We start from the raw sequence: 144,179 nt of genomic DNA on the forward strand, positions 1-144,179 counted from the left end.
GAGCGTGCAGTGTCAGTGTATCGGTCAAAATCTCTTATATACGGTCTATGGTCAAAATACAGATGGAGAAGAAAGTTTCAGTTTTGCAGTTTCCGTCAAAATAAAATATAATGTTTATCCCTGTCCAGCCCTGATCATGTGTCTACCACCACGGACATATCCCTGTTGTTTGTAGATTTTACAGTGAGGCATATTTCTTTGTGCAGAGAGGGATATTGTTATTTTATATGGTTTTACATGCCATTTTTATAGGCTACATTTATAAACACTATGCGGACATGCAGGCTAAGTGATGATAGGGCTATGATGTTTGTCCATGTATCTACACGGTAAATTAATAAACGGGAAATAAAGTAATAAGTAGTGAAGTTACTTTTCAAATGCAGTAACTAGTAAAGTAATCTCATTACAATTTACAGAAGTAACTAGTAACTAGTAACTAGTTACTTTTTTTGAGTAACTACCCCAACACTGACCAGGTCACATGAGTAAAGGTTGTGTGCAATGACTTACTTGTCAAAAGTGCTCACTAAAGCATCCAACCATACTTCATCTCCCAGAAAAGCCCAGCGAAACTTGTGGTTGTACTGGGGCTGGTAATTTAGTGTGGCCATTGTACCAGTTAGAGTTAAGTAAAAATAAAAATAAAAGTGATCATGAGGTTACGACCTACACCTTCTTGGATCCAGGAAGTTCTGCAACATTTTGCACAGAACAGGAAATAAAGCTAACTGGTAGGAAAACAAACATCCTGCTGCATACCATTGGACAGGAAAGATCTGCAAGTACACGTTTTCACCAAACTGGAAATAAGCAATCTGAATGAGATCAATTTTGTTGGCAACGAACACCGATTCAAGCCGAGCTACTTTCATAGTACCTAAAACCCAGGGTTGGCGGAAAGTAAGCTGAAACTTAGCTGGCTAGCCACCTAAATCGGCTTCATGGTATAGGCCCATGGATTGAGTAAAGGGACTAGGCAAATTAAAGGGGAAAAAACATGATGAAATAAACAGACAAGGCATGTAAGCTAGGCATGACTAGAACAAGACTGTTTTTAGGACAGTAGTGGAACTGACAGTAACCAAGACACACTGACAGAGAGGCAAATAAAGAGAGAAGCATAAGTAGCAGAGAAAATCAATGCAAAATGGGAGACAGGTGTGTGTGTAAGGAGTGTGAGAGCACTGATAAGAATGAGGTGCAGCTCACCTCAGCAGTGAGAGAAACTGACAACCAAGACACAAACACAACAGAAAGGCTAAATGACAAGACAGAAAGATACAACTCAAAAACAATTTCCACAAAAATAACGTCACAGAATTAAAGTTTATTTCACTATATGTTTGCTTTATCTGAATCTCACAGTATATTTTAATTATTGGATCTGTAGAAACCGTTTACCGTACTCACAAAATCACACATTGTCTGTGAAATTGTCATTTTATTTGTTATCATACAGAGTTATTGTACAGGTGTACATTATTGTACATACATCTGTTTTGTAATAACAAGCTTTAAAATTCAGGGAATTGTTTCATATATTAACAAATAACTGAATTTTGTTGTTTTTTCTAAATTTGTTTCCAGTCTCTTTTGATTTTGGTATTTCTTTGAGTAAGTGTCAATCAGAATAATGTTCTTGTTCTCCAGCATATAAAACACAAATCTTGTGGCATTTCACAGCAACACTAGTTTATTAGTTAACTAACTACACAATTACTTTATGTGAATCTAACAAAACATTTGCTCACTGTGAGACAGAACAACACTTTTTAATATGATTCACTAGACTATTTGATTGGGTGAAACTCTTTCCACACAGAGTACAGTCGTACATGTTGTCTCCAGTATGAAGTCGCTCGTGTGATTTCAGGGATCCAGATTGAGTGAAACTCTTGTCACAATATGAGCATTTGTAAGGTTTTTCTCCAGTATGAATTCTTCTGTGTATTTTCAGTTGGTTAGTTTTAGTAAAGCTCTTCCCACAGTCACAACACACATGATCTCTCACTTCATTATGTGTTTTCTGGTGCTGTTTAAAACTGTTCAGCCTTGAGAAACTCTTTCCACAGAGAGAACACACATGAGGCTTCTCATCTGAATGAACTTCCAGGTGTATTTTTAGATGTGATGAATAAATAAAGACTTTACCACACTGATCACAGTTAAATGGCTTTTCTCCAGAGTGAATGTGCAGATGATAACTGAGTCTGGATGAAGACGTGAAACTCTTTCCACACTGAGTGCATGTATACGGTTTCTCTCCAGTGTGAATTCTCATGTGCGTCTTAAGGTCTCCTTTCTCTGTGAAACTCTTTTCACACTGAGTACAGTCGTACGGCTTCTCTCCAGTATGACGTCGCTCGTGTGATTTCAGGTTTCCGGAATGAGTGAAACTCTTGTCACAATATGAGCACTTGTAAGGTTTTTCTCCAGAGTGAACATGCAGGTGATGATTGAGAGTTGTTTTATATCTAAAACTCTTCTCACATTGAGTACAGTGATACGGCTTCTCTCCAGTATGAAGTAGCTCATGTGATTTCAGAGATCTAGATTGAATGAAACTCTTGTCACAATATGAGCACTTGTAAGGTTTTTCTCCAGTATGAATTCGTTGATGCTGTTTCAGTTCAGCAGGTGTAGTAAAGCTCTTCCCACAGTCAAAGCACACATGATCTTTTACTTCATTGTGATTTTTCTGGTGCAGTTTAAAACTGTTCAGCCTTGAAAAACTCTTTCCACAGAGAGAACACACATAAGGCTTCTCGTCTGAATGAACTTTCAGGTGTGATTTTAGACTTGATGATGAAATAAACTCTTTACCACACTGATCACAGTTAATGGCTTTTCTCCAGAGTGAGTGCGCAGATGATAACTGAGACCTGATGCTTGAGTAAAACTCTTTCCACACTGAGTGCATGTATACGGTTTCTCTCCAGTGTGAATTCTCATGTGTGCGTTAAGGTTTACTTTCTGTGTGAAACAGTTTCCACACTGAGTACAAGTGTGCATCTTTTTGGCTATTGTTCTTTGAATTGTAAAGTTACGATGTTCCTCCTCTTCATTCAGTTCTTGTCTTTGCTCTTTCACTCTCACCTGGTCTAAAATACACAGAAATACAGTTAGAATCAGTTCGAGTTAATACTTATTTAATAGCAGAAAGCAACAGAGATCTGGGGCCTCATTTATAAACGTTGCGTAGCTTGTCAGATGCAATTAAATGGATGGAAATAAAATGCCCCATCACAATGCGTAATGACGCACAATGGCTGATCTTGTCCGACCATTTCTTTTTTATTTTGGCCACGGTACGAGGTTGTGAGGCTACAGCATTTATGGCGTCTGCAACCTTTTGCCACTCATGTGCCTTTTTGGCATTAGTAATGCCCACACTGTGCCCTCCAAACAACATTTTTCTCCTCTTTTCCACCTCGCTAACGATAACTTCTACTTCACATTGAGTGAAGTTACGTTTTTTTGATTTCCTCTCTGTGTTTGCCATAATATTAAGAATATTAACTTGTCGGTGTTTCACGGACTATTAATGTGCAACTATGGGCGTGACATGAAGCCGCAAAAGCTGCGCTACATTTAGAATTGATTGTGATTTATTAAGGGAAAACTGCGTAGGATGTGCGTGCGCACGGTTTTATAAATACAAATATTTCTGTGCGTACGCACGTCCTATGTTTCATCCGTACGCCACTTCTGACACAAATCCTACGCAAAGTTTTATAAATGAGGCCCCAGATCTTTCACCATTTGTTCTGTCATTCACTTGTGTTTGAAATGTTTGACAACTGCTATATACAAGGTTATGATTATTTGGATGTATTACTCAAGCAGTATATGGATGATAAATGATAATTAATTCACATCTAGCAAAGCAGTAAACAATGAAGAATCAAGAATGGACACCAACCTATTTGTTCCTCAGTATCTTCATGTTTTATTCCGGATGGTTCTGGATCACTCATGTCTTCAATCTCCTCTTTAATAAACTCCATCTTTAACAGTCACACAGATTTCAGCTGCTACTCCTGGAGTTTGTCCTTCTGTTGTAGGATGATGGGAATATTCCCAGTATTTATTGGTGAATTGTTGTGGGAGGAGCTTCACTGCAGGTGTGAACTGTGATCACTGTTTTTATCCAATCTGCATTTAAAAATAAAGGAGCCATTATGTTTAACTGCTGCTGAAAAACCTCTATTGTCTCCAAAAGTTCCCTGTTTTCAGCATTATGGCGATGTCTAAGATCTTCTGTAAATTGGCACATTAAATTGTTTTATTGGCTGAAACAAACTATAGCATCATCACCTTTGCTCTTTCACTTCCATTGGGTCTGTAACATTAAAACATTTAGGGCCCTATTTTAACGATCTGAAACATAAGTAACTTTGTGGGTGGATCTCAGGCGATGTTGTTATTATACCGGTGAGATAAATGACTCTTGCGCCCGACGCAAATCTAAAATGGGTTGGTCTGAAGTAGCTACATTACTCATAGGTGTGGTTTGGGCGTAACGTGCAATAAACCAATCAGAGCGTCCTCTCACATTCCCGTTAAAAGCAGGCGAGCTTGTTCCATGGCGGATTGCTATTATAATGGCGGATTTGCCAGGTGCAAGGCACATTTACTATATTAGGAGAAACTCAGAAAATTAGAATATCGTGCAAAAGTTCATGTATTTCAGTAATTCAAATTAAAAAGTGAAACTAATATATTTAGTATACCGTATTTTCCGGACTATAAGTCACTTTTTTTCCATAGTTTGACTGGTCCTGCGACTTATAGTCAGGTGCGACTTATATATCAAAATGAATTCATACTGACTGAGATGATCCAAGAGAAAACATTACCGTCTACAGCCGCGAGAGGGCGCTCTAGTTAGCGGAGTTGTTCAGAAGCGACACAGAGGAAGACTTCAATGTATCCAGTGTTGTGCAATGAGATCGGGAGCTTGGTGAACTTGCTTACCGGTAACTTGCTTGTTGGACTCGCTGGCTTATGTTAAAGCCTATTCAGCCTCCCAGGTATATGTTCTTTATGCTATTGTGTAGCTGAATAACTGTTAATGTGTTACGTTAACATACCGGACACCTATTCAGCCTGTTGTTCTGTGTGCTATTGTGTAGTTGAATAACTTGCCTTTCCAGATTAAATGTCTGTTCTTGGTCTTGGATTTTGTGAAATACATTTCTAGATAAATGCGACTTATAGTCCAGTGCAAATTATTTATGTTTTTTTTTCCTCTTCATGACGCATTTTTTGACTGATGCGACTTATACTCTGGAGCGACTTATAGTCCGGAAAACACGGTATATAACTATATGTAACAAGATAAATATTGTTGAGGGTTCTTTAAGTGAATCCTGCAATAATGGGATTGCACTTTTATTGGCTGTTTGAGCGATCTGCAGCAGAGCTAAAGAGAACTGTTGTGGGTGAGTCCTTTCTGTGGTCGCTCCACACTAAAAGTTAAAAATATACAATTTCATATCAAATGTTTGACACTTTATAAAAGGATTGTTTACAGTAGATACTGATTAAATTGTAGAGAGTATTTATGGGTATTTTGATTGTTTCATGTCCATTTGAATGCACTGTACAATCTTTCTATCTGCGTAATTTTCCATGTGCTTTCTAAAGAGGTGAAATGTATTTTGAATAGGTGGAGCTTAAACAACTTAAATGACTTCTCTCTTTCACTGCTCTGTGTGCAGGTACATTTTTTTAAATCACATAGTGTTTAAGAATGTACTCTGTTAACTTAGTTGTATTTTCTGTGTTGAGAAATATTGGTTACGAACTGTTTTCTAAAGTATTTAATTCATGGTTTTGCTTAAAAAGACGATGTTATTTCCATTAATTTCATACATTTAAGAGTAACAAAGTGTATGATGTAAGCTGTGTAATCAGTTTTATACGATCACAAAGTTTAAGAAGGAAAAGACAACATTGAATTGTTTACAAAGACTGTAATTGTCCTGGAGAGATTATTACAATTCAGATGTGTTTTATTTTTGGTTTACTGGTTTAAGTACAATATAATGTGATTGAGTAATGTTTTACTGTGATATTGAGAGTAGCAGAGCTAAAGATAATTGCTGTGGGTGGAGCTTAAACAACTTAAGACTTACTACTTCTCTCTTTCACTGCTCTGTGTGCAGGAAAATGTGTGTGCTGTGCTGATGATGAATGGTGAGACAAACCGGGTCAGATAAAAAGCAAAGGTCACATATGTACATATGCATGATTATACTTTTCAGAGGGGCAACATTTCTGTATTTAAAATCCTTTTTTTCTCATGTAAAATTAAAATTCACATCAAAATTATAACTTTTTCACGATATTAAACATTTTCGAGGTTCACCTGTATACTTAAATTAGCCTGAATAATTTGGATAAATGTGTAAGCTAGATTTATGCCTATTTTTTCACATCTTTTCACAAGAGAAATACTCTTCTCCTGAAAACGGTCTGAGACGTCCGTATAAAAGCACGTCCCCTCTAGGGCTGAACGATATGGACAAAATTTCATATCTCGATTTTCATGCCAGATATCTCGATATCGATATGACTACGGGGTTCGGTGAAAACCAAGCATTACTCAGAAAAATAAAAAGATCATAATACAAAAAATGTGGAAAGTATAGTTTTATTTTTAAGAACAAGTTATAATTCGACACGTTTTATTCATATCAGATACACATTGTGTAAGTAACTTCAGTGTTTACTCTATTCAATTCCCAGTTCACCAGCCACTTACTTTTAAGTATTTCGGGAGAAGTGGATGAATTCACGTGTTGTAAACATAGAGGTTGTAAATCCAACAGATCCGATTCTCTGAACTGCGTCTGCGGCACAAACTAACACGGCGGCGCCCATCGCGCATACAGCTCAACTAACGCGATCGTTATAAAGGTGTTTAAACAACAATATACTTCCACTTGTATGTATTTGACAATCGGAATATCAGATATTTCATGCCATAGCTAACACATTTGTGAATATTCTGAATAAAAAAGGAAAAATGTCATAAAAGCAGATCATCATTCATTCAGCGCTATTGCTGCTGCGGTGTCACGTGACAAGCAATGACGCGTCACCATGGAAACGCCGCCCCCCCTCTCACAATATAGTTCCCACGTCCCTGGTAGTGTGCGCGCTGGCTTTAGCTGTGCATTCAAAGGCACTCGTAAAACTGATGTTTGTTGTGACTGCCAGAGTTGTATGCAGGGCGAGCGTGGAGAGGGGGAATCTATATCGTCGATATCATTGCTTTTTTCGATAGTAATATCTTGAAAGTTCATATCGAGATATAGATACGATAACGATCAGCCCTAGTCCCCTCTGAGAAATAAGTCTAATTTCACCTCAATTTTTTTCCTTGTGTGGTAATTTTTTTCCTTGTAATTATGTATGGTTTGCAAAAATGGGAACTGCTGTGTCTGTGTAGATGAGAGAAGCAAACGCACACGCTACATTATGGCCAAGCAAACGCCCTTAAAATATCATCTGAATACCGCGTCGCTGATTTTAGACTAGGTTTTTCCTGATCTGTGGCGGAATTGTTTTGTGAAACTGCAAAATAGCACCAGGGAACGTTTCCGCTGAACCGTCCCGAGAGCACAAGTTCATTCACTAATTTACCGAAGTGCGTCTGTGGAGGGAAAAGTCCGCTGTGAGTTGGGTCCAAAATAGGAATGATACATGCGTCGGTGTACAAGTCATTTGCGCTGGGTGCAAGATAGGGCCCTATGCTGTTAGAATGAGTTCAAGGAGGATAAATGTGAATATTCAAGTAAACCCTGATTTAATAACAGAAAACAAGTGAGATCTGTTTATCAAATATTATATTTTTTTATGTACCAAAGATTAGTTTTGTCATCCTCTTAGATTATGATCTAAGTACATTTATATTTCTAGATTATTTGCTTATTTTCACAGCTCTTGTGATCTAACAATATATTTATCATCATCATCATCATCTTCTTCCGCTTATCTGGGGCCGGGTCGCGGGGGCAGGAGTCTAAGCAGAGATGCCCAGACTTCCAAGCAGAGATGCCCAGACTTCCCTCTCCCCAGACACTTCCTCCAGCTCTCCCGGGGGGACACCGAGGCGTTCCCAGGCCAGCCGGGAGATATAATCCCTCCAGTGTGTCCTAGGTCTTCACCAGGGTCTCCTCCTGGTGAGACATGCCCGGAACACCTTCCCGGGAAGGCGTCCAGGAGGCATCCGGAACAGATGCCCGAGCCACCTCAGCTGACCCCTCTCGATGTGGAGGAGCAGCGGCTCTACTATGAGCTGCTCCTGAGTGACCGGGCTTCTCCCCATATCTTTAAGGGATCGCCCAGCCACCCTGAAATTTTGTCCATAAAAATTAGGAACAGAACCGGTGACAAAGGGCAGCCCTGCCTTGCCACAGAGGAGCTTCTTGACAACCTCAGTGACTTCAGCTGTGATGGACAAGTCCACCTCCGAGCCCTCAGCCTCTGCTTCCTCTATGGAAGACGCGTCAGTGGGATTGAGGAGATCTTCAAAGTATTCCTTCCACCCATAACACCCTAGCAACCACCCAAAATACCTTATAACACCCTAGCAACACCCTAGCAACCACCCATAACACCCTAGCAACCACCCAAAATACATTAGAACTCCCTAGCAACACCATAGCAACCACCCAACATACCTCAGAACGCCCTAGCAACACCATAGCAACCACCCAAAATATCTTAGAACTCCCTAGCAACACCATAGCAACCACCCAAAATACCTTAGAACTCCCTAGCAACACCCTAGCAACCACCCAAAATACATCAGAACTCCCTAGCAACACCATAGCAACCACCCAAAATACCTTAGAACTCCCTAGCAACCATCCATAACACCCTAGCAACCCCCCAAAATACCTTAGAACTCCCTAGCAACACCATAGCAACCACCCAAAATACCTCAGAACTCCCTAGCAACACCATAGCAACCACCCAAAAAACTTTAAACTACTTAAACTTTTTTAAACTATCTGGTCCAATAATATAATAAACTATTTTAAACTACTTCAAACTTTAATCTACTTTAAACTATTTTTAACTGTAAACTACTTTAAACTTTAAACTACTTTAATCTAATTTAAACTTCAAACTACTTTAAAGTTTAAACTATTTTTAACTGTAAACTACTTTAAACTTTAAACTACTTTAAACTTTAAACTATTTTAAACTTTACAATAATTTAAACTTCAAACTACTTTAAACTTCAAACTAATTTAAACTTCAAACTTTTTTAAACTGCTTTAAACTTTAAACTAATTTAAATTTTAAACTTTTTTCAAACTATCTGGTCCAAACTTTCACAAGCCAACTTAAAGTTTGTCTCGACGAACTTTTTAATCTAGTTTGTAGTTATGCCTTCTTTATTCGTTATATTTTCTGAATTATGTTCATTGTTAGATATCATCATCATCATCAGATGATTCGATAATAGGAAGAGGTAGAGGAAGAGGTAGAGGAAGAGGAAGAGGAAGAGGTAGAGGAAGAGGTAGAGGAAGAGGAAGAGGTAGAGGAAGAGGAAGAGGTAGAGGAAGAGGAAGAGGTAGAGGAAGAGGTAGAGGAAGAGGTAGAGGAAGAGGAAGAGGAAGAGGTAGAGGAAGAGGTAGAGGAAGAGGTAGAGGAAGAGGTAGAGGAAGAGGTAGAGGAAGAGGACAGAGAGGCAGTGGATCAGTGGGATCTAGACGAGGAGGTGGACGACGAGGAAGAGGAGGAGAGTCAATACCACGACGACAAAGATGCCCGTATTATTCAATGCGGGGACACAGTATAAGTGATAAATAACAGAAAATGTCAGATAACATTAACTTGGTAGCCTTAGGTGTGCAAACAATGCAAGAAAAATCATATGCTCTATTAAAATATTTCTATAGAATTTATCGGTTACAAAAAGTAAAACTTACAAACCTTGTTTTTAGCACCTTCGCTATTTTACTCAATAGCTGCTATTCATCAAATAGCCTATTTAACTTTTAACTATAAATGTTCGTTTATCTATATAATAACAACCAAGCAAAGGAAAAAAATTGTAATTAAGATTGTAACACTGACTTACCTGTCGAGAAGAAAACAGGCCACTTCAGTTCTCTTTTAAAATCTTTCTCCAGCATTAGCTTTTTCCACCTTGAAAAAGCTACCCCGACATCAACTCCGGTTTTCTGTAATCTACAGTCACGTTTCCTTTTACGTTCTTTTTTTGGCGACGATGTTTTCTTCTCCTGTGGCGCGGCATATGCATAGTCCATAATAATGCAATCCAGACTTTTAAACTTGCCGGTGCAGTTTCAAGCGCCTCTCACTGCTCTGCACCTGCGTCTCTGCTGGTTTCGGCTGGCTCTGAACGAAAACGCGTTGTGGAAACGCGTTGGCTTAGTACTTTTTGTCCCTCTCTGCTATTATAGTTTTGCAAGATGGCGGAACTACATGGAAGCCTCCGTGGACCTACCCGTCCCATGTATATAAAGATAATAAATTCTTCATTTATAAGGATAAGTCAGATAATTGGCCGAGGTATTTGTACACCATTGAGGACATATTTTTTAATAAAAATATTGATTTTAGATAATAAAATACCTAATAAGTTACTTATTGTCCCTTTAAATGAGTTAAATGTTGTTACCTCAGGAAAAAAACGAGCACACTTTGAAATAGTACAATTTTCATCAGACAGTAATTAAATGATATTCCATATTTATGTTTACATAATATAATGTTATTTTATACATTTATTGTAATCTTATGTTGATTACCGGTATATGAAAAGTGAACAGCATGAGTAAGATCATAAGATGGGTCAGAGATTATTTTGACCACTTAATTAAGATTTATTTTGTAAAAAGCCTTTCTTTAAATCGAATTTCGTTTTGTATAAATTTTATCTTAATTTTAATCAATGTTTCATCAACCAATTGCCTGGAATTAATAAATAAGAAGCAAATATAGCAGACATATAATCAGGACGTGGAGGCGCCCGTGCGATCTCTTGCATTGCATTTTGTAGAGAAGACTTACTCTGTGATTTATTTATTTTTGTCCCTTTGCGCCGATCGCAATTCTGGGGATACAACATGCATAGCCAATAGACTATGGACTTTAGCCGTTAAATATCTTTGCTGCATTGGATCAATCTCCTTTCTAGAACAGCCAGGAGCTTTCTAGCCTCGCGGCTCGCGCCTTGCATCGCACATAGACCTTAAACAATCAGCGGATAACTTTGTGTAACTTAACTTTGTGTTAGCCTACGTGTCGCCATACACATCAGAATAAATGCTCCTGATAAATTATGTTATTAAAGCATTAACATTCACAAGCCACTGTTAATTTAACATAAAAGCAAGCAGGCTGCGTGCATGGTTTGACATGAATGCGCGCAAATGCGCGCTCTCTTAATAATTCTTAAAAAGCTGACATCAGTTCATCGCGATCTCATACATCTCTGTTATTATCAATGAAGCTGACTGCTTAATGAATCTTTCATAATATCTTTTATAATCCGAGGATTTGCCAGCATACAGAATTCAGCACTGAACAGAAAGTCAGTTTTGAGCGTGAAGGGGAATCTATCTTAAATGCTTCTGATTGGCCATTGCATTCCAGAAATCCACACATGTGTGTGATTGGCTACATCGCTCAACGCTGCAAACATGTTACAAATAGAAACTCTGACCTGTAAATCGTTTCTATTTTGTTTTAGTTGTTCTTGTTGCTTTTCTGCAACAGATGAATAACAAGTTATTCGTTTTTATATGTTTTATTCATATATATTTCTATTTAATCGTTTTATTCTCCCGCAGCCGCACACACAGAGTGAGTGCATTACCGCCCGCGCTCGCACTCGTCCATCAAATCTAGTCCCGCGCCGCACGTATCTAGATCACGGGTCCGGCCCGAGTATAGCGGCGGGAAATATCGGGCTCGGGCAGAGAATCTGAGCTCTAAAGGACAGAGTAACACGGCGGATATCGCTCATATACTTTTTGTTGACGACGTAGTTAAGGCGGCAGGCGTGTGTTGCTTAGGCGGCCAAAGTGCTGCGGGAAACCCTGTGTTGCGTAACACACCGGACACTTATTCAGCATGTTGTTCTGTGTGCTGTTGTGGAGCTGGATAACTTGCCTTTCCAGATTAAATGTCTGTTCTTGGTCTTGGATTTTGTGAAATAAATGTCTAAATAAATGCGACTTATATTCCAGTGCGACTTATATATGTTTTTTTCCTCTTCATGACGCATTTTTTGACTGATGCGACTTATACTCCGGAGCGACTTATAGTCCTGAAAATACGGTAAAGAAGATAAGTGTATCTGAAGTCATCAGCAAGATCTGTGTGTAGAGCATGATGCATGGTTGAGATGTAATGGAATGTTGAAGTAGAAATGTAAATGCAAATGAAAAAAGATAACAATACACAACGCAACCTAGTGTTGTCACGATACTAGAATTTCTAACTTCGATACGATACCTTGAAAAATATCGATATTCGATACCATTTTCGATACCACAGAGAAAAAAACTGCCACAATATTAAGGGGGTATTTTTTTTATTTAAAGCTAAATATAACAAGTCTAGAACATGACAATGAGGTATATTTTACATGAACAAAAATGTCCTGAGTTCTATCTGTTAATATTTTTTAATTGAACCAGGGCTAACATGACCCGTTGTATTTGTATAACCTACTGTTATCAAATATTAAAATATAGCCTACTGTAACAAAAGCACTTAACAGTATCAAATTGGAGGATAGAGTGTCAGTAATGTATAATAATAAGATTAAACATTCAATTTTCAGTTAAAGGCATTTCATTATTGAATTCAGAGATGCCATTGTCTAGCTGTTTAGTTTAATTAATATCTGTGTAATCAAATTGATGATAATCGCTAATGAAGGCAAATTGCAGAATTAAATAATATTTTTCTGAATAAAGTTAAATAGGCACAAGTTTATTTACATTTGACTACAGGTAAAATATTTACTTGTCTAAGATTCCTCAGTCAGATTATGTTAACTTTAAGAATTACGGTGAAAAAACGAGACAACATCTATATAATCATATCAACAACAATACTAGGCCATCTTGGTTAATGTTTCAGAAAAGTTAAAATTAGAAGAGTTACAGTGTTTCCTTTAGGATTTTTTTAGCAGTGGGGAAAGGTCTGTCCAAACAACAAACACCCCTGATGCTGAGCGTAGCCTCAGCTTGCTAAATGGTACCCCTGGAGCCTGTTCCTTATGTCTGTTTTCACCTATAAAATAATTTTAAAAAATGAGTGATGTGAGGGATTATTGATTGTCAAACAATCTTTTGGGTGCCCGCAGCCCGCTCGCAGTGTGAAGCGCGTGTCTGCGCTATTCTCTGACATACCCGCTCGCAGTGTGAAGCGCGTGTCCGCGCTATTCTTCGACATGCCCACTCGCGGTGTCTACGCTATTCTCCGACTCCGACATGCCCGCTCGCGGTGTGTTTTTACGCGTGTCCGCGCTATTCTCCGACTCCGACATGCCCGCTCGCGGTGTGTTTTTACGCGTGTCCGCGCTATTCTCCGACATGCCCTCTCGCGGTGTTCTTTATCAATCAACCAAAGCCGGTCGCGGGGGCGCCGCCCTCGCCATCTTTCCATTCACTTCACTTTTGCTATTTAACCAGAGCGAATGAGACGAGTGCGTCACGTGTGGTGTTTGTCAACGCGCCTTTGGAGAGAAGTGAAAGTGACCGCTCGGCTAGTATCGATACTTCGGGAAATTAGTATTGGTACCGGTCAGATATTTCAGTATCGATATTTATCGAAATATCGATATTTTTGTCAACACTAACGCAACCCAAAACCAAGGAAGATCTCCCTCTCGGCTCAGTTGGTGATCTCTTAAGCAGCGTCTAAGACACAAACACAGGTGTTTCCAGTTGACTGGCAACAGGTAATTAATGGGCTCAGGTACCAACAGCAATTCCCAGAACCAACAGCAGAGGTCGTTCTCTAATTCCATTTTACCTTGTTCAGAATGCAGTTTTAACTTCTCATGATCCATCTGTAAAAGTAGCAGTTCCATTTGCTGTTCAAAAGACAAATTACTTTTTAATTCAGATGCAACTGGTACATATTCCTTCATCTCAGTGTCTAATAAACCTTTTTCAATCAACTCAATTTTCAAAGCTATTTTAACATTTTCTTTGAGCCTTTTATCTTTAATCGCAATTTCATAATGTTCAGCAAAACGTAATAATTGCTCTTTAGTGCACCTTTAGTAAACCAGCAGCAGAGGTCGTCACAAATGTATAAAGCTAACTAACATGAGCAATACATTTGCTACTGTATTTATTAATCTTAGTTAATAAAATGACAGCTTTTCGTTGTTTGTTCGCGAATCGGACGTGTCATTTACAGACCACGGCACACGTTGTGTGATTATCCCGGCAGTTAGCACATCGCACAAGATTTGTCAACGCAGAAAACTAAATATCACTGGATAGATTTTTTTTTATTTTTTTTTATTGAAAGTGTGGTTTATGTCATCTGAATGTGTGGAATGCTTTTCAGAGAAGATAAGGCAACGTGTGTTTTTTTTAAAACAATTCACAACTAGAGGCACCGAATGCTTCACGTGAAACTTCGGTCTTCCGACCTTTTACCATCGTGTCAATTCTCAAAGATATTCAGTCAACTCATAATTCATTAATATGCGCGAGGGAGGCAGAGAGAGCAAGACAGTTTGAAGACGGTGAGAGTGCGCGTGTGACCAGGGATTTCCCTCTCTCTGCCCGTTCTCTCAAGCCCCTTTCACACAGAGATTCTGGAAAATACACGGATAATGTGTCCTGGGAAAGTATGATTTTTGGTTCATTCACACTGCCAGTGATTTTCCGGAATCTGTGAGTGCTTTCACACACTGCAGAAAGGCCAGTCTAATCTTCTGCAACGCTCTTTCCATTGTAGTCGTGCACTTGGGGTTTTTTTTAACGCAGCGTCTTAAAGTCGGCATGAAATCAAAATTGACCCTATTTACTTTGTTAGCGGATATTACTAGTCTTGTGGTAAACAATTAATCCGTGCAAGTTAATACACGGAAAAACAATTGTTTGCCGAAGTTATCTTTAATCAAAGTCTGAAAAGTTACTTCCGGCTCTGGAATGAGTCTTTTTCTGATGACATAGGCTTGACAACTTGGGTTGCTTAAACGCTTAACCACTCCCCTCAAACTGTTACTCTGCTATGGGCGAGAGATGGAGAGGAGGAGCGCTGAAGTAAAACTCTGCCCTCTGTTCAATATTCCGTTTCACTCGGAAATGCGGCACAACACTTGAGAAAAGTTGTTTGCAACTTCCGGTTCACGCGGACTTTAAGTTTACTAATGATCTGCGCTTTCGATCTCGAGAAACCACGCTCAAGCATTTTTTCGGTCATACAATAACACCACAAAGCTGGCGAATGATCTTAGCTTCAGATAGTAAGGAGCTCCTGGTCTCCTCTTCATTCCAGTTTACAGACAATTTTTCGTTCTTTCTTTGTTGATGAAGAACACAAACTTTCTTCTAAGAGCAACAAAATACCCCTTACGGCATTGTCCTGGCTTTTGTTCAAACAGGGCACGTTCCGGGACTGATCCCGGCAATGTTACTACAGGGTACCCGCGGGGTCTTAAAAGCATTGAAAAAGTCTTAAATTTGATCATCTTAAATTAAGGCCTTAAAAGCCTTGAATTTGGTATACAAAGTCTTGGATTTCGTTACAAAGGTCTTATATTTTTTTGTCTTTCCTAGGATTAAGTTCATACCGTAACAAAATTAACTGTAACTAATGTAATCTAATTAAAAATTAATGCAGCGTTGAGTGCACCTCGCGCTCCACGTCATAGCAGAAAGCGCGAAAGTGTGCGCACCCGTTACTATGGTTACTTACTAGGCTAGTGAGGTACAGAACAAGATAGTAGCCTAGCCTAGTTTGTCGTCTGAAATGGGAAAGTGTCGGTTTAATCCGCTGTGGCCACAAATGCCAGAATTCAATAATTTAAACCCCAAATCAGAGCTTTTCTGTTAAAAGAACATGTTTTCTACACGGTCTTTTCAATGGTATCTGGCAACCATGCGCGCCGCGCGCTCTTCTACACTGCTGAAGAAGCGCGGATGATCTGAAAACACAGACAAGCTGGAGTTCAGCGATCTTTATTTGAGATTTTCTAGTTAAATTAAAGTGTCATTCAGTCGGTCTGTGTTCTGTCACGAGCCGCTTGCACTGTTTGTGCGACTAAATCTGCGATCAAAATGCAGGCTGATATCCAGCAGTGTTTTTAATGTTGATCATATATGAGCAAGATGCAATGTTTCCCGAATATCCACACGATTTCAAATGTGACATTGATTTTATGCAACAGTTAAAAAACAATGTACTGCATGTAGTGATGTACTGCATTTAAAACAGTATAGTCAGACTCCGGCTTATTGCTCTATTTTGCAACGAAATCTGTGGCTTTGAACGAATCGTGAGATTCAATGAATGAATGACTCGATGACACACTCATAAAGACAGTGAGTTACCGCCACCTACTGGCTATTTTAATATAATATTTGTATTAATATTAAACGTTTTTTTAACATTGTATATTTATTGAACATGGTTTTATTTAAAGCATTATTAATTTTTTTAAAGGTATTATAGAGGTAAAAAATTTAATGGGAATATTGATTAAAGGGGGCAAATATTGTCCCTTAATGGAAAAGCTGTGACTGCAGTCTAAGTGGAAGAGAGGGAGTACCAGGGGGTACGGCACTCAAAAAAATTGGAGAACCACGGAACCATTATAACATTTTCTGTCTAAAGACTACATATAAAATAGCTACCAAAAGTAAAGTAACTGCAGTTTGAGTAAAAGTAATGACTAAAAGTTGACAAAAAATGCAAAGACCTTTAACTAGTCAACTAAAACTATGAAAGACCGACATTTTCCCCTCATACTTCTGTCGGAATGGGTACGAAGTTGGCATTGAATTTCATTTGAAATGGTATTAAAAAGGTCTTAAAAAGCCTTGAATTTAAGTTGGAGGATCCTGGGGGTACCCTGTACTAGGTCCCCATCAATCCCGGGACTTGTTTGCGTTCAACCAGAAGGCACTTTAGCAATGTTACGGCAATTTCCCGTGATTAACGTGCTGTGTGAAAGGGGCTTCAGTTAAACAAGGGCAGCAGTCACCCACATCCCTCACCCACATCCCACATCCCACATCCCTCGTCCACATCCCTCATCCACATCCCTCGTCCACATCCCTCGTCCACATCCCTCATCCACATCCCTCACCCACATCCCTCATCCACACCCCTCACCCACATCCCTCGTCCACATCCCTCATCCACATCCCTCGTCCACATCCCTCGTCCACATCCCTCATCCACATCCCTCATCCACATCCCTCACCCACATCCCTCACCCACATCCCTCGTCCACATCCCTCATCCCTCACCCACATCCCTCACCCACATCCCTCACCCACATCCCTCACCCACATCCCTCACCCACATCCCTCATCTACATCCCTCATCTACATCCCTCATCTACATCCCTCATCTACATCCCTCATCTACATCCCTCACCCACATCCCTCACCCACATCCCTCACCCTCATCCACATCCCTCACCCACATCCCTCACCCTCATCCCTCACCCACATCCCTCACCCACATCCCTCACCCACATCCCTCACCCACATCCCTCATCTACATCCCTCATCTACATCCCTCATCTACATCCCTCACCCACATCCCTCACCCACATCCCTCACCCACATCCCTCACCCACATCCCTCACCCACATCCCTCACCCTCATCCACATCCCTCACCCACATCCCTCACCCTCATCCCTCACCCACATCCCTCACCCACATCCCTCACCCACATCCCTCATCTACATCCCTCACCCACATCCCTCATCTACATCCCTCACCCACATCCCTCATCCACATCCCTCATCTACATCCCTCATCTACATCCCTCACCCACATCCCTCATCTACATCCCTCATCTACATCCCTCATCTACATCCCTCACCCACATCCCTCACCCACATCCCTCACCCTCATCCCTCACCCTCATCCACATCCCTCACCCACATCCCTCACCCTCATCCCTCACCCACATCCCTCACCCACATCCCTCACCCACATCCCTCACCCTCATCCACATCCCTCACCCACATCCCTCACCCACATCCCTCACCCTCACCCACATCCCTCACCCTCATCCCTCACCCACATCCCTCACCCACATCCCTCACCCACATCCCTCACCTACATCCCTCACCCACATCCCTCATCCACATCCCTCATCTACATCCCTCACCCACATCCCTCACCCACATCCCTCATCTACATCCCTCATCTACATCCCTCATCTACATCCCTCACCCACATCCCTCACCCTCATCCCTCGTCCACATCCCTCACCCACATCCCTCACCCTCATCCCTCACCCACATCCCTCACCCACATCCCTCACCCTCATCCCTCATCTACATCCCTCACCCACATCCCTCATCTACATCCCTCATCTACATCCCTCATCTACATCCCTCACCCACATCCCTCATCTACATCCCTCACCCACATCCCTCATCTACATCCCTCATCTACATCCCTCATCTACATCCCTCATCTACATCCCTCATCTACATCCCTCATCTACATCCCTCATCCACATCCCTCATCTACATCCCTCATCTACATCCCTCATCTACATCCCTCATCTACATCCCTCACCCACATCCCTCACCCACATCCCTCATCTACATCCCTCATCTACATCCCTCATCTACATCCCTCATCTACATCCCTCACCCACATCCCTCATCCACATCCCTCATCTACATCCCTCATCTACATCCCTCATCTACATCCCTCACCCACATCCCTCATCCACATCCCTCATCCACATCCCTCACCCACATCCCTCATCTACATCCCTCACCCACATCCCTCACCCACATCCCTCATCTACATCCCTCACCCACATCCCTCACCCACATCCCTCATCTACATCCCTCATCTACATCCCTCATCTACATCCCTCACCCACATCCCTCATCTACATCCCTCACCCACATCCCTCACCCACATCCCTCACCCACATCCCTCATCTACATCCCTCATCCACATCCCACATTCACATCCCTCACCTACATCCCTCACCCACATCCCTCACCCACATCCCTCACCCACATCCCTCACCCACATCCCTCATCTACATCCCTCATCCACATCCCACATTCACATCCCTCACCTACATCCCTCACCCACATCCCTCACCCACATTCGTTGTGTTGCGTGACGCGGAGATGTAAAATAAATAAATATATATTTAGTTGAGCGCAGAGCTATGAGGCGCCAGACTGGACAAAAGCGAAGCGAACTCCGCGAGCGACACTGCGCTTGAGACACGTGTGTTTGCGCGCGAGTGTCTCCACGCGCAAGAGAGGCCGAGTGTGTCCGAGAGCGCGCGATATAGAGTGTGTTTGCGCGCGAGTGTGTTTGCGCGCGAGTGTGTCTGTGCGCGAGAGAGACCGAGTGCATCTGAGAGCGCGCAATAGAGACCGAGTGTGTCCGAGCAGCACTGAATTTTTCATTCTTTACTCTGTAAGTCTAAATGACTCAGAGAAACTTCACTATATGCTCGGAAAGGATGAGCTGCAAAATACACACCATATGAGGTGGTCAATCCATCGTATTTTTTTGTGTGAGTGTGTGCGTCTGTGAGTGAGAATTTGTACGTCTGTAAGTGTGTGCGTCTGTGAGTGTAGTGTGAAGAACAAGTTCTGACGTTTAAACAAATCCTGTTAAGTTTTCTGATTTGTATTTTTCTTTATTTTTTAAAAATTATTTATTGTTCTGACAGCTCAGGTCCCTTAAACAAAAATATACATCTTTTTGTGCACTTTATAAAAAAAAAAGTCATATATTTGGCAGATGTAAAGCACATGTGTATGTTTTTTGTGTTAGTCAATAATAATAAAAAATTATTACTTTAACAGCTCAGGGATGTTCAAGGAGCAACCTGTTTGTGCACTTTCTGAAGATTTTTTTGCACTGTGAATTTGCACTGTCAGTTCTGTTTTTGAATAAAGGGTTGGAAATGAATGTTTTTAATTTTTATCCGATTAATCGAAAAAATAATCGACAGATTAATCGATTATTAAAATAATCGTTAGTTGCAGCCCTAAAAACGATACATCGTGCAGACCTACTGTCCTCTGTCAATAAACTGCAGATGTGGTTCATTTGTGTTGCTGGGTGAAATCTGCTATATATTTACAAGACATTTTTAACAAAATTCACTGGTGTGTAATTTGTTGATGAAAGTTCAAACCATTAACAAGAGGATGACAGAACTAACCTTTGATGCATCAAAAATATAATATTTGATAAGCAGATCTCATTTTTTTGCTGTTATTAAATCAGGGTTCACTTGAATATTCACATTTATCCTTGAACTCATTCTAACAACTTAATGTTTTAATATGTTTCAGACCCGATGGAAGTGAGAGAGCAAAGGCAAGAACTGAAGTGAAATTTCAAAAGTGATGATGCTGTAGTTTGTTTCAGCCTTGATGTGCCATTTTACAGAAGATCTCAGACATCACCATAATGAATGAGCTGAAAACAGGGAACTTTTGGAGACAATGAGGCTTTTCAGCAGCAGTTAAACATGATGACCCTGTACTTTTAAATGCAGTAATCAGTTCACACCTGCAGTGAAGCTCCTCCCACAACAATTCACCAATAAATACTGGGAATATTCCCATCATCTACAAGAGAAGGACAAACTCCAGGAGTAGCAGCTGAAATCTGTGTGACTGTTAAAGATGGAGTTTATTAAAGAGGAGATTGAAGACATGAGGGATCCAGAACCATCCAGAATAAAACATGAAGATACTGAGGAACAAATAGGTTGGTGTCCATTCTTGATTCTTCATTGTTGACTGCTTTGGTAAATGTGAATTAATAAGAAGTATATGGATGATAAATGGAGTAATACATCCAAATGATCATAACCTTGTATATAGCAGTTGTCAAACATATTTTTATATTAACAAGTGAATGACAGAACAAAAAATGAAAGATCTGATCTCTGTTGTTTTCTGCTATTAAATAAGGGTTCACTTGAACTGATTCGAACTGTATTTCTGTGTATTTTAGACCAGGTGAGAGTGAAAGAGCAAAGACAAGAACTGAATGAAGAGGAGGAACATCGTAACTTTACAATTCAAAGAACAAAAGCCAAAAAGCTGCACACCTGCACTCAGTGTGGAAAGAGTTTCACCCGGAAAGAAAACCTCAACATACACATGAGAATTCACACTGGAGAGAAACCGTATACATGCCATCAGTGTGGAAAGAGTTTCATTGGTGAATCAGGTCTCAGTTATCATTTGCGCCTTCACAGTGGAGAAAAACCATTTAACTGTGATCAGTGTGGTAAAGATTTTATTTCATCATCAAATCTAAAAGATCACCTGAAAGTTCATTCAGACGAGAAGCCTTATGTGTGTTCTCTCTGTGGAAAGAGTTATTCACGGCTGTATCATTTTAAACTGCACCAGAAAACACATAATGAAGTGAGAGATCATGTGTGTTGTGACTGTGGGAAGAGCTTTATTAGAGCTGGATATCTGAAACAACACCAAAGAATTCATACTGGAGAAAAACCACATACATGCACTCAGTGTGGAAAGAGTTTTTCTCGTTCAGCAAGTCTCAGTATTCATCTGCGCATTCACTCTGGAGAAAAACCATTTAACTGTGATCAGTGTGGTAAAGATTTTATTTCATCATCAAGTCTAAAAGATCACCTGAAAGTTCATTCAGACGAGAAGCCTTATGCGTGTTCTCTCTGTGAAAAGAGCTTTTCTCGACTCTTCTGTTTTAAACTGCACCAGAAAACACACACCGGTGAGAAAGATCATGTGTGTTGTGACTGTGGGAAGAGCTTTACTAGAGCTGAGAGTCTGAAACTGCACCAAAGAATTCATACTGGAGAAAAACCTTACAAGTGCTCATATTGTGACAAGAGTTTCACTCATTCTGGATCTCTAAAATCACACGAGCGAGTTCATACTGGAGAAAGGCTGTACTACTGTACTCAGTGAGGGAAGAGTTTCACCCAATCACGTAATCTAAGGACTCATATTAGAAAGCATTGTTCTGTGTCACAGTGAGATAATTTTATGTTAGATTCACATAAAGTAAATGTGTAGTTAACTAATAAACTAGTGTTGCTGTGAATGCCATAAGAATTGTGTTTTATATGTTGGAGAACAAGACAATTATTGAAAATTAGTTTGATTGAACTCTTACTCAAAGAAATACCAAAATTAAAAGAGACTGGAAAGAAATGTAAAAAACAACAATCAGTTATTTGTTAAAATATTAAACTATTCCCTGAATTTGATCAGTGTTTTTTTTACTTTTGTTTGTTTAGTTACATGAAGCCTGCTATTACATACACGGATGTACAATAACAATAAAAAAGACCATTTCACTGACAATGTGTGATTTTGTGAGTAAAAAGTTTCTACAGAGCCATTCATTAAAATAAATAAATTTCAGATAAAGCAAACCTATAGCGAAATAAACTTTAGTTCTGTGACGTTAGTTTTGTGGAAGTTGTTTTTGAGTTGTAACTTTCTGACTTTTAGCTGTCATTTAGCTGTAGTTAAATGTCTCTAGTAAAACAAAACCAACATCAAAAACGTTCTGTGGCCTGTTGCACAAAGCTGGTTTCATTTGCTAACAGGTACATTAAAAATGTGTTTGGGCAAAATGGCTTTTTCGGGCACAAGAAAGTGGATTGGTTTTTAGTTGTGTTCATCGCCATGGTAACTTTCGCTACATGGCTAAGCTGTTCTGGAGCAGGTTTTATTCTGGGTTAGAGATCGCAGACCAAAACTGGACCAATCAGTGCAGTGACATGAATCTGATACAATAAAGGCATTCCCATTGTATATCTCACTCCAAATCAAAGCAGTTTATAGTGTGAAACAAATTTTAGAGACCAAATTGTCCATCTTTTAATGTTAATTATTTATTATATTTATATTATAATTACTTTTGATTAATTAAATATATTTATATAGTTTTTATAGTTTATTAATTGACAAGTAATATTAAACTTTGCTTTTAAAATAATATAAATATTATACATATTTATACTAATATTTAGACTAAGCTACTGAAAGAGATGCTTCCAGATGTCCTAGATCCTCTTCTTAATATCATTAATTCATCTTTGTCTCTAGGATATGTACCAAAAACCTTTAAGCTAGCTATGATTAAACCGCTTGTTAAAAAAACGCAACTTGGTCCTACAAAATTTGTCAATTACATGCCTTTTCTGTCAAAGATACTAGAAAAAGCAGTATCCTCACAATTGTGTTCCTTTCTAAAAAAATATTTCTAGAAATAAATTATATCTGCTAGGATTTTCAGTCCGGATTTAGACCGTACCATAGTACCGAGACACCTCTCGTTAGTCACGAATGATTTGCTCTTATCATCCGATTGTGGCTGTATCTCTCTATTGGTGTTACTCGATCTTAGTGCTGCATTTGACACCATTGACCACAACATTCTTTTAAATAGACTCGAACATTATGTTGGCATTAGTGGGATTGCACTAGCATGGTTATCAGTTTGTAGCAGTAAATGAAGAGATGTCTTATCGATCACAAGTTCACTATGGCATACCACAAGGCTCAGTACTAGGACCGCTGCTGTTCACTCTGTACATGCTACCATTAGGAGATATCATTAGGAAACATGGAATTAGCTTTCACTGTTATGCCGACGATACTCAGCTGTACGAAACCTACCAATTCACAAAATTAACGGAATGCATAGCTGTTATAAAAAATTGGATGACTAGTAATTTCCTACTACTAAATACTGAAAAAACAGATTCTAATTATTGGACAAAAAACGTCCTCACGTAATAACCTAGAATACTGTCTAACATTTGATGGCTGCTCTGTCAAATCCTCGTCGTCGGTTAGGAACCTGGGTGTGCTCTTTGATACCAATCTTCCATTTGAAAGTCATGCGTCTAGTATCTGTAAAACCGCATTTTTCCATCTTAAAAATATATCTAAATTACGCCATATGCTCTCATTGACAAATGCCGAACAATTAGCTCATGTGTTCATGACCTCAAGGCCAGATCATTGTAATCAGGGCCGGAGTGGGACTCATTTTCAGCCCTGGAGTTTAATGACTTAGACCGGCCCACTTTAGTTCCCGACTGACTATCTTAAAATAATGTACCGTAATTAAACCCTCAGTATATAAGTCTGCAATAGTGCACCGTTTTGTACAGCCTTGTAATTCATTGTATTTTTCAAAAATATAATTTTCTATTCAGTGCAATAGCCGTACACAGGGTTTTATAAATACAAAGGTCCCAAAAGTGATCTGGCTAGGGGGTTCAGGGGCATATTATGATTCCACTGTCATTGTCAAAGAACATAGTAGGCTATATCTGTGTTAAATAGGCATTCTTTGGAATAAAGTTATTCTTATTCTGGGCACAGTATGCAATAGGCTATTCCTCTACCTGTTCTCTACTCTCATCTCCATCTCCTTCTCTCATTCTTCTTCTCTCAGTCTCTTTATCTTTAGGCTACCTGTAAATCTCCCCTTCCCGAAGCTGAGCTTTGATTGACACAGTCTTTGCAAACTGATTATTTATGTCGGTTGTTTAAAACTTCTATTGTAAAACAGCTGTTTAGTTTAGCCACTTGCATCTTATCTCGTGAAGCGTCGCGTTGGGATTCGCGCGCGGCCACGGCTCGCGCTTCTGTGAACATAAATCCCACTTGCTTTGATCGGTCATCTCAAACATTTTGCCATTGCCGACGAGCGGTGTTTGAGCGCTGAAGCATCTCAGATGATGAGGTCGGTTATCGTCGCGATATGCGAGTCATTGCAGCACCAAATTAGAGTTAATATTAGGCAATTATTTCACAACGTTATACACTCAGAAAAAACGAAGAACTCAATGGTGGGTACGGCTCTGGCTCGTAGGCTATTTGGCCGCTTGAGTTTCTAGAGATTTTTTATTATTCTGGCCTTTTCAGCGCCGCCTTTGCGCCTACACTCTAAAAACTCCTGGGTTATTTCTTCAACCCATTTTCTGGGTTATTTGTGTTGGGTTAAAATTATGGGTTATTTTTTCAGAGAGTACCCATTTTCTGGGTTATAGGGCTAATATTTTGACCCAATTCCTGGGTTGTTTGAGTTTCTGGGTTATTTTTCAAAGAGTAACCCATGTTCTGGGTCCCCCCTCGGCCCCTCCCCCTGCAGTTGTTCTGGAATTTTCTCACAGCAGCAGACATTTGAAATAACCGACACTTCGCGCTCGATCCGTTTTGGCCTGTGCTTCTTCGGTGCAACTTCGTCGTGTATTCAAGGTAAGCGAGTATTTTCAGTGTTGATATAATGTAATATTTTCTGTGTCCATGTCCCCGTTGCTAGTTTAGCACCATTTGCTGAAAAAAATACCATGGCTTTGCTACGTTGAGACTAGTGTTAGCTGTGGTAACTTAATTGTGGTTGTCATGTAACGTTAGCTACGCTATCGCGAAAACATCTAACTTAACTAGTTTAAAGTCTGTGTAAAGTCTAAATAAATATGTGTTTTGAGTTTGTCAGACTAAAGAAGAAAGTGTAAACCACCCAGACAATTTGAATGATTAAAAATAACGATAGGTTCATGAAATTAGGTGACAAAATGGTTGAAATGCTTTTTACACATTGTTGAGAAATACATTTATGACCACGTTAGGTTATTTAATGTGTTTAGAAGAAAATGACTGAATTCACTTTACACGGTCTTTAAATTCTATTTTTCATTACATGTGCTGTACTTATCTCATTGTTATAATAACGGCAATGATACGGTAACGTTAAGTAACGTTAGCTAACGTTACAGTCCAGCTAACTTAGTGGCGACGTCGTGCCCATAGACAGTATATAAACGGGTCGTGCCGCGGCTAGAGCGACGACACAATCGTTGAGTTATGTTTACCAGCTGCGCCGTGCTTATCATATTATACAGTGCTCTACTGGCTGAAGTAAAACCTGTTAACCTTTGCAAGTGCGCCGGCGCACTGAAGCGTTATTTGGTTAAATAGTTCAAAGTTACTATCAGATTTAATGTTATTACCGTGACAAACTATACATCATTAAAAATATATGACTCAAGTTTCAGTATTTGACCACTATTGTATTCTGAGAAACTTATATTGACAGTCATGTCTTAATTTGTGTCAGAAGTTATGAAAAAATTAGTCCTTTAATATGAATTATGATCGTCAGCCGCTCTCATTCAAAAAAAAGAAAGAAATTCTTTGCTGTCGTCATGACAGCGCTTGACAAAACAACGTGCCTCAGGGCTTTTAGCTCAAAAATGTGCAGATTTGGAGAAATATTGATAGATTCTCATAGGTTTACATCAGAGTTCTATAGACAGGAATAATATTGAATTTATACCCAAATGTGTCGATGTAATAATTATGAGCACTGGATACTCTGATGTACTGTGTTTTCAATCCATAAGAGCAGCCTGAGGGAGCCCTATGCACATGTAGTCCATATATGGTAAACAGGAAGAAGTCATAATCATGTGACATTCTAGGACGTCCCTGACATAAACAAAGCTAACAGAGATTGCTGTAACATGCAGATAAAGACGTTGTGAAGACAATAAACATGATTGCAATGATATTTGATTGACCTGTGTTCTTCGAGCCATGCCAGGTATTTTTATAATAATAGATTATATTTATAATGTAATGCTAATGGATATAGACTTTATCATCGTGCAGAATACTATAAAAATAATATATTGTTAGTCAAATTTTTTAATCTGAAGCCCAATCAGATCACAGAAGGTTATTTAAAACAGCCAGTCGTTAGTAATTATAATGCAGACAAAAGAAAAGCATATTTTATGCTTTTAGTACAAAGGGTTCATGAACTGTTTCAGTTTGGGTATGCCATTTCTGAGGATTTTTCAAAAGTGGGGTTGCAGCCTAACAGGTTAAAGAAGCGGGTCAAGTCTTCGAATTGTTGCTAACCTCTATATTGCTATGTTTTCTCCAGGTCATTTTAAATGGACAGCTTTGTCGCTGATGTGCCAACTGAGTGGCGGCTTTCTGAGCTGATAGAGAATTTTAAAGGTGAGCATTTTACTCTTACTACCCTTATATCATCTCTCTACACCTAAAAAAAAATATTTAATTGGGCTTTAATGTGTCGGTGCAAGATTCTGTGAAAGTCACAACTTCTTCAACAGTGGAGTATGCATATCTATATAACCCTTATAAAGATACTTGTGCCTTGTCTTTAAGCTGTTTTGCATTAGAATAGGCCAGATATTCACCTTTGCATTAATGTCATTACACTTGTTAATGAAAGAAAAGATGGACAGTAGTATAGACTGTCATTCACACTAAATGGGCAATGCTGCAAAATAACCACATTAGTTAACTAGGAAATTGGGCCACGTTAAAAAACAACAACACAACATTCCCTTAAAAGTGATTATTTTTTAGCTTTATAATCAAAGAGTGTCTGGTGAGTGGTTCACAATTGTCTCGACTTATTAGTAATACTCATGTTGTCTTGTTTTCTGTCTTTCAGATGAAGACATGGACGAGGAGGCATTTCTTCTCTTAGATGAGGACACTATCAAAAATCTTGTCCCCAAAGTTTGTCCCAGGCTTAAATTCCTAAAGCTCTCCAGAGACTTTAAAGGAGAATTACGGCGAAAAATGAACCTAGAGGTAATTAACACATGGTTACCGAGTCAACCGTTCTTTGGGATTTGTTTTCATGATAATCGAATGTAAAGAGTTTTATCTCTAAAAACTGATTAGCTTATAACGCTATATCGAATATAAGTAAAAATAAATCGTTATTTAAATACCACTAACAAGGCTCAAAATAGCCTAACACTAACACGGCAGCATAATGAGGGTCCCTACATGCAAACCGAAGCATTGAGAACTTTGTAAGTGTAAAGACAGTTTAAGAAGAAGATACTTTATAAAGACAGTACATTACGCGTATACAGGCAGGAGCCATCTTGGAAAACAGACTCGACCAGTCTGAGCCATGAACGCCGTGCTAACACAGCTGAACTGTGACTTTAACCTATAGACCAGCTCACGTAGCACGGTGTTCGTGGCTCGACTGGTATGTACTGTCTTTATAAAGTATCTTCTTTTTAAACTGTCTTTACACTTACACAGTTCTCAATGCTTCGGTTTGCATGTAGGGACCCTCATTATGCTACCGTGTTAGGCTATTTTGAGCCTTGTTAGTGGTATTAACTAACAATTTCTTTTATATATACTAGCGTTATAAGCTAATCAGTTTTTAGAGATAAAACTCTTTACATTCAATTATCATGAAAACACATCCCAGAGAACGGTCGACACGGTAACCATGTGTTATTAACCCCTAGGTTCATTTTTCGCCGGAATTGTCCTTTAAAGGACAAGTTCTGTATTTTACACCCAAAGCCCTGTTTTCAGATCTTTTCTGAAGAAATAGAACGGTTAAGATTGAAATTTGGACACAAGCTGCTGTCCCGAGAATTTTTGGTTTCTGTGGTAGCACCCCCACCTCCACAATGGCTGCATAGGTGCACTGGAACAATCCTACGATTAACTACGATAAAACCTGTTGAAAAGCATCTTTTGCAGCGATTTTTGTATGAGCATATCAGTGAACACCCCTGACCACTCGGTAAGTTTCACGTCTTTGTAATCTTAACCGTTTTATTTCATCAGAAACAGAAAATCTGAAAACAGGGCTTTAAGTGTAAAATACCAAACTTGTCCTTTAAGCCTTAAATTCAATCCAGTTATTGAATGTTGTCGAATGTTTGAGTTGTTTGTTTTTCTATTTTTTCTTTCCAATATTGTTATTACAGTCTGACCTAAAATAAATATGAAAATAAATATGTCCAAGTGTGTGTGTTTTTATATATATATATAGTTTAATTTAATGCAATAAAAATGTAAAAGTGCTTGAAGTGTGTAATATAATTTAAAACAAAGTTTTATTTTCTGAAATAAGGCATACTGGCATAGTAACCCAAGTTAGGTTATTTTTGACCCAACTCCTGGGTTAAAAAGGGACCAACTAATTTCTGGGTTATTTAAACCCAGATATTTGGGTTGTTCTTTTGACCCAGATATTTGGGTTGTTCTTTTGACCCAGAAATTGGGTTATATTAACTACAATGTTGGGTTGTTTTAACCCAAAATTTGGGTCAGGTATTTAACCCAGAAGTTGGGTCAAAAAGAATAACCCAATTTTCTGGGTTGAAATAACCCAGAAATTAGTTGGTCCCTTTTTAACCCAGGAGTTGGGTCAAAAATAACCCATTATGGGTTATTTTTGACCCAGGAGTTTTTAGAGTGTATTATCCATGTTTTGTATCTCTAATTTTTTTTGTTCGCACATCTCTAACAACTGACTTTATTTTTTGTGGGGCTGCGAGAAAATAATAATAAAAAAATAGTGGGGCTGCGCTGTGACTGGAGCCTATAAAGGGAAAACACTCCTGGCCAATAAAACAGACCGGCCTACCGGGAATTCTCCCGGTGCTCCCGATTAGCCAATCCGGGCCTGATTGTAATGCTCTACTGGGTGGTTGCCCTGCACGCTTAATAAACAAACTACAGCTAGTTCAAAACGCAGCAGCTCAAGTTCTTACCAGAACCAGGAAGTATGACCTTATTAGCCCCGTTCTGTCAACACTGCATTGGCTGCCTATTAAACATCGTATAATTTTTTTAATATTGCTGATTACTTACAAAGCACTAAATGGTTTAGCTCCGCAGTACTTAATGCATTATAGTCCTTCATGTCTATCGCGATCTCAAAATTCCGGCCAGTTTATAATACCTAGAATATCAAAATCGACTGCTGGCGGTAGATCCTTTTCCTATTTAGCACCAAAACTTTGGAACAGTCGTCCTACTATTGTCTGGGAAGCAGACACACTCTGTCAGTTCAAAGCTAAATTAAAGACACATCTCTTTGACCTAGCATTCACATAATGCATTATAGACTTCTATAACTCAATGTTAGGCTGCATAGATTAGGTCAGCCGGAACTGGGAACACTTCCCTTAAATCCTGATGTACTCGTTACATCATAAGAAGAATGGCATCTACGCTAATTTTAGTGTCTTTGTTTATCCCGAGGTTTTCCCGCAGCCTGCCGGATATAGGCCGTATCCAGATCTTACGAAGGACCTTCACCTGGACCCGATGACAACGCAGTGCTGAAGTGCCAACTAGCCTCTCCCTACGGAGGATCCCTTCACCACTCTACAGATAAAGCATTGTGGAAAATTCGCGTAGTGATAAAATAAAATTCTGTATCAAATTTATAGGCAGGACAAGTAGTTTGTTTAGGCTTGGTTTGTAGAGAATTACAAACATGCGCACATATATTCAAATGCCCATAACTATAGAATTCATTATTGATGCGCACGTGAGCGCCATCAGCGTTTCTCACAGGTTCACGAAACGAGCGGTTTGTGTGAGAAAACGAACAGTATTTATATTGTTTTTCCCTTTTATACACAGGCACGTCCAAATGATCTGAGGGCGCGGGCGCTTCCTTCTGTGTGACGTGTGCGCAGACTGGTGCATAGATATATATACACTAGATGTCACATTAAAGACATTCGTTCCAATGAACTGCCGTAGCCAAGGCGACTTCTAGTGTATACATCTATGCACCAGTCTGCGCACACGTCACACACCAGGATGCGCTCTCGCCCTCAGATCACTTGGACCTGCCTGTGTATAAGAGGTAAAAACTATATAAATACTGTTCGTTTTCTCACACAAACCGCTCGTTTCGTGTCTTAGGCCATCAATGTGTACTTACGATGGGGAATTGTTTAATTTGGACGATGGGGAATTGTTTTAATTTGGACTCTGTGCATCCTCTTTGAGACAATGACCATAGACCTGCATGATATGACTGTCAGACAAGAACGGTTTGACCAAAAAATATCAAAATTGAAACTACTGCGGAAAAAAAGACACCTACATCTTGGATGCCCTTGAGGTAAGCTAAAACATACCAAAATTTAATTTCAAAGTGAACTATCCCTTTAACAATGTTTTTAACCATACTCTTAATTTCTCCTTTGCTATAATTAACCTCAACTACATTGAAATTTACAGCTGCTTGCTTAGCACATTTATCTGCCAACTCGTTTTCTACCACTCCTATATGGGCTGGTACTCATATAAGATTTATCTCGGTTCCTGATTGTAACAGATTATTTGCAACTTGTATTATTTCAATTACAATATCCTGTCTTGATTTTGACTGAAAAGTTTTGATGCTGATCACAGCTGCGCTGGAATCTGAAGTAATAATTACTGCCTTTCTTGTTCTATTGACTTCCAGCCATAACAGTGCTAGCCACACTCCGACCAACTCCGCTGTATAAACTGCCAAATCATCACTGATTCTTTTACCTATTTTAATTTAAATTTTGGGATGACATATGCTACCCCCATTTTTTTATCAATCTGTTTAGATGCATCTGTATATATAATTAAATCCTATCTATACCTCTCCATTAAATATCTCTGCACCCTATACTTGTCCATGCCAATTCCTTGCTTTTCTTCTACAACACCAAATTAATAGACATTTCCACCTGGATAGCTGTCACTGGTTTAGTTTCGACAGCACCACAGCACAATCTTAATGCTTGATTTTGTATCACATCCAACTTACTCAACAACGTTTTGGCTGCAGACCCATATATTATGCTTCCATAATCTAATACTGACCTGATCAATCCTGTGTAAATTGTTCTTAGTGCAGATCGACTTGCTCCCCACTCAACTCCGCATAGACACCTCATTACATTTATAGTTTTCTTGCACTTATCAATGATTTTTTGTATATGTTGGCCCATGCTTTGATCAAACCATATGCCCAGGTATTTAACCCATTTTTTTTCTTAACTTTTTGCTCTTAAACTTTTTTGACTTAATCCTGTATTCGCTAAATGTCCTTCCCTGCGCAGTATTAAAAGTGCACCACTGATCTTCAAACATAAGTCATTCTACTTTTCTCATGTAATTGTTTTCCTCCTAATGCAGACAAAGCATTACAGTAAATCTCTGCTGATTTATAATAAATAATTTATTCATTCTGCGTTTTTATTTTTCGTGATCCATATGAATTTTGATTTAAAATAGGGCTGGGTTAAATACCTATTTTTCTCATTTTCAATTGCTTCTTTTTATGAAGGAATATTAATTATTAAATTCGAAGAATCAATCTTTTAGTCAATCATTTTTAGTTGATGAACGAACAGAACATTGTAGTGCACCTTTTATTCTTTAAATCGCTTTGTGCTTCGTTATAAAGTTTCATATTTTAAATTCAGTTTTATTACCAAAATGTAACAATAAATACCATTTAGACATTTTTAATCTTGCGTTATAGCTCCTCATTGGAGCTCTTCAGTTCAAGCGGTTCTTAACTGAATACCTTTTCTTCCTTTCTACTAATTTCTAAATAAACTCTCATGAATAAACTAATTTTGTCCCATGTAATCACTCAAACTAAGAAAGCTTCAGAGCAATGTTACATTTACCTCATAAAAGTCATTCAATAAACTCATTAGACAATTAGAACAAATAACTCTAGAAAATAACTTTTTTACTTCCTTACATATTGATTATATGTACATTTCTTTTTTTTTCTGTAAATCTAATCCATAATTTTTATATCAACCATTTAAAACATAAAGCATTATAACTTAATTATTATTAAAACTTCCTTGTGTGCAATTTAAGTGTTCGTATACAATTCATTTTAATCTTCAATATTCTTGGAATAACTTGCTAACCCATTATCTGAATTTATTTCTTATAGCATTTCAAATCTAAGGAATACTTCTCTGTTAGAAATCTCATTTCTGCATCTGCCCCTCCTCTGCTATATCATTGCCTTTACCCGTCTATATCATGTCCACATAATCCATTATCAAGCGTTTTAATAGTCCTTGTCGCCTATTTGTGTCGCTGTTCCTTTCTTAACTGTTTTTTGGCACAAATTTTACAAATTTCACATTCTTAATCTCTCCTTTTCCTTAATCTCTCATAATTCCCCCCTTGCGTACTGGTCAAAACCAGGCGCATCTGGATTGAAAATATTCAAAAGTGATGTTGGTGTAACAATCTGTCCTTCATGTGAATGTCAAATATCTTTTTTGACCCTCCTCTGGTACCATAGATTGTTCTTAAGAGCCTGCTTGTTATTGAATTCGATTAACTTCCAATTAACTTGAGTTTGTCGTCCTATTAGCACTACTTAATATTTTATTTAGTCAATAGAATATTGAATCATAACATAATCTTATGAATTAAAATTAAAATAATATTTGTTAATAGCCAGTCTTAATACTTGTTTTAATTTCAACTGTAGCCTTAAACTAATTAGGTATACCCCTGTATTGACAAGTTGCATCTAAGTACCCTTTTGGATCTTTTTAAAATGTCTTTTAGTTCCTTTTTTTTTTTTTTTTTCCTTTATGAATTGTCTTAATTCCCATTATTCTATGTAAATTTCTTGAATTAGTTGTTAACATTCATTTTATCATCATACCATACATTTTCTCTCTTCAATCAATTTTTTTCTGGTGGGGTTATTATTAGGTTGCTACTAAATATTCAAGGGCTTTAACATTACATTTTTAGAAAAGTTTGGTTGATGTTGAGTATTGTCTGAACTTGTACTCATCTCTTTCACTCTGATTCTCTTCTTTGCACAACTCCTTGTGAATCTCCCACTTTCTGCAACTTTTCATTCCTGTGAATTTGGTTAAGTTTGTCTCCTTTTTCCATTCATGTTTATCTTTGTGCGTTGTTGCAATGGGTTGTTTCCTCTCATTTGCAAGGGAAGATCATTGCCAGCATGTCCTTCATCCCTCACTTTCTGTTGTCGAGGGGGTTGAGGCTTGTTGGTGTATTTTAAGTTGAGAGGCATAGACTCAAATGTCACTTTGCTGTTCAATGCACAAGCCTCTTTTGAGCCTCTTCTGAGATTACAATGCACAGTCACTGGTTCTTTGTTAGAACCATCCCAGAAACCTTCCTGGAATTGAGCTACTATCATCTGTGAATGAAATCTTAATTATTTATGTTAGTGACAACAACATATATTAAATCATCTGCTCATCTGGCCCATTGTCCTCCTCGGTGTTACCTGTAGAATGGTCATGTGGGCTGAGTGGTTTCCTTTCATTAGCAGCAGGGCTTGAACCCATATATATATTCCCTTTTTATTTTATAAATTTGGCTTTTTATCTTCATATTTGCACCCTCTTTACATTTTTCTCACATTCAATTTCAAACGTACTTTTTACAATTCGTCAATTCAAAACGTATCTCATTGTTTTGAGTCCCACTATCAGCACACTATTCATCTTGGACAACACTTTACAAGACAAAAGTTACAAGACATTATTTCATACTTTTGACAAAGAATCAGCTCCATCACAATATGCTGAAAAGAAAATCAGTTATGCTCCATCATGATATTCTGAAAAGAAAGTCAGATGTGTTATACGCTGCGCAAGATGTGGCACTGTTTTTTCCCATTTTTTTTCTATTGCCACTACAGTTTCAACCAGGAAATTTTACCAAATTATTTCATGGTCATTATTTTATTGGGCAGAATTTGCCCTGTGGGCCCACATATTCAATTTTCAATACAGCTGTATTGGCAAAATTATTGATTTGCCTCAGTGTCTCTTCAAACGCAATCTCTCACACCATTCATACTCAGTCACACCCATTGGCCAACACACACTCCTGTTACTGCTGCAGCAGGTTCTGCTCTAAATGCAGAACTTATAATTTTAGCTGTGGAATGCCACAAGGTCTGATCAGGTCAACACAACTATGTCCAATCACTATTGAGAAGCTTCCATGATCATAAGGTTTCGTTTAACACCGGTACAAACCCTTTTTTTTCTTTTTATAAACTCTAACATCCTCTATATTTTAGAATAATAGGCCTAGTTGGTCTAATTTGTCTTTCATATTATTTTTGTCTTTGCTCATGAGCTGCTTTTAAGAAGAAAATTGGAGATCTCTGCATAATCTTGGATTCTTGGCCAGTAACATTTCCAACTCATTATCCCAGTTTTGACTTTTGTGATTTTATAATTTTGGACTTTTGGAGTAACTTTTTCCTCCAATCTATCTCTGGAAATTAGCAAAACAAGATGGAGTGACCAGTATCATTGCTTTGTCAACAATAATAATCAATAATAATCATGCTTTTACAATAATAATCATGCTTTGACATTTTGTCTATCTTTTTCTTTGCCAGAGAATAATTCTATCATGCTTTTAGCCCATAGTTGTTTAATCTATTAGCCCTCACTATACCAAATCCAGCCTCTGTTTGAACTATTTGGTGGGTTGAGCACCCACTTCTGTCTGTTAACGTATTTTCTTTTTCTTATAGGGATGGACTTGTACCTACTGAAAAAGCAAAGAGGGTTAGTTTAGCAGAGAATATAAAGAATTGCTATGAGACCAGTGAATAATCAAAATGAATAAAGTTAACATAATAATTAACCAAATTTGAAGCAGTCTCTAGAGTGATCATTAGTTGCCACACCTGTGGTTCTTCTGTTTTTAGATCATCAGTCCGTTGAAGCTTCTTGGCTGTCACTCTGCACATGTCGTCAGCCGATGCTGTCACTCAAAGGCCTGGTGTTAGGCTCTGCTGTTTCTCTGCCTCTTCTCAGTTTGGGCATTGAAGTTGATCCTGTCAGAGTTTTGCATCTCAGGATTTTCTCTTTTTCCTTAGGAAAAGTCTCAAGTGAATGTTTCACCTTTTCCAGCATTAAATCAGTCTTTCTCCTTGTTGAGCTTTCCAGAAAGTCAATTTCAGGAGGGGAGCAGAAAGCCCCTCACCCACTTCTGTCTTCTTCTTTCTGCAGTCGTGTCTTTGACCTTTGGCCTCATTCGAAACTGTCATTGAAGCCATCTGAAATTTGAACACTCAGAGATCTGCATGAATCAAATTTAACTTTTAAAAATACTAGGTCCAATGTGCCTGAGCTATTAGCTCTTTATCTAAATTTCACTTTTTAACCATCCTTTTTACTAGTTCTTCTATATAAAAATCTCACTGGTTGACAACAGCAGTTCTTCCATTCTATTTTTAGTAAAGCAAGTTCTTCATTGCAGGAAAAAGCAAGCTATTTCTGTTTTTTAATATTAGCAATAATCTAACTTTGATAATCTAAGTATAATTAAATAATTTTCCCTATCATAAGATCAGACTTCAATCTTTCTTCTATATTTGCATGCTGTGTTCAAATAATCTAGCATGGTGAATAACATTTTTCTCAACCAACATCAAGGAATTCCTCTTATCTTTTCTTTTTAATTATTGAATCAACAATTCCCATTTACTACAATTCTAAGATTCCTGTAAAATGTTTATGAAACTTAGTCACCCAATCTTGATCACCTAACACTGCACAACTTATTTTTTCTTAACACAAACTTAATAATCTGCAATGGAATAATTTTCCACTCTGTCTTCAGGGATAATGAGCTACAAATTTAGACGTCTTCAGATATAACATATTAAGCACGTGCAATTTTATTTATATTGATCTATTAATATATATATTATTTTTTATCTTATTTCATACTGCATTAATCTGCAGAGTTAATATCTTCAAACAATTTATACATGTCTCTAAATCCCATTCACACATTCTTTGTCCCTTGTCAAGTGACCAGGGTCAGGGGGGGTCACTATTTTTACCCACAGGCACAGTCAAGCAAGACACAGGATCCCACAGGCACACACACCCTATTCTGTACTCTATTCCCTGTCAGATCTGAATAATTTTATAAGCAATACATTAAAAAAAATTCCCTACGCTTCCCACAGTGACACTTTTAACTATCCTATTCTAGCCTACCTGAGCAGTCCCTTGTTAATCCTAACAAGGCGGTAACCATAGGCTAAAACTATCCTATTCTACAAGATCTAACCTACCTGAGCAGTCCCTTGTTAAACTTAACAAGGCGGTAACCATAGGCTAATCTTCATCTGTGCACATGCTATTTACTGTATCCTTCAAGGCCCACTTACAAGTAAAACACAGATCACTAATAACTGATATCCTTATCAGTACGCTTGTCATCCTTCCAGGCCCACTTGACAAGTCCAAAATAAAATTAACTTTTATCCTTATAAATCCTCTGTGTGCATGCTTTTTGCGTAATCATCCATCAAGGCCCTCTTGACACACAAAAACACAGATAAATCAACTGATATCCTTATCAGTAAATACAAATCCTCTGTATGCATGCTCTTGCTTATTATCCATCTAGGCCCTCTTAATAAAGCAAACACAGATTCTTGCGTATACGTACAATAAAACTTAGCGCCAAATCAGCAACACCAGTGTTCATAAAATCCACACAGGATCACATAAGCACTGGCCAACACTACTGGGAGCTCCCCCGCGCTATTACAAACTACTTGATATCTACAAGGCCTTCTTATTAGAAATCAAACTGCATGCAATCATTTCTGGAATCAAAGACCCCTTTTTCAATTTTGTCAGTTCTTTAAATTTGAAGAAGCTTTTCTTACCACTTCAGGGCAGCTGGTGACCAGCACATACTTTACATAAAAGCAAAAATGCTCACCTCAAAGTACAGTGGCCACTGTTGTTTGTGCCGGTCACCAGAGATGCCCTGTGTGGTTCCTTCAGCTCCTAACAAGTCCCGCTGGGGTGCCACTTGTTGTGGTTTCAATCTTTCTGTGAAATCACTTCTCAGAGATCTTTGATGCCAGAAATATTGTAGACTTTATTTAACAAAACAAAGCCGAGCAACCTCCCGCAGGGAGGTCCTGCTGGAGATGACTCCCCGCAGGAGATGACTCCCGAACATCGGTTAGCTTTTCACATATATACATACATCGCCTCCAAAAATGGTCATACATCCTATAGATAGGGTCTTGCACCATGTGACAAACTTAAATAGAATCATCTGCTGCATCAGCATTTTGACCTTTCTGTAAGCCCCCCAAAAGTCAAACCAAAGACACACAGAGAGGAAATAATAGTGTACAAATATATAGCTGAATTACTTATTTCCTAAATAATAAAATCTTCAACACGACTTACTTTCACTTTGATTTGCGATAGTTTGCACGTTGGCTTGATGAATAGATGCTCAGCTGTGGTGATGCGTGTTGCAGTAGCGTCTGGCTATAACATGACATACAGCCTATAACACGCTCTCACACATTTATTTTTTTGCATTTTTGTGAGGAGTACAATTTATATATGTGGTTTCAACAACCAGATGCATTTACATTTGTCCAGTTTCGTCTGCAAAGCAGCCCAGACCTCCTCCTGATGTGGTTTGAGCAATCGGATTTAAATCTGTCTCGAATGCGTTTCGGAGGGCAGTTACACCTGGTCTTTTCAAGATTGGATAGATCGCATGGACAGAAAACGCATGAAGTGGCCAGGTGTAAACAGCCCCATAGTGGCGTTTGACATTTCTCTTCACAACTCACTGTCTCATTACAAATCAAACAGAACAGCTTTGTGCTGGATCTCTGTCCACTCCAATCATATTTGTAAACTCTATTTTCTTCGTCAACTTTTTTCCCCCTAAAACTTACATCTCATCCCATCCTAGCGCTCACTGCGGTGAAGAGTTACCCGGTTACGTCAAACTTCAACTTGAAATATCTTGCCTTCGCTTTCATTTCGGACCATCTCCAAAAAGACTAACTACAAAAAACTAAACAAATGATTTTAACAAGCGTTTATCAAAGTAGGAAATCCACACTTTTAATCCCTTACACACAATTAGTGCTCTTGAAATACGAAATGGAGGCGGGTCCGGATTGAATTCTCTCCGGGTCCGGACTTTGAGAAGTGCTGGCATAGTTGTTCGACAAAATCCAGCAAACGGCTTCTGATAGCATGTTGAATATTTTAGGGCTGCTTTTGCATCCGAAAGTTAAACGCACTGCAAAATAATATTTATATCGAGCCAGCGAATCCGAATAGGTGCCATGAATCTGGATGGATAGGGATTACTTTGAAATCAGATGTAATGTCAATTTTGGCAAGCCAAGCACCCCGACTTGCGATTTTGATCATGTCAATTGCCTGGTCTATGTCGTGGTATTTAAGCGAAAATTCATCGAGAAAGCCAGAGTTTGCTCAAACCAATCTCGAACTTTACCTGTTAACAACTGTAACCGGCTTTGTGCAACAGGCCACAGGACGTTTTTATTGTTTTACTAAGAACTGCCTTACACTGACAGCTAAATGACAAGTCAGAAAGTTACAACTCAAAAACAACTTCCACAAAACTAACGTCACAGAACTAAAGTTTATTTCACTATACGTTTGCTTTATCTTAATCTCATTTATCTTAATTGTTGGATCTGTAGAAACCTTTTACTCACAAAATCACACATTGTCAGTGAAATTGTCATTTTATTTGTTGTTATTGTACAGAGTTACCGTACAGATGTACGTCGTTATTGTGTATACATCTGTTTATGTAATAACAGGCTTTATGTAACTACAACAAAAGTAAAAAAAAAAAAAAAACTGATCAAATTCAGGGAATTGTTTCATATATTAACAAATAACTGATTTTTTTTTCTACATTTGTTTCCAGTCTCTTTTAATTTAGGTATTTCTTTGAGTAAGCGTTTAATTATTTAATTCATTAATTGAAATAATTTTCTTTTTTGTTCTCGAACATATAAAACACAAATCTTGTGGCATTCACAGCAACACTAGTTCATTAGTTAAGTAACTACACATTTACTTCATGTGAACCAAACAAACCATTGCTCACTGTGACACAGAACAATGCTTTCTAACATGAGTCCCTAGATTACATGATTGGGTGAAACTCTTTCCACACTGAGTACAGTGATACGGTTTCTCTCCAGTATGAACTCGCTCGTGTGATTTCAGAGATCCAGACTGAGTGAAACTCTTGTCACAATATGAACACTTGTAAGGTTTTTCTCCAGTATGAATTCGTTGATGCAGTTTCAGTTGATCATCTCTAGTATACCTCTTCCCACAGTCAAAGCACACATGATCTCTCACTTCATTGTGTGTTTTCTGGTGCTGTTTAAAACTGTTCAGCCTTGAAAAACTCTTTCCACAGAGAGAACACACATAAGGCTTCTCGTCTGAATGAACTTTCAGGTGATCTTTTAGATCTGATGAAGAAATAAAATCTTTACCACACTGATCACAGTTAAATGTTTTTTCTCCAGAGTGAACGAGCATATGATTACTGAGAGTTGATGCTTGAGTAAAACTCTTTCCACACTGAGTGCATGTATACGGTTTCTCTCCAGTGTGAATTCTCATGTGTGTGTTAAGGTTTCCTTTATGTGAGAAACTCTTTCCACACTGAGTGCAGGTGTGCAGCTTTTTGGCTTTTGTTCTTTGAATTGTAAAGTTACGATGTTCCTCCTTCACTTCATTCAGTTCTTGTCTTTGCTCTTTCACTCTCACCTGGTCTAAAATACACAGAAATATAGTTTGAATCAGTTCAAGTGAACCCTTATTTAATAGCAGAAAGCAACAGAGATCAGATCTTTCATTTTCTGTCATTCACTTGTTAATATAGTAAAAATATGTTGGACAACTGCTATACAACGTTATGATCATTTAGATGTATTTCTCTATCATGTATCATCCATATACTGGTTATTAATTCACATCTACCAAAGCAGTCAACAATGAAGAATCAAGAATGGACACCAACCTATTTGTTCCTCAGTATCTTCATGTTTTATTCTGGATGGTTCTGGATCACTCATGTCTTCAATCTCCTCTTTAATAAACTCCATCTTTAACAGTCACACAGATTTCAGCTGCTACTCCTGGAGTTTGTCCTTCTCTTGTAGGATGATGGGAATATTCCCAGTATTTATTGGTGAATTGTTGTGGGAGGGGCTTCACTGAGATCGTTTTATTGGTGTCAAGAGGCCGAAACAAACTACAGCATCATCACCTTTAACTTCAGTTCTTGTCTTTGCTCTTTCACTTCCATCGGGTCTGAAACATATTAAAACATTTAGAATGAGTTCAAGGAGGATTCATTTGAATTTTCAAGTGAACCCTGATTTAATAACAGAAAACAAGTGAGATCTGCTGATCAAATATAATATTTTTTTATGTACCAAAGTTTAGTTTTGTCATCCTCTTGTTGATAGTCAAAATGTGAACGACAAGTGCTGTACAAGATCATGATATATAAGTGCATTTATATTCCTAGATTTGCTTATTTTTCACAGCCATTATGATTGGCATCTAACAATATATTAAGCATTTGAACTAATAAAAATAAAAAAAATCATAAAATCAGCCATGATTTTTTTTTTTTTTACGTTGAAAATTATGTTTTGTGTAGAAGGTAACTATTGAATTAAACAAGAGAATCTGGTTATTCAGATAATAGGTTAATGTTTTGTCTTTAAACTTTCATACAAATCAAAATTACACACCAGCGAATTTAGTCAAAAAATGTCTTGTAAATATATAGCAGATTTCACCCAGCAACACAAATGAACCACATCTGCAGTTTATTGACAGAGGACAGACAATAAACACACACACACCTTCAGATTCACTGTCTTTCAGCTGAAGATGCATGAGAAAATACACATTAACTATCATCTAACAGTAACTGCAATCAGGGGCGTGTCTACGTGGTGGCCAGGGGGGGCACCGGCCCCCCCTGAAATTCGATTGGCCACCCCAGGTGCCCCCCCTATAAGATGTCTTGCGATTGGTTCATTTTACGGCCAATCAGTTTATAGACTCTACTGAAGTTCGCGATTCAAAGAAGTGCAGCGCCAGAGAAACAACGGTCGACTCGTCGCGGACTTGGACTTTTACTTTATCAAGTGTGGAAAGTCAAGACACCAAAAACAAAGAGCTGGTAGGTAACCTTTATGTATGGTTTAATCTGTTTGTATGGTTATCTCAGATCAATGTTTTTACCCCGTCAGGCTCTGCTCGCGTTGGTCGTGGTTGATTTCAATCCAATGTTCAGCCAACGTTTAATAAAACACAGTAAAAGTAAAATACGCTGGGCGCTATCAAACAAATAAACACTGTCATGGTGATTTGCATATTTTCTATCAGTTTATTTTGTGACAGACAGTGACCACATACATAGCAAGATTGCACCAAATGACAATATGCACAGAATGTTCCAATTTTTTTTAAATAATAATCGTCTGGTGACACGTTACTTGTTAATGCATGAGAGTAAGTCAGTTAGATAGTCAGTTAAATTGTCAGGCCTAACTTAGTCATTTACACGTGAAATGACATGGATGCACAGAATGCATCCATGTCAATGTCATTTCACGTGTAAATGACTAATTTCATTCACAATTTGATTTTTTTTTTTTTTTTTGAGATTGAGAATAACGGACACACATAACAAGTGTTTCTTTTGAAGGCAGGGAAGAGAGCAGTGCCAAGCCATGAAAAGAAGTAAAGATATAGGGAGTTTCTTTCAAAGAAAAAAACCAAAAACAAGTGTAGAGGCAGAAGCAACTGAAGAAAATGTTACTCATCAAGAAGAAAATGTCAGGCAGCAAGAAAACATTGTCACTGGAACAGAATCAGCCAGCAAGGAATCAACAGGCCAGACAGACAGTGATGCCAGTGGACACAGCCAACAGCAGTGCCCTTCATTTTCCTCTGTGCTTCCTGCAACTTCATCAAGTATGTGAAGTGTAGAGGGAATTGTAGAGATATTTGAGAAATATTACATTTCATTTGTATGAAGCAAACTAAAACGGTAGTAATCATTTCATGTACATGAATTTAGCCTAGAAATACCATGAGCGTATTTATTCTGCTATAGTACTCACAGAGCTTGTTTTGTTTTCTCATTGATGCAATATTTACTTGTGACATTTCATCATTTCTCAGGATCAACATTTGGTGGGGATAAACAAGCACCTTCATCCCCAACAGAATGCAAAGGTATGTACAGTTGTAGTTGAGACCTGAAAGTTCTTTTGTTTGCACATGATCAGCAAGTGATGTTAAATGATGTTTGATGTCTACTCTGTTGATTTATTATTTTACTGTATCTGCAGATAATTCAGCTGTAAGTGACCTGTCTGAATTTGAAGACCACGAAGAAACTTTGTGTCAGCATAGGTCAAGGGGTGATGGTGACAGACCTCAGGCACTACATGCCAACATCTCCACAGATCGCATTCTGCCAGGACCACATGGTATGCTCCAGTTTTTTTTTTTTACTGACATATTTTTAGAATGAGCTTGTGTATTTTAATTAAATTCCTAAAACCTTAAAAATGACTGATTGCCTTCATATTATTGTAGGGTCTATGGTTATGTAACTAACTTTCATTCAAACTTAATTTGCAGAATCAATTGATGTATTCTAGGTTGATTTAATTGACAATATACACCTTCTGCACTGGTAATTATTTTAATTATTACTAGGGCTGTCAAAAGATTAATCGCATCCAAAATAAAAGTTTGTGTTTACATAATATATGTGTGTGTACTGTGTATAATTATTTATATATATAAAAACACACACAATCATGTACCGTATATATTTAAGAAAAAATGGTTATATTTATATATAAAATATTTATATATAATATTAATTATATAAATGTATATACAGTATATATATGCAATTATTCCTTAAATATATACATGAATGTGTGTGTATTTATACATAATAATTATACACCGTATACACACACATATTACGTAAACAAACTTTTATTTTGGATGCGATTAATCACGATTAATCTTTTGAAGGCCCTAATTATTACTTATTGTTTAAGTTGATTGAGGACCCCTGGTAGGCTAGTCATCGCTATAAGAAGACCATTCTCTTTATTTGCAGACATTTCACAGTCTCGGGCAGCAGGACCAACACAGCCGCAATTGAAGGTGTTCCCTCGAACCGTGAAGGGCGACCGGACAAGAGCTTTCAACAAAATGTGGTACACACAACACCAATGGCTGGAATATTCTGTAAGCCGAGACTCTGCATATTGTTTTCCGTGTCGACACTTTTCTCTCCCTGGCATTCAAGAGACTTCGTTCACATCATCACTGGGCTATTCTAACTGGAAGAAGGCAATGTATAAAGATGGAGGTTTCAGGGGACATGAAAAATCTGAAAATCATGTTAATGCCATGATAGCATGGAATGAACACAAAAAAAGAATCTTGACAGACACTTCAATGTTAAATGCCCTCGATAAGAAACACCAAGCAGTAGTCGAACAAAATCGTACCTACATTAAAACAGTTGCTGAGGTACTTTTGTTTACTGCAACGCAAAACATTTCACAAAGGGGACACCTTGAGACCGATGCATCTGCAAAAAAAGGAAACTTTTTAGGCATTATGGATTTGATTGCTAAGCATAGTCCACTAATTGACAAGAAATTAAAAGCTGTGGGGAATGCAAAATATACAAGTAACACTATACAAAATGAAATTCTTGAATGTCTGTCAGATATGGTACGGGAAAGCATCATCAGTGAAGTCAAGGAAAACAAATATTTTTCCATCATTGCAGATGAAACAAAGGATTTAAAAAAGAAAGAGCAACTGTCATTAGTACTTAGGTACTATTATAATGGTGCAGTCCATGAAAGCTTCCTTGATTTCAAGCAAGCTACTGAGCTCGATGCAGAGGGACTCACTGAAAAAATAATACAATGCCTGGAGACGTATGGACTTGAGTACAGGTCAAATCTAGTGGGGCAAGGTTACGATGGGGCCGCAGTCATGTCAGGGAGACACTCTGGAGTTGCAGCAAGGATTCAAGCTAAAACAAATCACTCTTTTTATGTGCACTGCAACGCACATTGTCTTAACCTTGTTCTCGTTGACTCAACAAAATCAGTGCCTGAGTCTGAAACCTTCTTTTGTTTGCTACAGAAATTGTATGTGTACATGTCAGGCTCCTATGTGCACCAGAAATGGCTCTCTGTGCAAAAAGAAATGTATCAAGGTGCCCCAAGAGAGCTACAAAGGCTCAGTGACACCAGGTGGGCATGTCGGTACCAGGCTTGCAAAAACATTAAGGACAGACTGCCTGCTGTATTGTGTGTGCTACATGATATTGATGTGGAGAACAGAGGAGAACGCTCTGTGGAGGCACGGGGTTTACTTGCCCAACTGGATCTTACCTTTATCGGAACACTTGTCATCTTTTCAAAAGTCCTTGGAGAGGCAAAATTCCTTGCAGACATGCTTCAGTCAACGTCTCTTGATTTAGCGAAGGCCGTGGACTTAGTTGAAGCATTTCAAGACACCCTCCAAGACCTAAGAAGTGATTCAGCTTTTGATGAAATCTGGAAAGACACTGTAGACACTGGAAAGCAGTGCAATGTTGCAGTAGAAACTGTGGTGAAAAGACCACAAAAAATTAGTTCCAGATTGAGCGGGTCAATTGTTGAATCCACTGTTGGACAGCGGAGGTGTAAGGAAGGAGACATGGAACTGTTCAGAAGTGGTATATTCTTCCCCATTCTGGACTGTCTGAGTGGGGAGATGCAGAGGCGTTTCAGTAAGTCAAACTGCAGTATAATGCAAGGTATTCAAGCACTGAACCCTAAAAGCAGAAACTTTTTGGATGAAGACACCATTTTTAGCTTTGCTAGGATTTATGAATGTGATACTGATGACATAAAACATGAACTGCATCAAGTGAGGAGGGTGTTAGAAAGGAAATTCCAGGCTGGAATTGAATTGTCTAGTCTCCTAGAGTTTACCATCTTCCTTGAGCCATTCAAAGAAGTGTTTTATCAGCTTTTTCGTTTGTGCTGCATAGCTGTGGCCTTACCAGTCAGCAGTGCAAGTTGTGAGCGCAGCTTCTCTGCACTTAAGCTCATAAAAACACATTTACGCACTACCATGACTGATGACAGACTCAGTAATCTTGGAGTCTTAAGCATTGAGGTGAGGAGAGCCAAATGTCTTGACTTGGATGATTTTGTTAGACGGTTTGCCAGTCACCACCGAAACAGAAGAATCCAGCTGTTTTAGTTGAGGTCTGCCTTTTTTTTTCCCGACTGTTTTCCTCTTTTTCTGCTACAGTTTTTATTGTTTCTAAACTAAAGACTGTTCTTTAATATATTAGCAGAGCACAATGTAATGGTTCCATATTTTATTTTTAAACTGTGGTATTTTCATTTGAACTGTTACAGTGCTAAAACTTTAACTGTTACGCAGTTTTTTTGTAAATTAATCTGAAAGAAATGTTGAACGAAACACTGATGTTTTGGCCAAACCATTTGAATTATTACAGTGGGGGGAATTATTTTTATTTATTATTATTTGAAAGAGATTGTGAATAAAACTACTGTATATTGTAATGGTCAAACTAATTAAAAGAAAATAGTTGACATCGTTTCTGCTTCTGTGCTTTTATTTTATAAACTTGTTAGTTTTATGAAAACACTAAAAATAATAAACACTGGCTCTCAAATTTAACTTAATGGATATATACAGGGATGACAAAAACTAAATTAATAAAAAATGTGCTTTATTACTACATTTGTTTACAATTAACTTTACTCAAGTAAAAAAAAAAAATCAATAGGATTTACGTACTATACTGTAGAGTTTAGCTTTTTTTTTTGGTCACTGGCGGCCACCCCGTTTGGAGGCAGTGCCCCAGCATGGCCCCCCCACTGAAAATGCTCTAGACACGCCACTGACTGCAATCTAAAAGTCACAGATATCATATGGCTAAAAACATACATTAACATCAAAATAAAAGCTAAACCCATTCAGCTTTATTGTAATCTTGCTCGTACAATCAGGGTCAAAAACCAGCAAACACAACATAGAGAGAAAGCAACTCATAATCTGAAAACAGGCATAAAGTCAGGCAGCAAACTTACATAAATCAGTCCACAATAGAAAGCAGTTCAGGACAGCAGCAAACAATCACGAAGAGAATAAACAGTCCAAGAGTAATCCACGGGAAGACTAAACAACGGGAAGAAACGCTCAGAGATGTTCACCAGGGAAAAACAAAACTTCACAATGAGGAACTTCTTCTTCTGTGTTTTTTATTGGCAGTTTGCAAACGGGACACATTACCGCCATCTTGTGGATTGAAGTGTGAACTCATTGGGGCACTTCATATATGTTACTAAACAAAAAATAAATAAAATAAAATAATAAAACCTAAATCCTATTTGCAAGCTGAGTTTCTTTCATAAAGTTCATAACATCCTTAATTATATATTGTGTGCCAGGCAAACTCAATAGGTTTTTTAAACTCAATCCATTTTCCGTTGCCCTCTCTAGTTATTTTCCTTTTGTTGAGTTAATCTAAAAATTAATTGATTTATTTCATCTAAAAGATCTTGCTTACATATAGATTTTCCACTCTGAATACTTGATAGCGAGGACCTGGAATCTGAGAAGATGACGGTTTAACTTCCTCTAAAATAATGGCCATTATTTCAACTGAGAAGACTGAGAGATGATCTGAAGATCTTTTTTGGATGTTTTTATCTGCTCTCGCACCTATTCTCTGACTTAGTCAGTTTTGTAAACAAACAGGCAAAGATTGTTTCTCATCCACTGTTTGGCAATATTCAAGATAACAAAATGGCACAAGACAATCTCAAATTCAAACCAAACAAATCAAGTAGCTTTCATGTCAAAGAAAGGAAAACCACATTTGCAACAAGTGTGACACCTATTCCAGAACTCACAAAACAAAGAACAAAGGAAAAGGATGGAGCAAAAGCAAGCCATTGAACCCTCTGCTTTTACTGCAATAAAGACCATGGATTGGATGTTTGCAAAGTTCTGAAGCCACGGAAAGAAAAACTTGACTTTCTGAAATCTAATGGCTATAATCTTGTGCTATGGTTGCTTATTACCAGGTCACATGAGTAAAGGTTGTGTGCAAAGACTTACTTGTCAAAAGTGCTCACTAAAGCATCCAACCATACTTCATCTCTCAGAAAAGCCAGTGCTTCCAGGGTCTCAAAACCGAGACAGCTCCATTACTGTCACAGAGTCATGTAACGTAACCAGTGAAACTTGTGGTTGTACTGGGGCTGGTCATTTAGTGTGGCCATTGTACCAGTTAGAGTTAAGGCGAGACACTACAGGCGAATAGGGTACAATTTTTAAATAATAGATATCACCATGAAACTTGCTCAGTTGATTACTTGCTCAATTATATAAAAAAACATGTATTACAAGTTTTTGAAATTTGAATATGTAATTATGCAAATGAGGTATTATCTCATTAAATATGTGTGATTTTGCATATATTTTCGGTAGATAGATCTGAACATATGATAAGCTAAGTGCAAAATTCTTTTTTCTTTTTGTTTACACACAAGATGACAAAAAAAAAACTCAAAACGATTTTCGTCATATTTTTTTTATTAAAATTTCACATAAATCAGGCCAGGAATGATTTATTAACAAATCCCTCTGAAAATATCTTCAGAATACTGCTAAGTGTATAACTGGAAAGTTTGGTGTACATGGGTGCTACATAGGCTGAGATGTTTCTACTGAAGAATGACAAAAAACTTTTTTTTAGAAAACGGCATTTAAAGATTTAAATAGGGGAATTTAATACATTTCTATTGAAAAAAATTGCTCAAAAACAGAATAAATGCTCAGGCCCTTAGTAATAACAATATATAATATTTCAAGCTCATGAAAACTGATTATTTAATAACATGGCAGGCATACAAGGCCTATAACTGCAGTAACTCAATTAATTAACATTGGCGTATCATGCACAAAGTTGCCAAAAAAAACCACGCTAGACAGTTGTATGGACACAGAACAAGAACAGCAGTAGCTTTCACAGCTTTCTAAAGTCTAATGATCCATTCCAGCACCATATGTAGGTCCCTCTGACATCTCTTGCTGGTTCCTTTTCACTTTCTTGTCTGTGCTCACAAGTTTTCGTTTTCGTTTTGCACTCGCAGACTGAACAGCGTTTGCTTTGGACACCCTGAGCAGGTCTGCCGGCTTGATGGTGTTCACTGTAATAAGTGTGCTCTCCAGCCATAAGTTTGCCATCACATTAAGCATAGCTGAGGGACCCCTTATTAAAAGAGGAGATGGCCATGCTTGCCGCTGCCTCGACCCTGTTCTTGCCTACAAAAACAGTTGTTGGGCAGCGGGCCCATATCACCGCATTGAGGCACTCATTTGCATTTTGTGTGCCACCATGCTGCATTCTTTGCAGCAAGCTGTCGCTTGACATGCGGTGATAGATGGGGAGAAGTTTCTGGCCCACCTCATGGGATAAGTAATTCGCAGCATGTCGTGTGTGGCTTTCGGGGGTCTCATCTTTGTCTTCTGCCCTCCGATACCAACACCAAGATGGATTGCACCTAGTATACAATGGTGTTTCATTTGTTGACATGCAGTGGAGAAGGCCTGCCCATATCTCTGCTTTCATTGTATCCACTGACCCCTGGTTATTCAAAATTGCCCCCCTGTAATAATTTTGCAGTGTTTTGCATTTCTTTGCGGTCAGTTTCCCCAAACCCTTGCCTCCCAATTTGCGCTCGGCACTAAATTTTCTGAGCGCTGTGCCCATTCTCTTGTGAGCATGATTTATACATTCCAGCTTTACAATCTCATGGCCAGGGTATGGGTTCAGTGACAGTACTTCCTTAAAAGCAGAGCTATCCCCATCTGAGAGCATCTCAGTGTACCGCAACTGGTGGCGACTGACTGATCTAGCCCACATCCTCTTTGCTGCCTAGTAATTGCCTTACTAGACCCTGTGAAATTCTTGGCACAGTCAGTGTGCGTCTCCCTCCAGCTGTCAAATTCCTCCACAGTAATCTTCCCCTCATTCTTGGCACTTTTCTTTAGGACACAAGCATGACAGTAAGAGGATAAGACCTCAAAGTCAATGACCTGTAAGGGTGTCAATGCAAACACCAATGCCATAATGGGAAGTGAAGCCTCTTTTTTGCCAGGTGCCATCAAAAGAGACACCAATGTTAATTATAGCATCAGCATCTTCCCTCAGCAACTCTGGATCAACATCTGCATTGGCCTGCCGGATCTGCTCCCTAGTCTTGTGCAGTCTTGACTCCAATCCTATCTCAATTTCTGCAACTAAAATAAAAATGCATGTTGTTTCAAAAACTGTTACTTTTTTGTTGAGTTTATTGAAACAGTACACTTGAGTGGCAAAACCCCAATTTCTTTTGGAAAGGACCACGGAGTAGACCATGCAGTCATAGCAGCCAATTGGAAAAGCAAACCATAAATGACTATAAAGAATAAGGCCATCCTATAATGTTATACTATTACAACAGATCCATAATCTGAGGCTGCATTATTTCAATGTATTTTGGTTTAACCACTGAACTGAAACCTCAAAAGTTGTACTGCAAAAGTAAAACTGACCAATACAACACAATGAATGAGATGAAAATATGTTCACTGTTACAACAACACTATGATAAATGTAACAGGTCATTACACCTCCAAAATCAACATCCCTGTAACCATCCCTGTTTTTAAAGCCTACCTGTCACTCTCTTGTCCAACGCATTCTCATCCTAGGGCGTCATATACTGACGCTGTTGACATTTCGTTCACATACGACGCGCATGGTACCCTTTATCGTCAATATAATGTCACGTACGCACACACAAACAGGTAGATCCAAAAGCAGTATTATTTATTAGGGTAATCCGTACTCACAAAACCAGTCCAGGCAAGGGTCAAAACCATATAAGCAGTCCAAAAACAAGAAACAAACACTAAGACAAACCAAGACAGATTCTGCGAAGCGGGTGACAAGAAACAAGGATTCCAGAACAAGTGATTAAACAGACAGGGTATAAATAGACAGACACTAACAAGGTGAGTGGGAACAGCTGAGTGTGATAATGAGTCCGACAAGGGTGATGGGGATTGTAGTCCGATAGTGACTGACACCTGTGGGGGAAAAGGACCTCTAGTGGCTACCCAGGGGACATCACCCAGACATTGTGACATATAAGACGCGTTCGGTTATGGGTAGGTTTAGGTATGGGGTAGGGTTAGGGTTAGACCGCTAGGAGGCGCAGTTTGGCCATTTTTATATGCGTCTCATATTTACGCGAAAGGGTGCCATGCGCGTCGTATGTAAACGAAATGTCAACAGCGTAAGTATATGACGCCTTCGGATGAGATCGGGCTGTCTTGTAATGCCTCTGGTATGTTTTCAGATGAAGGGAAGGGATCCCCAACACCTTGCTGACCTTCCTCAGTGCAGCATATCCCATCCCTAATTCATGGGCCAAAAGCACCATGCGGACATTCACGTCAAAAGTGACATCACCTCTTGTCTCACTTTGCAGCCGTGTGGGTGTGTAGATGCTTCGCCTATACCCACTCTTTCCTTTACAATTACTGCACTCTAGAAGCAGACTGCTACAAAATCCATGGTTCACTGGATCAATGTTAATAAATAGATCCGATGCGGCACAATTAGGGCACAAGAGATAATTTATTAACTCATTCAGACGTGCGACATGCATAATCAGCCACTGCTGTGTCGCACAGTCAGCGGCACTCTCATTAAACCCCTCACGTTTTTCCAACGACAGCTTACGATCAGATGTGCTGCTTCCTGATGGCTTTTCAGCTAATCCATCCGATTGCTTTTCCTTTTCACATCTTGCAAAGCGCAATTGCTGTTTTTTTCTTTCCTTGAAAGTTGTGGTGTTACCGGCATTTTCGGAGGTCCCGCGGTAAGCTAAACACAGAAGTGTCAGAGTACACCACGTGATGCGTCTGAGCGAATCACCTTCGCAGAAACCAGCAGTAGCCAATGAGATTTCATTAGCTTTAAACCCCCCTTTGGACATTCACGATTGGTTACTGATAGAAAGGAAATGCCCATATTTGGGTTACATAGCGGTGTTCATGAGATTCAGAGCTTTACAACGATACCAGTCATGACAGACTTCAGTAAACAGACAGAACACGGCATGTCACGTTGGAATGCTAACTTCTTGGTAAATTCGGGTGAAACTTACTGCCGCAAGTAAACAAAATGTAATAAAATAAACATATTAATGTAACTTTTCTTTATCTGCTACGTTTTCTTTATAGCAGCATGAAAGAAAACATATTGAAGGAGTAAACTAGCCCAAAATCTCAAAACTGACCACTGCATGAAAAATGAATGTTTTTGCCTGCCGTGTCTCGCCTTAAGTAAAAAAAAAAAGTGATCATGAGGTTACGACCTACGCCTTCTTGGACCCAGGAAGTTCTGCATCATTTTGCACAGAACAGCTAATGAAGAATTTAAAGCTAACTGGTAGGAAAACAAACATCCTGCTTTGTACCATGGGACAGGAAGGGTCTGCAAGTACATGTTTTCCCCAAACTGGAAATAAGCGGACTGAATGAGAACAATTTTGTTGATCTCCCTCAGGTGTTCTCACAAAAAGAGATTCCAGTTAAAAATTAAAACTTTCTGCAACAGAAGGATGTTAAGAAATTGAAAGGAGGTACATCTTCCAATTGGTGCAGGTATTGGCTTACTAATAGGAACAAATGTACCCAAGATTCTTGAGCCATGGCAAGTCATCAGAGAAGATGGACCTTATGCTGTCAAGACCATCCTGGGCTGGATTGTAAATGGACCTTTGGAAAGAGAGAACATCCAAACTAACAGAAACACAGGATGGCCACAGGTGATGCAAACAGGATTTTAGTGGTAAGCCTGGAGAACTTAATTCAACAGCAAATAAGTAATGATTTTCCTGAATGTAAACAAGCAGAAAACAACGTTAGAAGTTGTTGACTGAAAAAAAATACTTAACGTTGTAAAAAAAAAAAAAAAACTGATCAAATTCAGGGAATTGTTTCATATATTTACAAATAACTGATTGTTGTTGTTTTTCTACATTTGTTTCCAGTCTCTTTTAATTTTGGCATTTCTTTGAGTAAGCGTTTAATTATTTAATTCATTAATTTAAATAATTGTATTTCTTGTTCTCGAACAAATAAAACACAAATCTTGTGGCATTCACAGCAACACTAGTTTATTAGTTAACTAACTATACATTTACTTTATGTGAGTCTAACAAAACATTTGCTCACTGTGACATAGAACAATGCTTTCTAATATGAGTCCCTAGATTACATGATTGTGTAAAACTCTTCCCACACTGAGTACAGTGATACGGCTTCTCTCCAGTATGAACTCGCTATAGTAGAGCGGCACCATCCCAGGAGGGATGAATACAATCTCTTCTCAACAGGTCAGGTCTGCACCAAAAACTTTTCCAAATGTCTATGAACGAAGTGACGTTGAGAGTGACCAACTGAAAGGGAGCACGTTTAAAAGCATTATATATATATATGAATGCATGTATAATTTTATAATCAAAAATTGCCATAATCACTTGCAACAGTTTTTCATGTGAATGTGAAGGCTTTGTGAATGTCTGAAACTCTTCCCACACCGAATACAGGGGTACGGCTTCTCTCCAGTATGAACTCGCTCATGTTCTTTCAGAGATCCAGACCTAGAGAAACTCTTGTCACAATATGAGCACTTGTAAGGTTTTTCTCCAGTATGAAGTCTTCGGTGCAGTTTCAGACTCTCAGCTCTAGTAAAGCTCTTCCCACAGTCACAACACACATGATCTCTCACTTCATTATGTGTTGTCTGGTGCAGTTTAAAACTGTTCAGCCTTGAAAAACTCTTTCCACAGAGAGAACACACATAAGGCTTCTCGCCTGAATGAACTTTCAGGTGTTTTTTCAGATTTGATGATGAAATAAAATCTTTACCACACTGATCACAGTTAAATGGCTTTTCTCCAGAGTGAATGCGCAGATGACAAATGAGAGTTGATGGTTGAGAAAAACTCTTTCCACACTGAGTGCATGTATACGGTTTCTCTCCAGTGTGAATTCTCGTGTGTTGGTTAAGGGTTCCTTTCTGTGTGAAACTCTTTCCACACTGAGTGCAGGTGTGCAGCTTTTTGGCTTTTGTTCTTTGAATTGTAAAGTTCCGATGTTCCTCCTCTTCATTCAGTTCTTGTATTTGCTCTTTCACTCTCACCTGGTCTAAAATACACATAAATATAGTTAGAATCAGTTCAAGTGAACCCTTATTTAATAGCAGAAAGCAACAGAAATCAGATCTTTCACTTTTTGTTCTGTCATTCACTTGTTAATATAGTAAAAACATGTTTGACAACTGCTATATACAAGGTTATGATAATTCAGATTTGAATTTCTCTATCAATTATCATCCATATACTGGTTATTAATTCACATCTACCAAATCAGTCAACAATGAAGAATCAAGAATGGACACCAACCTATTTGTTCCTCAGTATCTTCATGTTTTATTCTGGATGGTTCTGGATCCCTCATGTCTTCAATCTCCTCTTTAATAAACTCCATCTTTAACAGTCATACAGATTTCAGCTGCTACTCCTGGAGTTTGTCCTTCTCTTGTAGGATGATGGGAATATTCCCAGTATTTATTGGTGAATTGTTGTGGGAGGAGCTTTACTGCAGGTGTGAACTGTGATCACTGTGTTTTTATCCAATCTGCATTTAAAAAGTACGGAGTATTCATGTTTAACTGCTGCTGAAAAACCTCTGTCTCCAAAAGTTCCCTGTTTTCAGCTCATTCATTATGGTGATGTCTGAGATCTTCTGTAAATTGGCACATTAAGCAAATTTTATTGGTGTCAAGAGGCCGAAACAAACTATAGCATCATCACCTTTAACTTCAGTTCTTGCCTTTGCTCTTTCACTTCCATCGGGTCTGAAACATATTACAGTTTTTCTCAAATGCTAAAACACAAAAGCCAATCCTCTAAACCAAATGACCAGTTGTCTAAACACATTTACTAAATCTAGCCATCATTTTCCAATATCATAAACACATTTCACATGAAGACACAATTCACAAAACACAATCCTCCGTTCTCATAAATCTTAACACATTTTTCCTTGCTAAAACACAAGTTGCAAAATAACTCTGCTCATATTCTCAAATGAAAGCTCATGTGATGCAAAATGCTTGCCACAGTCAGCAATATTTGAACACAATGAACACACCTGGCGTCATTCATTACACACAACGACTCAAAATTGAAGACACTTGTTGCTAATGCTGTGACCACATGTATAAAAGCAAGTTCAGAGTGCACAGTTTGCTGAAGATTCCAAACTAACACAATGGATGAAGGCAGAGTCAGGGGAAGAGGAATTCGAGTCAGAGTAGGGAGAAGAGCTGGCCATGGAAGAAGAACAGGAGGCCAACAAGGGAGAGGAGGAGGCCAACAAGGGAGAGGAGGAGGCCAACAAGGGAGAGGAGGAGGCCAACAAGGGAGAGGAGCAGGCCAACAAGGGAGAGGAGGAGGCCAACAAGGGAGAGGAGGAGGCCAACAAGGGAGAGGAGGAGGCCAACAAAGGAGAGGAGGAGGCCAACAAGGGAGAGGAGGAGGCCAACAAGGGAGAGGAGGAGGCCAACAAGGGAGAGGAGGAGGCCAACAAAGGAGAGGAGGAGGCCAACAAGGGAGAGGAGGAGGCCAACAAGGGAGAGGAGGAGGCCAACAAGGGAGAGGAGGAGGCCAACAAGGGAGAGGAGAAGACAACCAGGAGGGAGAGCAAGACAACCTCGCACCATCATTATGGACGAGATGCGAGCAACAGTCATTGACCATGTCATTGTCCATGGCATGACAATGACTGAAACAGGACTAAGAGTCCGTCCAAACCTGAGTAGGTTCACCGTGGCCAACATTATCAGGGCATTCAGACAACACAACGGGTATTGTACTCTATTGCTTTCTTTGTCACAATACAATTTTACAAGCCTGTGAAAGTAGTCTATTGGTTTCAAATCAGTTGTTACTGTATTGTAAAACATGTCAATTGACAACACATGTTTCTTTCTTAGTTAAAAGAATGCCATATTTACAGCGGCACAAGAAAACCTCATTGTGGATATGGTTCGTGAGAACAACCTCATCAGACTCAGGGAGATCAGAGACAAAGTCATTGCCGATAATATCAACTTTGAGCATTGATGATGCAGACCATTGATGATGTCAGCTTGGCCACAATAGGCTGAGTTCTCCGGCGCCAAAAGATGCGGATGAAACCGGTCTATAGGGTTCCCTTTGAGCGCAACTCTGCGCGACACAAAGACCTACGTTACGAGTATGTGCAAGTAAGTATACATCCATGTTCACAGTACAGTTAGTGGACATACTGTGTTGCTCAGTGGCCTACATTACTTCTGGACAATACTGTGCTACCTGATTGACTGTTGTTCTGAACACCTGTGCACTTTCACATTTTCACAGAGGATATTACAGTTGGACACGATGGCCAGACCTCATGAGTACCTCTTCCTGGATGAGGCTGGCTTCAACCTGCAGAAACGAAGGCAAAGAGGCCGTAACATCACTGGCCAAAGAGCCATCACTGAGGTTCCTGGCCAACGGGGGGGTAATATTACTCTTTGTGTGGCCATGGGTTTGGAGGGGCTTGTACACCGGCATGCTGTCCTTGGGTCTTACAACACCCAACGTGTCCTCACCTTCCTAGAGGAGCTAAAAGACATCCTCCTAAAAACACATTTCACAAACGTTTCCTCCATGTTCCCCAATGTCTAAACACAACACCCTTTTCTAAAGCTACATAAACACAACCACACCTTCTCACTTCAAAACTCAAAACTTTCACACCAAAAGAGCAGCTCGAATCTTTAAAAAATGTAAACACTATACACATCATTACACACTACAGCAAAACAATTGAAAACACAATGCTCAATTTGTGAGAAGGTTCTTTGTTTCATAACTGCCAATGGATATTTTTAGAAACTTTACAGTAATGGATCTTCTTAGATCTCTGCAGAGGATTAGGCATTTAGATTTATGAGTTTCATATATAGAGTATAAATCTATAGTAAATTCTGCATGTACACTACTGTAACACAACTCAATGCAAAAACTCAATGATCACATAAATGTGACAATACATAACACATATAGAGATCACACTGTCAGAACGTTTGGGAATATTCGCTCATAATTTATTCACATAAAAACATGATTTTAACACGGGTTTCCGTATCCTTCCCCCTACTACTGGGAAGAAAGGAATGCAGCAGAGTGGGATTTCTCGAGCCTGAGAGGCGGAGCCTCGTATGGACATTTTTCAGTGCTTTGCATTGTGGGCCCGTCAGACTAGAGCCCGATATCACGGGGTGACTTTTCCTGGGGCGGAACTATACTGGCAGAACCAAAGTGGCAGAGATTTTTTCCGCCCGGATCAAACACCACCACTTCCGGTTGACCTTCCCAGCACCAAAATCAGGGTAAATCGACGGCAGGTGCGCCAATGAGCAGCGCGATCTCTGGATTGGACGAAGGAGAAGCAGGAGGAGTATAAAGAAGGCTTCCAGAAATCAGTTGGGCGAGTTGTTTTGCAGCGGTCACACACAGCCGCAGCTGTTCGTTCCGGGTCGGGTTCACACCAAGCGTGGGGGTAATCGCTTCCAGCCGTTGCGGCGAGAGTATCTGGGCATCTGGGCAAAATACCAAGGACGACACATGGTGAATATTGTGGACTGAGCGAACGAAGATCCGGGGAACTGTGAAGAGAAAGGAAGAGACGGGGTTGAGTATAATACAGATCGTGCTTTGCATTGTGATTCAAGTGTCAAGTGTGTGTTCGCTGTGGAGAGGTTACCTACAGGACAGCTTCCCGGGAGTGCCGATCACCGAATCCCTTTGGGAGAGAGAGAGAGAACGGCGGCCAGGACCGGAGCTGAACGCTGCAAGAAAGCACAAGACGAGCATACAGGTTGATCCATGTGTGAGTACTTCGAGAAACTGATGCAGTAACAAATTCATCGAAGGTGTATCATCTGTGAGCTTCGTGCAGTTGGATCTGAGAACACGAGTGGCCCCACCAAGGGAAGTGAGCGTGGGAGAGCCAGAGGTGGTGTGGCAGCGACTTCTCTCTTGCTGGTCCTCCAACCAGAACAGCGCTTCAGTGATCCCCCGAGGTAGATGACATATGGAAAAGTGGTCTTCGGACCTTAAGTGCACGTGGAGTGAGCGTGGAGTGCCGTGGGTGAGTCAGTGTTTTGATCTTTGAAGTGTACACTTGAAGTTTTCGGTTGTGTGCGTGTTGTCCCATAAGACTACTTTCCAGACCGACTCCCTCCGAAGAAGAGAGGATCCTGAAGCTGGCGGAGCAGTTGGTCCATACTTACGCCATAAACATCCCGCCACTCTCTGTCTCTGCAACCTCCTGCGAACAGATCCAAGTAAGAACCCCTTGAGCAACGGTAGTAATAGTTAGCAGTGTTGGAGGAACTTGTGTATGTGTGCAGTGCCGAAATAGAGGAAAAGAAACATTTACCTGTTTGGAGTCGCCGGAGAAGCGCCTGATCCCGCACCGCCGCCGTGTTCAGACCCCCGAGCCATCGCCGACCCCGAGCTTGAGAGCAAGAAATGAATGGACGCATCGCGCCTACGAAGTCAGTGAGTGAGACCCACTGCGAAAAGTTATACTTACCTGTATACCGACCAGAAAGCCCCAGTGTTGACCCAGATCCAGTGTATGTTGTGAGGTGGTTACCTTTACCCCGCCGGACCATCGACCCATCCCTCCAGGGAACCGCCGAGCCACGCCCGAGGCTAAAGGTAACCCAATCCCCCCTGACCCCCAGTACTTCTCTGTTGTGTCTCTGTGCCCAGGAGGAAGAGCGCGCCGTGGCGTGAGTGTTTGAGAAGTACTCACCTTCATACCGCCGGATCATCGACCCCTCTCTACAGGAAGCCGCTGAAACACGTCCGAGACAAAAGGAGCGACCTGGGAACAAGAAGGAGAGACGAGTGAGCAAACCGAAAGACATCAGAGCTAGACATTGAGTCGAAGAACGAGACGACTTATCTGAGGTCCCTCTGTGACGGAGACAGCGGGCTCCGAGGCGGCATCCTCACCCTCCAGTTCCCCCTGGATTTTAGTCCCTCCACTTCCCCTTCCCTTAATTTTAGTTATTTTTTTAGAATAATAAAGAATTGCATTTTTAAACTTTCACTCCAGTGTCCTCGTTGTGTTTGGTCGTCTGGGGTATCCCTGGGAACCTCCCCGAGGTGGAAATCAAGGGAGGGGCGGTACTCACGTGGTCCGCTCCGACCTGTGACACCTGCATTTCAGCCCGAGCCCGACGGGCTTCGACTTATTTACGCCCCTAGGGCCGGGCTTCGGGCCAATTTCCACGTCATAGTTCACACGCGGGCCGGGCCTCGGGCCTGTTTTAGGCTTATCCTTCTTTTTATAGCCTATTTCAGACATGTATTAAAATTAAATATGAGAAGTTGACGATGGAAAAACAAACCTATCACACTGACATATGACTGACACATGACAGTCTGCTCGCGCTCGCGCACACACACACACACAGGTTTCCCGGCGGCACGACCCAAGATTTGCGCGACCGGCTCGCTGTTTTTAGTGTCCCCGCCAGCAGCAGAAGTATAGCGAGCGTGACTTCAGCGCAGCTGGAATAGTTCAAGAAAATTTTGAGGTAAGATAATCTGCATGTTTGTTTTTAATTTAATGCCATTTATTTGATTTGTTTAGATTGTAGGCTATAGCTCATTTCGTTTGCGAGCGCTGTTGCGACTGTGAGCAGCAGAGCAGTTTGCCTCAGCTTTTAAAAAATGATAATAAACGTTTAAACTATAACTGTCTATGTGTGATATGCTTAAGGTGTTTTATGGATTTTATTGTCAAGTAAAGTGTTGATTTGAGAGGCTAAATGGATCAAACAATAAAAAAACAAAAAGAAATCGAACATTTGTCTAAATTAACTTAAAGAAATGAAAAGAAACATAACTAACAAAACTGACCTATTTTAAAGGGGTCATGACATGAGAAACCAAATTTGCCTTGATCTTTTGGTATATAAGAGGTCTTTGTACCATTAAAACATCCTGCAAGTTTCATAGCTTAAGACGTCCTCCCCATTATAAACGAATCATTTATTTAATCAAGCTCTAAATACAGCTCGTTCTGGATCCATGGTAAGAAGTGACGTCACGGTACGAAGTGACGTACCCGCGTTTGCATACGACCGCCTCCGGCACAAGACAACTACGCTCATTTCGTATCATTGTCACGACCGCGCGCCTCACAAGTGTTCAGTCGACGGACAGCGAGTGGGTCTGTGTACAGGGAAATGACGATGCCACGCAGATATGCTGTTCCTGGCTGTGGACAAACAACTTCTTTGAATACGCTGCGAAAGATCCAGTCGTCAGGGCAAAATGGATGCACTTTATTTGTTTGCCGACGTCCCAGTCCATTTGAAGGATGACTGTATTGAGAACAAATCCCAAAATGATGCTGGCTTTGCCAGAAAACTGTTGCTCAAAGATAAGTCCGTGCCGACTATTCTGGGCTCAACAACGACGACGCAAACTGTAAGTAATGTATTTAAAACTTTAAACTACTTTTTAAATACGCTGATCCGCAAATGTTCTGGCTGGGGGCGTTAATAATTGTAAACGTTAGCCAATCATAACAGTGGCCGTTAACACTGAACTCTTAAAGGGGAAACACCCCCAAAACAGACTGTTTGAATCAGAGGATGAGAAACAGGGTGGGAAAAGGTCATAAATCACTACATTTTAAAAGTTTTTTGTAAAAAAAACTATAGTAATACTATAATTGCACCTAAGGGAACATAAAATAAAAAACCCCATGTCATGACCCCTTTAATGGCTGCAAATAGCTAGTTTGCCCTAGGCCAGGTTAGCTGTGTATATAAAAAAATATATATATATATTAAAAAAAAGAAAAGAAAAACGGGCTCGGGTCGGACTCGGGCTGATAATTATGATGAGCTTTTCGGACACGGGCCGGGCTAGGGCCTAAACGTCTCGGGCCAGGGCCGGGCTAGGGCCTAGATTTGAGGCCCGTGCAGGGCTCTACGTCAGACTGAGGAGACCATGGCGGTAAATTCCCCCAAACCCCCTTCCATCAGGCACAGACAGTCTTTTGATGGAACTCGTCTGGCCAGGTTTTCTGGGACCTGTGGAGGTCGCAGGGGAGGAGGTGCTAGATGTGAGTACCGGCACCACTCTCCAATTCGGTCTCTCTTCGACCCTCTCTTCGAAAAGGGTTTCGTGAAAATTTGTGAATATCTATATAAAAATATTTTATGTATACATTGAAATGAAAGTGACAGCTACAATTCAGAGAGTTACAACTCAAAAACAACTTCCACAAAACTAATGTCACATAACACATTAGTTTTTTTCACTATACATTTGCTTTATCTGAATCTCATTATTTACCCAAGTATTGGATCTGTAGAAACCTTTTACTCACAAAATCACACATTGTCAGTGAAATGGTCATTTTATTTGTTATTTTACAGAGCTTATATACAACTTTTATGTTGCAGAGAAATGTGTACTTTTAAATAAATCTGTTTATGAACTGACAGGTTTTATGTAACAAAAGCTTTAAAAAAAATCCATATTAAATTAAAAAATGTAAATTGAAGAAATTGCTGCATATATTGAAAAAAATAACTTATTGTTGTTGTTTTTTCTTACATTTGTTTCAAGTCTCTTTTAATTTAGGTATTTCTTTGAGTAAGCGTTCAAAATAATTCAATAATTTTGTTCTCCAACATAAAAAACACAAATCTTGTGGCATTTCACAGAAACATTAGTTTATTAGCTAACTACACATTTACTTTATGTGAATCTAACAAAACATTTGCTTACTGTGACACAGAACAATGCTTTTTAATATGATACACTAGATTACATGATTTGGTGAAACTCTTCTCACAATGAGTACAGCGATACGGCTTCTCTCCAGTATGAACTCGCTCGTGTTCTTTCAGAGATCCAGATTGAATGAAACTTTTGTCACAATATGAGCACATGTGAGGTTTTTCTCCAGTATGAATTCTTTGGTGCCGTTTCAGATCACCAGATGTAGTAAAGCTCTTCCCACAGTCACAACACACATGATCTCTCACTTCATTGTGTGTTTTCTGGTGCCTTTTAAAACAGTTCAGTCGTGAAAAACTCTTTCCACAGAAACACACATAAGGCTTCTCATCCGAATGAACTTTCAGGTGTTGTTTTAGATCTGATGAAGATATGAAACTCTTTCCACACTGATCACAGTTATATGGCTTTTCTCCAGAGTGACAGAGCAGATGATGACTGAGTTCAGTTTTACTTCTGAAACTCTTCTCACACTGAGTACAGTAGTACGGCTTCTCTCCAGTATGAACTCGCTCGTATGATTTCAGGTTTCCAGTCTGAGTGAAACTCTTGTCACAATATGAGCACTTGTAAGGTTTTTCTCCAGTATGAATTCTTTGGTGCTGTTTCAGATGAGCATCTCTAGTAAACCTCTTCCCACAGTCAAAGCACATATAATCTCTCACTTCATCATGTGTTTTTTGGTGCTGTTTAAAATTGTGCAGTCGTGAAAAACTCTTTCCACAGAGAGAACACACATAAGGCTTCTCGTCTGAATGAACTTTCAGGTGTTGTTTAGTTGATGATGAAATAAACTCTTTACCACACTGATCACAGCTAAATGGCTTTTCTTCAGAGTGAACGCGCAGATGATACTTGAGTGCGGATGAAGTTCTGAAACTCTTCTCACACTGAGTGCATGTATACGGTTTCTCTCCAGTGTGAATTCTCATGTGTGTGTTAAGGTATGGTTTTTTTCGGAAACTCTTTCCACACTGAATGCAGGTGTGCAGCTTTTTGCCTTTTGTTCTTTGAATTGTAAAGTTACAATGTTCCTCCTCTTCATTCAGTTCTTGTCTTTGCTCTTTCACTCTCATCTGGTCTAAAAGACACAGAAATACAGTTAGAATCAGTTCAAGTAAAACCTGATTTCAGGTTCACCTGAAAATGAAAAGTCTGTCATCATTTACTCACCCTCAAGTTGTTCCAAACCTGTATGATTTTGTTTGTTCTGCTGAACACAAAGGAAGATATTTGGAAGAAAAAAAATGCTACGGTAGTCAAGATTTCTAGGTTACAAACATTCTTCTAAATATCATCATTTGTGTTCCCATATTTGGGTGAACTATCCCTTAATTAATAGCGGAAAGCAACAGAGATCAAGTACCAGATCTTCCACGTTTTGTTCTGTTCTTTGTTCTTAATATAAATAAAATATGTTTGACATCTGCTATATATGATCATTCAGATGTATATCTCAATCATTGATTATCAATATACTGCTTATGAATTCACATCTACCAAAGCAGTCAACAATGAAGAATCAAGAATGGACACCAACCTATTTGTTCCTCAGTATCTTCATGTTTTATTCTGGATGGTTCTGGATCCCTCATGTCTTCAATCTCCTCTTTAATAAACTCCATCTTTAACAGTCACACAGATTTCAGCTGCTACTCCTGGAGTTTGTCCTTCTCTTGTAGGATGATGGGAATATTCCCAGTATTTATTGGTGAATTGTTGTGGGAGGGGCTTCACTGCAGGTGTGAACTGTGATCACTGTGTTTTTATCCAATCTGCATTTAAAAAGTACAGAGTCATCATGTTTAACTGCTGCTGAAAAGCCTCTTTGTCTCCAAAAGTTCCCTGTTTTCAGCTCATTCATTATGGTGATGTCTGAGATATTCAGTCAATTGGCACATTAAGCTCATTTTATTGGTGTCAAGAGGCCGAAACAAACTACAGCATCATCACCTTTAACTTCAGTTCTTGCCTTTGCTCTTTCACTTCCATCTGGTCTGAAATATACATATTAAAACATATTAAGTTGTTAGAATGAGTTCAAGGAGGATAAATGTAAATGAAGAGCCAATTTTATATGTCAATAATGTGTAAATTATTATTGTTTGCTTAGAGTGGATTTAGCAGGTAATAACTGAAAGTATAATGTTTGTAACTTTGTTTGTAACTTTCTTTGAGAGGCGATTCTGACATTTCCTGTATTTATATTTTTCAGTATAATTTCCTATGTTTTATAATGTATAATATCTGTTCTGTTTCTTTAATGGTTACGCACACTTTTTGTGACGGAAGATTGAACTTGAACTGGTTTGCGCAAAACTTGTGTTCAAACGATTCAGGTAACACAAGATAAAGGTTTAATATCATAGGATACAGGATCCAACACGAATTTTGTATATTTTTGTATGTTTGATTAAACTTGCATTTGACTTCTGTGACGAGTAAGAACCCATTTGTTTCTGGACAATAACAAACTATCGCGGCTGAGATTCTCCGATGGCATTTGGATCACACGCTCTACGGATTTAAATATTGGACTTTGGTGAACTTCCACAGTCTTTTTGGATGTTTTGGGGATATTATTGAACTTTGCTGCGTCATGAACCCACCATGTTTGCACCTCCACTCAGCAACGCAAGAGGGCGATCTCATCTGCTTTCATGAGGAACGCAATGCACACTTTGAACACGAACATTGATTACTATGTAAACAGAGGAATTGAATGCGACTACTAAAATAGTGCCGAAGATGACTGTTAAAGCACAAGAGGAACGCCTTAACCAGTTAATGGGAACTATAAAAGCCAAGCTGGGACATTTAACAAGACAAATGAGAGAAATGTAATCTTTGCTTGATGACTCTGGTAATGTTGACACTGTGTAATGCATAAATGGTGAGTTTTCACAGTCCTTTATTTAATTTTTAAGACATAATGCAACCAGAGAACTTTTGGCAGATGATGAGGCATATTTGGATCAGTTACACTGGTTTGAACCTAAGTCTCAAGCAGTTAAGCACTTTGTAGACAAGGTCAATGACTGAATTGAAAGAGTTAAACTCCAATACAAAGAGGCAGAGCAACGTGATGTAGAGGTTGAATGTACTGACAGTGCCTCAATGGTTATTTCTTCTTCACAACTGCCTCTCTTTGGTAAAAAATCTAGTAGTCAAGTGGCCTCAGGCGTTTCATCTACAGCTTCTTCTAGGCTGAATTTTGAAACTGAAAGGGCAGAGCTGTTGACGCGAGCTAATTCTTTGAAGCAGAAACAAGAGCTTGAGAGGGAGGAAGCTGAGCTCAAAGCAAAGAAGGAAAAATTATAGCTCCAAACTGCTATTGCTGCAGCTGAAGCCAAACTTCAGCTTGTGTCCATGTATGAACCAGGTCGTAGTGTTTCTAGTGCATCTGGTAGAGCGGCAAGGGCTGCCACAACTGCAGAAAACCTTAAAGCTACATCTGATAAAGTAGTACGGCAAAAAAATAAATAATAAATCGTGAGTTAGCACCTGACGCTGATGCAGTTCCAATAGTCAATGATGGGCAACAGGATTTCGCTGAATCACAGCCACCAAGGACAGATGTGAGCATTCCTTCACATGTTGATACAGGAATCTTGTTCAACATCTTGCAACGTCAAAATTACATTGCTGAGATTTTCATAAAACAGCCGTCTTTATATGCTCTCACGCTTATTCTCTGATTTGGTCAGTTTTGTAGACAAACAGGCAAAGATTGTTTCTTATCCACTGTTTGGCAATATTCAAGATAACAAAATGGCACAAGACAATCTCAAATTCAAACCAAACAAATCAAGTAGGGTCAAGTAGGCATTCAGGTTAAAGAAAGGAAAACCACATTTGCAACAAGTGTGCCACCTATTCCAGAACTCAAAAAACAAAGAACAAAGGAAAAGTAAAGTATGTAGCAAAAGTAAGCAATGGACCCTCTGCTTTTACTGTAATAAAGACCATGGATTGGATGTTTGCAAAGTTCTGAAGCCAAGGAACGAAAAACTTGACTTTCTGAAATCTAAGGGCTATAATCTTGTGCCATGGTTGCTTTTTACCAGGTAACATGAGTAAAGGTTGTGTGCAATGACTTCCTTGTCAAAAGTGCTCACTAAAGCATCCAACCATACTTCATCTCCCAGAAAAGCCCAGTGAAACTTGTGGTTGTACTGGGGCTGGTCATTTAGTGTGACTATTGTACCAGTTAGAGTTAAGTTAAAAAAAAAAAAAAAAAAAAAAAAAGTGATCATGAGGTTACGACCTACACCTTCTTGGATCCAGGAAGTTCTGCAACATTTTGCACAGAACAGGAAATAAAGCTAACTGGTAGGAAAACAAACATCCTGCTGCATACCATTGGACAGGAAAGGTCTGCAAGTACACGTTTTCACCAAACTGGAAATAAGCAGACTGAATGAGAACAATTTTGTTGATCTCCCTCAGGTGTTCTCACAAAAAGAGATTCCAGTTTAAAAAGAAAACTTTCCGCCAACAGAAGGATGTTAAGAAATTGAAAGGAGGTTCCTCAGATTTATGCAGGTATTGGCTTACTAATTGGAACAAATGTACCCAAGATTCTTGAGCCATGGAAAGTTAAGATGTGTCTTATTTCACAACCTGTCCAAGAAACTGAAGCCTCTACCTCAACAGGCTTCAGAAGAAATGTGAACAAGGTAAGGATTTAAAACCCTTGACATAAATTACAGGTGTTTGTCAAGGAACTTTTTGTGAGTTGATTAGCCTCCAGAAAACTTGTAATGATCATGTGTGTGGTGGTATTATGTTTCAGGTGGAAACAGACTCAGTCAGGGCCCTTTACAAAAGGAGCCTATGGAGCTAGACTGCACACTAAAGGAGCCGGACTGTGAGCTGAGGAGGCTCCACATTTAAAAAAATAAATAAATTGGAGATCAAACAGCTGGATTAAACTGATCTCAGTACTGTATGTGAACTTATTTAACCAAGTAACACTTTAGCATGAATATTTATCAATGCAACTTTCTCTTGCTCTCTTTCTCCCCCCATCCCACAAAACCAATAAAACAGTTTGAGACCTATCTGCAGTTTCAATGTGCTTTTATTAAGTGTAATATTTGTATGGTGATTGCATCTACATCTGCACCAGCTGGGTGGTCAAGTGTGATCGGGTCAGTTTCATCGGGGAGAAGCTTTGTGGTGGTTCTGGCTCCTTTCTATGGTGGCTATATTGTGCAGAATGCCACATGCAGCCACTATCTGTGATGCCCGCTCTGGTGACTCTTAAGCGCCGAAGACAGTTGAAACGTGCCTTTGATGTCAAAGGTCATCTCTAACTTTTACTATGGTTTTACTGACACATTGAAGCGGTTCTGTGGCCCTGTCTGAGGGTCATGATAGGGGGTTATTGTGTAGGTTTTGCTGTCCCAATTCAAATTAACAGGGTTTTTACTGTACCAAATTGAACTTGCTTTCCTCAAAGCGCTGACACAACATACTTACGGAAAGTAATCATTGTTATATCTGTTAATTTTACTATTAATTTAAAGATTCATCTCACAGAAAATAATTTCACATGTTCACATAATCTCTACCTGAACATTAAAGGTCTTTCTATTAACATAATCTGCCTCATGTTCTCCTAGAGAAGTGGAGATTGCAACATGTGTGCAGTCTATTGCTCCAATGACTCTATAGGGAATCCTATCATAATTAACCGAAAAAAAAAAAAAGATTTAAAATAATTCTTAACATGTACTGTATTTTATAGTACATTTGTGAAATTTTCTTCTTGAAAGAAAATAAATGTGCTGTCACCCTATCAATATACCTTATTTTATAAAAACCCTCTCTTATGGACATGGTCGATAAATGTCTGGGGAACACTATTAATTAAACAATTAATGTACTCCTGCAGAGCGAAGACCACCTTGCGAATGGTTCGACAAACCGTGTTTTCCCCTAGATTCTGTGCATCACCGATCGTGCCAGTATGTAGGCTACAACTTGCAAAAAAACGCAATGCAATACCATTTGTGGTAGAGTAAGTGCATGAATTCGACGTGTTAAATTATTTATGTGCGGCTCAAGAAGTTCGCAAAGATAATATATTCCTTCCACAGAAAATACAAGTAACTATCAGGAAAGGCAAGGGGATTTTGTCTGGCTAAAAACTCTTTCTCTACGATGTGCTCGTCTAACAATTTGCGCTGAGATGTCCACAGGATTTGGAAGAAAATGTAAAGCCATTGCAACAGACACTGGGAATTAGTTACGTAACCTATATGTTTTTTTGCTCACAGCTGATTGGTCAAACTTCAGTCTGAGATCTTGAATCCAGAACTTAACCTGCCCCGGAGCAGGTTAAGCGTGCAGCGTAAGATACCATGGCAACGAACACCGATTAAAGCCGAGCTACTTTCATAGTACCTAAAACCCAGGGTTGGCGGAAACTAAGCTGAAACTTAGCTGGCTAGCCACCTAAACCGGCTTCATGGTATAGGCCCCTGGATTGAGTACAGGGACTAGGCAAATTAAAGTGGAAAAAACATGATGAAATAAACAGACAAGGCATGTAAGCTAGGCACGACTAGAACCAGACTGTTTTTAGGACAGTAGTGGAACTGACAGTAACCAAGACACACTGACAGAGAGGCAAAGAAAGAGAGAAGCATAAGTAGCAGAGAAAATCAATGCAAAATGGGAGACAGGTAAATGACAAGTCAGAAAGATACAACTCAAAAACAATTTCCACAAAAATAACGTCACAGAATTAAAGTTTATTTCACTATATGTTTGCTTTATCTGAATCTCACAGTATATTTTAATTATTGGATCTGTAGAAACCGTTTACCGTACTCACAAAATCACACATTGTCTGTGAAATTGTCATTTTATTTGTTATCATACAGAGTTATTGTACAGATGTACATTATTGTACATACATCTGTTTTGTAATAACAAGCTTTAAAATTCAGGGAATTATTTCATATATTAACAAATAACTGATTGTTGTTGTTTTTCTAAATTTGTTTCCAGTCTCTTTTGATTTTGGTATTTCTTTGAGTAAGTGTCAATCAAAATAATGTTCTTGTTCTCCAGCATATAAAACACAAATCTTGTGGCATTCACAGCAACACTAGTTTATTAGTTAACTAACTACACAATTACTTTATGTGAATCTAACAAAACATTTGCTCACTGTGAGACAGAACAACGCTTTTTAATATGATTCACTAGACTATTTGATTGGGTGAAACTCTTTCCACACCGAGTACAGTCGTACATGTTGTCTCCAGTATGAAGTCGCTCGTGTGATTTCAGGGATCCAGACTGAGTGAAACTCTTGTCACAATATGAGCATTTGTAAGGTTTTTCTCCAGTATGAATTCTTCTGTGTATTTTCAGTTGGTTAGTTTTAGTAAAGCTCTTCCCACAGTCACAACACACATGATCTTTCACTTCATTATGTGTTTTCTGGTGCTGTTTAAAACTGTTCAGCCTTGAGAAACTCTTTCCACAGAGAGAACACACATGAGGCTTCTCATCTGAGTGAACTTCCAGGTGTATTTTTAGATGTGATGAATAAATAAAGACTTTATCACACTGATCACAGTTAAATGGCTTTTCTCCAGAGTGAATGTGCAGATGATAACTGAGTCTGGATGAAGACGTGAAACTCTTTCCACACTGAGTGCATGTATACGGTTTCTCTCCAGTGTGAATTCTCATGTGCGTCTTAAGGTCTCCTTTCTCTGTGAAACTCTTTTCACACTGAGTACAGTTGTACGGCTTCTCTCCAGTATGACGTCGCTCGTGTGATTTCAGGTTTCCGGAATGAGTGAAACTCTTGTCACAATATGAGCACTTGTAAGGTTTTTCTCCAGAGTGAACATGCAGGTGATGATTGAGAGTTGTTTTATATCTAAAACTCGTCTCACATTGAGTACAGTGATAAGGCTTCTCTCCAGTATGAAGTAGCTCATGTGATTTCAGAGATCCAGACTGAGTGAAACTCTTGTCACAATATGAGCACTTGTAAGGTTTTTCTCCAGTATGAATTCGTTGATGCTGTTTCAGTTCAGCAGGTGTAGTAAAGCTCTTCCCACAGTCAAAGCACACATGATCTTTTACTTCATTGTGATTTTTCTGGTGTAGTTTAAAAGTGCCCAGCCTTGAAAAACTCTTTCCACAGAGAGAACACACATAAGGCTTCTCGTCTGAATGAACTTTCAGGTGTGATTTTAGACTTGATGATGAAATAAACTCTTTACCACACTGATCACAGTTAAATGGCTTTTCTCCAGAGTGAGTGCGCAGATGATAACTGAGACCTGATGCTTGAGAAAAACTCTTTCCACACTGAGTGCATGTATACGGTTTCTCTCCAGTGTGAATTCTCATGTGTGCGTTAAGGTTTACTTTCTGTGTGAAACAGTTTCCACACTGAGTACAAGTGTGCATCTTTTTGGCTATTGTTCTTTGAATTGTAAATTTACGATGTTTCTCCTCCACTTCATTCAGTTCTTGTCTTTGCTCTTTCACTCTCACCTGGTCTAAAATACACAGAAATACAGTTAGAATCAGTTCGAGTTAATACTTATTTAATAGCAGAAAGCAACAGAGATCAGATCTTTCACTGTTTGTTCTGTCATTCACTTGTTAATACAGTAAAAATGTTTGACAACTGCTATATACAAGGTTATGATTATTTGGATGTATTACTCAAGCAGTATATGGATGATAAATGATAATTAATTCACATCTAGCAAAGCAGTAAACAATGATGAATCAAGAATGGACACCAACCTATTTGTTCCTCAGTATCTTCATGTTTTATTCCGGATGGTTCTGGATCACTCATGTCTTCAATCTCCTCTTTAATAAACTCCATCTTTAACAGTCACACAGATTTCAGCTGCTACTCCTGGAGTTTGTCCTTCTGTTGTAGGATGATGGGAATATTCCCAGTATTTATTGGTGAATTGTTGTGGGAGGAGCTTCACTGCAGGTGTGAACTGTGATCACTGTTTTTATCCAATCTGCATTTAAAAATAAAGGAGCCATTATGTTTAACTGCTGCTGAAAAGCCTCTGTCTCCAAAAGTTCCCTGTTTTCAGCTCATTCATTATGGCGATGTCTAAGATCTTCTGTAAATTGGCACATTAAATTGTTTTATTGGCTGAAACAAACTATAGCATCATCACCTTTGCTCTTTCACTTCCATCGGGTCTGTAACATTAAAACATTTAGGGCCCTATTTTAACGATCTGAAACATAAGTAACTTTGTGGGTGGATCTCAGGCGATGTTGTTATTATACCGGCGAGATAAATGACTCTTGCGCCCGACGCAAATCTAAAATGGGTTGGTCTGAAGTAGCTACATTACTCATAGGTGTGGTTTGGGCGTAACGTGCAATAAACCAATCAGAGCGTCCTCTCACATTCCCGTTAAAAGCAGGCGAGCTTGTTCCATGGCGGATTTGCCAGGTGCAAGGCACATTTACTATATTAGGTGAAACTCAGAAAATTAGAATATCGTGCAAAAGTTCATGTATTTCAGTAATTCAAATTAAAAAGTGAAACTAATATATTTAGTATACCGTATTTTCCGGACTATAAGTCACTTTTTTTCCATAGTTTGACTGGTCCTGCGACTTATAGTCAGGTGCGACTTATATATCAAAATTAATTCATACTGACTGAGATGATCCAAGAGAAAACATTACCGTCTACAGCCGCGAGAGGGCGCTCTAGTTAGCGGAGTTGTTCAGAAGCGACACAGAGGAAGACTTCAATGTATCCAGTGTTGTGGAATGAGATCGGGAGCTTGGTGAACTTGCTTACCGGTAACTTGCTTGTTGGACTCGCTGGCTTATGTTAAAGCCTATTCAGCCTCCCAGGTATATGTTCTTTATGCTATTGTGTAGCTGAATAACTGTTAATGTGTTACGTTAACATACCGGACACCTATTCAGCCTGTTGTTCTGTGTGCTATTGTGTAGTTGAATAACTTGCCTTTCCAGATTAAATGTCTGTTCTTGGTCTTGGATTTTGTGAAATACATTTCTAGATAAATGCGACTTATAGTCCAGTGCGACTTATATGTTTTTTTTTTCCTCTTCATGACGCATTTTTTGACTGATGCGACTTATACTCTGGAGTGACTTATAGTCCGGAAAACACGGTATATAACTATATGTAACAAGATAAATATTGTTGAGGGTTCTTTAAGTGAATCCTGCAATAATGGGATTGCACTTTTATTGGCTGTTTGAGCGATCTGCAGCAGAGCTAAAGAGAACTGTTGTGAGTGAGTCCTTTCTGTGGTCGCTCCACACTAAAAGTAAAAACTATACAATTTCATATCAAATGTTTGACACTTTATAAAAGGATTGTTTACAGTAGATACTGATTAAATTGTAGAGAGTATTTATGGGTATTTTGATTGTTTCATGTCCATTTGAATGGACTGTACGATATTTCTATCTGCGTAATTTTCCATGTGCTTTCTAAAGAGGTGAAATGTATTTTGAATAGGTGGAGCTTAAACAACTTAAATGACTTCTCTCTTTCACTGCTCTGTGTGCAGGTACATTTTTTTAAATCACATAGTGTTTAAGAATGTACTCTGTTAACTTAGTTGTATTTTCTGTGTTGAGAAATATTGGTTACGAACTGTTTTCTAAAGTATTTAATTCATGGTTTTGCTTAAAAAGACGATGTTATTTCCATTAATTTCATACATTTAAGAGTAACAAAGTGTATGATGTAAGCTGTGTAATCAGTTTTATACGATCACAAAGTTTAAGAAGGAAAAGACAACATTGAATTGTTTACAAAGACTGTAATTTTCCTGGAGAGATTATTACAATTCAGATGTGTTTTATTTTTGGTTTACTGGTTTAAGTACAATACAATGTGATTGAGTAATGTTTACTGTGATATTGAGAGTAGCAGAGCTAAAGAGAATTGCTGTGGGTGGAGCTTAAACAACTTAAGACTTACTACTTCTCTCTTTCACTGCTCTGTGTGCAGGAAAATGTGTGTGCTGATGAATGGTGAGACAAACCGGGTCAGATAAAAAGCAAAGGTTACATATATACATATACATATCCATGATTATACTTTTCAGAGGGGCAACATTTCTGTATTTAAAATCCTTTTTTTTTTCATGTAATATTTTAATTTTCTGAGATTTGGAATTTGGGGTTTTCAAAAGTTGTAAGCCTTAAACATCAAAATTATAACTTTTGATATTTACATTTTTCAAGTTTCACCTGTATACTTAAATTAGCCTGAATAATTTGGATAAATGTGTAAGCTAGATTTATGGCTATTTTTTCACATCTTTTCACAAGAGAAATACTCTTCTCCTGAAAACGGTCTGAGTCGTCCGTATAAAAGCACGTCCCCTCTGAGAAATAAGTCTAATTTCACCTCAATTATTTTCCTCGTGTGGTAATATTTTTCCTTGTAATTATGTATGGTTTGCAAAAATGGGAACTGCTGTGTCTGTGTAGATGAGAGAAGCAAACGCACACGCTACATTATGGCCTAGCAAACGCCCTTAAAATATCATCTGAATAACGCGTCGCTGATTTTAGACTAGGTTTTTCCTGATCTGTGGCGGAATTGTTTTGTGAAACTGCAAAATAGCACCAGGAAACGTTTCCGCTTAACCGTCCCGAGAGCACAAGTTCATTCCCTAATTTACCGAAGTGCGCCTGTGGAGGGAAAAGTCCACTGTGCATTGGGTCCAAAATAGGAATGATACATGCGTCGGTGCACAAGTCATTTGCGCTGGGTGCAAGATAGGGCCCTTTGTTAGAATTAGTTCAAGGAGGATAAATGTGAATATTCAAGTAAACCATGATTTAATAACAGAAAACAAGTGAGATCGGTTTATAAAATATTATATTTTTTATGTACCAAAGATTAGTTTTGTCATCCTCTTAGATTATGATCCAAGTACATTTATATTCCTAGATTATTTGCTTATTTTTCACAGGTCTTGTGATCTAACAATATATTCATCATCATCTTCCGCTTATCTGGGGCCGGGTCGCGGGGGCAGGAATCTAAGCAGAGATGCCCAGACTTCCCTCTCCCCAGACACTTCCTCCAGCTCTTCCGGGGGGACACAGAGGCGTTCCCAGGTCAGCCGGGAGACATAATCCCTCCAGTGTGTCCTAGGTCTTCACCGGAGTCTCCTCCTGGTGAGACATGCCCGGAACACCTTCCCGGGAAGGCGTCCAGGAGGCATCCGGAACAGATGCCCGAGCCACCTCAGTTGACCCCTCTCGATGTGGAGGAGCAGCGGCTCTACTATGAGCTGCTCCTGAGTGACCGGGCTTCTCACCATATCTTTAAGGGATCGCCCAGCCACCCTGCGGAGAAAGCTAATTTCGGCCACCTGTATCCGCATATTCACATCTGTATCTTGTCCTTTCGGTCATGACCCACAGCTCATGGCAATAGGAGAGAGTAGAAACGTAGATTGACTGGTAAATCGAGAGCTTCGCCTTGCAGCTCAGCTCTACAGACCGGTACATCGACTGCATTACTGCAGAAGCTGAACCCCCGATCCGTCTGTCAATCTACCCTTCCATCCTTCCCTCACTCGTGAACAAGACCCCAAGATACTTGAACTCCTCCACTTGAGGCAGGAACTCTTCACCAACCTGAAGTGGGCAAACCACCCTTTTCCGACTGAACTATGGCCTCGGATTTGGAGGAGCTGATTCTCATCCCAGCCGCTTCAGAGCGAAATTGTGTGGTCCCCACACCTGACACCCTCCGGCCCCTGGCTGCGTCTAGAAATTCTGTCCATAAAAATTAGGAACAGAACCGGTGACAAAGGGCAGCCCTTCCGGAGTCCAACATGCACCGGGAACAAGTCAGACTTACTGCCGGCAATGCGAACCAAGCTCCTGCTCCGGTCGTACAGGGACCGAACAGCTCTTAGCAAAGGGCCCCGGACCTCATACTCCCAGAGCACCCTCCACAGGACACAGCGAGGGACACAGTCGAATGCCTTCTCCAGATCCACAAAGCACATGTGGATTGGTTGGGCAAACTCCCATGAACCCTCCAGCACCCTAGAGAGGGTATAGAGCTGGTCCAGTGTTCCACGACCAGGACGAAAACCGCACTGTTCCTCCTGAATCCGGGGTTCTACTATCGGCCGTATTCTCCTCTCCAGTACCCTGGCATAGACTTTCCTGGTGAGACTGAGAAGTGTGATCCCCCTGTAGTTGGAACACATCCTCTGGTCCCCCTTCTTAAAAAGGTACTGTCCCCGACCGCCACGCGATGCTGCAGAGGCGGGTCAGCCAAAACAGCCCCACAACATCCAGAGACTTGAGGTACTCAGGGCGGATCTCATCCATCCCCGGTGCCTTGCCACAGAGGAGCTTCTTGACAACCTCAGTGACTTCAGCTGTGATGGACAAGTCCAACTCCGAGCCCTCAGCCTCTGCTTCCTCTATGGAAGACGCGTCAGTGGGATTGAGGAGATCTTCAAAGTATTCCTTCCACCGTCCGACGACATCCCCAGTTGAGGTCAACAGCTGTCCACCTCTACTGTAAACAGTGTTGGTAGTGAACTGCTTCCCTTTACTGAGGCGGCGGACGGTTTGCCAGAATCTTTTCGAGGCCAACACAAATAAACCACATCTGCTGTTTATTGACAGAGGACAGACAATAAACACACACACCTTCATATTCACTGTCTTGAAGCCAGCTGAAGGATGCATTAGAAAAGACACATTAATTACCGCCCACCCTAACAATAACTGCAAATCATCTAATAAACAGGTCACAGATATGGCTATAAACATTAACATCAAAATTAGTGCTGCACGATTAATCATATCGCCAGGGCCGTTTGAAGGAATTTGGGGGCCCCAAGCAAAATGGACATGGAACTGTGTAAACTGTTACTACCGTATATCACACGACACTAGCACATTAAGATAAGCTATGAAAAAATCATGTTCCTCTGCCTCTTTCTGGTTAAATACTGTTTATAGATGGGTAAAAAGACTGTTTGCTAACTGCTAAATGACAATTAACTAAAGATTAAATAACTAACAATTTACCATCTATTAATGATGGTTATTATAAAGTGTTACCGAAAAGATATGTTAGCATTTCCATAATTTGATATTAGAAGGGAAGGGATGCAGCTGCTTTCACAACTAGCCTACCAATGCTTAAAATCATCCCAAGCTAATGTTTAATGCACAGAATGTATTGTGTGGTTTTCCTAACCCCCATAAATAGATTATCACAGTGGAATAGTTAGTAGGCTATATGCTATGCCACTTTCATCAAAACCTATTACAAGCTATAGCAATGTCATGTCATTAAAGGTGCTCTAAGTGATGTCAGGCCAAAATATTTTTTGTCACATACAGCAAACATCTCCTCACTATCCGCTAGCTGCCTGTCCCCTGAACACACTGTAAAAAAACGCGGTCTCTGTAGACACCACAGGCTCCACAAACAGCAACAAAAACAAACTGGACTAACCCGTACCACGAAACATAACAAACAGTGTTCCAGCCAATCACTGGCAAGAAGTATTTGAGGGTGGGTCTTGGGGGTTAGTGCGCGTGCACATGAAGGGTGTGTGTGAAGGAGAGAGAAGCATCAAGAGGGAAGTTTGAATAATGGCCGACACACGACCAAAGAGATGACGTTCCGTTGATCAACTTTCAAAGAAGAGGGAAAAGGATAAAGAATGCGCGAAGTACCGAATTTACATCAGTAAAGCATTCGAAAGATGGCGAGAACTCTGCCGGCAGAAGGGCTTCAAGTCCAACATTCAGGTTGCTCTGTTTTTGCATGACAGGTTGGTAACGTTAATTTTTTTTCTTCTAAATTGACGCTTATGTTCGCCAAACCCACACAAGGATATAATTAGCTAGAACTATGCAGTCAGCGTTAACTTTGGTGAATACAACATATGTTTGTAGCAGCTAGAGATCAATCTGTATTGTAAATGATCAATCCAATTAATAGTATGGCGACAATTTATGTGAATGGTTGTTTTCATCCACTGTTTGTTAGGGCTGTCACTTTTGAGAAAAATCAAATTCGAACGGATATCAAATACCAGCCTATGTATTTGAATATATTCGAATATCTATACCCCCCCCCCCCCCCCCGCGCGCGCGTGCAAAAAAAAAAACGTCAATCGAAACTTTACTAACAGTTTGATAGTCATAAACAGGACTCCCAAAATTACACTTACAGGACTCATATCTGCAAATAAACCTTGCCTTTACATGTGCATCTGCACGGTGCCGACCGGTTGTGCAGGAAAGTATGCAGTAATACGATGTTGGACGCCTGGCGATGCTCTGGCCGTCTGCTGCGTTTCTGGGGCTGTTTAAACCTGGCCACTTCATGCGTTTTCTCAGATCGGATAGCTATCAAAACGATTCCATTTACACCTGGTCACATAGGCCTAAATGTGGTTTAAACCGGATATAAATCCGATCTTGAATTCCCGCGCTATATGCAGATTTAATGGATTTAATGTCACCGAAAGCAACATATATGAGCTGCATTTTATTGATCATCAGCTAACATTAAAGACAGCAATAAGAGAGAGCGGCAGCCCTGGTAAGATCATTTCGTTTCTTTACTTTTAATGAAGATTATTATTATTGTGTGTTAAAGCGTCTGCGACTTACTTTCACTTTGATTTGCGATAGTTTGCACATTGGCTTGGCGCTTGATGAATAGATCATCTGCGGTGATGCGTGTTGCAGCGCGCCGTCATATCTGACTATAACATAGCCTATATAGCCTGTAACACGCTTTCAAAATAACACCCTTTCAAAATAACACGCTTTTTTAAAATAAAAAGCAAACGGTCTTATCATAGACTGTAAAAAATGCGCTAGACATGGCACTTTAAAAACCGAATAGTTTATTTGAAGTTCGATTACGGTTATTTCACGTCATGTTCGAATGCATATTCGAATATCGAATAAAAAGTGACAGTCCTACTGTTTGTTATGAATTTGAATGTCAATTTATTGGAGACGAGATGAGGAGGAGGGAGGGTCTAGCTAGCCTCCGTTTTGTTTGACAATAGTTCGAACGTCAACAAGAAGTGACGTCACCTAGGATCGCTTAGAGCACCTTTAAATACGATAAACAGTGATTCTGGAACAGATCTGCGTCTTCCTTATCCCGTTAAAAAAAACATATTACAGCAAAAGAAAAGTTGCACTAACTGTTCGTTACCAGCAGCGTTTGCCGTCAGGCAGGTGGCTAACATAAACATATTTTTGCTAGCCTACCTGCTGCAAAATTACACCATTTGTACAAGACAAGTAGAGCTATTTTATCCAGTGTAATTTATCACTTACCACTATCTTGTTTTTCTTTTTCTTTTCTGGCTTCCTGAAGCATAATTCTGCTTCATTATGACTACCGAGGAGGTTTTGTATTTTGCCGGCCGCAGAGATCGCGTGGTTGGCTGGCTGCTGTCAGCGAGAGGGGCCCTCTTGAGGGGTATCCCGATAACAGTGTCATTGCACTTTACTGCATTGACTATCAAAGGGGTGCTCACGCAGTTTGTCGTTGCATTTTATTCTTAACCAGTCGTTGTCTTGGGGCCCCAGGCCAGCTCGGGGCCCCAAGCAATTGCTTGGTTTGCTTGCCTTGTCGCGACGGGCCTGCATATCGCAATCGCGATGCCAAGCCTATGAGATTATATGATGCAAAATGGTGCATTTTTATATGAAATAAATAAATTAGGGCTGTTAACGATAATAACGCATTTACACTGCACACGTCTGCGGCGCGTTACGGCTGTGAAGCGGCTATCAGAGCTGCTTCAATAAAGATAGGCGCCTAGTCTTTGATGGATGCCGCGTCCAAGCCGCACCGTAAATACAAAATAAAAGTTAAAAAATCCTGTCAATTTCAAAATAAACACCCTGTGCAAACTCCCAATTGTATTGCACACCAATATATCCTTGGTAGAAACCCAAAAATTAACCTAGATTAGTCGCTTCGCTTCTGAAATGCTCCTGGTGTGAGTTGGAGGACGGAATAAAACCTTATCGGAGCCGTAATGTGCCGATGTGCAGTGTAAATATGGGGTAAGGGGAAAAGAGATCGGAGTCAAAGCCCTAACCCCCTAAGACGTTGGTCCTGGCTTCTGTTCACACAGGGCACGTTCCGCGACTGATACCGGCAATGTTACTATGTCCCCATCCCGGCATCAACGCGGAATGCACCCTTTGTGAATAAAAGCCAGGACCAATGTCTTAAGGGGTTAGGGCTTTGACTCCGAACTTCGTTATTCGAATAGGCTATTTAAAAAAATAATGATATTCGAACAAATATTAGGCAGCCTTTAATATTCAAACCTGTTATGGTTATTAGCCTATGTGTTTGCTTGTAAATGTTGTTTTCAATTCAGGTTCCGAGGCTTTTTCATGCCTGGTGAAGTTGTGAATCGCGAGCTCATTCGCAAGGCTATTATTGGTCACCTGGACTCCTGTAGGTGACGTTAGCGTCCTGGTTAGCGCCTGTTTTGTATAACAAAACAATGGCACCAACGCCTACAACAACCACGCATGACGAGGAGTTTTTTTTTTTTTTTTTTTTTGCAAAAAAGAGTATAGCTTATACAAAGTAAGAAATGACACGCATACAAAAAAATAAAAACAAACGAAAACAAAACAAAAACAAAGAAATGGAAAACGATAGATATCGATATAAGCCTGACGAGGACTTTGAATGCATCCCGGGAGTTTGATTTACATCTCAAAGTGCCTTGTTCTTGGTAATTGCTGTCAGATCGCTTAACAATGTGTCAGTAATGGCTGGCTGGTAGAATATATGAGCCAAACAATCTGTTAATGGGCCATAATGGCTGGTAGTAGGAATGGGCGATAGAAACGATATGCGATATAAACGATACAAAATTGGCCTACGATAGAGATTTGAATCGTGATAATGCATGTTGATGACGCAATCTACCCGCAATATTTAGAGCCACGAGCTGCAACCGGCTGAAACGCATCATATTCGTCGTCATCTTGAGTAAACATGGCTGAAAGCGAAACGGAGGAGCTGGTGAAAAAGATCGGTGCAACATCCATTATTTGGACTTGGTTCGGATTTAAGCCGTCCGACGAGCAGCAGCAAACTATACAGACTACAGAGAGTGTGTGGGGCAACAGTTCGGTAACACACACCACTAATCTGTTGTACCACCTCAAAACGAAACATGGCACTGAATACCAGCGCGTATTCAAAAAATAGTGGTGTAAACACAAAATATCTGTGTGTGCCTGATTTTAAGATTGCTTTTTAACTGAGAAGACATCAGTTTCTTCTCTTTGCATCTTTAGTGTCCTTTAAAAAAATATCATGCAAAAGTAAAAGGTGAAACTAATATATATTATATAGACTCATTACATGCAAAGTGAGATATTACAAGCCTTTGTTATCATTTTGATGATTATGGCTTACAGCTTTAAGAAAACCTTTTCACAATATTCTAATTTAGAATTTGGGGTTTCATAAGTCAAGTCAAGTCAAAAGAATATTTGTATAGCGCGTTTCACAATACAGATTGTATCAAAGCAGCTTCACAGTATTAAATTAAAATAATAATAAAACGTCCATGTTTGGTAATGCTAATCAATATTATTATTGATTGATTCATTAAATTGAACACCCAGAACTGCTAAAGCTGCTAAAATAAGCTGCTAGCCATAATATAAACATTAGGGCTACTTAAAGTCTCTGCAGCTAGTGTACTTGAATTTGATTTATCTGCAACAATATGTTGTATAATTACAGTTTTGCACAATAAATGTTCTCAAAACTACATACACCGTTTGTTTCTTTAAAAAAAACATTTAGCAGTTGTTTGGCTTTTCTTAGGGTCTGTGTAACCTGTTCTGAAATGGTTTGTGATATATATCGTTATCGCAAGAGGCTGCAATGTATATCGCATAGGGGTGTGCGATATTGAAAAAATATATATCTCGATATTTTCTGGATAACGATTATTAGACGATATTTTGCTGAGTTTATTGTGTTGGTACTTTGGCAGGTTTAGGACTGTCGTGGACAGCCGACTCACTAAAGTTTTGGATATTCTTCATACTCTCTGTGGTGGTCAGTTCACAGCAGTGACAGAATTTTTTTTTTCCAATATGTTTCAATTAATCTTTTACCTAATATGGTCATTTTTACCTTTATAAAGCCATTTTCTAAACCTAATTATCTTTTGTGTAATTTTCATAAATTTAATCAAATTATATTATACAAATAATTGTATTTTGCATATTATACTGTAAAAACACATAATTATAGTTGATCATAGTTGATCATAACTAGATGAAACAGATGAAATAGCACGAACATTTCATGATTATAGTTACAAAAATGATCACGTTTATCACAGAATGACATTTACAATGCACATTAGCTTTTATTAATAGTAAAATTCGGTCCCGATTTTCGGTCCCCATGCACTGCGCGCTCCACAGCGACAAAGAGGTTTTAGTAGCTAATGGTTTTCCACCACTGAAAAACGCTTACTGTAGCTCTGCTACAAGATTTATTTACGGAGAAGAGAAAAACACCCGTAGTGTTTGGGTCCTTAATGTTGACTGAGCTTTCAATGTTGTTACGGAAAGGGTGAAGCTAATTAGTTGGTTCTTGGTTCGCGGCATTCTGAAAAGTTCTTGCTTCGCCTGGAAAAAGTTAGCGCGTCGCTTCATTTATGAGCGCGTGCCTACATTTGAACAAACTTGAGCGCGCAAAAGACGCGATATGTGAAAGGCCCCTTGGCGAGCGAGCTACCTCCAATCAGGCCACGAGCTACTGGTAGCAGCGAGCGACATGTTGGAGACCCCTAGTAGAGTATGCATGCACTCTCTGTGTGTGTGTGAGGGATAGGCTATACTCGATAATGTCAAATCGCACATCGTTAAAACAACAATTACGATATTATCGCAAACGATATATATCGCACACCCCTAATATCGCAATATGGAATTTAGGCCATATCGCCCATCCCTAGCTGGTAGGATGTGCTTGTTTTGTCTACTACTTTGTCTAAATACTTACTTATTTAGTCTTTTCAGTACTTAGCCTGACAGGCTTATTTTTATTTATTTTTGATAAGAACAGTGGATAAAACCTGTCGAAAGCATACTGTTTGTGTTTAATCCAGGGTCTGATTTTAAAAAACAATCATGACAGAGTTTTTCTTCTGAAAACATCCTTGCCTGCCTATTGACATTGACTGATACACTGCCCTCTGGTGGACAGAACACAACTTAAGTTTGATACCAATATAGTGCAGTTAGCTAGCTCTGACTACCAGTAATATTAGTATGCGCTCTGATCATCCAATCAAAGGGCGTGAAAATGCCTAGGTTATTGTACGCCTGCTAGATGGCCCCGGTGCAGTAAACTCGAAATCTGATTGGCTGATTAAATCTGACTGATTCTCTGATTGGTTAAAGCAACAGTTTCATTGCCATTTCATTGCAATTTTAAGCTACAGGCGCCCGCACTATCGATTCTGAAGGCCTCGAGGCAAATATATTTGACCCTGGCAACACATGATGGCTGAAATATGATTGGATAAAAGCGCTCAAATAAATATACACTACTGGAAGCAGCGCAAACAATAAAAAAGCTATGAAATTAAGAGAATGGACTATTGGGAATAATTCATTAGTCATTCATAAAAAAAATATATTAAAGTGCAAGTCAGTGATTCTGATAGTGTTTAGGCCAGCAGAGAAGGCCTTGCGTGCCCTGATGGCCCACCACTGGTATATGCCAACAATGGTAGAAATGTAATTAATTAAAAAATTCATTACGTTACCCAGGAATTACATTTTCATGGGGAAAAAGATCTGATTCACCAAAAAAAGTTGTTAATTACACTCTTGAAATATGTACATGGCATTGCATTACATACACAACACTCTAATAAGTATAGAAAGTTCTAAAATGTAAATTTTTTGCCAGATTTTTTTTTTTTTTTTTATGAATGAATGATGCATTTATATAGCAATTTCATATGTACTATATGTACAATCCTTTCAGGGGATCTCTCCTCAACCACCACCAGTGTGCAGCATCCACTGGGATGATGCGACAGCAGCCACAATACAATGGCGCCAGTGCGCGTGCAAAATGATTTTTTTCACATTTTAAATCCTTATCCTTCATTCACGCATTAGTATCAGTGAAACTGGCCTTCTTTCATAAAAAGATGATCCACAGACTGAGTTTAAACAAAGCATTAGGGGTCGACCGACATGGATTTTTTTTTTACGATAGCCTACGGGATGCCGATTTTCTTGGGGCCAATATTTGGAGCTGATACTGCTTTTGCTTCCTCAATTTACATCATAAAAATTACACAATTATCATGATGATAACAAATGTTACAAGTCTCAATATAAAAAAAAAAAAAAACATTGAACTTAAAAAAAAAAAGTATTTAACAAATAGTAAAAACAGGTGAAATAGAACAAGTAAAAAAAGACTTCAGTGCTGAAAATAATTATTTAAGCATAATTAAAAATGAACAATAGCTACATTACTGTATTATGTATTAATCTAGTTAATAAAAATACAGCTGTTCATTCATTCATGTTATTAACAGTGCATTAGGCTAACTAATGTTAACAAATACAACTTTTGATTTCAATAAGGCTACTATAAATGGTGAAATTAACATTAACAAAGATGAATAAATGCTGTAGAATTGCAGTTTATTAATAGTTCATTTTAACTAATATAGTTGAATAAATTTAACTTTATTGTAAAGTATTACCGATTTGTAATACACTGATTCAGACGTCTGGTGAGTTCAGTGTTGGATAGATCAGTTGTTTTAACCATTTATTAAATGGAATCGGTTCAAAGGAGTCATTAGTGCGCGAATCAGAGGAGTCATTCATTAGCGGACGTGTACGCGTTGTGTGATTATCCCGGCAGTTTAGGACATCGCACAATATTTGTCTCAACACAGAAAACATTACATCACTGGATACAGGTTTTGGGTTTATTGAAAGTGTGGTTTGTGTCAGCTGAATGTGCTTTTCAGAGAAGATAAGGCAACGTTTTTTTTAGCACAATTCACCCAGCGGTAATTCAGGGGGGAAAAAATCTCCCAATTCTCCACATGATACTTCGGTTTTCCGACCTTTTACCATCATGTCAATTCTCAATTGATTTTGATTACAGTTTTTTACGATCGCTATGACAGTTTTTTCAATACATTTAACAATTTTCCTAAACTCTTAACGCACCTACACACCTAAAACACACAATTGGTAAAACGGTTAATTTCATGCTCAAAATCACACATTGTAAACTAAACTCCAAAACTAATTTTCAAAATACAATAATAAACTAACACAATACACTATGTCTAACAAAACACTGCAAACATGTTTCAAAATCAAATAATTATTAAACACTAACACATGTTCTCTTCCAACAGGAACATTTAGTCAATCATAACACAATGACGGGAAAAACACTAACATCAGCTGAAATTACAGAAACTGCATTATGCTATGTGTCAGGTCTGCCCTTATACAATAGACAGTATATTGTTTTGATCGTATATTGTGTTTTGCACTGTAGTTTCTTTTGAAGGCTCTCTACATTTTTGTTTTGTTGGGTTTAGTAAATGCATGCATTTAGTTTCTTTTGCTGCAGATATTCAATATCAAAAATTAATGACCATCTCAGAGTAGCTTTATGTACAGTTTATGAAAAAAAAAAAAAAAATAGGAGAGAGACTCCTTTCTCTCTTTCTCTCTTTGTGTTGCTCTATATTGTTCCTTTTCCACACACGATCAGCCCAAAGAGTCCTCTTTTAGAACATATGATCATGCGATTGAAAGAACCTCAACACCTGAGTGTTCTTTGGAATCAGCTGTAATTTATATATCTGCATAACTTCAATAAGCTGTTTCTCAGTAACAATGGAATACAATACAGGGAGTATATTTGTGTTTCAATTCACAATATGACTAGCTGTTCACTTTGACTTTAGCCTATATAAGTTATGTTTAGAACATGATGTTATCTGTTCTGACATACAGTGTGAACGCATTTGTAAATTGTACTGTAAAATTACATAGTTTTGGTCTTGGTTGAGCTTGTGTGTAAAAGAAGTTCAAGCATTTTAAATTTGTGTTAACTGTATGCATTTTGTGTCAAAGCAACAAGAAATGTGTTAATTGTATTGCCTACAAAGACGGATGTTGTGCTAACCGTGTTAAGAGTTTAGGAAACTTGTATTGAATGTATTCAATACATTAAATGTATTGAAAAAACTGTCATAGCGATTGTAAAAAACTGTAATATGCGCGAGGGAGGGAGAGCAAGACTGTTTGAAGACGGTGAGTGCGCGCGCGGCCGGAGGAGGGGCGCGCTCTCTCTCTCTGCTCGTTCTTTCAGAAACTGTCTCAAGCGCTATTGTCTCAGTCATCTACAATCACTCAGCGATCAAATAAGGCTTTGGCGACCGCCAAAAAACACTATATGTGGCGGCCGGTGTTGATTCTGTGGCGCACCGCCACGAATTAGTCTATGTGTGGGAAACACACACACACCACACGCGTCCAAACCTGAATAAAACTCCCACAAATATCGCAATATTGACCTCAATAATCGCAATATGACATTTTTCCCCAAATCGTGCAGCCCTAATCAAAATGAAAGCTAAACACATTTAAAAGAAATTACCACAGACTCAATCCACCCAAATGATGTTTTTTTTTAAACGCGCGTTAAGTCAAAAAAATACATCAAACTGATGGCAGAAAAACGCATATAAACTTGTTCCGGTTTTTTGCCACTTCCATAATTAATATAAACTTAAAACTTCACTTTAATACATCCTATTTTCCCTCTTTAATGCAGAGACCTACCTGACTGACTCTCTCCAGTCACGGGCTGTTGTTCTGACTGAGCGCGCGCGACCGGTCCATTACAAATGACGTCACTCACGGAACGAACTCAAAATAAAAGCATTTTAATTTTAATTTTATTCTGTCATTAAATCTATTTCCCCTACTCTGATTCATCTAATCAAAAGTCATATTCAATTTAACTCCACATTAATGATAAATCCTAAATTAATACTGGTATTAAACGGCACTGAATTGATTGATACAAAATGCAATAAAATAAACATATTTGTACAATATTTCAAATACAAAATAAAATATCACCTAGAGGAATTTTTTTTTGGAACTCTATTATTAATAATATTAATTGGAAGACTGCTTGGTTAGTCCCCTTTAAATATTGCATTAATAATAAAATCAAAGAAATACATTTTTAAAATGTGCATACCATTTACCCTGTTAAATCATTAATTGCAAGATACTCTGATATTGACGATTTATGTTCTTTTTGTAAAAGTGGGAAAGAGGTGTTGACGCATTTGTTTTTTGAATGCAAAATTATCCAAAATTTCTGGAAGGAATTGGCAAAATGTATCTTTAATTTAGTAAAAATTAAATACTATTTTACTTTAAAGGATATTATTGTGCATTATGAAAACAAAGTTAACAAAGGTCTTGAATACATTGTTCATTTATTTATACTGTTGGCAAAATTGTATATCCATAAGCAAAAATATTTAAATTCATCTCCAATATTTAAGATGTTTAAATTAGAATTTGATTGCTTCATATCTTCTCTGAAATTGTTAAAAAACAAAAAGTCAATTAACATGTTTAAAATATTTTGATATTATTTTTGGCTAAAAGCAGGTTTAAAACTTGCCCCATTGAAGTCAACAGGGTGCAAATTCACAGTGTATGCAACACCGATTTTTGTCGTTGTTCTCTGTATTGACAGCACTCCAAATTTACAAAAAAATGAGCTCAATGTTAAAATTGACCGGAGTTCCCCTTTAAGGAATCAGTGATGACCATTTCATTTGCTTATATGTTATGTAGAGAGAGTGTGTGATTTCATTGTTACTGTCACATGCAGAACATTATTGCCTCGTTTCTCTTGATTTACACCTCTGTTTGCACTTGTAAATTAGGCCTTTATTTGGTAATTTTATATATTTTAGGTTTTTCTCTCTAAATTGAGATCGTCAGCTGTACCAAAAATAATTATTAATTAATTCAGTTGTGTCATTTAGTCCATATTGCACTTTAAAAGAAGATTGTTGCAATTAAAACTATTTATAAATTCATATACAGATATAGCACTTTGAAAGAAGTTTGTCAATTGTTTAAAACTCATTTTTGGCAGGTTATTGTCAGTGTTAATATTCAGGTTTACTATAAGGCAAGGTTATTACATGAGCCTGCATACTAAAAACTTGATTTATTGTCACACTATTTATGGTGTAGCCATTTAGATTGCAAATGTGTATTAGTTAGTTTATACGTTTGTTATGGACATTTGTATACAATTTGCAGTCACATGTCTAATGTTTATTTGTTTGTTTGCTTCATTCAGCTCTGTGTTTTGGTGATTCAATTCTTTAACATCAGTTCCTGAGAGTCAATTGCATCTGTTCAGCCGGGAATGCTACAGAACCGCTAACAGTACTATTTAACAAATCATTAGAGGACTCAGTTTTACCAAATGACTGGAAAGAGGCTCAAATTAGTGCAATTTAAAAAAAAGGAAATTAATCTCTTGCTGGAAACTATCGACCAGTTATTTTAATAGTTGTTAGCAAAACAATGGAAAAATTGGTAAGGACATATATAATCAATCATATGAAAAGTAATAAATTGTTTAGTAGTAAACAATACGGTTTCAGATCCGGGGCGTCAACCTCTCTTCAGTTACAGTTTTTGACAAATGGTCACAAGCCTTGGATAGAGGTCAAACAGTAGACTGTATTTATCTGGACTTTCAAAAAGCCTTTGATACTGTCCCTCATAAAACACTACTATCAAAGTTAAAATCCTATTGTTTAGACAACAGAGTTATTTATTGGATACAGGATTTTGTTGTTCAATAGAAAACAACAGGTGGTAGTGAATGGTGCTGCCTCAGATTGGAAGTTGGTGACATCCGGGGTCCCACAGGGATCAGTCTTGGGCCCTGTTCTATTGTAACATATTGCAACGATATGATGCGGTCTGATGTTTACCTTTTTGCGAATGATACTACAATTTTCAGAATAATAACAAGTTAACACCAAAACAGTTAAACCTATCTTTCATTTCTGGAACAATAGGTACGAGACACGAGGGAATTCTTTAAAACTCTACCCTAGAACATGTCTGTCTGAAAAGAGAGAAATAACTTTTTTACACTTTGTGCGGTAAAATCATGGAATGAGCTTCCAGAAGAAGTTGTGTGTTCCCCTTCTATTCATTCTTTTAAAGGACAAGTTCGGTATTTTACACTTAAAGCCCTGTTTACAGATCGTATCTGATGAAATAGAACGGTTAAGATTAAACTTTGGACACATGCTCCTGTCCCGAGAATTTTAGGTTTATTTCGCTTCCCCCCCACACCCCCACAATGGCAGTCTATGTGCACTGGAAGATTCCTTCCTAAAAACACATTAAACTTTCTTTTACAAAGACGTGAAACTCACCAAGTGGTCAGGGGTGTTCACTGATATGATCCCAAAAAAAATTGCTGAAAACGATGCTTTCCAACAGGTTTTATCGTAGTTTTTGTCCAACTCCATTGACTTGTATTGAATGTGCTGTGTGAGGTACGGTATTACTCCGCCGCTTCTTCTTCTGCTTCTGGGCTGGAGTGTCTATTATTCAAGCTCTCAACGGAAGAATCACGGGTGTGACGCGTTTGGCAAAATAGGTCCACAAAAGCGAAATAAACCTAAAATTCTCGGGACAGGAGCATGTGTTCTCCTTGAACTCCTTGGTTCTCCTTGAACTCATTCTAAAAAAATAATATGTTTCAATGTTTCAGACCCGATGGAGGTGAAAGAGCAAAGACAAGAACTGAAGTTAAAGGTGATGATGCTGTAGTTTGTTTCGGCCTCTTGACACCAATAAAATGAGCTTAATGTGCCAATTTACAGAAGATCTCAGACATTGTAACACCTCCTTTCTTTTAAAGATGTTACTCTGAGGGGGTTCAACAGATTTTTGACATGTACTGATCAATAAACTCTTCAGCAAACAAATGTACGTTTTACACTTATTTTATTTTCCCAGTGCTCAATACATGTACCACACAGCCAACCCATAAAACTGTAAAGCACTCTCAAAAGTCTTTGTCTCTTCAATAAGGAGCCAATGAGATGAAGTAAACTTATCGTTCGAATGTCCTGTTCTTTGGTAAGTTGAAGTGATGATGAAGGTGAATTGAGTTTCAAGTCCACAAGGCTATTTGAGTGCGCTGCAATGGTTGTTATACTATAATCCACAACACGAGAAAAGATCACAGTCAACAGTGCTCAGTGAATCGTTGTCCTCAGCGCCATGTAGCCATGTGCAAGGCCATGTGCTGTAGACTCGTTGTCGGTGTGGACAACACTTGGATTCACTGTCTCTAGTTTTAATCCGTGCTCACAAAAGCACATGTGGCAATCAAAAGTCCTTTCTAGAAAGAAAGCAAATATCTAACATCAATGAACTTTATGAAACAAACACAACGTCAAGTATATAACTCAATCCATACTCACAGTTGAGCAGAAACTCATAGAGTTCTCAACAAAGGACTTTAGAGGAGCAAGAAGGTAGCATGAGTTCAACCATTTGATTTCCCTCTACCAAACGAACTGTCTTACTCTATGGTAGGTGAGTTTATATGTCCGGTTACCTCCAGGCAACAGCGCCCTCAGGCTGCTCCTGTTCTTACTACACGTGACCCAAATACATCACACTACTAGGGCATCAACAATTAGCAAAAATACAATAGAACAAGTAACGTTCTGTACGTTACAACATCATCATAATGAATGAGCTGAAAACAGGGAACTTTTGGAGACAAAGAGGCTTTTCAGCAGCAGTTAAACATGATGGCTCTGTACTTTTTAAATGCAGATTGGATAAAAACACAGTGATCACAGTTCACACCTGCAGTGAAGCCCCTCCCACAACAATTCACCAATAAATACTGGGAATATTCCCATCATCCTACAAGAGAAGGACAAACTCCAGGAGTAGCAGCTGAAATCTGTGTGACTGTTAAAGATGGAGTTTATTAAAGAGGAGATTGAAGACATGAGTGATCCAGAACCATCCGGAATAAAACATGAAGATACTGAGGAACAAATAGGTTGGTGTCCATTCTTGATTCTTCATTGTTGACTGCTTTGGTAGATGTGAATTAATAACCAGTATATGGATGATAAATGATAGAGAAATACATCCAAATTATCATAACCTTGTATATAGCAGTTGTCAAACATTTGTTTACTATATTAACAATGAATGAAAGATCTGATCTCTGTTGCTTTCTGCTATTAAATCACGGTTCACTTGAACTGATTGAAACTGTATTTCTGTGTATTTTAGACCAGGTGAGAGTGAAAGAGCAAAGACAAGAACTGAATGAAGAGAAGGAGGAACATCATAACTTTACAATTCAAAGAACAAAAGCCAAAAAGCTGCACACCTGCACTCAGTGTGGAAAGAGTTTCTCACAGAAAGGAAAACTTAACAAACACATGAGAATTCACACTGGAGAGAAACCGTATACATGCACTCAGTGTGAAAAGAGTTTCTCTCGTTCATCAAGTCTCAGTGATCATCTGCGCATTCACTCTGGAGAAAAAACATTTAGCTGTGATCAGTGTGGTAAATTGTTTATTTCATCGTCACATCTAAAAGTACACGTGAAAGTTCATTCAGACGAGAAGCCTTATGTGTGTTCTCTCTGTGGAAAGAGTTTTTCAAGGCTGGATAATTTTAAACTGCACCAGAAAACACATAATGAAGTGAGAGATTATATGTGCTTTGACTGTGGGAAGAGCTATACTAGAGATGACAATCTGAAACTTCATCAACGAATTCATACTGGAGAAAAACCTTACAAGTGCTCATATTGTGACAATAGTTTCTCTCAGTCTGGAAACCTGAAATCACATGAGCGACTTCATACTGGAGAGAAGCCGTACGACTGCACTCAGTGTGGAAAGAGTTTCACACAGAAAGCACACCTTAACACACACATGAGAATTCATACTGGAGAGAAACCGTATACATGCACTCAGTGTGAGAAGAGTTTTTCTCATTCATCAGGTCTCAGTGTTCATCTGCTCCGTCACTCTGGAGAAAAGCCATTTAACTGTGATCAGTGTGGTAAAGATTTTATTTCATCATCAAAACTAAAAGATCACCTGAAAGTTCATTCAGACGAGAAGCCTTATGTGTGTTCTCTCTGTGGGAAGAGTTATTCACGACTGGATCATTTTAAACTGCATCAGAAAATACATAATGAAGTGAGAGATTATATGTGCTTTGACTGTGGGAAGACCTTTACTAGAGATGAGCATCTGAAACGGCACCTAAGAATTCATACTGGAGAAAAACCTTACAAGTGCTCATATTGTGAAAAGAGTTTCACTCGGTCTGGATCTCTGAAATCACACGAGCGACTTCATACTGGAGAGAAGATGTACGACTGAACTTGTGTTTCACACAATCAAATAGTCTGAATCATATCAAAAAGCATTTTCTGTCACAGCGAGCAAAGGTTTGTTTGATTCACATAAAGTAAATGTGTAGTTAGTTAACTTATAGACTAGTGTTGCTGTGAAATGCCAAAAGATTTTGTTTCATATGTTGGAGAACAAGAAAATTATTGAAAATTATTTTGATTGACACTTACTCAAATAAATTCCAAAATTTAAAGAGACTGGAAACAAATGTAGAAATACAACAACAATCAGTTATTTGTTAATATATGAAACAAATCTTTGAGTTTAATCAGTTTTTTTTTTACTTTTGTTTGTTTAGTTACATAAAGCCTGTTATTACATCAACAGATGTATACACAATAACTCTGTACAATAACAACAAATAAAATGACCATTTCACTGATCACTGTGTGATTTTGTGTGTAAACAGTTTCTACAGATCCAATAATTAAAATAAACTGTGAGATTCAGTTAAAGCAAACATAGTGAAATAAACTTTAATTCTGTGACAATATTTTTGTGGAAGTTGTTTTTGACTTGTACATTTTTGAGTTGTGTCATTTAGCTGTCAGTGTAAGGCAGTTCTTAGTAAAACAATAAAAAACGTCCTGTGGCCTGTTGCCCAAAGCCGGTTTCAGTTGCTAACAGGTAAAGTTCGAGATTAGTTTGAGCAAACTCTGGCTTTTTCGGGCACAATAAAGTGGATTGGTTTTTAGTTGTGTTCATCACCATGGTAACTTACGCTACACGGCTAAGCTGTTCTGGAGCAGGTTTTATTCTGGGTTAGAGATCACAGACCAAAACTGGACCAATCAGTGCAGTGACATGTATCTGGTAGGGTGAATTAAACACCTGAGATGCTTTGCCACGAGCTGCAGGAACTACATTAACTGTGGTAATGTGTATCTTCTTCCAGGATGGTATTCCTTGGAGCATTTCCTTTTTTCAAGTGGTGGGATGTGGCTATCCTCTCTTCCCAGGGCACCGTGAGCTCAACAACTATGGTTATTTTCCTGCTCCTGGATAGCAGGACCATATCTGGTTGGAGGGAGGTCACTGCCACATCCTCTTCAGGTCTACTCTCAACTCCCAGACGGAGGCTCGTTGCAAGATAGAGGAGAGGGTTCTTGGTCTCTGTCCCGGTCTTATGATCCTTGTCTGCTTCCCTCACGAAGGTTATGGGCCTGGGTGGATGGGGCTGGGTGGATGGGCCTGGGTGGATGGGGCTGGGTGGATGGGCCTGGGTGGATGGGGCTGGGCGGATGGGCCTGCTTGTTGTTTGCCACCCACTTGGTAATTTCCGTGAGGACCTTGTCGTGCTTCCATCTGTACCGTCCTTCTGCCAATGCTTTTGGACAAATGGTCAGGATGTTGTTTAGTGTACAGGAGGCTACTCCACATTGTTTGTCTTCCTCTCCGCCCCAGATCTTTATGTTTCTTGGTTTTGGCAGCAGGTCAGTCACCGAGCGCAGGAGAAAGCTCAACTTCCCTTGGTCGGTCTGCCACAGTTCCTTCCACGACAGCGGTCGCTCCTGTGCCTGGTCCCACTGCGTCCATCGACTCTGAGAGGCAAGTCCGATCGCTTTCACCTGACGCTCCTCCTCTGTTGCCTCACGATCGCTTTGCACCACGAGGCCTCATGGCTCCGGCATCAGCCCTGCTCCTCCTCTTCTCACTGTAGTGTCCAAGGCCCAGGCGTCCACGATTCCACGCCCACGATTTCCTGGTGCTTCCAGTGGGTCTTTGCTTCCATCACGGTTTGCTGGGGCTTCCACTTTCTGCCACATTTGATGGTCTTGCTTGCGTTTCTTACTTTCCGTCTTCAGACGAGAGGAGTGTACTGATTGCCCTTGCCTTGGTGGCTTTAAACTCCTTGACCACCGATGAGACTGGTAAAGGAAGCTTGGAGGTCTTGCTGTACAGATTGATTGCGCTAAATGATGGGGGGGCTCCCAGCCATTTCAGGGAGAACTTGCTGCACAGTCTTTCCATTCCTTCCACCCTGGAAATGGGAAAGTCATAAAGTAGGAAGGGCCATTGCAGCCGGGGTATGATTCCATTCTGGAAGCACCAGACTTTAAACCTCCTGAGCAGTTGACTATGCTCAATTGCCTTAAGGCGAGACACGGCAGGCAAAAACATCGGGGTTTTTTTTTTTCACTGGTCAATTTTGAGATTTTCTTCTTTCAGACTTGTGGTGAAAAAAAGTCCAAAATACACATTTAGGTCTTTATTTTACTACACTTTGTCTATTTGCGTCTGTAGATTTATCCGAAATTCAACAAAAGTTGGCGTTATAAATCATCATGCTGCTCCGCGATCTCTCTCTGCTTCCTTTAATCTCACACACCTGTAAGTACAATGGGCATTTAACTCTAAAAGCGAAATCTCATTGGCTGATGTCAATTTCTGACAACGTGATTGGTTCAGATGCATCACGTGATGTGCTCTGACATTTAGATGTGTGTTTTTGACAGTTTTTCTGTTCAGTTAAAGGCCATACATGCTGTAGGTGGTCGCTGAATAAAACTCCCACAATATTGCAATATTGACCTCAATAATCGCAATATGACATTTTTCCCAAATCGTGCAGCCCTAATCAAAATGAAAGTTAAACACATTTAAAAGAAATTACCACAGACTCAATCCACCCAAATGATAAGTGGAGATTTTTTTTTTTCTTTAAACGCGCATTAAGTAAAAAAATACATCAAACTGATGGCAGAAAAACGCATACATAAACTTATTCCGGTTTTTTGCCACTTCCATAATTAATATAAACTCAAAACTTCACTTTAATACATCCTATTTTCCCTCTTTAATGCAGAGACCTACCTGACTGACTCTCTCCAGTCACGGGCTGTTGTTCTGACTGAGCACACGCGACCGGTCCATTACAAATGACGTCACTCACAGAACAAACTCAAAATAAAAGCATTTTAAGGAATTTAATTCTGTCATTAAATCTATTTCCCCTACTCTGATTCATCTTATTAAAAGTCATATTCAATTTAACTCCACATTAATGATAAATCCTAAATTAATTCTGGTATTAAACAACACTGAATTGATTGATACAAAATGCAATAAAATAACATATTTGTACAATATTTCAAATACAAAATAAAACATCACCTAGAGGAAAACATTTTTGGAACTCTATTATTAATAATATTAATTGGAAGACTGCTTGGTTAGTCCCCTTTAAATATTGAATTAATAATAAAATCAAAGAAATACATTTAAAAATGTTGCATTCCATTTACCCTGTTAAAGTCGGCATGAAATCAAAATTGTCCCTATTTACTTTGTTAGCGGATATTACTAGTCTTGTGGTGAACAATTAATCCGTGCAAGTTAATACACGGAAAAAAATTATTTGCCGAAGTTATCTTTAATCAAAGTTTGAAAAGTTACTTCCGGGTCTGGAATGGTTCTTTATGGAATTAGTTAAGAATTAGTTAAGTGCTAAATCATGCCAAGAACATGCTAAGAACTCTATAAAAACTCCATAGTGACCATCTGTGACAAATATCAACAACCTAGTGACAACTACCAACAACCTAGTAACACCATAGCAACCACCCTGAACACCCTAGCAACCGCCTAGCAACCACCCAAATTACCTTAAAACACCCTAGCAACACCATAGTAACCACCCATAACACCATAGCAACCACCCAAAATACCTTAGAACACCCTAGCAACACCATAGCAACCACCCAGAACACCCTAGCAATCACCAAAAATACCTTAGAACTCCCTGTGACCTCCTCCCGGCTCCTCTCTCTCCTGGGGGCGACAGCAGGTTTGAAAAGGGACACATGAAATGTGGGTAAGATGTTGTAATGAGCAGGGAGTGCCAAACGAAAATAAACTGGTGTTATCTGCCGAAGAATCTTAAATGGCCCGACGAAACGAGGAGAAAGATTCCTGCTCGGGAGCTTGAGACGAGGATTTCATGCAGAGAGCCACACCCACTGGCCGGGTCGATACCTGGTACCCCCACGCCTCCTCCGATCTGCCTGATGCTGAAAACGGTGGATGGCACGCTGCAAGTGAACGTGAGCAGCATCCCAGGTGGCCTCGTTGCGCCGGAGCCATGCATCTACTGCTGGAAGGTCGGATGGCTCCCCGGCCCACGGGAAGAGGGGAGGCTGGAAACCTAAAACACATTGGAAAGGAGTTAGACCCGTGGCAGACTTTAACAGGGAATTCTGGGCATACTCCGCCCAGGCCAGAAAACGTCTCCAGTCCTGCTGATTCTGGTGGCAGTATGTTCTCAGAAAGCGGATCAAATTCTGGTTTAGACATTCAACCTGCCCGTTGGCCTGAGGATGGTAAACAGAAGTTAAACTGACATTGACATTGACATTGAGTTTGGAACACAACTCTCTCCAGACACGGGAGGTAAACTGGGGACCGCGGTCAGTGACAATGTCCTCGGGCAGACCAAAGAGACGGAACACCTGGTTGAGAAGAGCCTCGGCTGTCTGTAAGGCTGTGGGCAGGCCGGTCAGGGGTATAAAACGGCAGGACTTAGAAAAACGATCCACCACGGAGAGGATAGTAGTAAACCCCTGGGATGGAGGCAGATCCGTAACAAAATCCACTGCGATGTGCGACCAGGGACGCTGTGGTACTGGCAGAGGTTGTAATAATCCAGCGGGTTTGAGGTGGGAGGATTTCACTGTGTTACAAACAGAGCATTGATGAAATATGACATCAGACTGGAGTGAAGCCCACCAAAACCGATTGGAAACTAACTGTATGGTAGCCGCGATACCCGGATGACCCGCGCTGGGGGTGCAGTGAACCCACTGAAGCACGCGGTGGCGGAGCCCGGGCGGAACAAAGAGACGGTCAGCGGGACACTCTGGCGGAGCGGAATGATTACTTAAAGACGCGGTGATCTCAGGGATGGGTTCAGGCTTAGATTCTTCACAAGGACCGTCAAACTGTCGGGACAGGGCGTCAGCTTTGCCGTTCTGGGAGCCCGGTTTGTAGGTGATCTTAAAATCAAATCTTGAAAAGAACAGAGACCAGCGAGCCTGACAAGCATTCAGACGCTTAGCTGACCTGATGTACTCTAGATTCCTGTGATCAGCGAGCACTGTAAAAGGCTGACGAGCTCCCTCCAGCCAGTGCCTCCACTCCTCAAAGGCAGTCTTCATGGCCAGGAGTTTGCGATCACCCACGTCATAATTGCGTTCTGCAGAGTTGAGCTTGCGAGAGTGGAAGGCACACGGAAACATTTTCGCAGGATTACCATACAGCTGAGACAGGACAGCCCCCACTCCTGTGTTAGACGCATCCACTTCAATGATAAACTCCCTCTCAGGATCCGGGTGATGGAGAATAGGAGCAGAAGTGAATTTCTCCTTGAGCTGAGCAAAGGCCACAGTACAATCTGCTGTCCACTTAAAATATTTTTCCCCTCCTCGAAGCAGAGATGTGAGAGGAGCTGCAATTACACTGGAATTGCGGATGAATCTGCGGTAAAAGTTGGCAAAGCCCAAAAAGTGCTGCAGCTCTTTAACAGAGGAAGGTTGGGGCCAATTCACCACGGCTCTGACCTTGCTGTCATCCATCAGAACTCCGTCCGCACTGTGTGAATACGTGTCTGGTGAAACTCGCACTTGGAGAGCTTGGCATAGAGCTGGTTATCAATCAGGCGCTTGAGGACCGCACGAACATCTTGGACATGCTCTTTAAGGGAATCAGAATAAATCAAAATGTCATCAATGTAGACAATAACTCTCTGATGTAACATGTCCCGGAAAACTTAATTTACAAAGGCTTGAAAAACGGAAGGACTGTTTGAAAGCCCGAAAGGCATTACCCGATATTCGTAGTGCCCGGATGTAGTAGAGAACGCAGTTTTCCACTCGTCACCACTCCGTATGCGAATCAGGTTGTATGCGTTCCTTAAGTCCAGCTTGGTAAAGTAGCGGGCAGTACGGAGCATCTCCAGGGCTACTGGGACTAACGGGAGAGGATAGCAGTATTTCACTATCACTTCATTAAGACCATGATAGTCAATGCATGGCCGAAGACCCCCATCCTTCTTCTTAACGAAAAAGAATCCGGCAGAAGCCGGAGATGTGAATGTAGTAATAAAACCATTAGCCAGCTGTTCGTCAATGTACGCCCTCATGGCCTCTGTTTCAGGTTGTGACAGCGGGTAAACTCTTCCGCGTGGAGGTACAGCCCCAGACAAAAGCTCAATAGCACAATCGCCAGCACGGTGAGCAGGAAGATAAGAAGCTTCAGTTTTGCTGAAAGCCAGAGCTAGATCGTGGTATTCGGGGGAAATTTTCTGAAAATCCACTCCCTTGAGGGAATCGCTGTGGAGTTAAGTACCTTGGACAGCGGTCATGCAGTTGATTTTACAGAATGCGGACCACTGGGAGATTTTCCCGTCAGACCAGGAAATTTGGGGGTTATGTCTCTCTAGCCATGGAAGCCCCAAGATTATAGGATGCGCGGGCGAGTGAATCGTGAAGAATTGGATAGTTTCAGAATGCTGTGTCCCGAAGCTGAGCGTGAGGGGTTGTGTGGTGTATTGCACCTCTCCAGACCCCAGGGGGTGTTCATCCAGCGCTCCCACGGTCACACCAGACTCACATGCGAGGAGAGAAACACGATGAGGTTTGGCAAATGCAAAGACGATAAAATTTCCTGCAGCTCCAGAATCAATCAAGGCTCTTAAGTTTACAGTTTGTCCGTTAAACTTCAGAGAACTATCCACACAGTATAATTTAGAAGAGTGATTAGAACTCACCGCAGCATAATTCTTGAGCGCTGGATTAACCGGACAGGTGGCCCTCAGATGTCCCGCCTCTCCGCAATACATGCAGAGATGATTACGGCGTCTCCTCTCCCGCTCCGCCGTAGAAAGGCGTGTGTAACCAATCTGCATGGGCTCCGACTCCACACTGGGGGAAGCACACTCGAGGAAACTGGACCTGAGTGGTGTGCGCCGGGAGCGAATCAAGTTGTCGAGGCGGATGGCGAGCTCCATAATTTGTTTCAAGGATTTACCGTCGTTGCGGCACGCCAGTTCTCCCTGGAGGTCCGAGTTGAGTCCCTTGCGATACAGGAGCTTTAGAGGTTCCTCCTCCCATTCAGCTTGGGCTGCGAGGGTCCGAAAAGAGAGTGTGTAGTCCGCTGCGGTAGAATTTCCCTGGCGTAAAGTGAGCAGTAGTTCTCCTGGATCCTGTCCTCCCGCTGAATGTTCAAACACCTCTCTAAATTGGGTTAAAAACTCATCATAAGAGGGGAAAGAGAGCTGACCTCCATACCAGAGTGCAGTGGCCCATTCCAGAGCCCGACCGGTGAGTGGAGTAGGACTGTGTCTGCTGGTCAAAATACAAGCTGCACTGCAACAAAAATCCCTTACAGGCAGAAGGTGAGCCATCAAATTTCTCGGGAAGGGATAACTTGGGATGGTTTGAACTGTTACTCACGGCAGGTGGAACGGGAGCAGGTGCCGCTGGACTCTGAGCCTGATTCTCAGCCGCGCTCGGCGGGGATAGGGCTCGAGCAGATCTCACGAGCTCCTCGGTGAGAGTTGTTAATTTTACCAGCTGTTGCTGATGGGCGGTCAGCACATTAGCTTGAGAGGATACCTCGGAGCCCAGTCGATGGAAAATCTGCTGGATCCTGTTTTGGTGAAGTCTTCTGTGATGAAGAGGCTGAGGCAGTCGGATCCATCTGCAGTATTTTATTAATACAGGTAAGCCAGCAGAGATAAGCAGACATAAAACTCAAAACAGCACCCAGGTAGTGATGTTACGTCTGACCAGTGATTGGAATAAAGGCGTTATAAATAACGCCATTACTAACGGCATTACTTTTTCCATTAACGAGTAATCTAATTGATTACTCTTCTCATCTTAATAACGCCGTTACCGTTACTGCCAAAAAATGTGTCGCGTTACTATAACTGATGAAGCTGTTTTTTTTTCATCAGACCAATTAGATCTCTGAGCGAGAGGAAGAAAATACTTTTTTTACTGTTCTTCCTTGGTTAGTGGGCAGAGCACGAGACAAGTGCATAAAAGCTGACGATCGGCTGAGGTAGAGTAAAATTTCATTGTAAGCCAATCAGAGGTAGAGTTGGGCGGGTGTTCGAAAGCACGCATAGTAGTGATGGGCATTCGGCTCTTTTGACTCAGCTCACTGAAAAGAACCGGCTATTTTGGCTCACAAACAGCTCTTTAAATCACTTTGACTATAATATTTAAATTTTTATTACATAATTTCTATAGGCTAAATTTTTAAAAATAGAGTCGGCTCTTCAGATATGCGAGCCAGCTCCGACGTTCACCTAAAAGAGCCGGCTCTTAGAGTCGGCTCATTCGCGAATCGCGAACGACCCATCAAAAGCTCATTCGCGAACGAGTCGATCCATCATCACTAACGCTCATTCGCGAACGACCCATCATCACTAACGCTCATGAATTGCGAACGACCCATCATAACGCATAGTCGGACAGGACAGGACAGGACACACAAGGAACAACACAAGCCAGTCAGTCAACGAGAGACAGGTATGGCGACGAGCCCAAGTAATGGAGGCTAGTCTCACTTTGTCCCACAGCAAAAACATTTTTTTTGATGTGTACAATGTTTCATGTTTCTGTTAATAATGTATTGTATTAAGTGTCCATTTCATTATAATATTCAGATTTATCATAAATAATTGAACATGCACATGTATTTTAAGTTCCGTTAAAGAGGGGTAGAGGTGGGGTCACATTTGAGCATTTAAAATAAAATTTTACTTGAAAGTAACGCAATAGTTACTATTTGTTTATTTGTAATATTCTTAGCCCTGTAGTATTATTATTGTCTAACCTGTATTATGATTGACATTTGACGAATTGCTTTGTTCCTTTTTTTTTGGATAAAAGCATCTTTTAAATGTAGCCTGTAATAATATAATGATTATTATTATTATTTGCGTTTTTAAAAATGAGTTCACCTAAGACAGTAATATGTTTACCACGAAATAATTTATGAATGTTTTATTTTTATATAACCTTTTACAGTTTTGGAAATGTTTGTGTTAAATTTCTTTTTTATATGTGAAGTTTTTTTTGTGCTTATTCTATTATAGGCTACTACGCTTTTTCCTCCCAAAAATTTTACTTTAAAAGATAGGCTACAAGTAGCCTAAATGTCGTTTTTTTGAAAATTCTGGAAATTATCCATTTTGAAAAATTAAGTTTAAACACAATGCAATGCATCCTGCAGTCCCGCACCTAAACGAACGGAAGTAGAAAACTGTTTAGTCAGTTGAACCCGCTATGAAGCATTGGAAATAGAACGGGCGAAGAATAAGGCGGATAGCCCATTGCACATAGAAGCGCGGATTCGTTCTCTCACTTAGAAAAAGTGAGAGAACGGTGTCATATAGCTGTTTTAAATAATGCAATTTTGTTAAATGCCCAACATAGTTTAAAAGAATTCGGGTCTTCTCGGGTCCATATGGAAAAGGCATATTTATTTTAAATTACCCGAGACCCGAGGCCACTAATACCGAACCCGGACCTCGGGTTTTCGGATCCAAGTGGACCTGTGAAGACCACTAGTGCTCGTCTCTTTTCTGCCGTTTTGTTAATTACCTCGTTAGTAAACCAATACATCACAAACAACTGCAGCACAGTTTGAATCTCCTCCACACTTATTATAAATGTGGCGCTCAAAACTGATTGCTGTCCGTCGCAGACTGGGAGGAGCAGTCGAGCGCAGTTATAATCTTCCCGGTTCTTTAGACCGCGGTGTAAACGCAGAAAGCAACCGGTCTGCGGCAAAAAAAGTTCCTGGGACAAATTGTTCCGGGTAATTTCGGTGGAAACGCGGCATTTGTTGCAGAGACGCTATTGGTTAAATCCCGGCAAAGTAGAACACGGAAGCAGCTTGAAGCGGAAAGCACGAGTATGTCTGTGGTCTGGAGGTATTATAGAGTTGATGACAACAACATTGCCATAGCAAACTGTGAGATATGTAAACTTGGGATTGCAAGAGGTGGAAAGGAAAAGGCTACATTTAACACAACAAACCTGATACGGCACCTCAAAAACAAACACCCGACATAATACAGAGAGTTTACCCAGGCAACCCTGCCGAAGACGAGTCAGCTCATGCTGCAGGAGAGTTTGAAGAGGAGAGAAAAAATGCCAGCGCAGGACATCACAGCCAAGATAGCACAAATGAGCACAATAAGTGACCTGCCATTCGTACTTTTTAGTGCCGTTGCAAACGTCCTTGATGAGAACAGAAACAGGCTCAAACCTGACAAGGTAGAGATGTTAGTTTTCATTTTAGAAAAACATACATTTCTTTCTGTGAAACTTACTACTGTGATGGCAGTAAGAGTTAGGAGTGCAGTTCCTAAAAGCACATTACTGGCTTTGCAAACACTGTGGCACTTTTTTTATATATATATATATGCCTGCTGGGTATTTTAAGTTGAGGTGCTATTTGTTTTTATATTAGACTTTTTTAATATTTACTGTTGTACTGAAGTCCAAAAGTGAAGAATTCATGTTATTTATTACTTGATTGTTCGAGCTACCTCACAGAAGTGCTTTGTTTGTTAACAGAGTTGTTGAATGTTAAAATATGGTGAATTATATAAAAAATAAGGAACATCCTGGATCTGTTTTTTTTCGCTCTTCTTTATTCTTTTTTTTTTAAATGTATTATAGAAGTATCAGATCGGGACTCGGTATCGGTAGATACTCAAAATCAAATGACTAGGACTCGAGGTCAAAAAAACCTGATCGGGACATCCCTACTTCCTACTTTATGACTTTCCCATTTCCAGGGTGGAAGGAATGGAAAGACTGTGCAGCAAGTTCTTCCGGAAATGGCTGGGATAGCGCAATCAATCTGTACAGCAAGACCTCCAAGCTTCCTTTACCAGTCTCATCGGTGGTCGACGAGTTTAAAGCCACCAAGGCAAGTGCAATCAGTACACTCCTCTCGTCTGAAGACGTAAAGTAAGAAACGCAAGCAAGACCATCAAATGTGGCAGAAAGTGGAAGCCCCAGCAAACCGTGATGGAAGCAGAGACCCACTGGAAACACCAGGAAATCGTGGGCGTGGAATCGTGGACGCCTGGGCCTTGGACACTACAGTGAGAAGAGGTGGAGCAGGGCTGATGCCGGAGCCAGAAGAGGCCTCGTGGTGCAGAGAGTCCGTGAGGCAACAGAGGAGGAGCGTCAGGTGAGAGCGATCGGACTTGCCTCTCAGGGTCGATGGACACAGTGGGACCAGGCACAGGAGCGACCGCTGTCGTGGAAGGAACTGTGGCAGACAGACCAAGGGAAGTTGAGCTTTCTCCTGTGCTCGGTGACTGACCTGCTGCCAAAACCAAGAAACATAAAGATCTGGGGCGGAGAGGAAGACTCATCTTACAAACAATGTGGAGTAGCCTCCTGTACACTAAACAACATCCTGACCGGTTGTCCAAAAGCATTGGCAGAAGGATGGTACAGATGGAAGCACGACAAGTCCTCACAGAAATTGCCAAGTGGGTGGCAAACAACAAGCAGGCCCATCCACCCACGCCCATCCACCCAGGCCCATCCACCCAGGGCCATCCACCCAGGCCCATCCACCCAGGGCCATCCACCCTCTATCTTGCAACGAGCCTTCGACTGGGAGCTGAGAGTAGACCTGAAGAGGATGTGGCAGTGACCTCCCTCCAACCAGATATGGTCATGCTATCCAGGAGCAGGAAAATAACCATAGTTGTTGAGCTCACAAAGCCCTGAGAAGAGAGGCTAGCCACATCCCACCACTTGAAAAAAGCAAAATACCAAGACTTGGTTGACGAAGCTGTTTTAAAGGGGTTCCAACAACGTGGATGCTCCAAGGAATACCATCCTGGAAGAAGATACACATTATCATAGTTAGTGTAGTTCCTACAGCTCGTGGCAAAGCATCTCAGGTGTTTAATTCACCCTATCAGATACATGTCACTGCACTGATTGGTCCAGTTTTGGTCTGCGATCTCTAACCCAGAATAAAACCTGCTCCAGAACAGCTTAGTCGTGTAGCGCAAGTTACCATGGTGATGAACACAACTAAAAACCAATCCACTTTCTTGAGCCCGAAAAAGCCAGAGTTTGCTCAAACTAATCTTGAACTTTACCTGTTAGCAACTGAAACCGGCTTTGTGCAACAGGCCACAGGACGTTTTTATTGTTTTACTAAGAACTGCCTTACACTGACAGCTAAATGACACAACTCAAAACTCAGAAATGTACAAGTCAAAAACAACTTCCACAAATATTTTGTCACAGAATTAGTTTATTTCACTATATGTTTGCTTTATCTGAATCTCACAGTTTATTTTAATTGTTGGATCTGTAGAAACTGTTTACTCACAAAATCACACAATCAGTGAAATTGTCATTTTATTTGTTGTTATTGTACAGACATCTGTTGATGTAATAACAGGTTTTATGTAACTAAACAAACAAAAGTAAAAAAAAAAACCTGATCAAACTCAAAGATTTGTTTCATATACTAACAAATAACTGATTGTTGTTGTATTTCTACATTTGTTTCCAGTCTCTTTAAATTTTGGAATGTCTTTGAGTAAGCGTTCAATCAAAATCATTTTCAATCATTTTCTTGTTCTCCAACATATGAAACACAAATCTTTTGGCATTTCACAGCAACACTAGTCTATAAAATAACTAACTACACATTTCCTTTATGTGAATCAAACAAACCTTTGCTCACTGTGACAGAAAACATGCTTTTAAAATATGATTCAGACTATTTGATTGGGTGAAACTCTTCTCACACTGAGTTCAGTCGTACGGCTTCTCTCCAGTATGAAGTCGCTCGTGTGATTTCAGGTTTCCAGACCGAGAGAAACTCTTGTCACAATATGAGCACTTGTAAGGTTTTTCTCCAGTATGAATTCTTTGGTGCTGTTTCAGATAACTGAAGTCTCAGACAGTCATCTCTAGTAAACCTCTTCCCACAGTCAAAGCACATATAATCTCTCACTTCATTATGTGTTTTCTGGTGCCGTTTAAAAGTGTTCAGCCTTGAAAAACTCTTTCCACAGAGAGAACACACATAAGGCTTCTCGTCTGAATGAACTTTCAGGTGTGATTTTAGATGTGATGATGAAATAAACACTTTACCACACTGATCACAGTTAAATGGCTTTTCTTCAGAGTGACGGAGCAGATGATAACTGAGAGTTGATGCATGAGAAAAACTCTTCTCACACTGAGTGCATGTATACGGTTTCTCTCCAGAGTGAATTCTCATGTGTGTATTAAGGCTTCCTTTCTCTGTGAAACTCTTCTCACACTGAGTACAGTGATACGGCTTCTCTCCAGTATGATGTCGCTCGTGTGATTTCAGGTTTCCAGACTGAGTGAAACTCTTGTCACAATATGAACACTTGTAAGGTTTTTCTCCAGTATGAATTCTTTGGTGCCGTTTCAGTTGGGCGACTGTAGTGAAGCTCATCCCACATTCAAAGCACATATAATCTCTCACTTCATTGTGTGTTTTCTGGTGCAGTTTAAAATGATTCAGCCTTGAAAAACTCTTTTTACAGAGAGAAGACACATAAGGCTTCTCGTCTGAATTAACTTGCAGGTGTTGTTTTAGATCTGATGAAGAAATAAAATCTTCACCACACTGATCACAGTTAAATGCTTTTTCTACCGAGTGAATGCGCAGATGAACACTGAGAGTTGATGGTTGAGAAAAACTCTTTCCACACTGAGTGCATGTATACGGTTTCTCTCCAGTGTGAATTCTCATGTGTTTGTTAAGGTTTCCTTTCCGTGTGAAACTCTTTCCACACTGAGTGCAGGTGTGCAGCTTTTTGGCTTTTGTTCCTTGAATAGTAAAGTTACGATGTTCCTCCTCTTCATTCAGTTCTTGTCTTTGCTCTTTCACTCTCACCTGGTCTAAAATACACAGAAATACAGTTAGAACCAGTTCAAGTGAACCCTTATTTAATAGAAGAAAGCAACAGAGATCAGATCTTTACTTTTTGTTCTGTCATTCACTTGTTAATATAGTAAAAATATGTTTGACAACTGCTATATACAAGGTTATGATAATTTGGATGTATTTCTCTATCATTTATTATCCATATACTGCTTATTAATTCACATCTACCAAAGCAGTCAACAATGAAGAATTAAGAATGGACACCAACCTATTTGTTGCTCAGTATCTTCATGTTTTATTCTGGATGGTTCTGGATCCCTCATGTCTTCAATCTCCTCTTTAATAAACTCCATCTTTAACAGTCACACAGATTTCAGCTGCTACTCCTGGAGTTTGTCCTTCTCTTGTAGGATGATGGGAATATTCCCAGTATTTATTGGTGAATTGTTGTGGGAGGAGCTTCACTGCAGGTGTGAACTGTGATCACTGTGTTTTTATCCAATCTGCATTTAAAAAGTACAGAGTCATCATGTTTAACTGCTGCTGAAAATCCCTCCATTGTCTCCAAAAGTTCCCTGTTTTCAGATAATTCATTATGGTGATGTCTGAGATCTACTGTGAATTGGCACATTTGTCATGATCCTGGTTCTTTTCTCCTTAGTTTTCTCACTGTCTACCATTCTCATCCGCACACACACACACACCCATTATCTCACTCATTCCCTTCAGCTGTTCCTCGTTCTCTCTCATCCTCACACATGCTCTCTATCCCCTGTCATTAGTCTCTCTCTTTCTCCTCTTCTCTGTCGGATTATTGTTGACCGTCATGTATGTAGCTGTTCATTGTGTCTAAGGCCCCGTTTACACGATGGGAAAACGCAGATATTTCTCTGCGTTTTGGCCTGTCATTTACACGAAAACGCCGTTTTTATCCCAGAAAACGATTATTTCTAAAAACTCCGGCCAAAGTGGAGATTTCTGAAAACGCCGGTTATATGTTGTCGTGTCAACTGGGAGAAACGGGGTTTTAGGTTCTCTCTTGTCGATTCTGAGGATTCTGATTGGCTTGCATGGCTTTATCCTTCTCCCTACACTGCCGCCCATAGGTTTAACATAGTTATAAAGGCGCTCGACGGCGTATTTATGCGGGTTGTGTGCACGATGTTATTATTGAAAACGGAGGGGGAGAAATATTCGTTTCTCTAAATACCCGGCTATGTGTAAATGTGGCCTAAATCTACTGATTATTTGACCAGTCCTGTCCTGTCCGACTCTGTCGGGTAGTTACCTTTTTGTGCTTTGCCTAGTTTCCCCTCTGTGGAGAGTTTCTGAAGGTCCGACGCCTCACCAGTACCATTGGTCTCGTTTCTCACGAGCCTCCCGGACCTGCCGCTTAAGCTTCTCGCTGTCCCAGCCTGAGAATCATATTGTGAAGTACCCTTTGTTGATCAGCCATTGTGGCTTTGCCTTATTTCCATTAAAGAGACTTTACCTGCTATTCGCCTTTTGGGTCCTCTCTCTCTGCATACCGTGACAACATTAAGCGCATTTTATTGGTGTCAAGAGGCTGAAACAAACTACAGCATCATCACCTTTGAAATTTCACTTCACTTCAGTTCTTGCCTTTGCTCTTTCACTTCCATCGGGTCTGAAACACCCTTACGAAAAAGAAGTATACTTCAAGTTAATTTTATGTAGTATACTTAAGGAATGTTCAAGTGTATTTTTAAGTATACATTATGCAGTAAGTATACTAATGTCAATATGTACTAGTAATAAACTTGTAAGTGTACTATTTTAATACAGATTGGGACTAAATTGGCCCACTTTTAGTATAGAAGAGTATATGTTTAAGTATACTATAGGTGTAACAGTAGTAAACTTTAAGTGCACAACTAGTTCATAACATAGTTTACTATTTTAATAGTTGTAACAAATTCACTATGAAGTATACTCTCAGTAAACTACTAGTTTAGTAGTTTTATACTACAAGTTTTCTTTAAGTGAACTTAACATTATACGTATAGTTTACTATTTATATATTATTTTTGCACTTGCAGTAGGCCTATATATACCACTATGTTCAAATGTTATTTTTTATACTAGAAAAATACCCTTAACTGTACTTTTATTTTAAAAACATTTTATTAGCTTCATGCATCCTTTTTTATCAACACTTGAATGTTGGTTAGTTTCATAAAGAAAGGCAACATTTTAAACAAAAAAGTTGAGAAAATCCAGATCTGCACATCTTTGTCAAAGACTAAGTTACACCTTGATCAGATCCAGAACGATGATCAAAACACAGATGGAGTATATAGAGTCCAACACCCCCAAAGTTTCACAGTCATGTCTCTTCATGTGTTATGCTTCATTTCATTTGGAAACATTAAGCAGTTTTGATTTACACGCTGTTTAATGTTTGATGATCCAGCCCGATCTCACGGCAATTCGTACAAATTTTACGAGGTGGCTAATTCGTACCAATTCATACGACCTCACTCGTACGAATTTGTAAGTTTTTTGCTAAATCGTACATATTTTACGATTAGCCAAAATCGTATGAAATCATACGAATGACCTACCCCTGACCCCGCCCCTAAACCTACCCATCACGTGGGGTTAGACAAATCGTACAAATTCGTACGAATTAGCCACCTTTTAATCACTCGTACAAATTCGTACGAATTGGTCGTGAGATAGCGTTGGATGATCACGTTATTTTACATTTGCGTGAGCAATCTTCTGTCACTTGTTTCAGCTTCTTCTCCTGTGTTTTGATCTGGAGATTCTCTACTAATATGTGTCATAGCGCCCCCTACCGTATAACAGTGAAAACATGGATAGCTGGAAAATTCAGTCAATGGTGGGGAAAGAGTAAAGTAGAATTAAAGTAAATTCATATGTGGGCGTTTCTTCAACTACGGGCACTTTTAGCCTTGTGAAGTTGAATAAAAAAAAATTGTTCAAAAGTCACTTTAACACAGTCTTATAAGTTTAAATAATTTGTCTAGTTTTAAGGCCTGTAAGTGGACAAACTTAGATTACAAGAGAAATTGTAAATATTTTACATTTTTTCCTACCTGCAATGAACAAATGTCATTTCCACCACATATCAATATACAGCTGTTATTTAAAAATAGAATAACTTATTCCACTCAAGAATTCTCTAAGATCATTTTTGTAACTAGTTTTATCAGTTTTTCCACAATATGCAACAATTATACATTTTTCAATGAGATAAATGAACTGCCCTAAGGACCAAATGCTGAACTGTACACCTGTCACACTCTGAAATTTAATATTGGTTTGGGCAAGAGCTTATTAGAAAATAAATAACTTGAATTTTTATATTAAGTAGAGCATGATCTCATAAATTATGGTTACATTTTTAATGTGTAATGAGAACTTTTTTAATATTTTAAAAAAGTGTGTGTGGTGATGGAAATGACAGGGCGGTGGTGGAAATGACAGGGTGTTGTGGAAATGACAATGAATTAACATGAATATATAAAAACAGTAGAGATATTTATTAGAATTTTTTTTTAAACTCATCACACTCATTAAAGTTGATTCACAAAGTCATTAAACATAACCACCTGTTTTAGTGTACTGCTGAGTTTGATGTATAAAACTGATTTGTCTCACAGATGAATAGTATGTCCCCTCCAGAACTTGTGTTTTGCAAGTGTGGTGCCATCATCCCAAAGAGACAAAATCACTTTCACTGACCTTTACCTGGACTGTTTCCTGCTGGTGGAATGACCAGCACAACTAAAAAAAAACATCTTTTTCGTAAACACTTGACCCAATAATACCATGTTAAAAAAAAAAAAAACTTGCTATGTGTACTGTGCTAGACTAAACTGGGACTTGTCTCTGCACCTGTTGCTCCTATTGTTCTCTTAATTGGTAAGTCACTTTGGATAAAATGTAATTGTAAACGTATAAAATTAGTTCTATTAGAGTATAAAGGTATTCAGCAATGGCCTTTTTGTTATTATGTTAGCAGATGAACCCAAACGCAGACAGTATGAAAATCACACAACGTTTATTATAACAGAAAAACAGGGAAAAACAAAACCCACGAGGGGGCAAAACACGGACGGGACAATAAATCGTAGACTGACAAGACTAAACTGACTTCACAAAAATAAACACTAACAATTAGGGATGGCTGACGCGAAACAGTCGTTCCGAAGCTTTGCGAGATCCCGAAGCGCAGATGATTCGAAACACTGATTCGAAGCGTGATTCAAAACACCCATGTCACGTGACTATGGCCAAACGAAGCCTCGAAGTGTTTCACAAGTGTTTCATCAGCTGTGATCCGCCGAATCAGCGTTTGATTGACACGGTCGGAAACAGACCACACAAGCGCACATCTGTATAAAAGTGAAATTAACGCATATTGACCTCGAGGGGGTTTTGTGAGAGGAGTTTGATTTTGAGATAGCGGATTTTTGGTGATATAGTGACATTTATAGTGCGATTTGTTTAGTTATATTTAGGCTTACATTTAAATTTACACAACACATTGACTGATAGGCTAGAGGCACAGAGTATACATATAGTGACACATTAATAGATACATAGATATAAATATAGACAGCTAGATTAATAGATAGATAGATAGATAGATAGATAGATAGATACATATATAGATAGATTAAAATAGGCTACATATATAAATACATAGATAGATTATAGATACATATTATATATCTAAATACATAGATAGATTGTAGATACATATTATATATCTAAATACATAGATAGATTGTAGATACATATTATATATCTAATTACATAGATAGATTGTAGATACATATCTAGATAGATTTGGATAGATAGATAAAATGGAGGCTCCCCAGAAGAGATGCCGTACATCTGTGGTGTGGGAGCATTTCCATTTAGAAACCCCAAATAAAGTGAGATGTGTGTATTGTGATCGGCAGCTTGCCTACTGCAACAATACATCATCCATGATGCGCCATTTGAGGAGCTGATGCCACAGTGGAAGTGAAAAAATACATCAACGATGCGTATTTGCCCAGAACTCATGATCCACTAACTTACTGGAAAGAGAGAGCAGTCTTTCCTCATTTGTATGTCCTGGCTAAAAAATGTCTTTGCATTCCAGCAACAAGTGTCTCTTGTGAGGATTTTTTCAAAGGCTGGAGAAATTATCTGTAAAAAAAGAAGTAGGCTAAGTCCTTCCACAGCAGAGAAATTAATATTTTTGAATAAAAATATCTAAAAAAGTGAGACATTGTGGCTTGATTTATTTTATTAATATTCATTTTGCAGGACCAAAATAGCATTATGCACAGTGAGGAGCCTATAGGTTACAAGATTCACATATTAGAAAAATACAATAATAAAAAAACAACACATTTTTTTTAATGGCTCTTCAAGGTTGTTTCAGGATCAACACCTGCAAGTGACCACTAGGTGTCACCGTGGAGACGGGTGTCGGATTGATTCGAAGCCTCGAAACAATATGAACCATTTGGTTCAACTGTTTCATTGCTTCACGAAGCCTCGATCTGCCCATCACTACTAACAATAACAGTAAAGACAGGAACAAACACTTCTTTCCAGACAAGACTTTCCACAAGGTACTCACAGGTAAGATTAACAATGAACCGACACAGGACAGCAAACACAAGGGGATTAAATAGGGAGACTAATGATAACAAAACAGGTGACACAGGTAAAGCAATAATGACTAAACGAGGATAACAAGGAGGGCGGGGCTGGATGACGAGACAACACAAGCACATGGCCCAAACAATTGGCCATGCGCTTGTACACAAAACATGGGTCTGCCATGATCCTGCCACAAGACCAGGGGTCCGTTCTTCGTACGTTGCTTAAAACATCCGAGATCAAACGAGACATCCAAGATGATATAATCGGCCTAATCATGATCTGGCTAATTGGGTTCTTCGAACACACCAGCCGGTTATGATTAGTATAGCTGGATTGAGTTATCTGAGATAAATGCGCGTGCATGCGCTGGTTTAAAAGGGGATATGTATCGATAGTAGAAACATTGATCAGCAACGCTGCTATTGGCTGCTCACCGTGGCCAAAGAGCACGCACAGTTTTTCTCCGCAGCAGAGCAAAAGCTAGTAGTCGAAGTTTATGGGGAATTTTAATGTTTAATGAAAACGCCAGGGAAGACATCAAAGTCTGTAAAAGCCAGGAGATGGGGCTGGCAAATAGTAGCAAACACATTAAATTCAATAGTGGGGACCATGTTAAATGTTTCTATCACTTGTTACAGTATATACATTTTTGTATTTTAATTTAATTTCATAATTACTTAGTTCATTGTAATGTCAGAGCCACCACCCACTAGAACATTGGAACAAGAAAAAGTGAAAATGGTAATCTTTACTAAGCTACTTATACTGTTCTTGGTCTCTTTTAAAAATACACTGTTAAATGATGTGCATGTGTTGTTCATGTGCAGCAACCAAGAAAAAGGCTATAAAAATTAATAAAAAACAGGTGGTGGTGGTCACTTACTCCCCGACAGAAGGGCTGGCCCTTGGGTTGAATGTGAATTGACCCTATTGTGGGGGGCATCTCTGGGGGCAGCTCTTCCTTAGACCCACGGCAGGGACCAGTAGCAACAGCTTCATTACTGGTAAATTTTAGTTTACTTTTAGATACTTTTAATTATCTTAGTACACTGTAAAATAATTTGTTGCTGCATTAAATTAAGTAGGCCTAGTATCCAAATGGCTGGTCTAAAGCCTGAATTGCTTTACTTTATGAAAGTGAACACTGCATGTAGGCTAATGTAAAAATATCTCTCTAAAAGAACACACAGAGTAATATTGCTGACCTTGCATAATATCTCTTATTGCAGGCAAAAGATGGCTTGATCATTGGCTTTTCTTTACAAAGAATAATTGAAATAAAAAAGGAACTAAGCATATTTGTTTTGTCTTTTATTAAACATTTAGTGAATTTTAAAAATGGTGTCCCACAATTCTGTCCCGTGCCTCTCAGCTACTAGGTCCGTCCAAGTGCACTGGTGGAGGTCATCATCAGGCTGGAGGTCATCAGGCTGGAGGTCATCATCAGGCTGCACCTCCACCACAGGGATCCTCTCCTTTCTGATGTGTAATGATGTGAAATACGGCACATGTAACAATAATGTCACAGTCCCTGTCAGGTGCAACCCTCAGACTTTTCAGACACTGAAGTTTTCCCAGTTGCCCATGGTCAATTTAAAACTGTGCCCTTGTCCTGGCTAGAGCTCCATTGTCCGGGCTGTGGGTCAGGGAATGGGGTCATAAAATACTGCCTGCAGGTATAGCCGCTGTGTCTCCAAGCATGTTGTAATCACCTACATAATGAAAAAAAAATAGTTATGTTAGGCTCAGAATACGTGTAATACAGTGTGCTTGATATTTATATTTTCCGTTTCCATGTTCAAATAATGTGCTACATGTGACTATGTGACTGATATATAGTGTCACACACCGCCAAGACATTTTAGTCAGTCAACTGCATACTTTTTTATTCCATTCCATTCCTTTTTTTTTTTTTTTTTCATTTAATAATATTACTAATATGATATATTTAGAATTGTAATAGTAACTTACCTGCACATTTACACTGTTCACAAAATCCTCTTCATTGAGGCCTTGATGGGAACGTGTGTACAGTCTCTGGCACCAATCACGTTAGTGAAGCCTGACACAAAGGCTACTGTAAATCATACTTATTGGCTAAGTCATGATTGCATGATCTTCATTAAAAAATGTAATGTACCTGCATTGGCAAAAAAAATAAAAATAATAAAAATAATCTGCTTTACAACCTTGGGTCTGGAAAAACCATACAAACCCCTAAAAAAAAGCTTGAGCGCGAGGTAAACTTTGTGAATGGCACGACAGGCAGCACTTTTCACCAAGTTCACCGTATCACTCGCAAAGAATCTCAGGGAAATGCACACAGTTTGTGCTGTTGTTAAAGCCCGACTCCGACATTAAATGTGTTGTTCCAACAAATTAATTATACAAATGACACTCACGAGTCACGAGAAAAACTATATCTCTCTAAAAGTACGCCATCGCGCTGCGCTAAAGGACTTCCCGGATCACCTCCGCTTATAAAGCCGGGATCTAATCCTGTTAACATGAAATAAGCCTGCTCGCGAGCAGGTTTAAGATTGCGCACCTGTTGCTATGACAGCAAGTCCAGGATGAGCGTCGAAGAACCAAACAATCCAAGATCATGCCAAATCGCCAACAATCAAATCCAGCTAAGTGAGTTAGCGACGTACGAAGAACGGACCCCAGGAAAAACAAAGACATGATGGCAGAATCATGACACTTTTAATGTGGATATTTTTACATGTTCTAAATTATATACCAAGCTTGTATTTCCTATCATTCACATACAGTATCTTGATGTTCAGTGTTTGTTTAATGACTAATACTGTAAATGTGCAGGTATTCTGTACTTATACATTTAGTTATTCAAAAAAGTTTTGGATTGTAAATTGGATTGAAAAAATAAAAATGAAAACTAAATATACAAACTTTGTATTTTAATTTATGTACTTATTGCATTTTTAACTTCATAGTTCTTTTACACAGAAAAACTATGTATTAAAAGAAAATGGCTGTAGATTAAGACAGCATTATCATAAAATAACTTTATAAAACCCTGAATTTACAGATTAACCTGAAAGTCAAATGTTTTTTTTTAATGTTATTTGACATAATATATACGTTTTTCCACGGTTAATTAAACCATTATCAACAGTAATATACTGTCATTTAATAAATTTTGACCGTAAAGTCAATTCTGTATTTTTACGGGTTTTGCCTGTAATTTTGTGAAATGGTTATTTGCTGTAATTTAACGGAATCCGTCTGGAAACTTTGCTGCCAGAGATTTACCGTTTTTTTTACGAGATTTTTTTTTACAGTGTATGATCACGCGCGTGAACTCGACAATTGACTACTGTGGACTTCGACCGAAAACAGGAACTAAATACAGGTCTGTGCGCTTGTTGAATTAACATAATTTTTATTCATATCTTTCACATCTAATGCAGTCAGATTCACTCGTGTTCCCTCTGAAGGAATTATCTAACATGGCTGGGCACTTGTATGACACATCGAGGATGTTAAGAGGCTAAAAGCAGGTTTAAAACTTGCCCCATTGAAGTCAACAGGGTGCAAATTTTAAAAAGAGGATAACACGGTGTAGGCAACACCGATTTTTGTCATTGTTCTCTGTATTGACAGCACTCCAAATTTACAAAAAAAATGAGCTCAATGTTAAAATTGACCGGAGTTCTCCTTTAAGAACAGGCTGGATGCATTTTGCCTGTCAAAAGATGTTATTTACAAAAGCTTGTTATTAACTAATGTAAATTAATTTATGTAATTTAGTTATGGTCATTAGAAAAACTCAATTATGAAATGAATGTGTTTTTATAAATATTAATGAATATTTTATGAATTTTATATATATATAGCCTATATTAGGGGTGGAGCCGAACCCGAAAACGGTATTCGGAAAGGCACAAATAACGTGTTTTTTACAAATACTTATTTTGAATAAATACTTTTAAAAATATTTGTATTCGGGAACAAAAATAACTTTATATCAAAAAGCTGCGTTTCCTCATGAGACCGCAGTGCATGCCCGGATGAGTGAGAGAGTGACGGACACAGGCTGCTCCACACAGCAACAGAAAGGGCTCGGCTGAGCGAAAAAACACTTAACTGCATCACTATTTTTGTTGAATAGATTTTTGTACCTTAACTGGGTTCCTGAGGCAGTTTATAACTTTCGAGAAGCGGAGTTTGATCGGGAGATTATTCCATTATGCTGCATTATTGACGTCTGCAGTCGGGTGCTCTCATGCTCGCTCTGTTTACGTAGCTGTTTAGCGCGGTAATTTAGACAATAGGCTGTTGACAGAGTAACGTTAACGTTCGGTTAAAAATGCTTGTGTAGTTAAAAAAATAAATATTTTTACGCCTATTTTGAATTTTACTCGAATACAAATACAAATACTTTTCCCCCCTCAACAAATACAAATACAGATACAAATATCGGCTGCTTTGCACACCCCTAATATATATCTAGCCTATATATATATTTGTTTGTGTTTTTAGAGTCTGGAATAGAGGATTGCATATCCTGTACCAGAAATCTTTCCAATAAATTCTGTCGCGGCAACCTATAGCCGCTGAGAGGCTAAGCAGCGAGAAAGGTCCGTGACGCGTTTCCATCCATGTTTCATAATCCATGAACCTTTATTGGCATGATGTAATAGACCACGGCAGAAACAATTGATTATTAAAAATGTACAAACGGTCAACAGAAAGTGAGCATTCCTCGCTACTCATCCCCCCTCTACACAATCACAACAAACAGGAAATACTACCAGGCAAATATCCACCTATACCCACGTGACCAAATCACCTGGTAACGTGCACGCAAAATACATAATAAAAGACAAACATTTCCTGCACCTACATTCCAGCCCCTGATTATTATGCAATAGACCAGTAATAATCACAGACAATAAAAATACGAACAATAAACATACATTACATAATCAATTGTTATACATGATTTTTTTTTTTTTTTTACAAAAGGCTTAAGGAAATATAAAAAATGTATGTGTGTGAGAATGTCCAGATCACTCAAGTGTTCATTTAGTTAACCCTTTAGGCGCCAGAGGTTTTTTCCTAAAACGTTCGATTTTGACATCTTAATTTCAAAAGTCTATATCTTAAAAGTGATAAAAGATAGAGACTTTCTGTAAATTAGAGAAATATTAAGGATGACCCAAAGTTTATGTAGGGATTACATTTTCCCATCTAATTTGCATATTATGACGTCATATGGTGGCGGCAATCATGGATTATAGAATTTTCATGAAAAGTCACATGTTTAAATAATAAAATGCAGCACTTCTTTCCCCCCAAAATGTCCCTCACCTTCTGTATGCTATATTGCACGATACTGAATGCTCAGGTAAATAGTAAGTAGTAAACAAACTGTAAATCATTACTAATAAATGGTAGAAACAAACCGAATGCATGTAGCGGTTGGCCTTTTGCTGTAGAAATTATCCATTTACATACAGTAGGCACTCTTATTCCATGTATGGGGCACATATATATTATTCATATGACACACAAACACAAGTAGACAAGACCTGTTCAGTTGCCCCGTGTCACACCGCCTCTGCTCCTGCTACGAGCAGCTCGGGCGCGGCCAGATCTCTCTCTCGCGCGCGCGCGCCGAGTGCGCACAGCTCGGACTACTGTCATTGTCATTGCGACTCCCCACCCTGCCCCATAACTGTCCTATGAATACTTTGACCTCGTCTAACATACCCAGTAGCTTTAGACAAAGTCTCCACAACAATATTGTTGCCGCGATTGCGGAGAGGCACACGGTCAGAAGAAGACAAACTACATGACTAGCGCGGTAAAAAAAAATCTCCCGCCTCGTTCCCCACAACAATAACACACCTGCTAACTTCGCGATGAACACTCCAACCCCGGGAAACATTGTTTCCACCACTGACATTGGGCAAAGGACCATCTACATTGGGCAAAGGATTCACCGCTTGTGCTTGTTGTAACGTACGCGCTATACTTTCACTTTCATAATCACCTTGAACTTCTGAATGCAGATATTTCCCTTCAGAACCAGGGTCCGCGAATAGAAGACCCAACACTTCGTTGTGGGTAAGCTTTATTGATGCAATTAGATAATAATAATAATAATAATCTAATGCAAATATCTCGCTGACGTTGACAATATTGGTCTGATAAAATGGCTCACTCGCACACTAGCTCCGCTTTTGTTCGCGCTGATTCAATGCGCTCTAGCTCGAAGATTTTGTATAAAAACATGACGTTTTTTTGAGTCGGGGATGAAGTATAACATGTCTGCCAACTAGTGGATGGGAGGTCGAAGGAAATTTGACACCCTATTTGACAAAATCGGCCGTTTTATTCAGTGCCGCATCTTGTCGAGTAAACTCGACCGTGGCGCCTAGAGGGTTAATTCTTGTAGCTGAGTAAGGTTAATGTTCAAGTCCAGTCTAAGTCAGTAAAGTCAGTCGTCAGTAGTTCAATCAAGTCTAAGTCAAAGTTGAGTCAAAAAGGGTCAGTTGAGAGCTCTAAAATGTCAGTCATCGTTAGTCTTTAAATTCCTCAGCTTTAAGAAGACGACAGATTTTTGTAATTGGCCTGGTCAAGCAGGTACTCATAGTCTTGATCTTAACTTGCCGTATGAATCATTTTTTGTCCTTTATTGTGTGAATAATCTTGCCCATGAGCCAAGAACTTCTAGGTGCGTTTTCGTCCACTATCAGTACAACATCTCCCAACTGATTGTTTCGTGTCTTTACCATCCACTTTTGCCGTTCCTGTAGTAGAGGTAGATATTCACCACTCCATCTTTTCCAAAATTGGTTAGCCAAGTACTGAATTTGACGCCATCTTCGACGGGAATACAAATCTTCCTTCTCGAATAATCCCGGTGGTAATGCAAGCTTTGTTTTTAGAAGGAGAAGATGATTAGGTGTTAAAGCTTCCAAGTCATCAGGATCCAAAGATGATCTGGTTATGGGTCGGTTGTTAAGTATGGACTCTACTTCACACAAGAAAGTATAAAGACCTTATTCATCCAAACTTTGCCCTCGAAGAATGGAATTCAATATTTTCTTTATTGATCTGATGAGCCTTTCCCAGATCCCTCCGTGGTGTGAACCGGCAGGAGGATTGAAAGTCCATTTTATCTTCTTTTGTAGAAGAACATCGTTTATCTGATTGTGGTTCCAATTTTGCATCGCCTCATGTAATGCACGCTCAGCCCCGACAAAGTCTGTTCCATTATCTGAACGTATTTCAGCCACTTGTCCTCGTCGAGCGATAAAACGTCTAAGTGCATGAATGAATGAGTCGGTGTCCAGCGATGAGACCATTTCAATGTGAACAGCTCTAAAGGCCAGGCAGGTGAAAATGACTCCATAGCGCTTTAGAGTGGTTCTTCCTCGCTTTACCTCAAAAGGGCCGAAACAATCCAGTCCGACATGGGTAAAGGGTGGTTTGTCGGGTGAGACTCGATCGTGAGGCAAATCAGCCATCTGTTGATGACCTGCAATCGCGTTGAACCTTCTACACACTACACATTTTGACAGACATGTTCTTATGGCTACGCGAGCTCCAGGGATCCAAAATCGCTGTCGAAGAGTCGCCAACATGAAGTTCCGTCCACCATGCCCCACTTCTTCATGAATATGTCGCAGGATTAGGTCAGAAATGTGCATGTCTTTGGCCAATATAATTGGGTGTTTGGAGTCTTCAGGGATCAATGCGTTATCAAGGCGTCCACCAACCCTGATAATGTCAGACTGAAGTACTGGATTTAGACTATAAAGAGGACTATTTCGCTTGACAACTCCACACTTTCGTAGACTCTTTAGTTCCTCCGGAAATCTCTTTCTTTGAGAAAGTCGGATAATTTCCATTTCGGCCTTTTCCAATTCTCCCAACGAAAGTAAGTCCTTATGCACAGTAGATTCAAATTTCTGCATTTCCTGATTAATAGTCATCTCTTGTTGATATGGATCGGTATCAGAGCAGACAAAAGCGGCCTGTAGTCGTTTCCTTTCCTTCCTACGGTCCATCAAGATTCGTTTCAAACGAAGGATCCATGCTACGGCTTTCTTTAGTCGAATCCAAGAGGAAAAGTAGTCAAAAAGACGCGATATGGAGTCAGAATTTTCATTGACTTTTATTGTGTTTACCAGAACACTCCTTTTAATCTCAGGATCGTGAGATAATATTACGTCCTTATAGGTGGCCACTCGTCTTGTGACCGAACAAGAAATGTGGGACCAGAAATCCACGTCTCGTTCTTCAAGAATGAGTCCACCTTCGCTCCTCTAGATACTAGATCTGCTGGATTGCTTGACGAATTCACTGTCCCACATCAGAAACCTCCAGGATTTCGGACACTCTATTAGCCACAAAGCACTTAAACCTTGAGGTCCTGTTTCGAAGGTATTTGAGTACTGAAGTGCTATCAGTCCAAAAAACTGAATTCTGGAAGGGCATCTTGAGTTCTTTCGTCCAGATCTTGTCCATACGGCTTGCATGTGTGGCAGCTGTAAGTTCCAGGCGAGGGATTGTAATGGATCTAAATGGTGTAACCCTTGCCTTGCTCACCAGAAGGGTAGAATGTGCCAGTTGTAGGTCATTATGGAGCAGCAGATAAGATACCACACCATATCCTTGCTCGCTTGCATCTGAGAAGTGATGCATTTGAGCAGAAGTTACTTCCCCGAACCCCTCAGGCTTCAAACATCTTTTGACCTCAAAGCACTCCAAGCGATGCAGATCATCCAGCCAGTTCATACAACGTTGAACATACACTGAAGGAATTAAATTGTCCCACCCTATACCCTCTCTGCACAGATCTTGCAGTATCCTCTTCGCAGACAGAATCACAGGTGACAAAAACCCCAGAGGGTCATAGATGGAACTTACCACTGAGAGAATTCCTCTCCTTGTAAGAGGTCTATCCTTTACTACTACTTTGAATTGAAAGGCATCCGATTCAGCACACCATTGCACTCCTAGTGCTCTTTCCAGTGGCAAAGTGTCACGATCCAAGTCCAAATCCTTTACCTTTTCCTCTCTGTCAATCTCAGGTACAGCACCCAAAACAGCACGGCTGTTGCTAGTCCATTTTGTTACACGAAATCCTCCTTTAGCACACATACTAGTAAGATCCTTGTACAGCTGCACAGCATCTGATTCGGAAGGTACAGAAATAAGGCAGTCATCCACATAGAAATTATTGAAAACAACATCCATTGTCTTGGGGTCAAACTAGCTCCTTTTGATCCATTGCACATTTCCTCAATACAAAACTCGAGCAACTTGGTGATGATGTGGCTCCGAATAAATGAACCACCATTCTGTATTCCTCCGGACTGCTGTTTACATTACCTTCTGGCCACCACAGGAATCTCAAGAGATCACAGTCTTCTGGGTGAACTCTGATTTGATGGAACATGGATTCGATGTCGGCCATCAGGGCAACAGATTCCAGTCTATATCGTACAAGTACACTCACTAGTGAGCTGGTTAAGTCTGGGCCTTGCAGAAGCTTGCTATTCAGCTATGTACCCTGATAAGAAGCTGCACAATCAAACACAACCCTGATCTTGTGTTTCTTGAGATGATATACGCCATGATGGGGTAAATACCACAGACGTCCGTCACGTCTCTCCAGTTCGGCCACAGGTACCCTTTCTGCATAACCCTTATGGATGACATCCTCCATAAAGGTGGTGTAATCTGCATGAAAGGAAGAATTCACTTTAAACCTTTTTTGAAGAGTTAATGCACGTTGTTCTGCAATCCTCCTGTTCATAGGCATGACCACTTGAGCATTTCTGAGTGGTAGACCGATATAATGATGAGCATTAATCAGTCTTGCCGAATGAGACACAAAATTCATAAACTGCTGATCTTCTTTCGACGTTCCTACCATTTCTTCGTGAGCAGTCTCTGGAAAATCTGCCTTAAATTGCTGCTTCCACAACTCTTCCAATTTCATTACTGCAATCCTATTCGCAGTCACAGGGAGTTGGTCGACAGCATCATCTCCATTCATGCAAACTCCTTTAAGTGGTCCGTTAACAGTCCATCCGAACGTGGTTCTTACAGCGTATGGGCCGTTATTTTGACTACGAATGATCTCCCAAGGCTCTAATGCCTCTGGAACGTTAGCTCCAATCAAAAGCTCAATGCCCGCATTAATCATAGGTAGGCAGATATGACTCAGATAAGGCCAACGTTCAAGATCTTTCTGTGAGGCGATGTTTGCTGTGGTCACAGGCATGGTCTTCTGTGTATACCATTCAGGCAATGCACAGTAATATTCTTGACTCAACCCAGCAACCTCCAAATCCTTTAAAACGTAACTACCAACTGATTTATCTTGACTCATTGTTCTGAGAAGAATATTAACTCTCTTTCCAGGGAGGTTGAGCTTATTCATCAAACTTTCTGTACAGAAAGAAGCAGAACTTCCAGAATCAAGAAAGGCATAAGTCATCACCACACCGTTTCCCTTTTTCGATTTAACATACTGGAACGATAGGTAACGCACAGTTATCATTACCAGTCCCAGTAAGACCACTGGTTTGGAGAGAGACCATCGCACTGGCTACGGCTGACTTGTATTCGGCTTTCTTCTTGTCCAAAGTGTCTACCTTCTCGTGAGGATAAATGTGAAGAAGACTAGGATGTTTCAGACTACATATGTTACAGATACTTCTCCTTTTGCAGTCCCTGCTGAGGTGTCCTGTATGCAAGCAGCCAAAGCAAATTCCTCTCGTCATTAAAAAGTTCATCTTTTCTCTGTGACACTTTCTGGTAAGTGTATTACAAACATCCAGTGTGTGTTCACCACTACAGAAGATACATATTCTGTTGGTTGATATCTTACGGTGTTCTTTTATTTCAGGCATAGCAGAGATAGTGGTTGCAAAACTGCTTCTGGGTTTTGGCTGAATTGCTCTGGTGTTCATCTTCCTATCTCCAGCAGGTAATGCATCCTGAATATTACCAAACACAGGATCAGATAGGATTTTTACTTGTCTCTCAATGAAGCCCACAATATCAGGAAAGGTGGTTTGATTGTGGCGTCGCTCCTTTAACTCATATGCAACGACTCTCCATCTGTCTTTGAGTTTATAAGGAAGTTTTGAGAGGATAACGTGCATGTTAGTGGTGAGATTCAGCTCATTCATATAGTGAATGTCTTGCATAGCGTTACAACAACTCCTTAAGAAGAGACCATACTCTCGTAGGGACTTAGCATCTTCAGATTTTATAGCTTTCCATGAGAGAGCTTTTTCCATATAAGATGAAGCTATTTTTACCTCATTGCCAAAGTTATCCTTAAGCAATTCCTTAGCCTTTAGGTAACCTTGTGAAGGAGTCATGAGCTGGCAACTTCTAACAAGTTCTTTTGGCTGTCCTCGTGTATGTTGCTCCAGGAAGTGCAGACAATCTCCTGGGTTGTCTGCCTTCTTTTCCACCACTTCCTCAAATGTGTGCATGAACTCATGAAAGCGCAATGGATCTCCATCAAAGTACTGTATTTCCCTGGGAGGAAGTGAAGACAAATTATGCTGTTTAACCAATAAAGTAGCGATTTCATTTTGCTTAGCCATGAGCTGAAGCATGCTTGCGTGGCTCACATCGTTTTGAAAACTTGATCTTGAACCATGAGCATATCCAATATTCTGATTATCCAATGATGACATGTTAGGCAATGTAGATTGTGAAGGTTTCGTTTTAAATATTGTTGATTGTTGTTGTACCGGCTGAGATAGAGAATAAGTCGAAATTCTTTGTGTGTTATCAACATGTGATGTACGCGCTACAGGCATGGACTCTGATGCTGTTGGCACACTAGCTGAAGGAACAAATGGATGAAGAGGTTTAGACACGATTCTATCAACAGATGAATGAGATTCAGAATGCACGTCTTGATACACCTTTACTCTTGCCATTGACTCTGCTAGTTTAGTTTCCAGCTCCAGTTTTTCCCTCCTTCTCCTCAGCTGTTCCTCTAAATCATGTTTTCTTTGCAGCATTTGTTGAGAAGCCAATAAAGCAGCCAGTTCTGCCTTAGCTTTAAGACGAGTGGAAGAAATGGAAGCTCGGCTTGATCGAGATCCATGAGATGCCACTCCAGATGATCTTTTACTGCTTATATTTGAAACACTGTCAGTTGGTTGAATTTCATTTTCGAAGTTAGCAGAATCCATTCCAGCTTGTAGATTTGCATTAGGGAGCTGAGTATTGGATGTTGTGGAGACCACTTCAACAGAGGGTGAAATATCGGATGCACGAACCGCTTGAGATGTTGCATCTACTTCTTCAACCCTAGGCTCGCAGGTATCAGGAAGAGCGGTGCGGGGATTACATTTCCCAGTTTCATTAATCCATTGTTGAACATCATCCACAAAGCCATTATAATATTTTGAAATTGCATCAAACCATTCATTTTGTATATTTTGTTCCTCAAGAGGCAATAGAGGCAATACACTTTTATGTAGCACAGATGCATCATCCATAAGCAACTGTATCGATTCCAGCATTGAACACACTTGAGACGCATTGTCGTCACATTTCATCAGCTCTTTCATTGACACAATCACATTCTTCACTTTATTCACTTTGCTCTTGCGATCCCTTTGCAAGGCTTCAATTTTAGCCACCAGGGCTTTTGCCGTGGGCTTATGCTATCGTTTGCTGCTATCAGCAGCGTGCTCTATATCCCCAGAGTTCATTCTCAAACGCGACGGACAATGTGAGCTCAGTTTCAAACAGCGCGCTCACAGAGCCAAACAATGAATGAACGTCACAAGGCAGCACGCACGAGCCCATAATATGCAGGAGCAACACAAACCACTAACAGAGTTCAATCCAATGCCAATACAGCGTAACGACAGCATGTTTCAAACAACAGCGATACGGCCACAATCCATTTAAACCGCTGACATACCTCCTTTGCCGTTTGTATGTGCGTCAATCGTGTCCGTCGATCCACTTCACGGTACGCGTCCGCGACAACATGCGGTGTGCAGATACAACCGTGTCCAATTTGCGTCCATAGTCCACCAGCGGTAAGCTTTTCTGTTGACTAAATGTCGCGGCAACCTATAGCCGCTGAGAGGCTAAGCAGCGAGAAAGGTTCGTGACGCGTTTCCATCCATGTTTCATAATCCGTGAACCTTTATTGGCATGATGTAATAGACCACGGCAGAAACAATTGATTATTAAAAACGTACAAACGGTCAACAGAAAGTGAGCACTCCTCGCTACTCACCCCCCCTCTACACAATCACAACAAACAGGAAATACTATCAGATAAATATCCACCTATACCCACCTGACCAAATCACCTGGTAACCTGCACGCAAAATACATAATAAAAGACAAACATTTCCTGCACCTACAAACTCAATAAATTGACATTAAAAAAATATGATATTTGATATTCAGATCTCACTTGTTTTCTGTTATTAAATCAGGGTTCACTTGAAAATTCACATATATCCTCCTTGAACTCATTCTAAAAACATAATATGTTTCAATGTTTCAGACCCAGTGGAAGTGAAGCAAAGGCAAGAGCTGAAGTTAAAGGTGATGATGCTGTAGTTTGTTCCAGCCTCTTGACACCAATAAAATGAGCTAAATGTACCAATTTACAGAAGATCTCAGACATCTCCATAATGAATGAGCTGAAAACAGGAACTTTCAGTGACAATGGAGGGCTTTTCAGCAGCAGTTAAACATGATGGCTCTGTACTTTTTAAATGCAGATTGGATAAAAACACAGTGATCACAGTTCACACCTGCAGTGAAGCTCCTCCCACAACAATTCACCAATAAATACTGGGAATATTCCCATCATCCTACAAGAGAAGGACAAACTCCAGGAGTAGCAGCTGAAATCTGTGTGACTGTTAAAGATGGAGTTTATTAAAGAGGAGATTGAAGACATGAGGGATCCAGAACCATCCAGAATAACTGAAGATACTGAGGAACAAATAGGTTGGTGTCCATTCTTGAAACTTCATTGTTGACTGCTTTGGAAGATTTAAATTAATAACCAGTATATGGATGATAAATGATACATACATCAAAATGATCAAAACCTGTATATAGCAGTTGTCAAACATATTTTTACTATATTAACAATGAATTAAAGATCTGGGGCCGTATTCACAAAGAATTTTAAGGCTAAAAGTAGCTCCTAACTGGCGAATTTAGGAGCAACTCCTAAAAATAATGGGCGTGTCACTCCTAACTTTAGGACTCCTAATTTTTTTCACTAAGAGTAATTCACGAAGCATTTTAGCCCTAAAAGTAGCACCTAAGTCTGGGACAGCTTAAAAGAAGTCGAGAGGACTCCTAACTCACTAAGACCTATTCACAACGGGTCTTAAAATCGCCGCGCGATGCAGTGTATTGGAGACACTCAATGACACGGAGTACCGCCTTAACCGTGAGGGAATACTGATTGTTGTGGATCTTGTGAGGGATACAATAACAGCGCCAACTAATCGCAACAACCCAATCAATGCCGAATTTAAATGTATGATAACACTTCGCTACCTGGCAACGGGGAAAATGCAATTGTGTAATACACTCTGTAGACCCCATAATATTATTATTCGACAGTTCTTTTTCGACAAAGTTTTCCTTTGGATATTCCCCAACTCCAAAAAAACAAAGCCAGCTTTATGGATATTGCCGGTGTGCCCGGAGTGGTCGGTGCTATAGACGGATCGACACATATTAAAATAATTGCACCACGTCAGGATGAGGACATGTTTGTGAATAGAAAGAAAACCTACTCAATACCCAGATTGTGTTCGATGCAAACTTCACAATTATCGATGTTGTATCCGTATCCCAGTGCCGAATTTCCCTTTTATTACGTTTTTTTTTTTTTCAGCACCAACTGGGCCAGCAGCAGTGACTGATCCTGCGTCCAGTTGGGCTTTCTTTTCCGTTTTGGCGAGTTCATAATCTACCGTCATTCAACTATTACATTACTTCAGTAGGAGCAATATTTCCTTGCTTTAACTAGTCTATTTAGGCTAATAGGATGTCAATTAACCAAGCAAGTGTTAAGTGTCGTTTTTCATTATTAGGCAAGTGGCGGTTTTCATTAGGGTATTAGGCTACCTTGATTTAATTTAATTTAATTCACAACTTTTCTCTCTCTCTCTCTCTGCCTTTTTAGAATTACACTTCATGGGGCCTGCACAAACATGTCATTATATATGCATTTCGATGACATTACTATTATTATTTTGTGTAGGACACAGACATATTTAGATGTCGTAATTCCATGATTTGGTGCGTCTGTGTTATGTTCCGCATGATGGCCCTGTCATCTAACAACCAATCACCGTGATCATTGCGAGGAAGCTCGTGCATGAGAATTGACGTCATCCATAGCAACGAAGACTCACTCTTAGTTTAGGAGTTGTCATTTTTCCTTACTAAGAGTAGGTCTGAAAGGCGTTGTGAATAACTTTTTAGAGAACACTCCTAGCTAAAATCTTTTAGTGCGATTTAGGAGTACTCCTAGTGTTAAGATAAAATTCTTTGTGAATACGGCCCCTGATCTCTGTTGCTTTCTGCTATTAAATAAGGGTTCACTTGTACTGATTCTAACTTGATGTGTATTTTAGACCAGGTGAGAGTGAAAGAGCAAAGACAAGAACTGAATGAAGAGGAGGAACATCGCAACTTTACAATTCAAAGAACAAAAGCAAAAAAGCTGCACACCTGCACTCAGTGTGGAAAGAGTTTCACACAGAAAGGAGACCTTAACACACACATAAGAATTCACACTGGAGAGAAACCGTATACATGCACTCAGTGTGAGAAGAGTTTTTCTCATTCATCAAATCTCAGTCGTCATCTTCTCCTTCACTCTGGAGAAAAAACATTTAACTGTGATCAGTGTGGTAAATTGTTTATTTCATCATCAAATCTAAAAAAACACTTGATAGTTCATTCAGACGAGAGGCCTTATGTGTGCTCAATTTGTGGGAAGAGTTTTTCAAGACTGAATCATTTTAAACTGCACCAGAAAACACACAATGAAGTGAGAGATTATGTGTGCTTTGACTGTGGGAAGAGCTTTACTACACCTGCTCAACTGAAACAGCATCAACAAATTCATACTGGAGAAAAACCTTACAAGTGCTCATATTGTGACAAGAGTTTCTCTCGGCCTGGACACCTGAAAGAACATGAGCGACTTCATACTGGAGAGAAGCCGTACGCCTGTACTCAGTGTGGAAAGAGTTTCACACATAAAGTAAGCCTTAACACACACATGATAATTCACACTGGAGAGAAACCGTATACAGATGGTACTCAACCAGAATGATACTTTTACCGCCGCCGTTCCCGCAGCGGTAAAATTGCGGGGGTGTATTTGCTGCCTTTGACCGCTAAGAGGCGCTACAATCGCAGACTTTGAAAAGTGTCAGTTTATTCTCTCTATTGCATAATCTGCTGCCGCGCCGCGGCTCATTGAGAGTGATTGAAATGTGGTACTGCAGATCAATTCAAGTGAAACATGTAGTTAAACGAATTCATATAATCACAATACTGAAATTAAATGTAATACATTTAATAAATAATGAAAACATTTAAACACAAAACATTGCAATAGAAAAATATTAGGCTACATCAATGAGGCTTTGCAAGAGCATAAAGCCCCGTTCACACCGCCAGCGACACGCAGCGACAAGATCCCATTCATTTCAATGGAGCGCTGGCGACTTCCGGCGACAGTGACCGTTGGCGACAGAATGTGGGCGTGTCAAGCGACAGGAGACAAGCGACAAAAGTTCAGAAATTTCAACTTTATGCAAATGAGAAGCGATTTTCGCGAGCGACAACCAATAGGAAAGAAGACTTTCAGTGGAGCTCACGTTACGTCACCGTCTCGGAGTGCAGGCAAGACAGAGTTCGAGGGCGATTTCACTTATGATTTGACTAACCACATTCATGGATATAATAAAATGATGCATGGAAAAGAAACTGTCGACAGTCTCAGTGAGTTTAATTCATGCATTTATAGTTCGAGTGTTGTACGTTTTTGATGCAAGTTTAGCACTGCTGCAGTTCATTTTACTGTTTCCCTTGCATTGTGTTGACTATTAGGGACAAGAAAATGTATTATTTGTCAAATACGAATGACGGTTGACGTGGCTCAGTGGATCATGTAGATTGTCTACAAACCGGAAGGTAAGTGGTTCAATCCCCGGTTCCACCTGATCAAGTGTCGAGGTGTCCTTGAGCAAGACACCTAACCCCCCAAACTGCTCCCGACGAGCTGGATCGCCTTGCATGGCTGACACCGCTGTCGGTGTATGAATGAGTGAGTGAATGGGTGAATGTGAGGCAATATTGTAAAGCGCTTTGGTGGCCATTGGGTCTGTGAAAGCGCTATATAAATGCAGTCCATTTACTTTTTAGTTATTTATGACCGTATGAGTGAGTTTAATTTGTTGCTTGATCGAGTTAATCCAGTAAATGATTTAATCCACTGAATACTGCTATGGTAATATAAAAACACTCTCCCAACTCTCTGTTTCTTTTGAGCCTATAATTTCTAGTCAAATTAAAATAATATAACGTTAGTTGTGTCACTTGTGATGGTATAGTATAGATATGGCCAGACGTCCAGTCAACCAATAACATTAGAGCGACAGCAGCACTACCAACGCCCACAAGCGACTTCACAGTACAGAGACTAGCGACATACAGCAACAAAATCGCTGGCGGTGTGAACGGGGCTTTAGACGTGATCTTAACAGCGGTCCGATGATAGCGCAGTGGTCAACGCAACAGCACGAGCTTCACGGAGCTTCAAGCGATGCGAGATCGAATCTCATTAGCTTTGGCTGACAGCGTAAATTTTTTTTACCATTCTTGATGCTAGATAGGTAACTATTTATTAAAGTCAAGCGTTTTGTTTAATTATCAATGGCACATTACAACATAAATTTGCTACATTCCAGTAGAGCCTCTGCACAGACGAGAAAACTGAAGGAAGATTGTCAGCCGATCGCGTCTGAAAATGAAAATGATGAAGCTATCTTTAATCTGCTAAATTGTTGTTTTGTGAATCATTCACGAAATTGAGATGACTTACATTGATACCCGCCATAGCAAAGGAAGACATTTTTAAAAACAGATCCTGGACATTTCAAGGTTTAAATAAAGTGTCGGGGGCAGTTTATTTATTTAAAACATTGCATCGAGTTAGAGTTTATTTTCTAAGTAAGAAACAGAATCTTATTCTTGCGACATTTTAAATTTGTATTGCCAAAGAAATTGCAGCTAAATAAACAATTAAAACAGTAGGCTAGTCTACAAAACGAAAATAGTTCAAAGCAACATAAATTAAGATCATGCGTTTTTCTTTGCTTCTCTCTCGCGCTGGATCTCTTTTATTTTAGTTTATTTAGTCTCCCTGCACTGCGCGCGCCGGGTCTCTCTCGAAATTAAACATTTCAGGGTTAAAGCACATCATACAGCTGATAACACTGTAGTATGTCGCTGTGTGTCATCCATACAAATCACGAAAAAAAACTGTGACAAATGATTGAGCCTTGCTTCAAAGACACAGAATGCCTTGTTGAATTCACCGTACAATAAAACGAGGTGGATAAAAGCGCTCTGTATCTGATGCTCACTCGCATTCATTTAGTTGGCAAGAACGCGTTTCGTCGATAGTTCATGTTTAGATAATGCAAGATTGTTGACAAACACACACTGTAAAAAATTCTGCTGTGATTTTACAGTAAATTACTGGCTACTAATTGCATTACTTTCACAGTAATTTACAGTAAGAAATTGTATGTAAATTACAGCAAAATGACAGTTATGTACAGTGATTTCACAGTTAATGATATCACATCATTACTGTAATTCCACAGTGAATAACTGTATAAATATGGTTATCAGCTGTAACTTGAACAGTAGTTTCTTGTGTTTCAGCTGTAAAAGTAATGTAATTAGTAGCCAGTAATTAACTGTAAACTTACAATTTAATACAGTGATGCAATATGATGACATAAAAGTAGTAAAAAAAAAGATTAAACAAAAGTTTCCACAATTGATTTTATTTTCAATAAAATTGTTACAACAATATCATAACAAACATTGCAAGAGTCGTTGCATAACAGCGGGCAAGAGTCGGCAACGGGCAAGAGTCGGCAACGAGATGGCAGTCCAAAAAACACAGCCAGAGGTAAATACCAAAACAATAGGTAGAAGTGAAGGTCTTGACCAGAAGGGCAGTCCAACATATTCAGTGGCGATATGGCAAGTAAAAACGGAGAGAGACAACAATGACCAGAGCAAATGAAAAAAGTAATACCATCAAAACAAATAACATAGCAACCCAAGCCCCAACACACAGGTTTCATGCGAGTACATACTTAAAGGACAAGTTCGGTATTTTACACTTAAAGCCCTGTTTACAGATCGTTTCTGATGAAATAGAACGGTTACGATTAAAATTTGGACACATGCAACTGTCCCGAGAATTTTAGGTTTATTTCGCTTCTGGGTGAATCTGGGTGTGAGACGTTTGGAAAAATAGATCCACAGTTTTACAACGAATGGTAAAACACCTGTTGGAAAGCATCTTTTGCAGCGATTTTTGTGTGAGCATATCAGTAAAATAAACCTAAAATTCTCGGGACAGCAGCATGTGTCCAAATTTTAATCTTAACCGTTCCATTTCATCAGAACCGATCTGTAAACAGGGCTTTAAGTGTAAAATACCGAACTTACCCTTTAACACAAAATCTGATTATGTTGCCATCCATTCAAAAGCCACAAGTTTGCGCAGCAGAGAACAAACTTGCTGATTGATGCCTCCCTGCTTCTTCTTGGATTTAGATCCTGTATCAGGGTTGATGCCCAGGAAGCACCTAAGACCACAATAAAAAAAAAAACATTTCAAAGTCTGAGAGATTCCCTATTTTTGTTATATATTTGAAAATACAGTCTAACATTATAATATATTTTACACTGATTATTTGGTAGGAAGGTAGATATCCAGAAACAGGAATGAGCACCTCTTACCCAATGTGTTTTAAAAACTTCTTAATTTTATGGACGGAAAGACAGGAGTCACGATTTACAGTGAAATGGGATTATTAAACTTAAAAAAGTGACAGTTTAAAGACATGCAATTGCACGTTTGAAAGTGAAAACTGTTGCACATCCACCAGCTTTGAGTTCATTCATGACAGAAAGAAAGAAAGAAAGAAAGAAAGAAAGAAAGAAAGAAAGAAAGAAAGAAAGAAAGAAGGAAAGAAAGAAAGAAAAAAAGAAAAAAAATGCCTGCACGAGGGAGAGGAAGACAAGTACCGGACAAGGGAGAAGAGAGGAGTGTGGCAAGGACCAGGACAAGGGAGAGGAGGGGGGCAAGGACCAGGACAAAGGAGAGGAGTGGGGCAAGGACCAGGACAAGGGAGAGGAGTGGGGCAAGGACCAGGACAAAGGAGAGGAGTGGGGCAAGGACCAGGACAAGGGAGAGGAGTGGGGCAAGGACCAGGACAAAGTAGAGGAGTGGGGCAAGGACCAGGACAAGGGAGAGGAGTGGGGCAAGGACCAGGACAAAGGAGAGGAGTGGGGCAAGGACCAGGACAAGGGAGAGGAGTGGGGCAAGGACCAGGACAAGGGAGAGGAGTAAGGGCAAGGACCAGGACAAGGGAGAGGAGTGGGGCAAGGAGCAGGACAAAGGAGAGGAGTGGGGCAAGGACCAGGACAAAGGAGAGGAGTGGAGTGGGGCAAGGACCAGGACAAGGGAGAGGAGTGGGGCAAGGACCAGGACAAGGGAGAGGAGTAAGGGCAAGGACCAGGACAAAGGAGAGGAGTGGGGCAAGGACAAGGGAGAGGAGTGGGGCAAGGACCAGGACAAAGGAGAGGAGTGGGGCAAGAACCAGGACAAGGGAGAGGAGTAAGGGCAAGGACCAGGACAAGGGAGAGGAGTGGGGCAAGGACCAGGACAAGGGAGAGGAGTGGGGCAAGGACCAGGACAAGGGAGAGGAGTAAGGGCAAGGACCAGGACAAAGGAGAGGAGTGGGGCAAGGACCAGGACAAGGGAGAGGAGTGGGGCAAGGACCAGGACAAGGGAGAGGAGTGGGGCAAGGACCAGGACAAGGGAGAGGAGTGGGGCAAGGACCAGGACAAGGGAGAGGAGTGGGGCAAGGACCAGGACAAGGGAGAGGAGTGGGGCAAGGACCAGGACAAGGGAGAGGAGTGGGGCAAGGACCAGGACAAGGGAGAGGAGTGGGGCAAGGACAAGGACAAGGACAAGGGAGAGGTGGAGAGGTATATCTTGCAGTAATGTCCTTTTGCAAATAAAGTCTTTACTGCAGCAATTCTGTCTCTGTCTTTTTTTTTCTTTATTCTTTTTCATAAACTGTACATAAAGCTACTCTGAGATGGTCATTCATTTTTTGTATTGAATTTCTGAAGCAAAAGAAACAAAATGCATGCATTTACTAAACCCAACAAAACAAAAATGTAGAGAGGCTTCAAAAGAAACTACAGTGCAAAACACAATCTATGATCAAAACAATATACTGTCTATTGTATAAGGGCCGACCGGACACATAAAATAATGCAGTTTCTGTAAATTCAGCTGATGTTAGTGTTTTTTTTTTTGTCATTGTGTTATGATTGACTAAATGTTCCTGTTGGAAGAGTACATGTGTTAGTGTTTTGGATAATTATTTGATTTTGAAACATGTTTGCAGTGTTTTGTTAGACATAGTGTATTGTGTTAGTGTATTATTGTATTTTGAAAATTAGTTTTGGAGTTTAGTTTACAATGTGTGATTTTGAGCAGTAAATTAATCGTTTTGCCAATTGTGTGTTTTAGGTGTGTTGGTGCATTAAGAGTTTAGGAAAATTGTTAAATGTATTGAAAAAACTGTCATAGCGATCGTAAAAAACTGTAACTCCATCACTATTTTGGTTAAATAGATTTTTGTACCTTAACAGGGTTCCTGAGACAGTTTATAACTTTCGAGAAGCGGAGTTTGATCGGGAGATTATACCATTACGCTGCATTATTGACGTCTGCAGTCGGGTGCTCTCATGCTCGCTCTGTTTGCGTAGCTGTTTAGCGCGGTAATTTAGACAATAGGCTGTTGACAGAGTAACGTTAACGTTCGGTTAAAAATGCTTGTGTAGTTGTGTCGAATTGTATGCACGTGTGGGAGTTATATGGTACGTTTAAGTTACTCTGTCGCAGACAGATGTAAGCTGTAGGCTTCATAATGTTCACAATGGTATTTTATTAGTTGTTGGTTTAACCATGGATGAGGTAATGGCTGTTATGTTATTTTCTTTTCAATGACATTCCTTGTTTCATTGCTGGATTTATGGAAAAACATCAACCAATATGGTATATAATGATGATTATAATGGATATAATTAAAGAATACTAACAGTATAACGTAAATTAGAAGTGTAACGCAAAAAACGTACTCGGTTACTAACGTAACCTCGGTTCTCTCTAGGAGAGGGAACGAGTACTGCGTCGAAGAGACGCTTCGGGAAAGATATTCTTTTTCGAGATTGAAGCCAAAAATTAATCCTTAATTTTGTAAATATGTAAAACGCTTTTCTGTAGCATACAACCTAAGGCGGAGCGAATCACGCGCCCATTGGCTGCTTAGCCAGAAAAGCACAGCCTATGCGAGGCCAGTGACGCCAACCAATGAGGACGCTCCGCGCCTTCTGCGTCACCTCCCGCCGAAACGGGCGTGGTCTAGGCCTATAAATATGAGCATAGCTGTCTTCCACTCTGATTTTCGTCACTTGAAGCGACACAGCGTGGGCACGCACGGCCTGAGACGCAGTACTCGTTCCCTCTCCTAGAGAGAACCGAGGTTACGTTAGTAACCGAGTACGTTCTCTTACGTAGAGTTCTCTCCTACTGCGTCGAAGAGACGCTTCGGGAACCCTTGTAAGACGCCGTGCGTGCTCTTGGACCGACACAGACACCCAAGGGTGCGCGCACCCTGGTATACAAGCGCCTACACCAAGAATGTATAGGGAGAGCGGCCACATAGCATCATCCCTTTATAATAATGCCTCATACGGGCATAAAAAAGCATATATATGAAATATTAGATATATATGTGAGGGGTAATAGCATGCTCATGGGACACATTGTCAGTGAGTGATGCTTAAACATAAGAGTGGCCTGGGCCGCAGCGCGGGGCAGGAACACTATATATGGTCTTTCTAGACTGAGAGCAGTTTAGCCTGCAGCGCAGGAACCTCTAGGTTATAGAACCTTATAAATGTAGACGGGGAGGCCCAGCCTGCCGCCATACAGATATCTTGTAGTGAGATTCCGCTATACCAAGCCCACGAAGAGGCCATGCCTCTCGTAGAATGTGCTCTAATGCCCAGGGGGCATTCCAAACCTCTAGATGCGTAGGCTAGCGCAATGGCGTCCACTACCCATCGAGATAGACTCTGTTTCGTCGCAGCTCGCCCTTTAGAGCGCCCACTGAACGAAACAAAGAGCTGCTCTGACTGCTGAAAAACGGCGGAGCGGGACACATAAGCTCTTAATGCCCTAACCGGGCAAAGGGAGCTATTTCCGTCCTCAGATGCCGGCAGAGCCGACAGGGAGATGACCTGAGCCCTGAACGGAGTGTTGAGGGACTTAGGTACGTACCCATATTTCGGTTTCAGTACGACTACAGAGTCGTTGGGCCCGAACTCCATGCAAGAAGCTTTAACTGAGAGCGCTTGCAAATCCCCAACACGCTTCACCGAAGCGAGAGCCAAAAGAAACACGGTCTTAAGAGACAGGTGCTTCATGTCAACTGAGTGAATAGGCTCGAAAGGGGCCCCTTTCATAGCGTTCAACACTGTAGAAAGGTCCCAAACGGGGACTGAAGGAGGCCTTGGAGGGTTTAACCTTGGAGGGATCGGCCACGGGGCAGTACTCTTCAGCTGCATCAAAACTGGGAACCAAGGTTGATTCGTCCAGTATGGTGCGACAAGAAGCACTGAGCATCCGCTTTTCCTGATTCGCTCCAGCACTTGTGGCAGGAGTGAGACAGGGGGAAAAGCATAGAGCGGACGGCGAGGCCAGACTCTGGCCAGCGCGTTCACGCTCTTTGAAAAGAATTCCGGGCAGTGAGCGTTTTCCTGGTTTGCAAACAGGTCTATTTCCGCTCTGCCGAACCTTTCCCACAACAGACTCACTGTCTGTGTGTGTAGAGACCACTCTCCCGTCGGGACGTTGTCCCTTGAGAGTCTGTCTGGTCCTACGTTCAGGTGACCTGGCACATGTATTGCTCTCAGCGAGCGCAGGTTGTGCTGGGCCCACACCAGTATGCGTTCCGTCAACCTGAAGAGGTTTCTGGATCTCACGCCACCCTGGCGGTTTATATAGGCCACTACCGACGTGTTGTCCGAACGGACCAGGACGTGGTGTCCCTTTATCCGAGGACGAAAACGCCTCAGCGCTAAGTCCACTGCCATCATTTCTAGGCAGTTTATGTGCGGTAGTTCGACTCGTTCCGCCCACTGGCCAAAGAACGGTCTGCCTTCGAGCAGTGCTCCCCAGCCTGAGGTGGACGCGTCCGTGGACACCACCTTCAGGCTCGAGGAAGTCCCCAGGCTTACACCTGAGCGGTACCAGTCTGACGCTCTCCATGGTGTCAGGGCTGAAATGCATTCCTGATCGACCTTGAGGCGATAACGACCGTAAACCCATGCTCGGCGCGGTACGCGCGCTCTCAGCCAGAACTGCAGTGGGCGCATGCGCAGCAGGCCCAACTGCAGAGCTGCCGAGGCTGAGGCCATGAGGCCCAGCATTTTTTGAAACTTCTTGAGCGGCATTACATGACCGCTGCGGAAGGATTTCGCCATCAGCAGGGTGTTTTGCCTGCGCCGTGACGACAGCCGCGCTGTCATAGACAGCGAGTTCAGTTCCAGTCCCAAAAAGGAGATCCCTTGACTGGGAGACAGTGAACTTTTCTCCCAATTGACTCTCAGACCTAAGTGCTCGAGGTGATCGAGTATTAGGGTCTTGTGGCGAACGAGTTCTGAAGGCGATTGAGCTAGAATCAGCCAATCGTCCAAATAATTCAGAATTCGGATGCCTCGGAGTCTCAGGGGTGCCAGCGCCGCGTCCATGCACACTGTAAATGTACGAGGTGCTAGGGACAGGCCGAATGGCAGGACTGTGTACTGATATGCCCGGCCCTCGAAGGCGAATCTCAAAAATCGCCTGTGACGTGACGCAATTTGTATGTGAAAATACGCGTCTTTCAGATCTATTGCCATAAACCAGTCTCCTCTGCGAATCTGCGCGAGGATTTTTCTGGTCGTGAGCATTCTGAACTTTCGCTTTGTTAGCGCTTTGTTCAGATGCCTCAGATCTAAAATGGGTCTGAGACCCCCGTCTTTTTTCGGTACCAGGAAATATCTGCTGTACAGACCCCCTTCGCTCTGAGCTTGAGATAAAGGCTCTATGGCCCCTTTGCTCAATAGCTTCGCTATTTCGGCTCGAAGTAGATGTGCTACTTCTGCTTTTACCGTGGTTTCGACTCTCGCCGTGTAACGGGGAGGGCGTCGATAAAACTGTAGCGAATAGCCTCTTTTTATAGTCTCTAGCACCCATTCTGAGACCCCGGGAAGTCTTTCCCATGCATCTGCACGCGTGACTAGGGGTTGAATGTAATCTGGGCCCTGGTTGCGAAATGGCGGCGACACGAGGGCAACCGTGTGCTGTAACATGGACGCCGTGGCGTCTGAGGCGGGGGGTATGTTTAACACAGTATGCATCCCGCGCGCGCTCTGCTCCCTGAGTTGAGAGAGCGCGCGCGGGACGAGTCCCGTAGGGCTCGTTATATTTGTGAATAAAAGTGGGCGCGAGGTGGCGGGCACATTTATAACACCGGGAATACTGTGTATGTGAACTGACTGATCGTTCGTTGGTTTCGTTTTTTACAGAAACCGCGGAGCGTGCAGTGTGTAGTGGTTGTGGGCACTGGACAGTGGGCACGCTCACTACATGTAAAGCACAATCGGCATGAGCCGATTTTATGTGTGCAAACCCTGTGTTGTACGGGGCTGTGCTTGTGTGAATGAATGGGCACTGGGTGGGCATTGCATTTACACACATTACACCATCGGCCGTGGCCGGAACACCAGAAATTAAACTCTTTTTTAGATTTATCTGGGTCGCCGTGAAAACGGCGTTTGTGTGCAGGCAAACGGGCTTTACGGCCGGTTTGTTGGCTGCTAAATACACTGGTACAAACACGGAACTTAGGGCTGTACAAGCGGGAATCTTGGGTGGAAGTCCGGCCGCAGCGGGACCCGAACACCGTCTTTTTCCTAGCAGGGCTAGGATGGCGCCGAGGCCTCGGGCTTGAGTGTGATCTTAGGCCGAGGACCTCGTGGCGGCGGGCGGCGTCCGGCGGAGCGAGACCGTGGTCTCTCTCGGGCCTGTTGCTGCTGGGTTGGCGCGGCTGGCGCTGGGCGCTGCTGAGTTCGAACAGACGGCTGTTTAGGGCGGCCTGTTGCGGAACTGGAGCGCTTTGGTAGGAAATGTTTCATTGCCTGTGATGTTTTCTGCACCTCGGCGAATCGGTCCGCGAAGTCTTTGACGGACGATCCGAACAGGCCAGTCGCTGAAACAGGTGCGTCGAGGAACGCAGAGCGCTCCGACTCCGCCATTTCAGATAGCGTCAACCACAAATGTCTCTCAGAAACAGTTGCTGAGGCCATAATCCTACCAATGGCGTGTGCGGCGGACTTAGTAGCACGAAGAGCGAGGTCTGTGGCGCTACGCAAGTCCGGCACGTTGATCGCGCCCGGGCCTTCCTCGTCTAGCTTGCGGAGGAGGTTAGCCTGGTGGATTTGGAGCACCGCCATGGTGTGCAGCGCCGATGCAGCTTGTCCGGCGGCGGAATACACGCGGCCGTTCAAAGCTGACGACGTGCGGCAGGCTTTGGATGGTAGGACTCCCTTAGCCCGTCGTCCAGCAGAGGGCGGGCAAAAGTGAGTCGCTACGGCCTCCTCGACCGGAGGAAGAGCATGGTAGCCTCTGTCTCGAGCACCGTCCACAACGGAGAATGCTGGCGAGGCAGAAGTACGCACTCTGGCTGAAAAAGGCGCCTTCCATGATTTCGCCACCTCTTCATGAAGCTCAGGAAGAAACGGGGCGTGCCTGGAGGGAGGCGAAGCGCGGTCTCCAGAAAGGAAGCATCCATCCAGCCGGTTGAAGGCAGGCTCTTCGGGCGTCGACCAATCGAGGCCGAGGCTCGACACGGCCTGCGTGAGCAGACGCATTAGCTCCGCTTCGATGCTTTTCTTCCCTCCTCGACGTTCCGGGACAGCGGGGGAGGGGAGATCCACGGAGCTCGCCCATCCCTCGCTTTCCGAAGCGAGAAGCGAACAGAAGTCGTCGTCCCCCTCAGATGCGGCTAGCTGGTCGTCGTCCATGACAGACAAGGCGGCGGGCTGCGGCCTTTGTCCGTCGGAGAGCGACTCCAACGAAGCGGAGAGAGGAGCTAGCGGCGGCGGCAGCGGCGGCAGCGGCGGCGAGCTCCTCGTGGAGGGGGGTTCCGGGACCCGCTGAGCGCGGCGCTTTTTACGGCGCGGCGCTACAGGGGGTGGAAGAGCAGCTTCCGTGAAAGACGCCAGGCGAGTCCGCAGAGTCGCGATTGGCATCATGTCACAGTGATGGCAGCCGCCGCTACCGAGCAGCTACCGAGAGCGATAGCTGCATGTTCCTCGCCCAAGCAGGAAACACACAGCACGTGGTGGTCCCCGTTGATGAGCGTGGCTCGGCAGGAGCCGCAGGAATCGCGAGACATCTTTAAAAAGACACTCGTAGCTCTTTTGTGAGAAAAAATGTGTGTCGCGGCGGCGAACACACACACAAAACACACACAAAGATATTGGAAAGGATATTCCACGCCGGAGAAGCGCAGCAGGGAACGGCGGCTGAAGGCGGCGAAGACCAGCGGCTTGTCCTGCTGAGGTGCTTGTATCAGGCGGCTGTGGTGGCTCGAATCCGGTCCTACGATGCGTGTAGCTTCGTGAAGAATAGAAAATCAGAGTGGAAGACAGCTATGCTCATATTTATAGGCCTAGACCACGCCCGTTTCGGCGGGAGGTGACGCAGAAGGCGCGGAGCGTCCTCATTGGTTGGCGTCACTGGCCTCGCATAGGCTGTGCTTTTTTGGCTAAGCAGCCAATGGGCGCGTGATTCGCTCCGCCTTAGGTTGTATGCTACAGAAAAGCGTTTTACATATTTACAAAATTAAGGATTAATTTTTGGCTTCAATCTCGAAAAAGAATATCTTTCCCGAAGCGTCTCTTCGACGCAGTAGGAGAGAACTCTACGTAAGAGAAACAAATATTTTTAATTTTACTCGAATACAAATACAAATACTTTTCCCCTGTCAACAAATACAAATACAGATACAAATATCGGCTGCTTTGCACACCCCTAATATATATATAGCCTATATATATATTTGTTTGTGTTTTTAGAGTCTGGAATAGAGGATTGCATATCCTGTACCAGGAATATTTTCAATAAATTCAATAAATTGACATAAAAAAATATGATATTTGATACTCAGATCTCACTTGTTTTCTGTTATTAAATCAGGGTTCACTTGAAAATTCACATTTATCCTCCTTGAACTCATTCTAAAAACATAATATGTTTCAATGTTTCAGACTCAGTGGAAGTGAAGCAAAGGCAAGAACTGAAGTTAAAGGTAATGATGCTGTAAGTTTGTTTCGGCCTCTTGACACCAATAAAATGAGCTTAATGTGCCAATTTACAGTAAATCTCAGACATCTCCATAATGAATGATCTGAAAACAGGAACTTTCAGTGACAATGGAGGGCTTTTCAGCAGCAGTTAAACATGATGGCTCTGTACTTTTTAAATGCAGATTGGATAAAAACACAGTGATCACAGTTCACACCTGCAGTGAAGCTCCTCCCACAACAATTAACCAATAAATACTGGGAATATTCCCATCATCCTACAAGAGAAGGACAAACTCCAGGAGTAGCAGCTGAAATCTGTGTGACTGTTAAAGATGGAGTTTATTAAAGAGGAGATTGAAGACATGAGTGATCCAGAACCATCCAGAATAAAACATGAAGATACTGAGGAACAAATAGGTTGGTGTCCATTCTTGATTCTTCATTGTTGACTGCTTTGGTAGATGTGAATTAATAAGCAGTATATGGATGATAAATTATTAGGGGTGTGCATTGGCACTGCCCTCACAATTCGATTCGATTACGATTCACCAGGTAACGATTCGATTCAATTCGATTCTACGATGCATTGCGATGCATCAAAATTTTACTGCACAGCACACAACAAGGCACATTTTTCATCAGTCATGAGGCAATACAAGCAGTCATATATTGAACAACAGATTTTATTGGCTGCTATGTGTGTATTATCACTATCCTGTATCTTCGACATAAATGTCATTAAACAAAATAAAATTGAATGGTACAGGGTATTGTATATGGCATTTTCAAACCTGAAAAAGAAAACATAAATCACTGCTTTCAAGGGCTGTAATCTCCCAGTCTATTAGTCGATTATTGGTCGATACGTTCTGGCTTGACCAAAATTCAGATTTTTTTGCCGTGTTCATTTCATCAGTTTTGCCGCGTTCATTTCATGAGGTGGAAAGCACTAATTGCTAATGGGGGTGTTTTCAGAGCACCCCTGTTTTACAGGTAACAGTCTGTCTTCAGAACACCCCCCTTGTTTTCACTTCTTTTGGATTAGCCCAACCCACCGGAGAAGAGAGACAGATTGAGCAAAGTAGGCTACTAGAAGGTTTGCTGAATATTATTTATTTAATTGAGAGCGTTTAATTCATAGTCAGTCCTCCTCTACCATGTCAACAAAGACATCGGCAGTGTAGCAGCATTTTTTTTTTTTTAGAAGACGGGAAATAATTATTGGAGCCCAATGCACAGTGCCCACTGTTTGTATTAGTTTTGAGCCTATGCTTTATTGTTCAGTTATGCACTTTATTTCGTTTTTGCTCTTGATCTGGTTTGTTTAATAAAACATTTTTTTTAATTAAAATGGACGTGCCTTTTGTGTTTAAGAGTAAAAGCTTTATGTTAATAGTCTATTCGTGTCTCAGCCGCGAAGCTGCGCTCCTGTGTTCAGCCTCGTCTTGTCTAGTTTCCCCATTAACTTCGTAGAATCCGAAATGTGCCCAGATGTCCGCTTTCCAAGCTTTGGGTGCGTTTTTAATTACCCGTCTATCGCGGTCATCTCCCTCCGCCTCAGCCGTCTTGATTGTTGTTGTTGTTATGCCCACGGAAGTAATCGAAACTTCATAACTTTATTGTCCAACTCAAGGCCAGAAAATAAACAGTGACATAATCGATTATGGCACTTTGCCGCATCGATGCTGAATCGTGCATGCCCCGCATTGCGATGCATCGCTGAATCGATTATTGTTGACACCCCTATAAATTATACATACATCCAAATGATCAAAACCTGTATATAGCAGTTGTCAAACATTTTTTTACTATATTAACAATGAATGAAAGATCTCTGTTGCTTTCTGCTATTAAATAAGGGTTCACTTGAACTGAGTCAAACTGTATTTCTGTGTATTTTAGACCAGATGAGAGTGAAAGAGCAAAGACAAGAACTGAATGAAGAGGAGGAACATCGTAACTTTACAATTCAAAGAACAAAAGCCAAAAAGCTGCACACCTGCACTCAGTGTGGAAAGAGTTTCACACGGAAAGTAAACCTTAACAAACACATGAGAATTCACACTGGAGAGAAACCGTATACATGCCATCAGTGTGGAAAGAGTTTTTCTCATTCATCAAATCTCAGTCGTCATCTGCTCCGTCACTCTGGAGAAAAAACATTTAACTGTGATCAGTGTGGTAAATATTTTATTTCTTCATCAGATCTAAAACAACACCTGAAAGTTCATTCAGACGAGAGGCCTTATGTGTGCTCAATTTGTGGGAAGAGTTTTTCAAGACTGAATCATTTTAAACTGCACCAGAAAACACACAATGAAGTGAGAGATTATATGTGCTTTGACTGTGGGAAGAGCTTTACTACACCTGCTCAACTGAAACAGCATCAACAAATTCATACTGGAGAAAAACCTTACAAGTGCTCATATTGTGACAAGAGTTTCTCTCGGCCTGGACACCTGAAAGTGCATCAGCGACTTCATACTGGAGAGAAGCCGTACGCCTGTACTCAGTGTGGAAAGAGTTTCACACATAAAGTAAGCCTTAACACACACATGATAATTCACACTGGAGAGAAACTGTATACAGATGGTACTCAACCAGAATGATACTTTTACCGCCGCCGTTCCCGCAGCGGTAAAATTGCGGGGGTGTATTTGCTGCCTTTGACCGCTAAGAGGCGCTACAATCGCAGACTTTGAAAAGTGTCAGTTTATTCTCTCTATTGCATAATCTGCTGCCGCGCCGCGGCTCATTGAGAGTGATTGAAATGTGGTACTGCAGATCAATTCAAGTGAAACATGTAGTTAAACGAATTCATATAATCACAATACTGAAATTAAATGTAATACATTTAATAAATAATGAAAACATTTAAACACAAAACATTGCAATAGAAAAATATTAGGCTACATCAATGAGGCTTTGCAAGAGCATAAAGCCCCGTTCACACCGCCAGCGACACGCAGCGACAAGATCCCATTCATTTCAATGGAGCGCTGGCGACTTCCGGCGACAGTGACCGTTGGCGACAGAATGTGGGCGTGTCAAGCGACAGGAGACAAGCGACAAAAGTTCAGAAATTTCAACTTTATGCAAATGAGAAGCGATTTTCGCGAGCGACAACCAATAGGAAAGAAGACTTTCAGTGGAGCTCACGTTACGTCACCGTTTTGGAATGCGGGCGAGACAGAGTTCGAGGGCGATTTCACTTATGATTTGACTAACCACATTCATGGATATAATAAAATGATGCATGGAAAAGAAACTGTCGACAGTCTCAGTGAGTTTAATTCATGCATTTATAGTTCGAGTGTTGTACGTTTTTGATGCAAGTTTAGCACTGCTGCAGTTCATTTTACAGTTTCCCCTGCATTGTGTTGACTATTAGAGACAAGAAAATGTATTATTTGTCAAATACGAATGACGTTTTAGTAATGTATGACCGTATGAGTGAGTTTAATTTGTTGCTTGATCGAGTTAATCTAGTAAATGATTTAATCCACTGAATACTGCTATGGTAATATAAAAAAAACACTCTCCCAAGAGCATACTGTTTCTTTTGAGCCTATAATTTCTAGTCAAATTAAAATAATATAACGTTAGTTGTGTCACTTGTGATGGTATAGTATAGTTCTACCAGAAAGACTCGGGAGAGTAAATATAGTGACAATTATCCATTTATTAACAACCCAGCAAGCAATAAAGTTCTTTGGCGTAGGCCCCGTCCGTAGCTCGCAATCTGAGGGTCCGGACTCTGCATATCCTGCCTGAAGATCAAGGCAGGGGCGCAGCCGACCCCCTGTGAGGTATGGAAGGGACCATCCTGGTGGTGGTGGGGAGGATGGAGGGAAGGATTCCACTTGGAGGTGGAGGGGAGGATGGTGGTGAATTGGCGCGTCAGCATCTGCGAACTCAGACAAGAGTAAGTGACCAATCTTTTATACCACGAGTATTGGAATGTGATTGGATAGATAGATAAAGGTAAAGTGACGTAACAATTAAGTCTTCCCGGCAGAACTTTATGCTAAGCATCCATATATGGCCAGACGTCCAGTCAACCAATAACATTAGAGCGACAGCAGCACTACCAACTCCCACAAGCGACTTCACAGTACAGAGACTAGCGACATACATATTTTTTTTTACCATTCTTGA

At 40.2% G+C, this 144,179-nt stretch overlaps 6 protein-coding genes across 11 annotated transcripts; 3 read left to right on the forward strand and 3 right to left on the reverse strand.

Annotated features, from left to right (window-relative positions):
- Positions 1–1,414: 1,414 nt before the first annotated feature.
- On the reverse strand, positions 1,415–47,266 carry LOC306997101 (uncharacterized protein). 2 transcript variants are annotated; one of them, XM_079610182.1, is made up of 3 exons: positions 47,119–47,266; positions 40,953–41,245; positions 1,415–3,104 (listed from the first exon to the last, which is right to left on the reverse strand). In XM_079610182.1, the coding sequence occupies exon 3, from the start codon at positions 2,921–2,923 to the stop codon at positions 1,751–1,753; it is 1,173 nt and encodes a 390-aa protein (XP_079466308.1). In that variant the 5' UTR covers positions 2,924–3,104; positions 40,953–41,245; positions 47,119–47,266; the 3' UTR covers positions 1,415–1,750. The 2 variants fall into 2 exon arrangements, with proteins under 2 accessions (XP_079466308.1, XP_079466309.1); XM_079610183.1 differs by lacking the exons at positions 40,953–41,245; positions 47,119–47,266 and adding an exon at positions 3,926–4,155.
- Positions 4,915–22,575, forward strand: LOC306997110 (uncharacterized protein). The gene is made up of 3 exons (XM_079610206.1): positions 4,915–5,036; positions 20,559–20,979; positions 21,229–22,575. The coding sequence occupies exons 2-3, from the start codon at positions 20,895–20,897 to the stop codon at positions 22,176–22,178; spliced, it is 1,035 nt and encodes a 344-aa protein (XP_079466332.1). The 5' UTR covers positions 4,915–5,036; positions 20,559–20,894; the 3' UTR covers positions 22,179–22,575.
- On the forward strand, positions 41,924–46,687 carry LOC306997083 (zinc finger MYM-type protein 1-like). 2 transcript variants are annotated; one of them, XM_079610154.1, is made up of 5 exons: positions 41,924–42,131; positions 42,660–42,928; positions 43,139–43,192; positions 43,309–43,449; positions 44,100–46,687. In XM_079610154.1, exons 2-5 carry the CDS (start codon positions 42,685–42,687, stop codon positions 46,256–46,258), a joined length of 2,598 nt encoding a protein of 865 aa, XP_079466280.1. In that variant the 5' UTR covers positions 41,924–42,131; positions 42,660–42,684; the 3' UTR covers positions 46,259–46,687. The 2 variants fall into 2 exon arrangements, with proteins under 2 accessions (XP_079466280.1, XP_079466279.1); XM_079610153.1 differs by lacking the exon at positions 41,924–42,131 and having other exon boundaries at positions 42,587–42,928.
- A 14,359-nt stretch (positions 47,267–61,625) lies between the features above and the next one.
- Positions 61,626–86,057, reverse strand: LOC306997090 (uncharacterized protein). 4 transcript variants are annotated; one of them, XR_013797260.1, is made up of 4 exons: positions 85,972–86,048; positions 63,569–63,803; positions 63,202–63,241; positions 61,626–63,109 (listed from the first exon to the last, which is right to left on the reverse strand). XR_013797260.1 is itself a non-coding variant. In XM_079610165.1 (4 exons), exons 3-4 carry the CDS (start codon positions 63,651–63,653, stop codon positions 62,013–62,015), a joined length of 1,182 nt encoding a protein of 393 aa, XP_079466291.1. In that variant the 5' UTR covers positions 63,654–63,803; positions 63,982–64,025; positions 85,972–86,048; the 3' UTR covers positions 61,628–62,012. The 4 variants fall into 4 exon arrangements, 3 of the variants coding, with proteins under 3 accessions (XP_079466290.1, XP_079466291.1, XP_079466289.1); XM_079610165.1 differs by lacking the exon at positions 63,202–63,241 and adding an exon at positions 63,982–64,025 and having other exon boundaries at positions 61,628–63,109; XM_079610164.1 differs by lacking the exon at positions 63,202–63,241 and having other exon boundaries at positions 85,972–86,057.
- Positions 86,058–90,046: 3,989 nt separating this feature from the next.
- On the forward strand, positions 90,047–92,045 carry LOC306997257 (uncharacterized protein). Its single transcript, XM_079610483.1, has 2 exons — positions 90,047–90,280; positions 90,520–92,045. Exons 1-2 carry the CDS (start codon positions 90,196–90,198, stop codon positions 91,629–91,631), a joined length of 1,197 nt encoding a protein of 398 aa, XP_079466609.1. The 5' UTR covers positions 90,047–90,195; the 3' UTR covers positions 91,632–92,045.
- Positions 92,046–103,995: 11,950 nt separating this feature from the next.
- Positions 103,996–106,107, reverse strand: LOC306997103 (uncharacterized protein). Its single transcript, XM_079610187.1, has 2 exons — positions 105,859–106,107; positions 103,996–105,604 (listed from the first exon to the last, which is right to left on the reverse strand). The coding sequence occupies exons 1-2, from the start codon at positions 105,941–105,943 to the stop codon at positions 104,553–104,555; spliced, it is 1,137 nt and encodes a 378-aa protein (XP_079466313.1). The 5' UTR covers positions 105,944–106,107; the 3' UTR covers positions 103,996–104,552.
- Between the last annotated feature and the right edge of the window lie 38,072 nt (positions 106,108–144,179).

Source organism: Phoxinus phoxinus, assembly GCF_949152265.1.
Source record: "Phoxinus phoxinus genome assembly, chromosome: 4".
NCBI lineage: Eukaryota > Metazoa > Chordata > Actinopteri > Cypriniformes > Leuciscidae > Phoxinus > Phoxinus phoxinus.

Coding starts and splice junctions, on each gene's coding strand:
- LOC306997101 (XM_079610182.1), bottom strand. CDS start 2,923: ATGCACTCAGTGTGGAAAGAGTTTTACTCAAGCATCAGGTCTCAGTTA.
- LOC306997110 (XM_079610206.1), top strand. CDS start 20,895: ATGGAGTTTATTAAAGAGGAGATTGAAGACATGAGGGATCCAGAACCA. Junction 20,980..21,228: donor AGATACTGAGGAACAAATAG/GTTGGTGTCCAT, acceptor TGTGTATTTTAG/ACCAGGTGAGAGTGAAAGAG.
- LOC306997083 (XM_079610154.1), top strand. CDS start 42,685: ATGAAAAGAAGTAAAGATATAGGGAGTTTCTTTCAAAGAAAAAAACCA. Junction 42,929..43,138: donor GCTTCCTGCAACTTCATCAA/GTATGTGAAGTG, acceptor ATCATTTCTCAG/GATCAACATTTGGTGGGGAT. Junction 43,450..44,099: donor CATTCTGCCAGGACCACATG/GTATGCTCCAGT, acceptor CTTTATTTGCAG/ACATTTCACAGTCTCGGGCA.
- LOC306997090 (XM_079610163.1), bottom strand. CDS start 70,903: ATGGAGTTTATTAAAGAGGAGATTGAAGACATGAGTGATCCAGAACCA. Junction 70,566..70,818: donor AGATACTGAGGAACAAATAG/GTTGGTGTCCAT, acceptor TGTGTATTTTAG/ACCAGGTGAGAGTGAAAGAG.
- LOC306997257 (XM_079610483.1), top strand. CDS start 90,196: ATGGAGTTTATTAAAGAGGAGATTGAAGACATGAGTGATCCAGAACCA. Junction 90,281..90,519: donor AGATACTGAGGAACAAATAG/GTTGGTGTCCAT, acceptor TGTGTATTTTAG/ACCAGGTGAGAGTGAAAGAG.
- LOC306997103 (XM_079610187.1), bottom strand. CDS start 105,943: ATGGAGTTTATTAAAGAGGAGATTGAAGACATGAGGGATCCAGAACCA. Junction 105,605..105,858: donor AGATACTGAGCAACAAATAG/GTTGGTGTCCAT, acceptor TGTGTATTTTAG/ACCAGGTGAGAGTGAAAGAG.